The sequence below is a fragment of the Astatotilapia calliptera genome, chromosome 23 (assembly GCF_964374335.1).
Source record: "Astatotilapia calliptera chromosome 23, fAstCal68.1, whole genome shotgun sequence".
In the NCBI taxonomy this organism is placed as follows: Eukaryota; Metazoa; Chordata; class Actinopteri; order Cichliformes; family Cichlidae; genus Astatotilapia; species Astatotilapia calliptera.
Window position 1 is genome coordinate 16,258,363 of NC_137443.1, and position 144,179 is coordinate 16,402,541.

Here is a 144,179-nt window from a genome sequence, read left to right on the forward strand (position 1 = left end):
CCCATCGAAATTAAATGAAAGCGAAGCGGTGAAATGCTCACAAGCCTGTACTATGAAGCTAGACCCTGGCTTTTCACTGCCACTGTCTTACCAGGACACATCTGCATATTAACTTGTGCTGCAGGCTTACCCTGCTCCGCGGCAGGTAAGATATCAACATGCACAAAATCACCGTCTACTGACCAATCGGTTCTCAGGAAAACAGCATCATCATTCCTGAAGATTCCTCAGAAACTCGCTGTTCCAGTTTTGTGAGGTTTCAGAGATAGGTTTGTCTTTCTCTGATGAGCATCGGTTAGAAATAGACTCAAAAGCAACTTTTTTTCTTTGCTCGCTGTTAACTAAAAGCGTAGGTTGAAGCTGAAAGAGTAGCTAAACCTTTCTTACATCAGACAACAGCCTGTTAATTTAAATAGCTGTAATGATGGGGTAGGAGAACTCAGAAATCAACAAGACGTGGATGTGCTGGACTTTGTAGGTTTACAGGTCCCAGGTAAACACGTCAAGCAACACAAAGCAAGTTCAACCTACCCCAGATATATCTTTTCCTTATGTAACAAGGATGGGAGTCATCCCAGAGTTTGGCATCATGTGACCAGACAAGTCAGCAGAGGCATTGATTGTAAAAATTAAATAATAAACTTGATTATTAGAGAAATTAAACAAGATTAAACTCACACTGTGGCCTAAACACAGCAGCTGCGTGGTAGGATAAGCCCCACATGAAAGTGTGTGGGCTTTCAAAGCTTTGCGTGGTCAGTAAAACCGGAAAAGTTGGCAAAAAACAGCAGCTCATGCCAGTAAGGAGGCTGACTTACAAATTTTATACAAGGTCAACAAGTAAAAGGCTTAAGTGCCCTGTCTGAGGATTATATCAGTATTTTAAGGCTTATGGAAAAATAGAGTGGCTTAAAAGTTGTTTGCAACCAGCACTTAAAAAAGCAGGTCAGGAGGTTGCTTCTAATACTCTCTATTTCTTATTGATGGTGTCACAGAGAGAAAGACTTCACATAGTCTCTTAAAACTAAAGATACAGTTATTTTGTGCCTACTGAGGTCTGAGGGATCTTCTGGGGGTGGTGATGGTAGGTGGTGATTTTTTTGCACTGCATGAGTTGATTTCTTATCTCCAACTTAACCTGCTGTGGCCTTAAACATCAGGCTAATCCTGAATCCCCAAATGCTTTATAGTACATGCCCTAGACATGAGTAATCAGTCAACTGGTTATAATAAAATACACATTTTTGTCAGGTTTAGCTTGTGTATTGGGAGGCTAAATGGAGCTCATGCCTGAACCAAAAGTTCTTGCATTTGTGAACATGCAAAGAGACCACTGGGAGCCTCTCTAGTCTAACTTTTCATTGTGCGTACTAATGCTGTGTGGAGTGCAGTGACACGCTGCCTTTAAGTCCTCTGTGTGTGTGTGTGTGTGTGCCTGTACTAGTTTACATATCTTTGTGGAGACCAAAAATTGGAAGTTTACTATACATGTGAGGACCAACAGCCCTTATGGGAACAAAATCCACGTTCCCACGAGTTTGAAGGTATTTTTGTGATTCAAAATGTGGTTTTTAGTTTCAGGGTTACAGAAAGCATTATATCAATTAGTTGTCCCCACATTGATATGAAAACATGATTGTGTGTGCGTGTGCCTGTGTGTGCACTGCAATATTATTAGTATGAAAATAATGTAGACTGCAGCAAAGGCTGAAAAACCCTGAAGAAGAGATCTGCCTATGTCGTAACTATATAACTTACTCGACTATTATACATTACTGTTTAAATAAATGCCATTTTTATACTCTGCATAAGGCGTTAAGGAGTAAATCTATAACAAAGTAATAAATAGTACTGTGCAGAAGTTTCTGATGTTTAGTCCCATTTATCAGACAGCATATACAGCAAAGCAGCCCAGATTCATCATACAGCATGAAGATGTCTCGCAACAGCCAGTCATGAAAAACTAACTTCAGCCACAACAAGAACAAGAAGTCCTGTAACAGATGGTGTAACACCCACAGAACTCTGATCTCTACATCATGGAGTGAGTCTGGGATTACATGAAGAGACAGAAGACACAGGCAGAGGAAATCCACATGAGAACTGTTGGGATTCCTGGAACAACCTGCCTTCCAAATGACTTAAAAGAACTTTGTGCAAGTGTACCGACATGAACTGGTGCTGATTTAAAAGGCAAAGCACTGATTTGATTTAGGTTTCGCCCTACTTCACAATCTGTAAAACGTTAACAGCTGATAACTGCAAACTATCCTCACTTTACTTGCTTGAAACGTTTGCACAGCACTAAGAATTTCAAAGTGTATTTACTGTCAGACTGGATGCAAAAAACTAAGCACGCTGAAATGTTTCATCTCAGTAGGATTTAATCTGTCTCTCGCTTTTTGAACATTAATCTGATTTCCAATCTAAATATTACCCAGTTAGTCTGTGCTCTACCCATCACACAGACTGGCTGCAGCCTGGTTAAAAGGCTGTATAAAACACTCAAAATGAGAGTTAAGAGAAATCGACTCAATACGAACTAAGCACACCCAGAAAAATGGCACTATTGTACAGTAGAGACCAAAATTAGAGAATAAAGTCAAGGCTGTAACAATTCAAATTTAAAGTTACCCTAACACTAATAAAAATATGTCATTGAGGCATAGTGTCGAATTTGAAAACGCTGAAAATACTGTACAACAAAACTGCAAAAAAAAACTTTCATGAGAATTTCTGAAGGAACCGTGATCAAAACTAGAGAACGCTTTGGGATCTGACAGACCCCCATACAAATAGAGAACAATCATTTTGAAAGATGGGGAGCTGCTGGTTGTTGATGGCTGTGGTTCAAGTGGAGGCTGAATGTATTAGTGCTCTTTGGACAACCGGCTCCTCTGACTGCTAGAATATTCAAACAGTTTACCTCTAAAATGCTGGCCGTCTATACAAGCCGAAGGAGAAGAGGAGAAAAGTCTTAGTACAGATTTGATTCAACACTGATGCCGATTCTCGGCTGAAAAGGTGTAAGGTCCTTTCTCGGTATACAGAAATCAGACTGAAAGCCCGCAGGGACCAAACCAATCATGAAACAGGAGAAATCAAAAGCGTATACTGAAATCTGCAGAGGAACAGATCACGTGGACACAGAGGAACTGGTATAATAATAAGTTCACACAGCAAGCATCATGTTCTGCACTAAAACTGGAAAACAAATGCACCCACACCAGTGTGAAGAAGCCAGTTAAGTTTGGAGGAGGGAGGTTAATGGTTTGGTGGATGTTTTCTGCTGCAAAGTTTGAGCCTCTTACACATCCCCTCAGCAAGGTGAATGCTAATGTCCCGATGAAGCTCCTTCAACACAGATTATTCCCTCCCTGACATCAGCGTCTAATCAGCCAACAATATTTATGCAAGACAATGCTCCGTAATCACTCTGCAGAACCGGGAAAGCACTTCCTTGCAGCTGTTAAGCCTGAAATAATGAAATGGCAAACCCTGAATCCTGAACTAAACCCAATCGAGAATCTCCGGTTGACTGCTGAGGACAATGCTATGGCTAAGAAATCCACTACGGTTAGCAGACTGAGGACGAGATGAAGAAACAGCGGGACGAAATCAAACGGAGCAGTCGTGGAATTGGTAACATCCACGCTGCAGATCTGCCAGCCGCTCCAATTAAGACGGCTTCTGCAGTTCTTGATCATCAGGAATGTAATTTTTAGATGTCTATTATTTTATAGCAACAAAAACTTTTATCTAACTTTGATCACTTTAGTTACACACTGGGTCCACACTTCCTTATTTCCTTCCTAGATGAGTCCTAAATCTACAGCTAATATGCCATGAAGGCCACTGAAAGGAAAAAAAACAGTCTGAAATTTTGATCTCTACTGTGTCGCCAACTTGAGCAAGGACGGCCACCGTGAGATAACAAAAGAGAGCCCTCTTCAGCTGACTGTTAGATTGTTACGTACACGGTTTTTGGGAAAGTGCAGTGCACAAATAAAAACAAACAAACAAAGGTGCGAAGCTTGTCATTTTGGCAATTTTAACTCCTACCAGTTTGTGCCTTAACTAGCTGCTTAGATCAGAGGAGGGTGGAGAGATTGGCTGCTGCTAAACTCCCCGTCAGATTGTAAATGTGTGGCTCCTGATCGTGGTTGTAGAAATGCAGATAATGCGCCAGATCCGCCAGGGTCTGCAGGACGTCGTAGGTTACTGCAAACAGGAAGTAGGTGGGCAGCAGCCAGCTGAGGCTGAACACGCAGTCGCCCAGTGGCAGAGGGATGGCAAGCTGTCTGGAAAGACAAGCAGAGAGAGCGAGGGAGAATTTATTATTCTCATTATCACGGTCGAACCGTTTCAGGAACGAAGAGCTGAAACAAGCTCCAACAGAAAGGGTGGAGCATGTATGCCAGTTAAACTGTGTGCTATGCCGCCAAAAATCCAACTCGAATCTGTTTCTGGAAACAAAATAAAGCCATAAAGTTGTTTTTTAAGTTAATCCAATCCTGAACATCACAGGTACTCACTGGAATCTGTCCTCTCTGCATTCTCTCAGCATGATGAAGACAAACAGTCCCACTTCAGTGTTGAGGGAGAACGACACAACTTTGTCCAACATGACAACAAAACCCTGAAGCAGATGGAAAACACGGATGACTGGCAGAATTCCAGACAGCAGTCATTACTCCGCGTGTGTGTGTGTGTTATTTACCCTGGGATCACACACCGACACAATAAAGATGACAACGAACCCGAGCAGTGACATGAATCCTTTGGCCACGCTGGAAGGAAGAGGAAAAAAAAGGAGAAGCATGAAATTAACTTAATCAGTCGTCGTCTGAAGAGCGTTTCAGATGAATTATACGTCATGTCACAGATCGTCCTCTTCTTCATTTATGTGGAGGGGGAGAGAAAACACGCTGCAGATTAAATTATAAAGGAGAGAGGCAGAGACAGAGAGAACCTGAGTAAACAGCCTGTGAAATCGGTTCGAGTGGCTTTTTGGTGCAAATATGGTGCAAGAGGAGTGAAACTTCGAAGTCTTGTGCCCAAAGTGAATCTCCTCAATAGGCCGATGCAGTTTTTATGTTTGCTTTATACTAAAATCACGACGAGACAAATAAGTAATAACCTGCGGACGCGCCGCATGATTTCTGCAGTGACTCCTGGTAGTTCGAGTACTTTTTAACTGGATGTTTTAGACGTTTGCGAGAGTCTCCCCTGTAAATCCTGCAGTTATTTCAGGCTTTGAAGCTACAGGTCTACCTGCTATTTCTCAGAGAGCAACTCAGTTTAAGGTTTGCTGTTAATTTTGATCTCCAGTGTTTGATGCTGCTATGCTGAATCAAAGGAATCATCATATACATCTTATAAGGATGTTAAACTGATGGCATGATAGGATGTCTGCAAATCTTAGCACCCTAAAGCAGAGATATTAAAGTCATTTTACATCATGGGCCACATACAGTCCAGATGAGAGAAAGTCCTTTCTTTCTCCAGCCTGCTGAATTATCCCCATAAGAGAGAAAACAAGTACTATTTCAAAATCATGTCTCAGTGTCCTTATATAGAAATCTGTCAGCACGACTCTGTAGTAAACTGTAAGTAATAAATGTGTAAAATTACAGAAAAAGTAGCTCATTGCCCAGACTGTCCTCTAACAAAGAAACAAAGCTTTTGCTTCCTTTGTTCCCTTTTTCTTTCTTTTTTTAAGCTGTGTGGACCAACTGTTAAAAAAAACAAATCAATCGAAATTTCGAGTGTAGATAGTGAAAAATCGGAAACTTTTCTGCAGTTATTACTTCTTTGGTGTAGTATGAATGAATATGGTGGATTTCAAGCTTGCTTGCTCTTGAATCTCTTGACAAAGAAGGAGTGAGGGGCCACAAGACAAAAACAACTGAAAGTTAGATTGTCTTCTCTTTGCTCTGGTGTAAAAGAGAGGACACCAGCTGGAAGCCTTGTGGAGAGGAGCAGTGACCTGGGTGCCACTGCTCATCCACCAGCTGGAGAGTGTTGTGGATAAGGATCACACTCACTGCTGCGCTCAGCTTTGCTTCGCAGAGTTTCTAACTGAGTGAAGAGACCCAGAAGCATCTGCCAGACCCAGCTCAATCGTCTAAACGCAAAGAAATTAATTACGTCCTTCAGCGTAGGACCCACTGGACCATCCTTTATAAAAGTACAGAAGTGACACATACAGATGATGTAAATTACTGTCATGTTTCCATCAGATGTAGATACGTTGAGAACCTTCAATAAAAGGGACAAAAATGAATTCTAAGCTAAAATCTCTTTGATACGAAGAGGCCTGGTTTCCCATAATTACTGTTAAACCTGGATTAAAAATGTGCTCCATAATTAACTAGCTTCATTTAAACGATCAAAGAGAATTTGAGCTTTAGCATGCCATCATTTTGAGCGCTGTTGTGTTGTAGCCTTGGAGATTATTAATAACTGTATTTCAGTAACAAATGTTGAAAGCCTTAATGAAGCCAGGAGACACACTGGATCATGGATCATCTGGATCATTCATCACAGTGAATGGACAGGACGAGCAGGTCATCTCAACGTGACGAGCATTTTATTTTATTTAACAGCCTCAAAATTAGTTTTTCTATTACGTTCCAACTGATGATGTGATAATCACCTGGATGTCTGCATGAAAGGTTCTGTGGAGCCCGGTTGTAATATGACATCTCTTTGTGTAATTATTTCTATTAAAGAAAAATATTACATTTATCATATAATTCCAAGAATAAGCCATTTTCAACCGTGCTCTGCAGCCCTGAACTATGAATTCTGTGCACATCACCCAGAGGTCGTCCACATAAAAGCACAAACGTCTGATGTAATCAGCGGCGAATCTTGAACCACCCAGTTCCCAGTAGGCGGTGACTGTGCTGATGTGAGAATTGAGCAGCTTGCACTGCCAGCAAGAGGGAATCACATATTCTGCTTCCTCTGTGGTCTTCCCAGGCAGCACCCTCTCCTTAATCACATGGAGTATTTCCAGTAATATGCAAACCACTTCCTGCAAGGGGGCATGCATTAGAGAGCACAACCGTGGAAAACATCCCCACGTGATTCGCCAGAAAATGTCTAAAGTTTTTGTATGAAAAAGCAACTTCAACCAACTTTAACTTGTTTTTAAAGCAAAACTATAATTATAATTACATAACTGATTAAACTATTAACTTTTACATGTGAACAGCTGATGCTGATGATGCTCTCTGGCACATGAAAACTAAACGCTTTTACTCCCCATCATCACCTTCTTGCTGAGCAGATGTGCTGTTTATTTGGCAACTTTGGCTCCCAGGCTTTAGTCAGCCACTCCAGCTTGCTGCTCCACAGTGAGCTCACCAGACCATCGACTGAAAGAAACAGTCAAAACATAACATTACACAGCGTATTCCTTCAGTATAAATCACGACATAAACAAGAGAAACATCAACAATTGTGGCAGTACCACAGAGATGAACCACTAGTAAATAGCATACCCACAGCTTTCTGTTTTTCTCCTATAATATTAAATACAAAAGCAACAGCAACATCCAGAGCTGAAAGATGACGCTAATATCGAAGTTCCAAAAGATGCAGTTTTCTGAAACTGAAACCAACTTTCTTAAACCAATAGTGATGTCACAGGGTCTACCTTCGTCTTTCATGAGCAGTTTATGGGAATTAGTCAACTTACTGGTGTGCTTCATAGCAGATCCCATAACCAGGAAGGACACAGTGACGCTGATGGCTATAAACACCTGGATCAGCTCAGCCACCCATGAATAAGCCCTGTAACGTTCATTAATGATCTACAGGGAATGTCATGGGGGGTGATGGATGGCGGTGGGTGTGGAAAATGAGGACACAAGAAGAAGCTTAATACACCAAGCTGACCTAAGGTGACACCTACATGACGGTTAATTTCTTACGTTTATTGCCGGTGTTATTGCAACGTTTATAGGATTATGAATTTCACCTGAATAAAGTTCAGAACTTTTATGCAATCGCTGCATTTACAAGAATGTTTTAACGTTTTTTGTTGTTGTTTTTTTTAAAAAGAAAGAAAGAAATTAATTTCCTGTTGCAGATACAGGTGATCAAACATAATGCAAAAGGCTAAATGAGAACGGCATCCCTCTGTAACATGTTGTATACTGAGCTCTGGTTCAGTAGCGCTGCGTCTGCTCGCCTTTATCGGCCCATCACAGCAAATGCAGCCAACAAACCAGAGGCCTCGCAATTCTTCAGAGATGGCCTGCACATCAAAGCTTTCTAGCAGGATGTCGCAGATAGCATCCCCACTACGTGGCTGAAATTAAAGTCGAAACAAGCTGGAGAGCTCACGTTCAGAGGGAATGTTGATGCTGGAGATCATGTTTTTGACCGCAGTAATGTTTCAGGGATTTTTAGGATGTTTTGTGAGGGCCTTGCAAAATATGAGGACCTGCTCCTCTGAGACCTTTTCACGTTTCTTTCATTTATAAAGGTATAGGTCTTCACATTGGAAAAGCTTATTGGTGCTTGTTTGTACACTGAAAAGCCGTGCATGCATAAAGGTAGACTTGGACCAGAATCATCTCCACTCACACTTTGTTGTGTCTATTGTCACGAGCTGTGACAGTATAAGTCTATCTGTGATGTTATTGTTGGTTGCACTATAGACCACCATAAGTTGCAGTGCCAAAATGACACGATGACACAGGTGGATGCAGAACTGAATTTAGCAGATATCCTTGTTTGGTGAAACAATATCCTGCAGACTTTTGAACGTCTGTTTGTATAAAGTTTAATTTCAGTCAGGAAGCTTCATTTTTGCATTAGGTTGATAACGTGTGGATTTCTACATTACATTTTGCCTGGTGCAGCTTTATTCTCCTGAGTTATTTTCTCTCTAAAGAGATCAGGTCAGGATGGCTCCAAAGCGCGATCTGACTGCTAATTAGTTTTTGAGCTAGGCCAAGCCAAGCACTATAGCTAATTGCTGCATGTTTCCATTAGCTCCACAGGAAGCTGTTAGCAGGGTAAAATCACTGTTTCTTGTATTGTACTGAATACAAACACACTGTGATCACATCTTCCTGCAGTTGATCGCAACACAAACTATTATCTGGCCCAGCATGTGCTTCGAAGATGGGAATCTGCTACAACTCGCTGTCGTTTGCTGTCTTCAAAGAGATGCTGTTTTTTTTCAAGGTGTTGATAAAATGGTAAAGACAGGGAGTCGGTCTGCTGTAGGTGTGCTACCCAGCAACCTACGGTAAATGGCCTGTATTTGTATAGCGCTTTTACTCGTCCCTAAGGACCCCAAAGCGCTTTACACATCCAGTCATTCACCCGTTCACGCACAAATTGATGGCAAGCTACATTGTAGCCACAGCCACGCTGGGGCGCACTGACAGAGGCGAGGCTGCCGGACACTGGCGCCACCGGGCCCTCTGACCCTTGAGTAGGTAACGGGTAAAGTGTCTTGCCCAAGGACACAACAACCGAGACTGTCTAAGCCGGGGCTCGAACCAGCAACCTTCTGATTATAAGGCGAACTCCCAACTGTTGAGCCACAATCGCCCGGTGACTGAAGGGGTCACCGGGCACAAACAAGATCGCATGCAATCTTGTTTGTGATAACAGTGGATTACTGTGATGAGCAGGTGAAAATTGCATCTGCAGACACAAATGGCAACGTTGTTGCTGCAGGACAGCAATTTAACTACAAAAACAAAAACAAAAAAAGTCACTTGACAACCAGCTGAGTCAGATCCCCTATTGCAAAAGACAGATTGCAGACAAGTTGTGGTGATCAGTGCAGAGTTATTCTGAGTGATTGCAACATGTTAGCAATCTATGTTCTGAGAGTAACTGCAGTCACTTCAAGTCAAACTGAGTTTGTTTAGAGACAGGTTGACGCTCCCCAGGGAATTTGTGCAGTTGCCTTGGTATTAAAAATGGTTGACCTGAGGTTGAGGGTGCTGCACGCTCCACCTCTGGTGAATCAGTTGGTTGTTGCAGCTACCTGTAATCTGTTTCAGACAGCAGAAAAATTCAATGGAACCAATGTGCAACCCTCGATTGTAGCCAGGAGGTTGCTGTTATTTATATCTAGCCTGCATGAGCCAAAGCACTTTATCAAATGAGATATGGGGTGTGTGATCTTTCTTTCAAATAGCTTCCTACAGGTAACAATTTACGCTTATTATTATTATTTAATCCACGATATCTGTAATATTTAAAAAAATATCTAAATTTTCCAGTTGACCAATACAAACACACAAAAAAGGGTTGGATAGTCATACCTTAGTCAGTGGAATAGTGGCAATCTCTCCTGCTTTTTCTGACCTGAGGGGAGCAGACAAACAAATACATGGAAATAAAAAACAGAAAATAAGTTTATCTCAGTGTTACAGATCTGTGAGGAGGTGAGTTGACTGCTGTTAACCGGTCTCTCAGCCACAGCTGTAAATGTGCCACCGAGCAACAAAAATCTTTATCTAATGTTTAACGCCAGCAGTGACACTTTATCAGCATTTCTTAGAAATCTTGTGAAATAACAAATAAACTACTTTTTAAGAGAAAAACCTTTAGCACACAATTCATCAGATTCCCCACAAAGAAGTAATAAAATGATTCAGTCTCAGTCAATTTCCTCTGATATATTTCATCTATGTAAACCTCACTGAACAGAGAAATTGAATCAGTGAGTAAGTCAGAAAGGGATTTGAATGTTATTAAGGGAGGATTTTCTCCCTGTTAACCCATACATACATATATATAGTCCGTGTGTCCTTTAAAGGTGAAGAAGTTTCTCTTCAAGGTTAGAGTGGCGTAAAACAAACCATAATATAATGCTAAATTAGGTTCACATCAATTGAAGCTTTTCATAACCACACCATAAATTCTAGCAGCACAGTTGCAATCCATTTCATTGTTCACTCAGAAACATTGTTGTCAACAAGCCGACCTCCACTTGCATTTCCAGAACCTTATTTTGTATGATGAGCAGGATTATCTACAGAGGAAGCGAAAGATAGAATGCACAATTCAGTTTAATTCACACATAGGACACAAAAAACTCTGATCTGCACTTCTTTTGCACATAAAAACCATGGATATGACCTGTGGCAGTGCATTAGCTTAACAGACACTGGCCACACCCCAGTATCATAGATAAACCAAGTAAAGGCTTACGTCTGAAAAATGTGTCTTGTGCACTGTTCATTTGACTGTTTTGAGTACAGACTGTATATAAAAGATGGAGGCACGTACCATCTGATAAAATCAGATGTCACAGAGGCGAGTTGGGGAGTTTTAACAGCCCCGCCCTTAACTGTACACTGCTCGTTTTACTTTAAATGCAACCATAATGATCAAATGTTGTATTCAGTAACACTTGTATGTATCTGTATATATGATAAGTTGCATGTCTTCATTTGACCGATTTCCTTTGATGTTTGACTTTTGGGGAAACAACATTTAACACACTTGAAGCAGAGCATATGGTTTTGTACTGACATACCTGCGCTGTCTTATGCTACATTAATCTTTCTGACCCTTTACGTTTTTAATAGTAATTATCATTTATAAATGGCTCCCCTCTACATTAATTAATCTTCATTAGGAGTCAGTGAAATAGAGCCTGGCTCTCTCAGGTTTGCTGGGAGCTGGCCAACTCCCGGCCGGCAGAGGGATCTCCTGGGGAGAAACAAGAATACTACAGCAGGGGGAAAATATTGTCCTAAATATTAAATTAGCCACAAATGGTAGTAAAGCATATGGCAGGTCAGGGCTAAACCTATGAATCAGTGTTTCCATTTTAAACTCTAATTTCAGCCATTTGTCTGCTGCTGCTGTAATGTGCTGTAGGTTTCATTAGTTACTCTGTTGTTTTTCTTTGCAGCCAAACTAACAGAACTAAATGTTGTGCTGTGAAAAGAGGTTAGAGAAAGTTAAAGACTCGAGAATATGACAACAACAGTCGGTGTGCACACGTGAAAACTTGGAGTTGCATCATAATTGCATAACAGTGAAATATAACATACCACCATAATGAAGAGAACAACCTTCAACTCAACTGAAACAAAACTAGGGAGCTGAATGAAACAATGAGACAAAGGTACGCCACATTGTTTACGTCACTGAAGCTGACGTACAGCAGCGTCTCCACCCTTAGAAGCAAATGCTTATCAATGAGACTGAAGAACTCAAAAAGTCTTATTAATCACTAAAGAGAAGAAATAGAAAGTTTTCTAACTGGAAGCTTCACACGATATGGGATGTGCACAGCCCAATATCAGAAAGCCCTGCTGTCGGGGGGATTGGAACCATCAGGGTTCCTGCCACATTTGTAAATTCAATCAATGACTCTAAAGACCTTTTAAAAACCTCAGTCTATTAAAAGAAACCTAGAACCAAATAAGACTGAAATCACAAGTTGGGATTTTAGGAAGAAAACACATAAACCTACATAAACTTCTGTTTTTTGTGGCAGACATGACAGTAAAGTCTTTGGATTTTGGACTGCTATGTAAAACAAGGAATCTTGGAGATAAAGTTAGGGAGGGCAGTCTGAGATGGCTGTAAGGAACGATAGTGGATATACTGAACAAAGAATGTTGAATATGGAGCTGCCATGTAGCGGAGGTTCAAGGATGTAGTGAAGGAGGACATGCTCACAGTTGCTGTGATAGAGGAGGATGCTAGGGATAAGGAGACACAGAGGCAGATGATCCACAGCATGGCAGTGCTTAAGGATGCGGCTGAAAAAAAACTTGACGAAACAGTCACTGTTGTATGAGAAAGCTTAACCATGATTTGATGTTCTCTGGTTGATTGGGCCAAAACATCTTTCACTTCATGCTGAAAATAAACTTCCAGTTGTGTCTCTCTCATTCATATTTTTCCTTTGATGCAGGCAAACATCAGCAGCTGAATGCTGGAGTACTGAATGTTTCGGCGATGTTAAATGTTGAGGTTCTCCAGCCCTAAAAATCTTAGAACCATAGTGTCTAACCAGATTATTACTGTGTTACTGGCTTCCAGAAACATTGTGACATCCTATCTCAGAATGATGCTGATGGAACTAGTTCAACTAGTTCAAGCATTTACTACTTCCAGGCTGGACTATTGTTATTCATTATTATCAGGTTGTTTTAAAAACATAAAAAGCCTTCAGTTGATCCAATATGCTGCAGTGAGACTGACAGGGACCAAAATAAGAGCATATTTGTCACTATATTGGCTCCCAAATAAATCCACAATTGAATATAAAATCCTTTTCCTCACAGACGAAGTCTTGAATAATTAGAACCTTAGCTTAAAGACCATATACTACCATATCACTCAAACAGTGCACTCTTTTCTCTGACTGCAGGCTTACTTGTTGTTCCTAGGATATTTAAAGAGTAGAATGGGAGGCAGAGTCTTCAGTTGTCATGCGCCTCTCCTGTGGAACCAGCTCCCAGTACGGATTTGCAAGACAAACTATTTATCTTTAAGACTGGGCTTAAAACTTTCCTCTTTGATAAAGAATATAGTTAGTCCTGGATTGGGTGACCCTGAATCGCTGCAATAGGCTTAGACTGCTGGGGCCTTCCGATGATGCACCGAGTGTCGTCTTAAATCACCTCTTTTACATTTTCACATGTGTTTAAACAGCACTGTGCATTTAATCATTGATTTCTGGGTGTCTTCCACAGTGTGTCTTATGTCTTGTCTCTCTCCCCTTACCCCCAACCAGTCGCAGATGGCGGCCCCGTCATGAGTCTGGTTCCACTGGAGGTTTCTTCCTGTTAAAAGGGAGTTTTTCCTTCCGACTGTCACCATGTGCTTGCTCATAGCAGGTCATGTCATAGTTGGAATGTTCTATATTTGTTCTGTATGATTGTTTTTTTCAACATTAAGTGCCTTGAGATGACTGTTGTGATTTGGTTCTATATAAATAAAATTGAAGTGAATTTATCACTTCTGTCGTGTCCTGTTGCTTAGGTAGAATTCTCACTTAAAGCATTTTTTAAAAATGGAAAGAAGTGATTCAGCAGTGTCACTAAAGGAGGCGGCTTTGTGGCCACTTAACAAGTACAGTGTGAATGATCAGGCAACACTGGGGACTGACTGCTGCTCAAGTGTAGCATACACAGAGACAGAGCTTCTTAACAGCTACGGGAAGCTGCTGCTAGAGTGTCCTTTTCTTTACTGAAAACACAGGAGTTTTGGAGCTTTGACAGTCACTAGAAACACATTTATGGCCCTTTGGCAGATTTCCAGTGTGTGTTACTGTGCTGTAGTGAAGCCGGCTGCTTTATTACAAGAGGCTCTCTCACTGTGCGTCTGTGGAGGATTGTCAGTACAAGCTGGTTAATGTGGGATGCTTCCCCCCCTCTTAATTATCCGGAGAAGAAACACTACTTAAACATGTTAAAAATAAATTATGATTAATCGCACTGTGCACCCAGTGGCCAGTTCATTATTTTATTGCAGATTGTTTTTAAACTATGATTTATCTTTGTGTTCATCAGTTTACCTCCTATGTGAGGGGCAGAGGGCAGCAGTGTGTGTGTGTGTGTGTAGGTCTTTAAGCTTTGGTAAGCAGGTGACCCGTGGCTGCTCTATAATTGGTTGCTTCAGATTTCCCACAGCAGCTCTCTGTGCCCCAGACGCTCCCGTCTTTATTGGTAGTGCATTGGTATGTTTGCTGTTTTTTGACCTCGTGGGATTGAACTGCTGCCCCTCTTCCAAACATACAATTAACAGCGAACTGACCGGTACTGCTGCAGACTGACAGTTCAGGGATACCCTCACTTTTCAGAACAGGAGCCCGAGTATCTGTTTCACAACTCTCCCTGTTTGCTGTACTGTGATGTGTGTGACAATTGAGGCCGGGTTGCAAGACTTAAAAGAAAAAGAAAATGGCTACAGCCATCTAGAAAAACTGCTATGAGGCTAAATAACTATCTGAAGGCTAAAAAGCAATGAAGAGGTAAAAAAGCAAAAAACAAATCCCAAACCTCCAAAAACAAAATATATACATTTTGTTCAGAAAAACTTTAAAATATGGCTTTGCAAGAGAATTTTTCCCGTATATTGAAAGTCAACAGTGACACCACCGCTTACAGGAACTCTGAAAACTAAGCAGAATTAGTTCCTTGACTGTATGTTCTGAGAAAACAAAAAGGATCTACAAGGATATTTTTTTAAATTAATGCAGGCAGATGAAATGATCATACTGCCAAAACAGAGCCGAGCATCACCCATGACAAAAATAGTGTGCTGGGATGATTATCAGTTTGCACCAGTCTGCTGCAACCAGTCCCTGTCATATAAATGAAAAGGAACCATGAGGAGAGAGTCGCATGCAAAGGAAACAAAAAAAAAGACAAACAGTTGATGTGTCAGAAAGGCAGTTCACATTAGTTATTTTGAGAATCCTCACGTCACACTTGCAGAATGTTTTGAATTCAGCACAGTCTTATTTCCACTGAGAACATTATGACACTGGCCTTGGATGTAACAGGTGACGTAGGAGTGCTAATCAGAAGCCACCTTCAACAACCTCTGCTTTCCTGATGACATCAACTTACTGGTAGGGTCATCAGCTGCACTGCAGCATCTGCTAAACTCAGTGAATACCAGGCAAAGCATGGAGCGACTCAAAAACACGTGCACATGCACCAGCAAAGAGCACGAGCTTTTAAATATCAAGGTCAACGAAAGCAGCGATAATAATATTTTCAGCCTGTCTGAGCGTCATTATCAACCCCGCATGTGTTCTCTTAACACAATAAATCTTGACAGCGAGTCAGAGTTTCATGTTTTTGTTTGATTGTGGTGTCGCAAAATTATTTTGCAAAGATGTATTTCTTTTAAGCAAATTAAAATAAATGATTTTCATTTGTATCAAAGTCTTCATGAAAGTCAAATTTTACCTAACAGCAGTTTTTAATTTAAAAACAGGCAAATATAACTAGAGACGTGTCTCTTATGCATAAAGCCTGATGGATTTTCATCGGTGATTGACAACACTGATCTGCACCTCGCTGCATCCTTTTATACCAATGAGGGTGATAAAAATATTACAAATTTAACACTGTCCAGAGAAAAAAAACAACACCAGAAATCTGCTGCATAGCTTCATAGCTTTCATGCAGATTATAATTTATTAGACATTAGTTTTGGCTTTTTATACCCAACCAACTAACGCCTGGGCATCTAGGACAAAGCCAAATAAGCTTTCTATTATGATGTGAACAGGTTATCCCAAAAATAGATTTGTCATTGTGTGATCTCAGGAATTTGAATGCACGAACTTGAGAGAAAAGATCAAATACACACTGCTCCCATGCAGAATGTAAAAAACAAATATTCAATAAAGGTTGATCAAAGAAGAAGAACCTACTTTGACTGTTGCAATACCACAAGGGGTCACCACCGCAGCTAGCTCTGCATGTTTGATGTGGCAGACTTTTATACTGGATGCCTTTCTGATGCCGGAACGAAACTTAAAAATGTTTGAGCGCTAAAGTAAACACCATTATATGTTCATTTAGCTGGGCTTCACATAATTTTAAAAATGCTTTGGAATCAGGTTAATCTAAAGCAAAATGATCCAGAAAACTCAGTTTACTGGTGAAACTTTACATAGTCATGTGATATTTGATGAACACAGATTATTCTTGCCTTTTCTTAAAGTATAACTTAACGTATCGCCAGACGGGCCTTAAATTAGCAACATCCTGGCTTTACAGCACAATAACTCACATCTGCCTTACTTTCTAATTCCTTTCACTTTTTTCCTCTGTCTTACTGCAGTGGCTGCGCAGCCAGTTTTGAAACTCTTGGTTGTGACATACTGAGTCACAGCGGGGGGATAAGGGAGACAAAGCTAATTAGAAGGACAAGCAACAGCAAAGACGACGCACCGTGCATCATTTGTGGTGTTTCAAATCGCCAAAACTAATAAGCCTTAGACAGTCGGGGAACAGCTTTTGTTTCTCACTTTGAGCAAATTCTGTGAAAGGAAACAAGCTTCAGGACTGATGACAAATGTTCCACTTTTCAGATACACAGAGTCGCAGCACACACAACCAAATGGGGGACAATTTCTAAATAAACTGTGACATCAACACATGCACAGTCTGTGATCCAAGTCAAGGATGAGGACAGTTTTGAAACAGGGTGAGGGCCGCAGCTTTCTGCAGCCTTTGTTTCTCCAGTGGACAATTTGTCTGTGTTTCATGTAGTTGCAGAGCAGCCAAGTTGGCATTTTCACCACCCATCTTTTTCTGGCGCCACAGTATAAATCATAGACGGTATAAAAGATTGTCGTAGCCCTCTGATTTCACCCACTGAAGTATCAAGATTAGAATTTCAACTTCGTCATCTTGACTGTTGAAGCCAGATGTGACGAGCAAAGGCTGAACGTGTCCTTTGGCCAATTTATAACCAGCTGTGTGAAATTTCTGGTTGATTGGATTGGTGATTGATTGGACTCCTTTGTTAGCCCAACCAATCACCAATCAGATATCAATTCAGATAGATAGTTATTAAGATAGGTAGATTTATTATTTTGTTTTTAGTTCATTTAGCAATTTCAAACATGTTAAAATTTAGATGAGATGTATTAGTTTGCCTCAACCCGAACAAGAATGTAAAACAATACAATTAAACTTCCTGCAGCCTCAGTGAGGTACGGGTAGTCCAGGTCTCAAATTAGGAGTCAACTTTCTAATTAACCTGGAGCATTAATTCCAGCTTTATATAGAAATATGCATGGAAATGGGTGCAGACGACCATGACCTCTTGCTGTACTTTGATGGCAGGTGGTTGAGGAAAGGTGCTGACCTGCTTGTTTTACCTTTTTCTGCACAAAGTGCCAAGCTGGCTTAACTGACGCTTGAACTCATCTGAATGAAAGCATGCAAGACTCAGGCACATCCATCCCAATGAACAGGGATCCATTTACAGCACTCACAGGCGCGTGGGGCTTGTTTTCATGTTCTGACCTTGTAAAGTATGAAAGATGCAGTGTGTACTATGCTGCCAAAGGCAACTGTCACAACCATTTTAAACTCTGATTTGAAATTTTTTTCTGACCAACTATTTTTTCCCCCACAGATTCATAGATGGGGTACATATTTTTACTTATTTCACCATTTGCAACTGAGTGAGTCTAAATACAGCCTGCTCTAAAGCCTCCCTCTACCCAACCCTGACATCCTGTTCAAGAAACCCACGGCTGAAGGCTCGGACTGCAGGTTCCACTGCTGTGAGAAATCCCACATACAGCCCAACACAAGACATGCTCTAAAGCATGAATGGAAATGAATATATTAATGCAATGAATATGGCCCAAAGCGACTAACAACAGTGGTTCCAACTTTGTGGCATCACAATGCTACCAGTTTTTTAGCATTGGCACCAAACTTTCTGAGTGGAAATACATGAAACTGATGTCAGGCTAGGCCTTGGCACTACTTTGGGTGAAAAAGAAGCAATCATCAGGTTGTCGTCCTGACAGAGACAAACCAACAAATGATGTTTAAAACAGACTTTTACCAAACTGAAAGTAAATCACCACTATGAACAGATGAGCAGATGTGTTTTCATTCATAACACAGAGTAAACATTTCTTTAAGCAAGAAATCGCCTTTTATCTTATTTCTACTATTAGATCAAGACCAATATCCATTTGCAGTTTGCATACATAACAAACAGCCACATTTAAGCTTCTTTCTTTTTGCTGATCATTCTTAACCCAGGTATGTTTTTCTTAAATGTGCAACAGTTAAAAAGCTATTTCAGAACAATTAGGAATTACATTGAAGTGGTTATTCACACAAAGGTATGGATTTTATAGCTTATAATGCCGTTTTTATTTGTTAATTTAGGGGCAAGTCAGTTGTGAAAGCTCTTTTTAACTTCATAGTGGCAACAAATCTAAACTGAGGAGTCAGTTGTCAACAAATTTCAAGAAAGCCCACGATTATCAAGGTGAAACTTCCTCAACAGCAAGGCCATTGGAACATTCAAAGGGATGTATCGACAGCATAAGTCACTGAAGGTGCCGTTTTCATATACATAAATATATATAAAGCACAAAGCACAACTAAAGGTGAAGGATGCATGGAAACTTTCTGTGTTTGCATGGACACTTCCAGCATGCACATCCTTTGATGAGCGAGCCAAGGACTTGATAAAGGCAGACTTATCAACAGCCCAGCACCTCAGGTGAGCCTTCCAACATTTTCCAGATGGACAAATGCTCTCCAATCACCTTTACTTTGACTTTCCAAGACTCCCAAATTGTCTTTTGTCTAATTGCAACAGTCTAAAAGCAAACAGTTGTTTCTGATCCCAGTGACACATGAGACTAGCGACAAGGCTGCAAAAATCCTCTGTCCTTACTTTTATCGTTTATATTCCATCCTTCATTCCACCATGGCTTTAAAAGCACAAAGCTGCTCTGAACGACTCAACAGATGAGGGGAACAAGGTTAGAGGACTGGGATTTGGAACAGTATAAACAACCATGTGATCTTAATAGATGATTTATAAAAAGCCACCAGGGGGCACTGTTGTCATAGAAAAGCTCTGCAAAGGCAGAAGTGCAGGTACCTGTCACTGAGGTTGTCTCAACCATGTGGGTCACAGGAGCTCTGTTTTTTTCCTTTCCTTTTTTTTTTTTTTTTAAAGAGATGAACAATGAGCAGTGATGGGTAAGGGGGAAAGAATAACACAGAAATAAAAATTCATGCCAAGCAATCAGAATGAAAAATGGTTGTTCTGCAAATCAGTGTAATGAAAGAGGATTTAATGGAAAGGGAAAGCCTGAGCCAGGGAGCGATTACAATTCAAAGATGCTTTGAAATAATTACATATTCAGTACAAGAGCTGCTAATTGCACATATTCACACAATTCTCTGCTGATGTATCATCACTGTCAAACTTGGCCATCAACGAAATGGCATACTGTACAATGCTGATGACAAAAAGCCAACTTAGTATCAGAAATGGAAATCTGGTGCCATTTTTTGATGATCTCAGAATGGGTTTGGATAATGTAATAGCATAAAAAGAGCTTTATACCTGCCAAATTATTTAAAGGCTGACCTGAAATGACTGCTATTTGACACTGTTATTCTACTACAGATAACCCAGGACATTTAATCTGGAATATCTGCTATCCTCTGGTTCTCTCCTTTCAAGGTGTGGCATTTATGCCCTTCAATATCCAGATTTACATACTGTCCACTGAGTCTGTCTCTCAGTGCTTCATATGCTGGGATTAGAGTGGGATTTGGGAGGTGGGGACCAGAACTTCCAAGTAGCAATGCCTCAAGGTTAACTGACTCGAATAATCATTATTGTGAGCTCCGGTACATTTGCTCTCTTTATGTGAAGGCTATGACCACCTGACCGGTGCTGGTTTTGAGGTTTGCTTTAGCCACCAACATTCTACAATATACAGGCAGATGTTCCGTGAGCCTTTGTAGCTGCGTTCCAAATCATATTTTTAAAAGCGTCTTTCCTTCAAAGTTATACTTCGCCTTCATCTTTGCTGGTGAAAAACACTGTGGTCACAAAGGGATGGACATGATAAGCAACAATAATCTGACTGTTGTGTTTACACGATGCTCGGTTAGTATTAGCATTGCATAGAAAATATCCTCCTCCACCACCAGCCCGAACTGTCGATACAAAGCAGGATGGATCCATGCTTTCATGTTGTTTACACCAAATTCTGACCCCTCTATCTGAATGCTGACGCAAAATCAAGACTAATCAGACCAGACACCATTTTTCCAACCTTCTGTTGTCCAATTATGGTGAGCCTATGTGAACTGCAAGCTCAGTTTGCCGTTGTCAGCTGATAGAGTGCCACCAAGTGTGGTCTTCTGCTGGTATTCTAAACACATTAGGTTTCTGCCATGTTATTAGCTCATTAACAAGCATTTGAACTGTGGCTGGAGTGCAGTTCATCACTATGAGCTGTACCACAGTACTGCAAACTGCCCAGTTAAGCCTGCATCTGCTGTCAGTATAACCTTCATAATCACTTCCAAGTTTGAATTAACTTCAGCAACACCTGTCCAGATCCACACTCTGAATGAAAAAATCCAACATAAATCAGGACGTTACATAGGTAAGCTTTAAATTACCAGCTGATCGGATGCCACTTGCTACCTTTGAACGTGATCTCTTATCTTCTTCTCTTAAATCGTTTGTGATTTCTGACAGCACAGTTATCACACATTGTTATAATTGCTTATTAAGTGAAGGTGAGAACAAAACCATCCCATGGCCCACTTTAACCCCTGTTCATATCTATTTCTAACTACTCTTAACTCTTTCTCAGCTATTGTTTCTCAAGGTCTATGAATCAACCATCAATATTCAAGCCAACATGAGTGGGAAATCTGAGCGTTCCTTGCATCCTGATGAGAGCCCTTTTTCTAAGCTAATATTAGCAAGATGGAAATCAAAGATGCACTGAGGCAAGGCACAAGCATGGACATCACTTCCTTTGGATTTTTATAGAAAATTTGTGTCTTTGTTTCATTCCAGTATCCAACACACAAAAAAGAGATTTTATGACAGCGAGAACGACACCCGCTGAAGAAACAACACTCGCACAAACTGAACCTCGACTGAGTGTCCAACACCTGCTGTTTCTAAAGTAAATACTAAACGATTGGCCTGTATTTGAAACAAGTGATCTAGTGGTTCTGCAGTGAGCAGACGAATTTTGCAAAACCCGAGCAATAGGTTTACACATGAACATGCAGATAACAGTGAGCAAAGAGCTTTTTCTTGATAAAGAAACTTCCAAACAGCTGTTTAGGACAGATTTGAAACCCTGCTTTACATATTAGCACATATTTATTCAAAGGATACAACCATAAGTGTCAGGCTTGTGGCTAAAGATGGAAAGACAGAACAGGAGAGGTAAGCACTTTAAGTACAGACTCACTCTTCTAGCGAGATGTTAGAGTATTTCTGTGAGGAGACTGAGGATGGAGGACCAGAGGGGCTGCTGTAGTCAGGCCTGGTTGTTGTTGTTTCCGGTGTCATCCTCCTCTCTGGGAATGATGTCTGCGGGACAATTTCCAGCACTGCCCAGCACCTAACACACACAACAAAACCCTGTCATATTAATAAAGGGTATGTAATTTAGTGCTTGATGGTCTGTGACTTCTTTAACTTTGAATTAAATATTACAATTACACACAAAACCTAAAAGCATATATATGAAAAAACTCAGTGGTTTGTTAGCCGAGTAGTATTTCTATTACTCTGCAAGAAGCAAATGTATGCAAACCTTAAAAATGTAGGAAAACTGTTGAACAGTCCTACACACCAGCTTGGAGGACTTGTACACTTGAATTATCAGAACACATTCAGCTCTGGGATGTTTGTTAGTTTCATCACATGAATTGCTTGTTTCAGGCTGCTGGAAGAAGGTCAGGACTTTGACTCGGGCTTTCCAAAACATCATCTTGCTTCTTTGATCATTTTTTGGTAAAACAACTTGTATGCTGATGCTTTTTTTTTTTTTAACCCACTTTCTCTTAATGTTCAATTCATGAACAGATGTTGCTTCATTCTTTATAAATTTGCAGTAATATTCTATCGATGATGACCCGCCCTGGTGCAGATTAATTATAACTGTCTCAAACAGTCATAATGCGGCCACCACGTTTTACAGATGGGATAAGCTCCCGGTTCAAACAGCCTTCTGATTCATCCTTTAGTGTTAGTAAACTTCTCATTCATGAACATGTACACAATGTGAGAAGCTGCTTAGATGTTATCCTGGGCTCCCATGTGACCTTTCACACTATTAGACACCGTGCTCTGTGAGGGAACACTGGACACTCCAGTCGGGTGAAGCAATGTTCTTCATTTCCTTCATTTGTAGCCTGTCTGTTTGACTGCTGCTGAACATCAATAAGCCTTTTTTGAGGTCCATGGAGATCTTCTTTGTTCATGATTCACTTCCTAAAACAATGTTGTGAAGCTCAGACACTGGGCTGATCCCTGATCTTTACATAAACCAGGGCACACACTCACACCTGACTGTCATCCTGCTACCTGAAAACAATAGAATAATGTAAATAATAATAATAATAAGAAAGGTCAAAAACTTGAGAATTTTTTTCTACTAGGCTAATTATTGGAAGCATAAAATTGCTATATTATAATATTTAACACTTCAGAAAACTCTCTTTTGATAACTGATATATTAATAGACATGTACACAAGGCATATTGTGACTGGCAGTTGCATTAGTAGAGAACAGCAGCCTTGGATCTTGGAAATCTCCTAACTAACTGCGCGAGCGTCCAAAAGTCTGCATTCCCTGACAACGATAGCAGTCGTACTTCTAACCGTAGCTTAATTTCTATCCTTTGGAAAATGAAACCAACCCCGAGTCTGAGTTGGAAACAGAGACTTTGTATCCTCTGTAGGCTTTAAAAGTAGTAGACAGCATGAATGAATGAATTAATTACAAATTTATCACAAAGACTGATATCATTTTAATTATTGATACATATTAAGCAGTGGCGAAGCCTCATTTTAGTTGGCAGAGCAATACATCAAGAAAATGAGGTGATCTTTAAAACCTGACAAAGCCTCTCATGATATTATTCTACACACATAACAGCTAGTTATACTATTTTCATCCAACTGCTAGACAACACCGTTACTGGGTGTGTTGATAATTTACTCTCTCCAACACCACAGGCTGCTGTTGTGCTAGTTTCCCATTGCTATACTTGACAAGGGCATCTATTTCCTTGTGCATTATGTGTATAGGATCTCTCTGTGCAGCTTGTCTGCTGGGTTCTGTACTGCACAGCCTTGGAGCCGTGCCCCCTGCTGAAACTCCTGCTGCTCGATAGGTTGGGACAGAGTTTCAAAAGCATAGCTTATTCTGAAAAGAAACACAAGTTCTCGTGTGTAAATTTAGCAGTTTGTTTTATTTTAACTGGCTTCTTCCCCCCAAAGTAAATTTTTTTTAGTTATTATAAATATTAATGAAGCCATTTATTTGACAACAATGTGCCGAGATTAATTCTTTAATTGTTATAATTATAAATAATTCTTCTTTTGCTCATGTTTTAAACAAGATGACAACAAACAAACTAAAGAAACGTCTGAAAAACTGAAATTGCCAATTTATGCTTACTCCAAAAGCAAGTCAGTCACCAGGAACTCCCATGTTAAATTTTCCAGTATGCTTATAGCCCGCTGCAAAACGTTTGGTCTCTATAGCCAATTTCCCTGCTTGATGACAATTGGATAAGGGAGGAGTTGTATTATAACTCTCTTATGTTGTATTAAGGCTTGATCTGCCCAACCTGGTTGTTAAAGTATTAAACATATAGAAATCCCTTGTTAATTTCTGATTGAAATAACTACGATTTACCAAAATTTTCGAAACACTTAGTTCAATTTCATTAGACAGATCCGGAGTGAGAACCATCAAACCTGTAGAATCAACAAATCACTTAAACAAAATCTGTCAGATAAACTAAAGTTTGCTAAAAGATCTAAACAAGCATCATATTAAAGCCACTGACATCTATCAGTGTGGAAAAGCCAAATCTAAGGCTTTGTGACTCCATCAAACCACAGGGAGAGTCATTATCCACAAATAGAGAAACTTGGAACAGTGGTGAACCATCCCAGGAGAGGCCAGCTCTAAGAGCACACCAATGACTCATCCAGGAGGTCACAAAAGAACATCGCTGAAAGAAGTGAAGGCCTCACTTGCCTTTGTTAAGAACAGAGTTCATAATTCAACAATCAGAAAAAGTCCAGGCAAAAATGCCACCCATGGGAGATTTCCAAGGTGAAAACCACCACCGGCCAAAAAGAACAAAGGCTCGTTTCACATTTGAGCCTTTGTGTATGCAGTTTGAATCCTGCTACATCTGGCGTAAAACTAAAACTGCATTGTCTGATGTGTGCAGAATTATATAATGTTTTTTGCAGCTACCGTGTGCCACTGCATACGATTTAATCAATGTAAGCACGGTGGATTGCTGTGCAAAATAGCACTACCCTCTGGCGTGGCAATGCTGCAGATTTATGGACGTGAGTCACGCTGCCTTCAAAATGCTGCGGGGACCAAGTAAGAGAAACTTTTTATGCAGTATAAAGCTGCTGTGGACAACAGTAACAATCACTCAAATTAATATATGGATCAATATACTGGCATTCCTGATTTAACCACATTAAACATTAATATTTGATCCCTTTAAAGAAATCTACTGGTTCAGTAATGCTTAATTAAAATAGTTTATATCGGAGTCTCTACATAAAAATGGATTTCACATCACCAGCTTCTCTCAGTGCACAGAAATAAAGCTATAATATCTGCAGAAATGGGGACTGTCATCATGTGTTGGGGACTGCGTGTCACTTAAAAAAAAAATCCAAGATCAATTGTGTGACCCAAGATGAGCTAGTTACGCTAATCTGCACGGTTCAGTTCTTCGAAGCCACAAGAGAATTAGATTAGCCAAGCTGGATTCAATCATCCAAGATGACTCAGCACTCTTGTGGTCACTGCCTGAGGGAAATATATCAATACTGGAAACCATCATCAGCAACACTGTGATTGGAGGAAGAATGAACGGTAAGGTTAAAAGTTAGAAGAGCTTCTAGGGGGGTTAAAGAGAGATAACAGATGTTTTACACACGAGTAGAAATCAAAAAAAGCAACAAAAATAAAAACATGTATGAGAAGCAAAAAGGCATCAAGTTTAATGCATTAGTAATCAATACTCCTGAAATTTTCAATGTACTTTTCTACTGCAGCAGAGGAGTCATCAGAAAAGAAAACTACATTACACTTCTCAGCTTCCATGCTCTAAAAGGGCATTAAAGTCATTCGTAAAAATCAACCTTAAGAGAATAAGACTCAGAGAAACTGAATAGCATGAAATTCCAAAAGCACACAGCAATGAGACGTATTTGTGTGCAATAAAGATCTTATTTCTTAATATTCAGAACAAGTAGCGGCACACTGAGGAGCTGGGAATTCACAAAATATTTAAACAGGTGTGTTGGATTTTTCAGCAGAACTTAATGGGCCGCAGAGCGATTAATGTTCTCTGTCCTTTTAAAGCAAAAGTGAAGAGGGAAAACGAGCTTAGTGTACACACTGATAATATTAATCTCTTCCTCTGAGGACTCCAAGGATAGAGCAGAGTCGACTTCTGAGGTAAAATAAGCTCACTGGACGCTTCTGCTGTTTGTGTATCACTCATCTCATAGCGTTACGTTATTTTGTGGGTAATTGGCAGAAAATACCACACTTTCCTCCTAATATGAAAGGTAATACATTACATGTGAATGTAGTCCCTTTCAGCTGAAGCAGGACTTCTCTAAAGGACAAGGTGGAGGATCACGATGCACACTGTTTGTCCCCTTGAAATATTCCTTCCGATGCACCAGTCGCGGCTCGGTGATGCCTGTGAAGTCCTTCGCTTAATCTTGCTCTCAGGAAATTCTGACCTGATGCTGGTGTGACAACCAATCATCAAATGATTCAAAGAGCCTCTGACATAATTTGCAAGCAAATTTTGCGCAGTAGTGACGGGAGAAGGGAGATGAGATAACGCGATCCTGCTGTCGGCCAAAAATGCAAAAATGTAAGCACATTAAATTTCATTACATCAAACCAACAATGCAAAACTGTATGTCTGTTTTTTTTTTTTAGATTTATCATGAATTATATAAGTGCTATTTCATCACGGCTATACATATTCTCAACGTATTTGATTATCCTTGTTGACAAAAATCTGAATTTTAAACCAAGTTACCAACAGTTGTTTTTGCACAGGAAGAAAAATGTAAACATGAGGATTCTATTGCAATTCATCAAATCACCTTTTAAACTTTTACAGTTAAATGCACACAGCATTTCCCTTTGTTCTAATTAGGATATGTGATTTTACAGAAACTAAATAGAATTGCCTACATAAATTATTATTTCATTTGAATTATCAAATATATGATTGCTGTACCAACCTTTTGAATCTGTAAAGTTTGCAAATTACGTACTGCAAATTAGGGCGTAAGATGTTACATCTGTGCTAACAAGTCACTGTGTGACTGTGCCACACATGACAACGTTTATACTGTCATGTTACTCTAATTTCAACCACAGCCCAAGGCAACCGTCTCAGCTAGGAACCTTTTAATGAGCTGTCAGTCTGAAAATGCAGCCGTTTCACAAAGAATGAGTCGATCCAAAAGCTTTGTGAATAAAAGGGACCACAAGTTATTTGCTCATTTATAGCTCCATATTTTCGTTAATCTTTGTCTACTAGAGTAGCTTAATATGATTTACAGTTCAAAGTAATCTTTAAAAAAAAAAAAAAAAAAATCTCATACAAGGCAACCCCTCAGTCTATCCACTGTTTGAAACAAGCTGTTCTAGCATCTCTGCTTTTAAACCTGGAACTGAGTGCATGAAAACCTGATCCATAAAACACCATACAGTTCTGAGAGTATTAATCTGTGTCCACACTGGAAGCGATCAATGGCAGCACATAGAAAGTCATTCAGAGTCACGTGGGTCCAAGAAGTGACCCTAAGGTGAGCGATTGATAAGACTAGCATTGAAAGGGCAGTATATCAGTGATCGGCATATGATGGACCCCCAGTAAATACATTAGATGGTTACCCTGGCAACCAGAGCCTGGTAGCTAGCAACCAAACATCAGCTTCAAAGTGATATCTGGTGGGGACAGCTGTAGTATGATCGAGTAACAGTTGAATTTTGGGTTTCCCATTGTCAGCACATGCGCCACAAGTCTGAAAAATATTATCCGACTCTGCACTGACCCACTGCAAAGACTTGTGCATCAGCTCTAGACATAAATCACAAGATCTAATAAGGAAGAATTGTTAATATTATAATATGTCAATATGCTATAGCACTGGTTATTAAACTTTGGTGCCCAAGTCCTATTTGTATTCATTATAGCCAAAAATAGCCTCTATGCCATCTGGCATGCTATCATTCTTTGGATTTAATTGTTAGATGACGGCACATTTAAAAGCCCATTTGCAACATCTGGACCTAGCATGACACTTTTTGCACGAGTGACATCATGGGATGAGGCTCTAGATGACCTCCATCAGCTGGTCAGGTATTTTCACACTGCCTAAACAGAAATACTGTCTGTCTGTTCAGATGCAGCACTCTTCTGAAGTAGTTTGTCTCAGAGGGAATATTCGATTACCAAGAATCTCTTTAACTCTCTTGGTATAATGTTAGCATTAGCCAAGGACTCCCCAAAGATGACACACTCAGGTTAAGAGAACTGATGCAGTTAGTAAATAAATGAGTTTTTGTGCAGTCATGTATTGTGATAATAACATATGGTTGTCAGAAAATGTCACAGCACACCTGAAAATGCCTCAGTGCACTTTAGTCATGACTCAGCATATTATTTGGAACCATATGTTCTTTAACATATATTTGAGAACTGGTGAAATTTCTCTGAAATAATCATTATATTTCTGCAATAATTCAAACTACACTAATATCTCAATTATGATATAAACAAACTGATACACTTCATTAATCTTGGTATCATGCTGAATAAAATAAAGCTATTTCCAGTCATAAAAACTACACAAATGGTGATGCCAGACACATTAAGACTCTTAATCTCACAAGGCATTGGTGTGCCCACTAAATGTGCTATTATTAGTGATAAACATGGCCGGCCAAAAGGCCGAATCAAGCCTCTGATGTGGATTTCCACTTGGATTGTCAAGGTTTTTAAAGTTTGGTGGAAATGAGCCTGATAATCCTTCAGGATATGAGTGGTCTTTGAAGATTTTTAAAACCAAACGGCAGGCTGTGAAACAGAAGACAAATCACAAGTTCTTTGTTTGAAACCAAAGGCCGTAAAGTTCAGCTGCAGAGAGAGAGAGAAAGCCAGTCACGAACAAGCAAGTTTTCTCCTCTCTCTGCGGCACTGACTGTTGGTCTCTTTGAATCGGCAGTGCCGAGTGCAGCTCTGAGAGATTTATCCATTCATTTGTTGTGGCTACGCTCGAATGCACCCAACAACACACCATTTCTATTTTATTCTACTAGTCTTTCACTCTGCAGGGTGGCTCAACAGAATTATGTCCCCAACGATAATTATCAATCAAAATTATGGTCTGAAAAATGGAGGCAGAGGAAATTGCTTACCAGGACGTCAAGCAGGAACAGGACCCCCAAAAGAAGTAGTGTGATAAGTGAGAGTGGTGAAAGAGAGCAAAGGGGAGAGAGCAGATTTGCATTCGTGCAGTAAAAGAGCGTTTTACCACCACACAACTTATAGTAACCAAGAGAAGTAGACTTTAAGCTTTTAAGAAACAAATAAGGTCAATTCATGGGCATTACATTAACTTTTGAGTTCAGCTCCAGCTGAGCTTTCAAATACTGGGAAATGTTTAAACCTTCAGCAGCATAGTGACATATGGGATTTAAAGAAAGCAATAACTCTTTTTAAAGGACGCGTTCAGTTAATTTGTTTTTCTAAGTCCCACATCAGTTTGAGGCAATGATTTATCCAGATCTCATTTCAGTGTGGGAGAAACTGCAAAAAAGAGTTAGCTACACACCTGAAAGGAGACAAATCATTTAAACTGAAAAACGCTATCTTTGCTGTAGCATTTCATCTGTTTCAAAGTAAAATGACTGCAGTTTGTTCCATTGTCTCTAAATGGAAACTGTTCATTTGTCCAATACGTTTTCTAAAACTAAAGGGCAAATGGACTGATTCTTATATAGTGGTTTTTTACTCCCCTGGAGCATTCAAAGCAGTTTATATGGCTTGTTCATACATATTTTTGTGCTTAACATTCACACTTTCATGGATGCATCCGGAGAGCAAGTTGGGTTTAGTATCTTATCCATGGACATTTAGTATGCAGATTGGAGCATCCAGGGACTGAACCACCAACGTTACGATTAGCAGATGACCTGCCCTACCTCCTGACTACAGCCACCCCGTGGCACCATAAGCAAGGACACAAATTACTGCATTCACTTAAATGAGAATTCTCTCCAAGTTCCAGTCATCCTGGAACCTCGAGAGCTTTTGCATCTTTTTACCTTCCTCTTAACTTTCCATTAATGCACCTCGACGCAGCGCTTTGCAAACAGTCAGGCTTTTCAGCAATGACCCTCCGCTGCTTACCCTTCTCACGGAGGGTGTCGATGCTCATTATCTGAATAACTATGCCTGCAGTCTTTCCCATGAGTGTAGTTGCATGTACAAAACTAGACAGATACATAGTACCTATACTGTAAATAGCAACCTAACTTAACTGATTGGGACCTGATGAATGTAAAAACAAAGACTTACCAGATTTTCATTTTTGACCTGATTTTTGTTTTTGAGAAAAATGACATATGAGGACATTTCTTTTAATTTCATTAGAACAGTGGCAGTATAACATCCTTGTAAGTGCATATCAGGCCCTTGTAGAGCTAAATTTAGTATTTTGGTCTAGACCAGCGGTCCCCAACCCCTGGGCCTCGGACCGGTATACCGGTCCATGAGTCGTTTGGTACCGGGCCGCGAGAGTTGAGGCTCAGGTGTGAAATGTTTGGTTTTCAGCGTTATTTTGTTATCGTTTTTATCGTTAACTCTGTTTTCCTGGGCCTTTTCACGTGTGTTATGAATAAATCTTATTTTTTTCGGTACCGGTACTAGTTTTATTTTGTTGTATTTATCCGTGACACATTAAAGGCCGGTCCATGAAAAATATTGTCGGGCATAAACCGGTCCGTGGCGCAAAACAGGTTGGAGACCGCTGGTCTAGACAACCCAAACTGTGATGTCAGGTCCTAGGAAGTTACAACTAAAATGGCTCGTATGTGTTAGTTTTTGTGTAAAAAATATATTAAATAAAATGCAAAAAAACCCCTCCTTTCACAATATTCCTAATGTTTGAGATGCAATATATATATGTGTGTGTTGATTAATGTCACTGATACAGTAAGATACCAAGTGTCATCCCTCGGCAAAGGCACAGTCGGACTGCAGTGGCATCTTTTGGCAGGACAACGCACCCAGTTACACTACAAAAATGTCTCAGGATTACAGCTCGATCAGACCGAGCCCCAAATTTGGCCTCGCCTCCGCATTGCCCGGATCGGATTGAGCATACGTGGGCTGACCAGAGCAATCCTGATACCACAGCCTGATGGACACACTGCAAATGTCCCCATGCCTGATAACACCGTGCACTGTATCGCTGTGTCGATGCCCTGATGTGTCAGAGCTGTTTTATAGTACTGCTCGAGAACACAATTTTCTATGACAAACTGAAGCTGAACTCTCGCAAAAGGACCAAATAAATTTACTTTACCTCTGTGAGAAAGGCCCTCAGACTGCATAAAGTAATCTCAGTGTGACTTATTTCCCATCAGTAAGAGGACTGTAGGCAAAAGAAACATTGTTGGGTGGTGACCTCCAGTAATGGCTGCACTAAACTGGGATCACACGCTTAAAACATAGCCTCTTGGCATGAAGATTTGCAGTGCTGCAAACAATCAGCATTAGCAAACTCTCTTACCGTGCATTTCCTCTCACTCGGGTCTACTGCGAGTCATACTAAGTCAACACGGTGGAGGAAATAACCTCAGTGCTGCATGAAAATGCTTGTTTGTCTGTTCAACAATGCGTTCTGTAACCTGCAGCGACCGGAAAATAATGTAAAAGCCTGTTGTACCCATGTGAAGTATAACACTTAGCTGAGGTGCTATAGGTCTGTAAAAGTGCATTTATAAAACTAAAGGTATAAGCTGAGTTTAGGTTTTTTGCAGCGCACGTGTGTTGACCAAAGGGATCTATATATGTGGAAGGAAAAGCAAACCTGTTTGAAATAACTCTGAAATGTTATCATGATTCAATAAATGGAGCCCCTCTGTGAAAAACCTGTTATTATGGAGCATTATTTTGCCACGCAACACTGCTTTCAGATTCTGGTGTATAGCTTGAACACAAAACAACAAGAATAAAAAAAAAAGAAAAGAAAAAAAATTCTGCCTGAAGCTCATAAATCTTAGAGAAGCATCCCAGAGGAGAGAGACTTATTGTGTGGAGCTGCTGCAAGTTGTTTTGCCAGAAGCCGATCAGTAAAGTACACCAAAGGTCAGATACAACCAATTGTGGGTTGTAGCTCAGTGAAATTTGTCATGGGTGTGCAGAGAGCATCTCATACAGCAGTGATACATTGTATTTGCTTAAGTTTCACATGTGTTCGCCTTGCCAAACCCAATTATTTCCAGATCGGAATTTCCAGATTTGATTGATTTTGCGCCGTGCATACCCGCCTCACTTTGTTTTAAGCTGTAGTGCCAGCACACATGAAAATGTGCCGTTAAAGGAGATACGATCAAGCACTGAAACATAGAAGAAAAGAAGACAGAAATGAGCCTGAGAGGCAGATTTAAAAAAACAATAGGGAGAGATGGAGTATCCTGACCTTTACAGCAGTGCTTAGTTATATCCTAGACTGCCCATAAGGCAAGCAGATAAAATGAAATTGGCAGAGTGCTCCTTTAAATTTCTCCATTTTTTCCCCTTAATAAAAAGTTGACTTTTTTCACAAATGGACGGGATGACACACACTGTGAGATACGACCAGATTTCCTCAGGTAATACTCTGGGAGAATATATTTCTGTTGTGCTGGGTGAAGAACAAAATTAACCACGCAGTGGCTGCCTACATTACTCACTATGTTTACAGACTTATTTACTGAGTAGAGGGAAGTTAAATACCAGTTTAAATATACACCAGGTGCAGTGTGACTCCAAACTCCATCCTGTTGAGGCTTGTTTCTCTGTCGCGAGAAGGAAAGGGCACACTAAACATTCTTCCTAAATGCAACTGACTCTTCAGCTGCAAAGTGGGGGTTCAATAGACAGTGAAGGGTCTGTGCTCTCTGGTGCATTTCGAGTCCTTTGTGGATGGTTATTTTGCCAGATGGCCTTCTTAAACTCTGGGCCACCGTCCTTGCTGCTGCTGCTTTTACTCTTTGCTCTCTTCAAACGTCTGCTGAAGGTCTCAGAGGATCCCACCTTCAGAGCCAGCGTATGTGACCCTGAAGTGGTCATATGTGACCATCTGGCCATAATACCCTATGTCAATCATACTGGATCGTATACAGCTTTAACAGTTGACATTTGACATATGGCTTAAATCATTCTTTCTGAACTATTTCATTCTTTCTTAGGAAGACAGCCTTGCAGCCACTTATTCCTTACCTATGCGGAATTACCCAGTAAAAGCTTATTTGCTATAACTACTAGCAAAATTATAATAAACGACAAAGACTTTAAGCTTAATGATGATTGTGCCTAAAAGATCCTGCACAGTTTCCTTCCTCAATAGTACCTGACCCTCAACCAGGTTGAGAGTAGGTTGTGGGCAGGTTGTGGTCATTGTTCACAGAAATAGTCCAGCACCCTGTTGTGCTCTCTGGGTGATAATACACCAGATGGTCTTCTGGGGGAAGATAATTTCTATAGTTAATGGTTAAGAAGCAGCAAAAGTGCCAATTGCTTGCCTTACATTTTAGTAAGTACTGAAAAAGCAATTTATTTCCACATAGACTGCAAAAGAAAGGGAAGGAGCTAAAGGATAATTAAATATAAATAGAGCTATAGCTTATAACTCTTAACAGACTGGAAAGTCTATCCATGCTTCTTTGTTAATCTCTTATTCTTCCAAGGTTGCAGTATGGCTGGACCATATCCCAACTGACATTGTGCTCAAGTCAAGGAACCCTGGAGCCTGGACTGGATGCCAGTCCATCACAGAGCTAAGAGAGAGGCCTACATACAGTCAACTTAGAATCCTCAATTAACCTGGCATACATGTCAGAATTGAAACCACAGCACCTGAAAAACTTCCTTTTTCAGACCACAGTTCTAACCATGATATGACTGTGCCAACCAATATCTGGAAAGGAATAAAGAATCAAAGATCAAATAACGAGTAAAGTGCTCACCAGAGGATGTTGAGCACAGTGCAGGTTGTCAGACCTCCAATCACTGCTCTCCGAAACCACAGGATCTAAAGATGAAGACAAGAGAACACGATAACCAACATCCGGCTCAAGCAGCGTAACAGGAGAACATTGTGGAACAATTGCACTACGTAATCACATAACTGCACAGGTGATAATACAGAGTTCCTCAAAAGCAAACTTAGTTGCTACTATTCCAGTCGTGCACTTCATCTAAATGATGCTTAGGCAAACTGATCAGTGGCAGAGAGAGAGCATCTTTGTGGGTCTGACTCTTTGTATATGGGCCGTGGATGTGACATGGCAGTTTTACTGTATCACAAGAAATAAAAATTTAATTACCTAGTACTGTCCTCATGGTTAAGAACTTCTCGTTTGGATTTAAATTGACCTATTGTTATAAAACCTCACTTCAGTTTTCATTTTTAAAACCTTTTTTTGGCCTGATTTAAAAGGTATTTAACTGTAACTGTAAATATCATGTAATAACAACTGCATGTAACCATGTAATTGCCACCCATGAATTAAGAAGGGGCAGCTTTTATAAATAACATGCTTAAAAAAGCTGATACACACCTCTGGCATAACTGTAACTATTTTAGTAAATGACATTTTTTTTTTCCATACATGCATTTCTAAAAATGTAGTTATTTTAGGTTGAAACACAATATAAATGCTTCAAAATTTTTTATATACCTTTATATTTTTTAATTTTCTCTTTCAATATGATCTTTTATAAAACAAAAATATTGTTAGTTATATATTTGTATATATATTTTTATATGACTCCAACTTAGATGCTAGCCTCTGTAGTCATGCAGGTGCTTGTTTATATGAACGATTCCATGTTATTCTGACAATGGCTTTGAAACATTACGGCAGCAAAATGCAGGCCTGTAGTCAGGAACCCTGTGATATGAAGATATTTACATCAGGATACTTTTTTCATTTCAGAGTAGCAAGTGTGTTTCTATTCTGTCTTTATGTATATTTTCAATTGGAGGATTTTGGAATGGCAACAAAGTTATATGGCATATCTCCACTTATGAAGAATGGAAAAAGCAATCAATCTGCATCTTCTGTACCTGGTTTTCTAGACGTGTAGTAAATGAATAGAATTTCTCATGTTATTTTTTGTTAATCACTAAGCCCTTTTACTCTTATTTATTTATATTAATAAATGCTTTTGCATGTGTCCAGATGATAGTCTGAGACAGGAGCTTGGTCAATAAAAGACTAGACTGTGTGGCTGGGAAAGAGCCATGACCTAACAGCATTACTTCTGACCTGACCAATAAAGACTGACCCATCCTGCAGGTAGGGTTAGTGGCCTATCAGAAATGGTGAGATACAGAAAAAGAAACCTGAATTTTTCCTTCCACAAACAATACCTATCAAGAATTCTTTATTTTGAGACCTGGGGTCTAGTTTCCCGTCATTCTGTATGGAAGTGGGCAAAACTCTCAGCCGACTGTTATTCTGCATACACCACAATCTGCAGTGCATGCCTTTTAAACAGCAGAGAGACCGGCTGGAGGCAGTTTTCCTTCCTCTCGTAACACTCAATAGGAGATACTGGAAATACGACATTTGATTTAAGCGATTGAGTTTAACTGTTTTTTTCTTATATGCCATTTGGCACATGACCCTTGTAGTAGGAAGCCCGGCAAAGCTGTTTAATGTCCAACCTGAGCGTGCCAGACACCTGCATTTCCAAATGCACCATCATAAAGGTAACATCTCAAAATTTCAGGGCTGCAAAGCATATGTCTGGACCGTACTGGGGCCAGCTTACTGTGCATCCAATATCTAGATGCATGCAAAGTCATATATTAACATAAAATCAGAGTAAAACAGCTTAGTGTTGTGAAATGATTTTAAAAGGAATAAAATAATGGAGCAATTTTTGTCCCGATTATGACAGTGGGTCGACTCCAAACACTTCTATCTGAGGCAAAATAGGCTTGATGAGTAAGGTCTCACAATAACTTAATATTTCTACATGAACTGTTTGCATCAGCGTTAATTAAGGAGTTGAGATGTTCCAATTATCTAGTTAATCTAAGGAACACTTTGTTGTCAAACCTTTCTGCTTCAGTGCTGGAGCTTAATACCAGGAGCCATCAGTAGAATAATAATATGGTTGACCACCTGTGTAAGAGCCTTTCAGTCCTAATTCTTCTCCGAAATTCTAGTTTATTTCTCACAGTGATGCCCGTCTCTCGCTCTCTCTTTCTACGACCAACTCATGTTGAAGAATACGAACACAGTGCTTCCCAAGCCATTTCTGAATTCAGTACACTGAGTCCACAGATCAGCGGGTAGTGCCAGGTGCAGTCCTAAGATTAGATTTACCTGTGTTCTGTTGTGTGAGATCTGTGAGAAAAGCAGAGGCATCACGTTTACAATCCCACCTGTCAAGACCAAAAACAGAGCAGCGCGTCATTCATATGATACCTCCGTCTGTAATCTGTGGGCTTTTTTACTGTTCCTCAGCACAAAAATGTTGATATTCAATATGAGAAGGGAGGCACAGAAAATACCCAAATAGGTTTCCAGCTATCACTGCTTGAAATAAAAACATCCCAACAGTATTAACTTAGTAAGGAAGCAAAACTAAATTATGGAAATACTGGTATCATGAATCCCACCTTCTTTTATTAGCATTTTAAACATTTTTTTGTCAGAAACTTTAGTTTAAATTCAAGCAACTCAAAAATTAAGCAGAAAATATAAAGCTGAAAGTGTCAAAAGCTGTAGTTCATTGAGAGGCCTCTGGTTCCAAAAGTGAGTCCGGTCCTCTAGATTCCCATTTTAAAATGCACCTTTTACAGTAAAAGAAACTATGTTCTATATTTGGTTCAACTTCACATTTAACGACAGCTGTACAGCATTTATTAAGGCTTAGTTTGCATTATAAGGGGCGTGGCCATGTCAGATAGCTAGAGCAGCTCCCAAAGCTACCATGTGATTGGCTTATGCTCACTAAATATTTCATCATGAGAAGCAGCAGATATGTTGGGTCCATTTTTTGGAAAACTTAATTTCTGAAGATCTGAAGATTTGTCTTTGCAATTATGGTATTTTGTTTCTATATTAGCCAAATCAAGCGCTGTCACCAAGCTGCAAAAGTTTCCTTGCTTGTTTGCAGTTCAGTTCCTCAATATCATGGCACTTTCTCCCTTTAAAATTCCATTTAGAGAAATCAGTCTCCAAAGGTAGCAGAGAAATAGGTCCCACCCTGCTGAGCTGCACCGCATTAGTCTTGGTTTTGGGGGAGTAGTTTTAGAGTTTCAGCATAGTCTGAATGTTGTTTGAGAAGCTTTTAAAATCCTGACCGGATTTCAGAAGAAAAAGTAATCCATTTTTAATCTTGGGAAAATGATTTAAAGTTGTTCTGTATACTGTTCCACACAACTAGCAGTGACAAACTGCAAAGCAGCTGTCATAGCTGGCAGTTTGCATGTTCAAATGGCTCTCTGAAGTAATGGAAGCGGGTAGGAAGTACAGTCAGAGCTGTCACAGAGATGCTAATGAAACAGAGCAATCACCCCTTAGCCTGCCACAGCTGATGTGTTGCAGTTACTTCAGGAAGTCAGAGTACTCGCTGGTACCCAAACGCACACACTCACTGACACACACACACACACACACACACGACTCTCCATCCAGCTACCTCCATCTGTTAAGTGAGTCTTAACAGTTGTTCTGACTGAGCTTGCTCTAACTTTTGTTAGAATGCATTTTGGGATATTCCACCTTCTGTTTACTTTAGTCTGATATTTAAGGCTGTGCAGCGAAACCGAAGACACTGACTCATCCTCTGAAAATGTGTTTTTGTGAAAGGAGAAGCTTAACATAAAATGTAGTGTAAATGTAAATTGCTGAAGTACTTCAAAGTTTGTCATTGCTTTGTGAATATTTAACACTGTATATAAAGATGGATGAAATTACGCCTTCCCAGAAGTGTTGCCAATATGCGCCCTAAATGGGCACAGGCTTCCTCTTCTAACAACAAGCTGGGATGTGGAGAAGTGGCAAAAATCTGTCTATGCAGACATATCGTTGGGTGGCTGGACAACTAGTAGGTAGTAGTAGTCCAGAATTTGATGGATGCACTACACAAAGTTCAACACACATCTGTGCCGGGCAGCAGGCAGGACTTTGATGTCTGGGCTCCATCTCCCAGTAATTCCTTAACAGACTTTGGTTTCAAATGACAGCCAATATTGCAGTGTTCATTTCTATTTCTTCCTCACTTCGAACAGTAGGAGAAGATGGCGATGGATCATCCATCTGTACAGTCTGTGGTTTAATGTTACAAAGTGAAGACAGACGGATGAAAAGAAAAAGTTGAAAAGAGTGAAAAAGAGCAGACTGGACATATGGAGGTCACAAAGAGCAAAAATCAGCACAGACTACCATGACGTCACAGATCCATTACTAGCTGGTGCACTAGATTTTTAAAGAAGATTTATAAACAGTTTAATAGATTTGTATTCTAAAGGGAATTAAAGATATTCTCTGTCGACGCTAGATGTTTGTTCCCAAGTTTAAACAACGAACAATCAGAGGGCTGGACTTCAGAAGCAGTGCTTCTTATGTTCTTAATCGCATGTTTAAAAAGAAAATCTTTGATGTAAAGATGAAAGTTTGACTTTTCCAGCACTTTTATTGTTTGTATCATTTGACTGTAGAAAAGAGAGATTACAAAAAATGAAAAAAAAAACAAAACAAAAACAAGAACAAGTGATAGAGAAACAGTTTTTGTTTTGGTTGTGTCTATTCTGAATATTTCCCTTCTGTTCGGATGTGCAGGATATGCGAGTATGCCTGCGTGCGTCTCCTCCAGCGTGTTAAATTGGCGATCCTCCAGCTAAATTTTCACTTGGGACAAAGTCACAGCGAGGCAAATCTGGTGAATACGGCAGCTGACAAGCAGACTGTGTTGGTGTGGGTTAAAAAAAACAAAACTAAAAGCACTCTGAGTCAGCACATGATGGCACTCTGCACACACCACAGTTCCCGTTGATTCTTCTGAATGTTCTGCAAATCACTCAAGACGCTACAGTAAATGCCCGTCAGTCCGACTCCGGGGAACAAAGATCAGGGTGAACAACTCGAAAAATGTTCCTGGTTTTGTCCCTTATTTGATGAGCTGCTTTCGTGCTTTAAAACTGGACTTTTCCACTGAAACTATTGAAAACTGCTCATCCTGGCCCACCTCATAGTTTTCTAGTATTATAACAATCCTAGTTTGTAAGATGACCTTGAACAATAAATTGACCAAATAGATAAGGTTCGTGATTTTTATGGTTCTGTTCCCAAATTCTGGGAATAACATTGAGCTGACAAGATCTACTTGGTGCAACTGTAGATTTGGCGTCCCTGCCAACTGTTATATCTGAAAAGACCAGAGGCTTTTCTTTTGTATTTCCTCTATTGAAAGAGATATTTGCACTTTCACAATTTTCTGGAAAACTGAATCAAGTAAGGTCTTCCCAGCTATACTGAAATGAGCAATTCCCTGTTGCACATATGACTTGGCTCACTATTATTTATGTTGCTATGTCTGTAAAGTCTCATTCTTCAGTGTATCTTTGCAGTAAAGAGAGACAAGAGTAAGTGGTGAAACAGCAGTGAAGTCAAATGATCAGTCAGAATTCAAATAGTCAGCCTGTGCAAACAGTAGCTTTGCACACATCAGGTGCAGTACTGGGCAAAAGTTTCGAGCTGGCTCTGATTTCTTTATATTTTCCTTGGAAATAGCATTAGAGGAACAAGTCTTAAAGATACATCTACTCCAAGTATTCATAATACAGTCTGAGGATCATGCAAACTGTGGGAGAAACCACAAGATGGGGTTCTGCCAGGAGTTCAAAGGTATGCTTTGGTTACACTTGAAGCCCATTTAAATAACTTGTTTTCTCATTTCTTAGGAGATCTGTTCATGTAATGAAATTCCAATTTTGGTAGCAGCTGGAATGGAAAGTCAGACCGTCATTAGCTTCAACATCCTTTGCAGTACAACAGACTGGAAAAGGGCCACAAAGACACAATGATAAAAAGAAGAAGACAAAAAAAAGGAAGACTGTGAGCTTTATTGCACAAAGCTGAAGCTTACCCAGAGCCACTGTGCCCATTAGGAAAGGTTTTCCCATCTGACTGAAGTCACTGCTGCTCTGAAGGCCGACCTCTGACCCCACTGCAAATGTCACAGCCACCTGAGAGACACACAGACGAGTTCACACACACAGGCCTTCTGTTACATCTCAGGCAGTATATTTTTCCCTAGTTCTAAATAAAAGAAGAGAAACATCAAGTTTTTCTTTGTGCAGGAAGATAATTAATTCTTCCACCGTAACACAACCGAGACAGGACAGTTACATAAAAAAAAACAACAACATTCATTTCTTACTTCTAAAACAAGTTATGTATAAGCACTTTGGGTGACTTGTTATGGTGCACCTGCCCCGCTGTAGGTACCAAAGCACTTTTTAATCTCTTAAACTTGCGAACCCTGGAGAGATAGCAGGTTGGAAGTTTATATTGACATCGAGTGAAACAACTCTGCTATCTAACAAACTTTCAGCATTGCTGTTAGTTTCTCATGCTGACACCACAACATGTGCAAAGGGAAAAAAAACACAAACATATGAAGAGCACCAACATTTCATCAGCAATCAGACAAGCAAAGCTGTGCAAATTATGACATTTTTTTGTGTGTGTTAGTCATACTTCCCATCTAATATTTCAGATGCTATCAACTGTTTCTAAATTGCAAAAATACTTTAGGGCAAATTTACCACACAGCCCAAATTAGTAGGTTGGAAACATCTGGGGTTGATCTACTAGTAATATGCCAAATTATGAACTGAGGTGTACCAGTAATGACCAAGGCACTTTAAGAAGACCACAAAAATTGCATGGAGCCACGAACAAGAAGAACTGTGTCAGGAACCGAGACTGTGCTGGCAACACATATTCAGCTTGTAACTCGCCATCCAACAAAATACTCCAAGCGTACGTTTCCTGAATGAGTTTTTCTTGGAAAACAGCAGAGCAGCACAGACTGAGAGAGACAGGAAAAGAAAAAAAAATCTGCAGTATAATTGGAGGTCTTAGTGGACAAATTGAACAATTTTAGTAACATCAAAATTGCAATGTCCAGCCTGGCCACAAAAGGGACGCATGAAACACGACTGAGGGCAGTGTGACTGCAGCAGAAGGAAATTTCTAAAAGGATATCACAAAATTACAACAGCAATGGATGACTTGAAGTGACACAAGTAGTAAATAGTCATTTTTCTACTTTCACACAGCCCGTGTAGACTAATGTCTTTTTTCCAAACCAAGTTTAGCAAGCTGGAGGTCTGTGGTTCTGATGAAGTCATTTTCTGGCCTGAACAATAAGCCTCTTGCTAGTTTTCTTGCAGTTATGGGACAGCATTTGAAATAGTTATAATCGCGACAGATCACCACTACATTATCAGTAGTGTTAAAGCACTGGAACTTGTTTTTTCAAAATATCCAGACTATACCTGTAAGCATCTCAGAATAGTTTAGACAGGGGTGTCCAACTCCAGGCCTTGAGGGCCGGTGTCCTGCAGGTTTTAGATATCACCCTGGGCCAGCACACCAGAATCAAATGATTAGTTCAATACCAGGCCTCAGGCCACTTCAAGATATGTTGAGGAGGTAATTTAGCCATTTAAATCAACTGTGTTGGATCAAGGACACATCTAAAACCTGCAGGACACCAGCCTTGAGGCCTGGAGTTGGACACCCCTGGTTTAGAGCATTTGCACAGCCTTCCTCATAGTCATCCCAACTCATCAGAAGTCAGTCACCTCTTCCTTTGCTGGTTTTGAACAGTTTTATTCTTCTTAATAATGGCCTATTAAATGTAGACCAAGTGTAAAATGTAAAAAGTGTATAGATAAGAAAATATGAAAAGCATTGATATTTCAAGTTGGACAACAGACAGAGATTTCTTTTATTATATTAAGATTTTAGAATTATGCTACATGATAAAAAAGCATAACTTATCATGTTTATAATCACACCACAGACATGTCGTATGAGCCATGTAATACATACAGTGAATGCATATGTTTTATACATTTCTTCCCCCACATGTGGCCTGAGGGACACAGGATAAAGACTAAAACACAAATCTCAGCAGATTCTTTTGCGTTTATATTGTTCTATGTTTTGAAGTAGTGTGTAATGAATGCTCAGTATCGGTGCTGTGATTACAGGCTGTGAATTCTGAAAATGTGTGATTCTGACCACAGATGAAGCTGTTTTGTTGTGCTGGTTTGATTGTTTGGGAACACTTTGAGTTTTGTGAATGTAGTTTGAAAATTGAACTTGATGTTTACAGTTTAGAGAAGAGGGTGGAAGGTTTCAAGAAATGAGTCTTTGCAATCGTGAAAAAACTGTAACCCAGAAATAAAGAGTTGAATTGAGAACTGTCCACATTTGAAAGAAATGAGCTGGTTCAGTTTTTCCAGCGCTGACCGTAACCGCCAACATAACAGAGTGCTCATAAAGAAAGTGTACAGAGCACACTTTGTGCTGAATCAAGCTGGAGGGTAGGCTTTGACTTGATCTTTCATCCCTCCTCAAAGATGTTGTGCCAACATGACTCACTTGTTGACTTTGATTTTTAGGTTACATTGTGCTGTGTGATGCTTTCAGCAACACTCCAGTTTTGGCCTTTGGCTTTTTGAAGTACACAATATTTGCAGTATGCAAATATCGACTCCACAGAGAACAGCTGTAGTTACTGTACGCAGTATCTAAATTCTCTTACTGACCTTTGGTTATTTTTTCAAGAATGCAAAATACATTAACTTTATCATCAAACCATAAACTTTTACAGTCGCCTCATGCCCTGAAATTCTTTTTCTATATTATGATGTACCATATGCTCAGTGAGGTTTTTATTTGGCCTGAGCCACTTGGTTTTTAAACACAGATGAAATTGCTTTGAGGATATCGTTTGATTATTTTCCCGGAAAAGTCAATCATTCCATGAATGTCGTTTGAAAAATGGGTTTCTTGTTTACCGTTTGGAGTAAAAGATGGAAGGTTTCAATGAAAGAAATTCAAGAACTGAAAAACTTTCTGCAATTTCATGTCAGGCGAGTATTTGTGATGTCTAATTTTCATTTCTGCAGCATCAAACAGGATTTGACAACATTTGTTGACATTTTCCATCTCAGGCTGAGAAACAGGAGACAAAACCCACGCTGGAAGCTCACCTGACGTGAACAACAATAGTCATATCAGAAATCAGCTTAACATTTCGTAAGATGAGTAAGTGTGATCTGTATGTTGCCAAAACATGAGTGCAAGAGCAACTGGTGTTTTAGTGCACAAAAACACTATGCACTTTTTTTCAAAAGAACAAGGAAGAGGAAATTGGGGTGAAGGAGACCGGTAGTGTTAAAAACAAATGAAAAAAAAAATAATAATAGCAGCAAGTTAATTAGAGGTGAGGAAAAAAAAGGGATGGGCTGAAAAGCAAAATGTGGAGAAAGACTAGAAAAAAATGGGAAAGAGAGAGGAGGACACAGAACTGGTTTTAATGACTTCAAAGTCCTAGACACATATTTCAGCTGATGCTTTTAGGTTATTTCGTAGTTGTTTGATCTAATGTTAGTCCTAAGAATTAAAAAATTAAAAAAATCTCCCCCTCCTTAGTGACATGGCACCTGACTGTGTCCATGAAAGTAGCATAAGATTATGAAAAATAAATGCGGTTCAAATAAACCTGACCATAAGTTCCATTCAACCTGAGCCTGAGGTTGGGAAGAGTCCCACAGCTCTGGAAAACCTCCTGTGTTGTACCAGTGCCAAAGACTTCACGCCCCAAGGACCTCAACAGCTACAGGCCGGTGGCTCTGACATCCCACCTGATGAAGACCCTGGAGCGGTTGGTCCTGGCTCAGCTTCGGCGCCTAATAAGCTCATCACTGGACCCACTTCAGTTTGCCTACCAGCCTGGCATTGGAGCGGATGATGCCGTCATTCACCTCCTACATCGTTCCCTCGCTCACCTGGAGACCGCTGGAAGCACTGTGAGAATCATGTTCTTTGATTTCTCCAGTGCCTTCAACACCATTCTTCCCTCGGTTCTAAAGGACAAGCTGGTGAACTCTGGAGTGGACCATCACCTCACTACCTGGATCCTGGACTACCTCACCGACCGACCACAGTATGTGAGGACTCAGGGCTGTGTGTCGGACAGGGTCGTCTGCAGTACGGGGGCCCCACAGGGAACGGTTCTGGCTCCGTTCCTCTTCACCATCTACACTGCAGACTTCTCCCACAATTCCACCCAGTGCTTCCTGCAGAAGTTCTCTGATGACTCTGCAATAGTCGGCCTCATCACTGATGGGGACGACAAGGAGTACAGAGGACTGACTCAAGACTTTGTGGACTGGTGCTAGCTGAACTACCTCCAGATCAACGCCAGTAAAACCAAGGAACTGGTGGTAGACTTCCGCAGGCACAAGCATTCTCCACTGCAACCACTGAACATCCAAGGTATGGACATTGAGGCTGTGGACAGCTACAGGTACCTTGGTGTTCATCTGAACAATAGACTGGACTGGACTCATAACTCAGACGCCCTCTACAGGAAAGGGCAGAGCAGGCTGTACCTGCTGCGGATACTCGGGTCGTTTGGAGTGGAGGGCCCACTCCTGAAGAAATTCTATGACTCTGTTGTGGCTTCTGCTATCTTTTATGGTGTGGTCTGCTGGGGTGGCAGCATCTCTGCTGGGGACAGGAAGAGACTGAACAGGGTGATCCGAAGGGCCAGCTCTGTTCTAGGATGTCCTCTGGACCCAGTGGAGGTGGTGAGTGACAGGAGAACGGCGGCTAAGCTGTCATCCCTGATGGACAACATCTCCCACCCCATGCAGCAGACTGTGACAGCACTGAGCAGCTCCTTCAGTGGGAGACTGCGGCACCCACGGTGTGGGACGGAGAGATTTCGCAGGTCTTTCCTCCCCACTGCTGTCAGACTCCATAATAAAGACTTTAACTGATCAAGCACACACATCCATACATATGCAATAATACTAAGTGCAATAATCCTTTCTGTCATCGTTGTATTTTTACTCAGTTGTATATAGTATTTGTATTCTATTTTTATCTTATTGTATATTTATTTTATTTTATTCTACTGTATATAGTATTTTATTTTATTCTATTCTGTACAGTTGTGTACTGTATTTATTCTTATTATATTCTAATTTTTGCCTCATAACTTTTGCACTGTCCACTCCTGCTGTGACAAAACAAATTTCCCACGTGTGGGACTAATAAAGGTTATCTTATCTTATCTTATCTTAAATTCTGCCTCCTCTCACCCTATCCCTAACATCCTCCTCTGTCACACCAATCCTCTTTTCCTCCTGTCTAGCAGCTCCATCTTCAACATCTTTTGTCCGATACATCAACAAACCCCTTTGTACATGTCCAAAGCATCTGGGCCCTGCCTTTCAAACTAACTTTGTCTCTGAACGACTCAACCATGTACTCATTTTTAATCCCGTCCCTCCTGGTCAATCCCACTGAAAATCTTTAGCTTCTTCAACTCCACCACCTCCTGTCTTTCTGTCAGTACAATAGTCTCCAAACCATACATCACAGCAGGTCTCACTACTTTCTTGTAAAGGCAAAATAATAGTCTGATCCAAAATTTTCCCCAATTTCTAGTCACGCACATGAAATGAAACAAAACTCCAGCTTTCTCAGCAATCCACAAATGCACAGCTTTAAAACAAGGAAGGATTTCCAAGTTCTGTTTTGTTCACCTCAACCAAGGAAAAATAAAAATTTGGAAAAAAAAGTAATGAAAGAAAAGAAAGCTAAACATTTTTAGGTGCAGGATATCTAAGACTTTGAAGCAGCGGTCAAGTCACTGGAGAGCTCCCATCGAGGAGATGATCACCCAGGTTACGCAAACCATCGTGAGGTTTGTGTAAGAACAAAATAATTGGTAATATTTCGAGAAATTTCCTCATTGTTCCACAGGTGGAGCACGTTACATTAGAGAGAATGGGTGAGTCTGTGGGGTGACTGCTTAAGTAAAATATGGTCCACCCTAACACAAATGCACCACAGGCCTAACTACATTGTCCTCTTCCAAGTGATTTGACCCCCTTGCACCAGGCTGCAATATTCCCTTGCTGTCATGGGAGCGAGTAGCATTAAAGGTTCAATGACAACTTTATTAGAGGTGAGGGTCTGGAATCTTAACCAATTATAAAGCCTGAATAAATGTCACGCTAATTATTTCCAGAAAACCGTGAAATTGTAGTCGATTCTCCGTGAATAATCTACCTTCAAACATAATTCCACAGCTCAGTGCATGAGATTCATTTAAAAGTGTGTGTGTGTGTGTGTGTGTGTGTGTGTGTGTGTGTGTGTGTGTGTGTGTGTGTGTGTGTGTGTGTGTGTGTGTGTGTGTGTGTGTGTGTGTGTGTGTGTAGCATTGCTATGTCTAGCTGATGTAATGGCTAAAGCTACATTCAAGCCTATTTCACAATGACTTAATAGAGCTCTTATCAAGGTGTATAAACTTCATTTAGGCTGCCCTGTTATTTTATTTAGCTGCAGGTTTTTGTGTGGAGCAATCAGTCAGACGTCAGGCCTGAAGGAGCTGCTGGAGCAGCACATCGATTCGGATGAAATTACATAAAGGAGGGAAGAGAGAAGGAATGAAAAAGAAAGGAGAAGAGGAGTGGAGAGGAGGAACAAAGAGGAGAGAATGTGTTTTCATTACAAAGTGAGAGATCCCATGTGAGTGAAGCAAGTGTGACTTTACACACTGTATGTGTAGTTTTTGCGTTTCCTGGCAACTGAGAGGGACATGCTATGATATGAATGGGAGATAAAAGTTGAATAATATGTCCAAAAGTACGCAACCAGGAAAGGGGTCAAAACAGTTTTCATATGTTGTGGGGAATCAGATTGAGATGAGCAACATGGCTTAACCGGAGTTGCATGCTAGCATCTGCTATCTATAGTAGCACTAAGAGGCAAGCTCTGGGAATACCAAAAACTGCAATTCTTAGAATGTCAATGAGGGTGGCACCAATCTAAGCCAAATTAAAGACCCCTAAGTTGAAATGCTCCACTTCAGCATGAAAACATATGTTTCCAGCTTTGTAGAAAACTAATTTAAGCCTTTAATACTAATCTTGCCCTTCATGACTTTTGAACTAGAGTAAATTTAAGTGCAATAAAGCTTAAGGCTACGCCCTTTGAAGGGTGAATGACAAGTAGGTGCCATTTCAGTATTTAATTAGACTAAGAGTTAGAGGCTCTCTTTCACCAGACAAAATTGGCATCATTTTATAGCACAGTGACATTGATACAACCTGTCAGCCAAGCTAGCTAGCAGCACAACAATTCGTTTGTACCCTCCTATCATACTCTGGTCAAGCTTGGTTTCAAAATAAGCAGGATGGTGAGGGCGTCCTGCCTACAGTATGTGCATCTTCCAGACTGTTTAGCAGAAGGTGGCAGCAATGTTACCGTTTATGTACCTGATCATAAACTATTGGGCAAATAAAAGTGTTTGATGATTTCATTTCCTGGGAGTCAGGATTGTTGTAACAATAAATTTCAGTTCATCTAACAGACAACTGGCCAAACAAATCTTTGACCACTGCTGCTAGCATGCAAGGAATACAGCGAGCTAAACATTCACTATTAATGCCTCCATCAGGTTACTTAAATAGACCTTTGTCTCACCAGAATCAATCCAAATCAACATGCCTTAAGGGCTTACTTACATACTCCCCACTCTGCCTCTCAACAGACCCCAAAACAAACAGTTATTTAAAGCCTCCTCAAAACATCACTCAACTTCATAAGTTGTTTACTGCCAAGGTTTCACATTGACTTTTCATGAATTTGACTTAAAAAAGCCCAGATGCAAAGTGAAAGTGGTTTTGCAGTGGAAAAACATCTCCCTGCGGCCACCATTTCTAATGTGGAATAAATTATGGATGGCTTTATTTAGGATTATGCTCCTGCAAAGGGAAGCAATCAAAGAGACTGCAGCGCTGATTTTGTTCTGAGAATGTCTGGAAATCCTGGTAAACGCTGCAAAAGACTTCTATAAACTGACTGTAAATGTGGAAAATACACAGATTTGAGGTCTGTTAGAGTTTAACCACAAACCATAAATGGACGAGTCCCATCAGCCACTGAAATATACATATACATCCATAGAGTGATTTTATTGTACACATGCAACACTTAAAAGTATTCATGCACCAATGACAGATTGAGTGCAGTTTTGGTATTTTAACAACTTCGTTTTAAAAACAATCGTGAAAGGACCTCACCGATAGCCTGATGAAGTAATCGCCGAGTTGTGGCAGCAGTTTGTTGCATTAAGTATTAATTCAGTCAGTTTACCCTTTTGGTTTCGCCCACTTACCAAATAATGCCAATTGTAAGCATCTAATGCTCTGTATGCTTTTTTAATAAACACGGCAAAGAATTGAATAAAAAAAATGTTTGAAAAACATTTTGTTTATGTCTGTTACATTGGCTTTGATGTTTTACAGTGGTCACTGAGTGAAGGTCATACTTTATCCACCCTTTTATTTGCCAATGCATTACTTGTTAAATTCTCCATTCTACCTCTTTTCATGCCCTTCTATCCTGGCAGCTCAGGGCCTGGAAACTGCTGTTTTCTTTCTAAGTATACCAAGATAGAAACATTAATATTTCAGCTATAAAGAGAAAAATCACATTTGGTGGGCCATAAATGGACGGTGCTTGACGACAGTGTTTTATTCTGGTGCAGTCGGCCTTGCCCGCCCAGCTCTCTCTCATATTGATGCAGAGTAGAGGGAATGGCTCTCAGTGCCCTGCTCCAGAACTGAGCCTCTAAATCTTAACGCCTCCCCCTGTTTGGGATTTGGCTTTAGGTCACATTTCTTTCATACTGTGTGTGTGTGTGTGTGTGTGTGTGTGTGTGTGTGTGTGTGTGTGTGTGTGTGTGTGTGTGTGTGTCCAAAGGAGTCTCTGTGTGTACATCTCCATCTACAGGACGTGCAGGAAAAGGCGGCTTTCCAAAACAGCATCACAGAGGAAGCATCACCTCACAGAGGTGTCAGGATGATTTTATCTATTTCCTTTTAAAATTCGGCCTCAGTAACGACGGCAAAATTGAACCACAACTTCTGTGACGCACGCTCAGTTGACATTAGTGTGGGTTTGTGCATGAAAGCGCTTATGGACTTGTGTGCTATCAATGCAATCTAAAATCAATCTGCGCAGTTTCTCCATTGTTCTTCAAGGACAGAAGATCCTTTGGGGAGACATAAAGGTTCCACTGAACGCCTTCTGCTCTGGAGGGACGTCATTGATCTGATTCCGGTGTCTGGATAGCTGCTCACCAACAACCCTGACATTTATTCTTATATTCCCATAGTTTTAAAACATATCTTAATACTTAGGCTAGGGGATGTCAGATATTTTTGTCATATTTTTTACTGTAAAATATGCAAAGGGAAAAATATTTACATGTCCTACTAATGGCTAATAAGAAGTAACTCTATAAAAACAAATAGCTATCAATTTGCTACTGCTGAACTGTACTCCTACTATATTGTACACATTTTGCATGTGAATTAGCTTATTCATTTCAACATTTTCCCCTTGTTTTTCAATTTTTCCATGGCATATTGAAATTAGTATGACTCCAGCATTTCAGTTATACTCAAGGGTTCACGCCCTGTGAGATTCATTCAGACAGAAATAAAGATAAGGCGGAAGTAAACAAGCAAATAGCTGAGAGTGAGTTTGAACTCAAACCTTTTGTTTGGGAAAGAGCTGTTCAAACAGCATCAAGCTTAGAAACTCAAACCAGCACCTCCCCATGGAGAGGTTTCAATTGTAAAATACTACCGAAGTCAAATACATCGCTTTTTTGGACGAGGACTTGAAGGAACAATGCGAGTTTCCACTAGTGTGATGTATATTTCTTCATCAGAGAGTGCAGCAAAAGTAATAAAGACATACCAAAAGTAGTAAAATTAACAAACTATCATTGTATGGCACCATCCTACAAACTGAGTGTGCTTGAATCCTGGGCTGTACAGCAAAGTTGCATCTTTAGAAAACTAAAAAAATAAATAAGCAAAGTTGTCTCACAGCTTCCTTTTGTTTAAAAAAACATCCTGGTCTATCTAAAGACGTATAAAAGTGTCTTGTAAATTTGAACTGTGTATATTTTTCATTTAAAAAAAAAAAAGGTTTAAGCTACAAGACAACAAGTCCTTTCAGAACATGTGGATCAGCGTTTGTTAAAACTAGTCTCAAATTCATCCGGTAATTCTATACACTTATGGTCAAACACCCCAATTCAACACATTTATGAGTACAATGCCGACATTATTTTTATTTATATTTATATAGCCACCTGTGACGGGTACCTCTCAAAAGACCGTGAGCTGCTGTAGCACAAAACCCACACCTCACTCTCTTGCTGCCAGCAAGATAAGACTGAATAACACTGGCATCGATCGCCGCTGTTACTAATCCTCGCAGCATTAGTTCATCTGCCAATACGTCAATAATTGAGCTGAACTAATGTAGAATATAAACACATTTACAGGGTACACAAAAAAGACATTTCTGTCCTTGGGAAGAACGAATATCATGGAAAAAAAAAAAAGTCTTCAGCAACAATAGTGGAGAGAAGTGAAACCTTTAGAAAGATGGTGAAAAGCTGTCGAAGTATTTCTTCCAGAGACATTTCTTTTGCCAATTAGGCAGTGATTTTTAAGAAGATGGGGGAGAGAAAAGTGTCAAAAAGGACACATTTAATATTTTCTATCACTGATTGGCTGCAATTTTGAAAAATCTGCATCCATTTGATTTTAAAGAGACACTGGGGATTTTCCTGTGCCACGCTAGGAAAGAGCTGAAGGGAAAGGTACACTAAATACAGAAATTTTTATCCATTAACTAGCATGAATATCCCTGAAATTGTTTAAATGCAAATTTTCCGACATAATTGCTCACATTGCATAATCACAGAAAGTCGTTCCCTGGTCCTAAGCATAGGCTCCAGTTACATGGACATTCAAATATAGCGATTTGGTTACTCACAGAGAATTGTGAGGCACTGCGATGATACTTTTATCGACTATACACGAAGAACTGTATATTGTCCCATAAGAAAAGCTTTAATTTACATATAAAATGAGCTTGCTAGGATTACGCTAATGTAGGCGTTCAAAGTATTATTATTAATCATTTGTGTCGCAAAGGGTTGTGTCCATCAAAAGCTTGGCTAACACTGAATATAATACATTTCCCTGCAGCAGATGTACAATTCACTGAGGCAGTGTAATCTTGTGGGATGTGATGGTGGTGTTAAATGGACTCTGAGCCAAGCCTAAAAATGTCTTTAAAGAGCACCTACTGAGATGCTGACATGCCAAGATGTTGGCAGGAACTGACCTGGAAAGGCCCAAAACCGCCACAGACACACTGGGAGCTCCTTAAGTACAAAGCTTCTGCATAGAGTAGAAGTGTAGAGTGCCACCTCCATCCATTTTACCAGCATGACCTTTCATTTGCTGCAGAAACCAGCATTTCTTATGTCACTGCAGTCATCAAAAAATATACAAAGCATATTTTTAGGCGGCGAATAAGCACAAAGTGCAAAGTATGTCACGTAAAGGTGATAAACTCCTGAAACTTTTTTTTGTTAATATAATTAATCTCAAATCTTTTTACCTTTAAATATCCTCTCTCAGTTGATACTGAATATACTGTAATTTCTCCCTTTAAAATTCTTACCAGGATCTACGATTAAAAAAACCAAATGAATAAATATGATATTTACTTTTCTTTTATTTGTCACACAAAAATATATTAATTTGATATTAAGTGTGAATTTACAACTCCAAACTGAATTGTGTGTGCTAAGTAGAACGTTTGTATGCTTTTGAGAAACATCCAAGCATAACTTCAGGAAAATGAACCAAGTTAGATGCAGAATCTCAAGCTCAAAGAAAAGCAAACTTCTAATTCTGTTTCAAACTTAAGAAATTTGACTTTGAAATACTTACAAAGATTCAAGTCAGTGAAGTAATGAGCTTGACAAGATGTTCTGAGTGGCATTCTTGTAGTAAAAAGGGCAGAACATCACGGGAATGTGGCACACAGTCAGGCAACCTTCCACAGTAACAACTGCTAAAATTGTTAGATATCGAGCAGACTGTGCGTCAGGATTGTTGCACAACAATCAGAGAAACTGTTGACATTCTTTACTTTTCATTAAGAGCAGTTCTCACAATAAATTTGAAAGTCACCACATTGTTGCCAAGTGTGTGTCACAATTGAAAAGGCACTACATCCAAGACAACCTTCACTGGTGATGAGAGGTGGAGGTAGAGCTACGTGCCAAAACCAAACAAAGGCAAAGTTGAAGGGTCTGTAACTTGAGACTAAAGAAAGCACATCAGCTAGAAATGCAAACAAGCCTCGTTATGCGATGAATGAATATCCAGGTGGATCTCCCATCAAAGGGTGTTAAAAACGCTTACTGCAGTGGGGACAAAATCTTCCAGTGTAGTCAGCCTGTGGTTAGGGACCAGTCCAGCTTGTCATCCAGTAGGACCTCCAGATATTTATGAGTTCACCACCTCAGTGTCCTGGCTATATACGGAGACTGGCAGATAGTCAGAAGATCTAGGCTATCCTATCTTCTTGGTTTTTGCAGTACTGAGATGGAGACAACTCCTACTGCACCAATTCTGAATGCCTCAACAAGAACACCTTTGCTCTTGTTGCTCGTCTTCTGATCACATAATAGTGAAGCTCAATAAGTCTACACAGGAGTCAGGTATTTTTCCACAAAGCACAGCAGACAACATTCCCGGTAGCATCTCAATATTTCTCAACAGTGCCACCAAATCATCAAGGTTGTCTACTAGTGAGTTGACATTTCCCCATCAGAAGCGACAGCAGAAACAGCTTACACTTCCACCTGCTAGCCTTTAGTTTAGCTTAGCTCCTGCTCTGTAACCTTGGGAGGGCTTCCTGAACTCCGGTGGCATCTGGTATCTGACTCCAGTTTGCAAAGCCACAAGACTGTCCTTTGTGTGCAGTACTGGGATTTGCCCCCACTTGGTACACTGCATGATCTAATCTTTATATTATTGCCTATCAGTGGCAACCATAGCTTAGACCAGTGTTTCCCAACCTTTTGGAGCCATGCCACATATTTCACATTAGAAAAATCACACGGCATACCACCAGACAAAAATGTCACAAAAAGCATATTGATAATTTTTTTGCTTTCTTCTGACCACTATTCATGCTAGAGCCTTAATCTGAGTCAGATTAAGGCTCTAGCAGATCTGGGTCAATGTGAGACCCATGTCACATTGACTACTTTTTCTTTTCAAATATTTATCTATTCCTATTACGCACTGCATCGCCTCACAGTATGACTATTATGTAATTTCTTCTTCGTCTTCTTCTGTTTTACTGGAAGTTGGCAACCCATTTAATTAGAGCAGGTAGTTGTACTGCCCTCTACTGGAAATAGAATGTAATTGTTCTGCCCATTACTCACGCCGGGAACCAGATAATCTTCCCCGGCACACCTATGTGCTGCAGCACAGTGGGTGGGAAACACTGGCTTAGGCAGGCGGAGAGAAATTTCACTATTTAACAGACGGCTTTCCATTTAAATCACAAATTATACTTCATATAAGAAATGTATAAACCCTTACTGAAGAGTTGTAATGGCAGTCATTACTACACCCTTCAACACTTTGCGTGTACAGAGTGATACTTGCATCAAATTATATTTCATATAAGAATGTAAAACAAACAAACTTACGGAGCAGTTGTCATGACAATTAGTATGGCTACATCACTCAGAAGTTTGTATGCAGAGAGTGTACAGTTCATCCCACTTTAAAACTGACAAAGTAATTGAAAAAAGTGATAAAAGCAAGGTACACAAGCAAAGAGTTTGTGCAAGTCAGAAATGAGTTTCTTTCTTCTTTTTTTCAAACTGAGATGAGATTACGAACATAAAAGAATAAACTGATTTTGAGAGTTTTATTTTCTCAGAAGTTTGGAAGCTGCAATACATGTTTGATCTCTCCTTTATCTGTCTTGATCTTCTCTTCTTTGTCTTGTTTTTGTCTCCTTTAGTGCCGGTACAAAGTATAGCTGTACAGTATAAATCTTTTCATTGCTTTCCTAGTTTTTCTAGAATAACACTTTAGATATGAATTATCTTTTGAATCCCCTTTGACATGTGTTGTAGAAAGTCTTCATTATTATGCCAGCGGACTTTATAAATTCAAAGTATTCATTTTCTGATACAAGTAGAGTTGTCTTGATATATTGTAATTCATCTCTTGCCTTTCCTACGTGCTATTTCATGTAATAGCAAATAAGCTTAAAGTACTGTGATTAATTCCTTTTCTACCCAATATTTAAATCATCTTCGGTGACTCTTTCTGCTTTTCAAAAACTGTAAGCTACATGGTGTAATATAAGACTCATTTGTGAAGAAATGTTTTTTCTGTAATTTCCCTTGAGGATCATGTTGCATAATGTATACTGCAGGCTGGATAAAAAAGTCTGAAAACCTGTTGTTTATCCAAGGTAATTTCTGTATGAATTTTGCCTGGTGAAGTTCTTATTCACAAAGTTGTGCACAAATGAAGTAAGCTCAAGTGATGGACAGTGTGTGGGATTTTCAGCTATCAAAAGTCAACCACAATAAATCAAAATGTTTTTTCCCTTCGCTAATGAACACAGAAAAATCCACGGGAGGAATTGTATTTAACAACTGGAAGGATTGTAGTGGTCAGAAGTTTACATAAACCCATCATGGCCATGAGTGTAACAGTGATTTGAAGCTTTTAATGACTTCCTTGAACTGTTCTTTTTCCCAGCTGCAGAGTGATTGTACACTTTAATGACTTTAAAAACAAAAATTTGATATTGAAGTTATAATTTATTATCTATTTCCTCTAATCTGGATTACTTCTGGGTTGTACTGATACATAAGGTATCTTTTTTCCTTTATCAGCCAGTATATCCGTGATGTACTGATCAGCCATATCACTCACTGTATTTCTATGGCTGCCCCTCCTTGACCTTCATAATGCCTGCGCTCTTTTCCTGTTAAATGGCTGTTCTTGGTTCCCACCACACCCAAGGGCTTGCATATATTACAGTGTCTTTACATTACAATATAAAGCAAACGAGCTAAACTGGTGCTAGAAAAATTAAACTGAAATGATTAATATCCAACATCTCACATTTATTTTTACACAAATCTTTACACAACAAAGGCACAGAAACATGTACATCATCTATGCTTTCAGTGTTTGCCGCAGTGGTGTGGTAATGAAGGAGTAGTACAGAGAAGTAGTAGAACAAGATAACAGGACTCATAACTACTCTTTTAAAACTCCACCATTGTGCAGGCACAAAAACCCTGAAACAGCTTTCCCATGTAAATTTTTATTTAACCCAAATTAGAGTTCAACGATTTTTCCATTGTGTGGTCATGCTGTCTTCCATGTTATCAGAGCCACTACTGTTGGTAAGATAGAGAGCGAGACACACTTGGGGACTTCTTCCCCACTTCCCCAAGAGGAGAACCTCATTCAGACTTACGTCCTATGAATTACTGACTTGCAGTTCTGCTAATTTCATTCAGCCCATTTAATTTTTTCCCAGGCACATCGTCTTCCTCACACTGACTGGCAAAACAAAAAGGTGGGAGATGTAGCAGCAACTCTGAAAACGTACATTTCCATCGAGCTTTAAAGTCCAAGCAACAAGCAAAAAAACCCCTAATTTAGTTTTTTTTTTCCTTTTGACAATTTCTTTCACTTATCAAATTCCAGACTAACGGGAAGGCTGAAGCCTATCCAAGCTGTCACAGGGCAAGAGGTGGGGTACATGCTGGACAGGTCACCAGTCTGTCTCAGGCAGAACACAGAGAGAACAATAATTTACACTCATGTTCAAAGACTAGAGAGCTGCAAGCAACAACTTAAAGTCCTGAGTTGAAATTCTCAGCTGTATGCGGAGAGGCTATGATGAAACTATCATGAGACAGATAAAATTTTATATGAATAACCAATATGAATCTAGTAATACTTTTAACACCGATTATAAACATTTATAGGATAATAAGCTGAATATCAGTTCTTGGAAAGTCATGGAAAATCACTGGTGAGGGAAAGCATACCTGTACAAAAAGTATGACCCATAATAACACATTATGGAAACAGGTGAACTTTATGCAGAGTCTGAGATGAGTGTGTCATTTCACCTCATCAAAATTCCAACAAGCTGCAGTATTTACACTAACAAACCAGAACTACTTCACAGGCATCATTCAACTAGAAAACACATCAAACAACTCCAACCTCACATCAAATTCTGTTTGATATTTCATGTCTCACATTTATCATTTATGTTTCCTTTATTTTGTCCATCCCATTCAAATCAATAAAAGCAGGCTGTATAACAGAAACACCTCCCTGCATAATGCAATACAACAGCACAAGCTGCAGCTGCCAAAATGATCTTACTGTTGAAACAACACCTTCTACATCAAATCAGCGCTTTCATGAAGAGAGAATCCATTTTAGATAAGTGAACACCGTCACATAAATATCGAACAGATGGATACTCGGGACATGACACAGCCATCAGATGCCTTTATCATTAGCGACATTCCCAAATATGTTTTTTCCTTTACATGAATTCTCCTTTTTCTAATGATAAAAAGCTATTCCCAGTAAAGCCCTGTGTTATTATTGCAAATGCTTGAAAATTATGCCAAAATGTATCAAAATGAAGAGAATCACTGTTACCGTGACAATGAGGAGGATTCCTTTCAGGAGGGTGAGCACTGAAGTGATTGGCTGAATAACTGTGTGGGCCAGTAAAATAGCAAGAGTCAGGGTCCAGGTGAAGACTGGGATCACATAGATGTGGCTGTGGAGAGAAAAAAAAACCATAACACACATAATTAAACTCTATGCTATAAAAATCTGCACAATTTGACTGTTGACTAAACACAAGCGCTCTGCATTGATAGATAATCAAGATGCAAGTCTAGTACTTCATAAGCTTGTGGTTCAATTAACAGTCATCCTCCAAAACAAACACCTGTTTGCTGCTTATTAACAATGAAAACATCTGGAGTTTTAGCAACTACTGTTGACTGAGGGAAAACACCTCCTGGATATTCACTGTCACAGCCAAAGTAACCAAACATACAGTAAGTCAACAATTTTGTAAAACGTCCAAACAAATAATTGAAGTTCATGCATTATTATACTTAAAACTGCTCTTAGCTACTTCACTGAAACAGACATTTTTTCCAGTAGATGCAACTTAATACTACTATTAATCCACCACTGCATACACAGAGCACAAAATACATTTTATAGTAAACTTTATGCAGTGCTTAAAGTTACTACTTAAGCTCTAGATTAAATATTCAATACAAACGCATCATATTTATAATATAAAATAATTATACGCAAAATGACCATATAATGATTGTTTTTTTAAAATATTATTTAAAAAATGTGTTGCAGCACATAAAGCTGCTATAAAGGACAAAGACTTATGCAACAGTGCAAGAATACAACAATAAACCTCTTTCGTTCTCAAAACAGAATATCAAATACTGCTGTCAGAAGCTGGTTGCCTTTTAGACAAGGACCTTCAGCCTACCTACTATCTATGTAGAGGACAGTACCTTAAGATAAGGTACTAAAGTACCTTCATGAATTTGACCTGATGTAAAGATGACTAGTAATACAATTAATGAGAGCAAATGGTTTAAAAGTGGGGATCTTCCAGGCAACTAGATAGCTAACAAGTATAAAAGTACTCAGAAAACAGCAAAAACTGCTCTGCATACAACTTAAAGTCCTGCAGTTTGTTTTTCTTTGTTTTCAGTGAATACATTTTACTAAATGTTGGATTAGTTTTATGCAACAAACTTACTTTGCTAGGCTTTAATCAGCCCCTTCACAACAACAACAACCATGTACACCGAAAAGAAACAGCAGTTAACTGTACAATACAGCATTATATTTAAAACTGTATCCTGTACTGTAGACTTAGGTCTGTTTGCATGTTGTGCAGTCACAGTTTTCATTTCAATTCAATTCAGTTTTATTTACCAAGTGCCAAATCTCAACAACAGTGACCCCAAGGAGCTTTACGCTGTAAGGTAAAGACCCTACAATAATGGAGAGAAAACCCCAGATATCAGGCACGCCTCGTTGGACAAAAGACACACTGTGGAAGAGAGCCAAAGAATAACAACTAAGGTTTAAATGCAAAGTAGCGTTAAAGAGTGAAAAAAAGGTGAGAGAAGAAACGCTCAGTGCATCATGGGAAGCCCCCAGCAGCCTAAGCCTATTGCAGCATAACTAAGCAACGGTTCAGGGTCACCTGATCAAGCTCTAAATATATGCTTTGTCAAAAAGCAACGTTTTAAGCCAGTGGAAGAAAGGGCAGCAGTGCTTGCCTTATCAAATCTAAGAATAAGCATAAATTAAAACATACCAATGTAAGGCAATCTTTTTCCGACAGAGCTGTCATAAAGCTCAGCCACTCAGACGCCAGCAGCTCAGTTACGACCTGCCCTCCCTATGAAAACACAGCTGGCATTAGCAAGTAAATAACCCTCAGTGATTTAACCTCGCAACAGAAGAGTTTGGTCTTGCTAAGCATGACTAACATGTGTGATGTAGATAAGATGGAGTTTGAAAAAGCTGTTAATAACTCCCTTAAGGCATTAACAAGGAATGCTGTGACGATGATGGAGATGAAGGCAGCTCTGACCATGTCCATAAAAATGGTAAGTGGAGCAGGTGCAGGCTCAGCAGTACTTTCAGACTAACATCTATGAGAATGACTGAATGTCATAAGCTTAACTACCTGTTTTGCCAACAGCCCACCTTCATTTTTCATTCATATTTTAATCCCCTCGGTGGATATTGACAGTTAACCATGTCACACTCTGCACAAGCCTCTTAATTCAGCTGATTTTTTTCTAAATGAATATTTAATATACCAAGACGTATGCCTGTATTTCTAAGCTCATGAACAGTTTTTTCTTCATAGATATGTGGTTCTCACAGGACAGCCAATACAAACGAGTGATCTCTAGAATACGACACTGAACATTAAACAGTATTTAAAATGAGCTCAACCTTAAACATATGCAGTAGTAATATACATCCGTTTAGCAGTGCTAGAGAACATTTTTCTGCAGAACAATTATTTTTACTTTCAATATTTTAAGCACAATTTCTTAATAATACAGTTTATGTGTAGTGAGGTGTTTTCAGAGTCTTATTGCACAGAGGGGTAATGCCTCCATGAAGCAAAATGAAATAGCCTATCAGGTTTGGTCAGTATGCTTATTGTAAAAGTAACTGTTGCTACAGAATTTTCAGCTTCAAGTGCAACATGATCAGTTCAGCCTCATTTGTGACAGCAGAGCAACGCAGAGAGGCCTGTGCTACGAAGCAGGATTTTGGCTCATCCAGGTAACTTTAAGGTTAACCCTGGGTTTTCTGTACTACAAAGGTAGTTCACGACTTATCAGGGTAAATCGCCATGGCACATGCTGTAGCCCTAACCTGCTCCTGAGTAGGTTAAGTTCAAGATTACAGATCAGCACGTGTGAACCCCCCCCCTCCCACTCAGCAATCAATTCTCCAGAAAATAGCATCAACATTCCTGGAGGATCCCTCGGAGGATTAGGGAGAGTAGGAGGATGTAAAGTTTTTCAGTTGTGTCTGAAACCTTTGTGCTTCCCTGATGAGCGTCATTAATACATATAGATTCTTAGACACAACTTTATTATTTGATTTTTTTTTTTCCAGTTGTGGCTTAAGCTGATTGGATAAATGATGTATGTGGAGGTTTCATGAGTCGCACAGATGACATAGTAAGAGAAAAGTTTTGGGGGGGATTGTTTTTTGTTCTTTTTCTTTGTTTCTTAAATTCCCACTTAAGTGTTTGTCCAATCAGTCAATCGGAATACTGTAGCTGTAATCTGACTATGACGTTCTGCAGCATTTTTATTTTTGGAATATAAAATAAAAAAATGATATACGTTTTTGTATGACTAGGGGAAAAAATGTAGAAACCTAAAATGACTTAACACTCTTTATTACAATCTTCTATATAATAAAGATATATGCAGTAAAAAGGTTGTTGTATTTGTCCATCAGTTTCCACAGAGGCTTCCCTAATGTGGTTTTAAAGTATCAACTGGAGCAAATGGATATTTTAAATAAAATATTAACAGTAAGATAAAAAATATATTTAAAATTAGTTCATTTTGCCAACTGTATGAATTATGAGGAACAAGACTATTAAGATTTAAGTTCAACAGACATAAGGATGAGCTTTTGCTCCTCTTAATTAAACGCTTGCAATTTAAACTGTATTTATTGGTTAAACATAGCTCAAAGCCTGTAATGATTCCAACTAGATAGAAAATTAATATTTTCTTTATCTAAAGTGCTAAAATATAATCTGGCCATTGGTTTGAGAGTGAGGTGCTGATGCGCAATTCCTGTAGAGCTCAGTGAGATTCACTCTCTGGGATTCGTGTCCGCTATCCTACAGCAGTATTGACGAGAGTTTTTACACAGAGATCTGCAGTAACCTATTGAATGGGGAGAGGGAATATGGTAGTTTATCCAAAGGAGGTCTCCTAAGGTGTTTTCACTCCAGTAACCCTGTCTCCCCACAACACATCGCAGAATCCCCCCCGGCACCGAGCGGCCCGATAATGAAGCCCCCAGGTGTGCCGACGAAGCAGTCCAACCATCCTGTAGAGTGTGAATAATATTATTTGGGTTAAGTATTTACTGGGGCATGACAAAATAAATTAGCTCCGTTAACTGATAAGGGTAATTATAGGCTTGGGAAAGGAAAGGAGAGGGAGGCGCGAGGTCGAGACAACGATTACTTGAAGAGCTGGTTGGAGTTGCTGCAACGATTTTTGCTGCTTCAAGTTTAGTTTAAACAAAGTTGCTTTATTTAATACTTCACATTATCTGACAGTTCTAACAAGTAGTACACTAAGTTGAATTACTAACAATCATTTTTTTAATAAGGCTAACCTCTGACGCGGCCAAAGTGGATTTTAAACTCCTCCAGCGCTTCCCCACCTAATGGCACATCTTACCGTGTGTTTGGGGGGGGATTGTAAACAGTTTAAAAAGCTGTTTACAGTCTGCTTTACTCCAGTGACCGTGAGGACTTCACTGAAGTGGCATGTGCAGTGAGCCTCTAACTCAGACTAAAATGTCTGTAGACTGCAGCAAGGCAGCAAAGAATACAGGGTATGTAAACACAACTCTGGGGTTATGGTGTTGCATTCCTGTTTGTTTCAGCAGGTCCACTGAAAACAAAGACTTAAGAAAATATGGTCTAAAGCAATCTTAATAACATTACAATAATTTACAATGTGTTTCCTAAGTGGGTGTGGTTGAAAGCTTTATGGACACTGTTCACCTGGCTGACCATGTTGTACTTGTTTGGTTATGGATGGATATGAGGACTTACAAGTAGGAATTACTATTAGACTGCTACATTATTACAGATATTTCATCTCCATATAGGTAAAGCTTTGAAACCAGGATGCAACATCTGAGATTTTGCTGATAAAACAGAATGCTGCTCTGCAGCCCCAAATTAAGAAGTCTCAAGCTGCGTACATACTGAAGGAGATTTGCTCCAATGTGACAACCACAGATCATAAAAAGTGAATGATATGTGGTGCCTTTAAGTGACTTTGGGCGAAATAACTGCTGGCAAAGTGGGCAGGACCCGCAATCAACTTTCACGTGACAGTTAGAGTGAAGAATAGATCGTGATTTCAAAAGAAAGCTGCAGGAAGAAAAATCTATGTGTATCAGAAAGATGCATTTTTCCAGCATTTATCATGCTACTGCAGCATGAAAGCGGCACCTAAATATGCATAAATTTCAAACTTGGCAAGACAAGTCCAGAATAGCTCGTAATGATCTAGGTGAGATTATGTCAACTTCAAGAGAGACACCTAAACCTGACATATTTAGAAATACTGAAACATGTTATCCATTTAGCTTTCACTAGCATAAATTACTTTGAGACTATACTGAATAATCTACAACAGAAAATAAATCCTTAATGCCTGATAATGGGATGTTTTCCCTCTCATCTCTGCAGTGTGTGCAGCCTGTACGTGTTTGTTTGCTTTGATTAAAAGCAATGCTGTAACTTCATGCAATCCTTTCAGGGCCTCCCTCTCCTGTGGTCAGCTCTCGCGGTTGCATCAGTGTTTCTTTCCCCTTTTAAATCAATATCAAATAAAAATATTTTTGTGTGAACTCATGTCACCCTAACAACACAACCCTGAAGTGACAATTCGCTTTCAATTTTGTGCTAACTGAGAAGGGGGAACGGGGAGCCAGACTGATGTGCAAAATTTCTGGCAGCCCTGCATGACGTTTGGCTTTCTTTGCACATTATTTATTTTTTCAGTGACATTTTTCCCTGCTGTTAATTGTGTTTGAATGGCACTCTCTCTGAGCTGGAACCCCTTAAAGAATTTAAGTAATTTATATGTAGAAGGAACCCAAGCTTAGAATTAAAGCAACTCATATGTCAGGCTAAGCCATCTTGATCCCCTCACCATACTGCATGTAAACTATGTAGAGGATAGCATACATAAGGCCCATTAGGCTAAATCGGAAAGCCTAGCACCCCAGATAATGCAAGCAAAAACTGACAGAGGCAGCCACATAAAAGCTAATTAACAGATGTTGAAAGCAGAGCCTAAAAAGATATGATGAAAGGATTCCCATCCCTTGTGCATGGTTTGAAACTGGATTTAGGTTTGATTAAAGAGAAGTGTAACGTGAAATTAATCAGAATAACCTAAAAAGCTACAGTTTAACCAAGTAGCATGATCGTAAGACTTACCTGACATTAAGAAGTGCAGCGTAGGCCTCACTGCCAGCTAAGACATAACTAATTCCAATTGAAATGCTGGAGAAAGACAGTAATAGAAAAAGACAGAAAAGGGGAAAAACAGAGATACAGGCAGAGGAAAGCAGGGAAGGAAAAGGAGAGAAAGAGAGGCGCTTAGGTATTAAGTAGTGATCAGTCATCCTCTACAGTCTTAGTGACAAGCACTCCTCCGTTGTATTAAACATTAGGTTGTTACTGCATCATAGCGCCCGAGGCAATGAAGAGATTTAATTTTATAATAGTTTCTTGTTTACCATGCAGTGCCTTGATCCTCCACAACTTTTCGATTTTATATTTTCTCCAAACAAAAAAAGGTGCCTTCGGGGGCTACTTAAAGCAAATGTTTTGGTTGTATATTTTACATGTACTTTGAACATCACACACCCACATCAAGCCAGAAATCTGCTTGCAAAATGCTGTACCATCACGAAGAAGCCGGATGTTGCTAAACATTAGAAGTGAGTGTCTTTACAGTACGTTTCAATCCCACGTGAATGACAAGACAGGTTTTTGGAGCTCAACATCTGTTCCATTCCTTATAAGTCTAAGCTCCTGTAATCTCTCAACAGTTGGTTGTTGAGACTGCAAATCTATTAGTGGTTTCTCCAGACAGCTAAATGTTATTTTGGAGCGCGGCGTTACGCCCACTCTTTCATATCTCCCCGCTTTCAAATCTTGAAAGGAAATGCCAACAAATTTAGGAAGTTTTATGCAGCCTAGTCCTCTCATCTACAGCAGTTTAAACCATATTTTTGAACATAAGAAAAAAAAAACCCAACTTGCCAGAGTTGAAAAGCAAAGAACAGAGAAGCAGTGATGTCAACGTTGCAGCGAGAGATTTCAAAGTCAAGATATAACATGTGGACTTAAAAAGGCAAAATACAAAGAAAAACAACGTTTACTTCTATCATTCTGAATACGTGAACATTTCTGCTAACCTGTGGTGCCACAGAAATACAGTTGTATACACATGAAAACACAACATCCACACAACATAAGTCAAAAACATATGAAATCACACAACTTGCGCAGCACAAATGTCCTCATCAACCTCTGGTATGAGGTTAGACCAAAAAGTTTCCCCCTTAAAACGAAAAATGTTTGCTCAATATAAATTTGGCCAACTTCTCCCCTTCAAACCCTCTGATCCTCTACCTCTGGACAACATCCAGCCTTATAAAAGACTCTGGGATAAAGTTGGGATTCCTCAGATCCAATCACTTGCAAATGCACATGTGAAATACAGACTAGATCTTCTAAACTGTGTCCAAAACGGGGGGCCTTCATTTGGGGTAGATGGTAACATTTGTGCTCGTTTACTGGGAGAACACTGGTTTCTAAACTCATGTCCACACAAACTCTTACACAAGCTATGAACAGTCATGGAAATTATGATGCAACCAGGTCTGAACTCGTACAGGAACAATTGTTCAGGAGATGCACACGAATGGTATGAAATATATTTCTCTAATATCTTTCTCATTTGCACATTCCTGTTACCAGTCATATCTTTTATCACATCCAAAACACAATGATCTGATTAAGGCCTGGTGCCTGAGCAGGAGGGTAAAGGATTTCTGAGACACCATCACTAGCCTGGGTTGTTAACATGCGGCAGGGTGAGTCCATGGAGTCATACTGTTGATGCCAAATATAGAGGCTAGCATATGAATATGTCAACCCAATTTTGATGTGAGCAGTGTAGCCTCATATTAGGCCTACAAAACATATTTGTGAGAAACATTTTTTCTTAAAAAAAAAATAAAAAAAAATACAATATTTCCTTATTCATTTACATCAGTATTTTTAAGCTTTCTTTAGGTTAAAAGACATGATAATATAATGTTAAAAATCTGACATATGGCTACAATGAATAAAGGTTATTACTGTGTTAACTTTTTCAAAGCTTCCAGACAAAATCAGATATCTACTAAACTGAAAATGTTGGTCGCTCCTCCTTTTATGATGTTAGTTTGCAAAATAAACAATGAAAATGCTAAAGATCCACAAAAAGCACCCAACCAATCTGATATTTTCACAAGTAAAAGTCCTGTTTCTGTAAATAGAGTCTGGTGGAGTGTAATCATTTCACTTTCTTGATGGAAAGCGCAGTCCAACAGCAGATAATGAGATGAAAATGTTTTAAGCATAGTATATACTCAAACTGATACGGATTTCTTTAGGTTGCCAATATCTATTCGGCTGTGACAGCGTTCACAGCAGTACATGTGTTTAGTTTCTATGCTAGTCGTGCACTTGTCTGCTTGGGGATGTTGCTTAGTTCTGTCTACTGCAAGTAAAACACAGACTGTGGACAGTAACATTGCAACCCACTTAAAATGAAATATACCCAGCTACAGTATGTGAGCATTCAAAAAAAGGTTAGAAGAAATATGTGGTTCCTGAAAAACTCCAGAGGCATTATCTTAGTTCTCTAGTTATTTAGTAATTTTTGACATCTCATGTGTTGTTTTCATTGAAGAAAAAAAATGGATGTCTGTATTTGTCTATCACCTTCCACTACCTCAAATTCCTTTTTTTGTTTTGATTGACAGGGGTCTATCTGCTTCAGTGTGCTGTGCAGTGTGAGATGCTTACACTTGGTTGTAAGGTGTGCTTATCTGAGTGACCCTTCTGTCAGAGCCAACCGACCTGGCTGTTCTCCTCTACCAATACAGTGATTCTCTCCACAGAACATCAGCGAGATCACCGTTTTCCTCCAGTGTTTGCCATGTACGGTAACTCCAGCTCCTGACCTGTATCTGGATGATTTTATGTACGTCGGCCACACGATTGGCTGTTTGTATAGTGTTTCTAATAATATTTTAATAAAACGTCTGGCCTTTGGTAAAGCATTTTAAAATGACAAAGATTCTGCAGACTGTGTACTTCCCCTTAAACTCACAAAAATGTAAAGGAGATTTGGTAGAGGTTCAGTAAGGCAGATATTTCACACATTTTATCTTTACGACTTGGCTATATAATCCACTCATTAGTCTGCATGTGTGGGTGTGTACGGATCTCTGGGGGAGACAAGAGAGAAGTTTGAGAGTTTCATCCTTAAATTCCAGTTTTATAAAGTCAAAAAAAGTACATGGGTACATGAAATTAATAAAGCGCAAACACATTTCATCAAGCAATTTGTGTTAGATTACTTATATGTACTCATACATTCTGTGTGCATAAGGTGCCCTGCATGGCTGTGCCAAAATGCACATTTTACAGCAGCTCTACCGTGTAGGGCAGTACATAAAGAGCGAGGGGCGCCAAGGGTAAAAGATGCAGGTCGTGTGTTGTGTGTGCGTTAGCGGGGCTGAGCCTCTGCATTGATCGACCACTAAGCCTCCTTGAACACAATGAGGGAACTATCGATTGTCCAGGTGTTTCAGAGCTGTTCACACACTGATAACAAGACCTTCCACCGACGATGTTAAATGCCCTGTGCCCCTCCTCTGTGCCCATAAGGACACACACATGGACACACAAATCTGTCAATGGTGCAAACAAATAATTCAAACCTAAACTGATTAACAGCACACTGGTGTATTTCTGTTAAGAATAAAAAAAAGAAAAACAATGCAGGATACAACAGGATGGACAAGTCAAAGTACTTACACTGGCAACATTTGGTCATTACTTTAATTGAAGACACTTATTTGGAGGGTGATGCATCAGTGTTTTTCCTCAAATTAAAAATAAATAAATATTAGCAAAAAGAATGACTTTTCTAGACCATTACTTCCACAGACTGACCCAGACAGATCATTAGTTTTGAGCCAGAGGAGAAATTGATAAGGAACAGAAATTTCCATTAGGGAAATCAAACATTACATTCCCATTATTTTTGCAGGAAATATACTGTGTGTTTTTCTACAATATGCATATAATTAAAATTAATGGTCAGTATTTTTGCGTCAGCTGTGATTGTGCTTTGCTTTCATGCATAATCAGGAGATTTCGACCTCAGCCAGCCACAGCAGCTTCCATGTTTAAGCATTTCAATGCAAAGTTTCATTTACCAGCTGTCACATTTAAATTAAGGACAGACAACTGAAAACAGGTTACTTAAAAAAGTTGGTGGACTGCAGATGGTGCAGCAGTGATCATATTTTATCACTATTTGGCTCAGGCTTGTAACTCAATATTTCAAGACTGTGCAGCAGAAGCCAGTGATATAAAGTCTGAACCTCAAGGACAGTTTTTACACAAGTCTGCTGTGCTCGCTCAGTTAAGAGTAGTTGTGCTGGTGCAGGACACTGAAATGAAATTACTCGACAATATCACTGTGTAACAACGCCCGAAGGGGGAAAACCAAAAAACAATGGCCAAATATGATATTAGGATTTATTCTAATGTGACTTTTAAAGGGACGGGTGTGAAAAACAAGTTATGAAGCCTGTTCTAGGAAAACTCAGCGTTGTGTCACTAATCTGAAAGAGTAACTATAAAAAAACAAAACAAAACCTTGAAAACATTCATGAACCTAGCAACTATGAGACTACAAAAAAAATAATAAAATAAAAATCCATAATGCACCTTTACAGAACAGTCTTACTAGACTTGGAAAGTAACCTACTGCATGTGTGGGGCTGTGATAATGTTTATAATTCACAGGAAAAACAATTGTGTAGTTTCTCCTTCTTTGGACCCATCACAACACAACACTTTGGGTTTTTCCATTGAGTTGGATCTTAAATGAATGTCTACAAACTACAGCAGACTGTGGAATGCTACTCCACCACCCCAACCGCTTCATTTCTTATGTCATTTCCTACAAATGGGTAGTTCAGAGATAAGTGCACACACCTCGAGTAAAAAACAAAACAAAACAAAACAAACAAAAAAACAGACGATGGAAGGCTTCCTTACATTTGTAGAAAAATGCCCCTCTTATACCTTGCACTTTGTGCAGCATCTTTCACTCATTACAGTAAGAGTGTGTGAGTCAACAATATAAGGATCTGGTGATATTCCCAATTCTTATAGAAGTATTATATAATACTTTTGCCATTTCCAGGATTTTTTTAGAAATGAGTTACATTTTTAGAAAGAACTTACTTTCATAATTGTGACATGTACACATTAGGGGGCCGTAATGACTGGGTGGTTTTTACCCGAGGAAAGCATATTTGGTTATTTTCAAGTTTTTATTAATCTAATAAATAACTTATTTACAAAATAAGTTATTTCAGAAGCTTGCTTGGCAGCATTAAGTTTTCATGGGAAACTCTGAACAAGCTATGCACTCTTGGTATGTGTAGTTTATCCCAGATGCTGACAGGCACTCTAAGCACTGTCATACTCCATGGTCAGTTTCTCAGTGAATGAGAAGAATCCGAACTACTAGTAACTTTAGCCTCCTCCACAGATTCAAACCAACTTGAATAAAAGTTCCCATGGCTTCAGACTTCTGCCATTCCACATGTACTGAGGTCCTTATCTCCCAAGGGACATTGAGTGCTTTGGAAGTGGGTTTATACCCTCACCCTGACCTGTGCTATCTCAAGAGAGTTCCAAGCCACGGCTTGAGGTAGGCTTGGGGTAGGCATGGCGGACCTAGCCTGGTGACCCTTACTGAATACATGCCCTGGCTGGAATCCCTTACCAATTGTTCCAGAGGTTGTAATGGTGCCACTATACTATTCAGCTTCTTAAAATCAGAAGGAGCATAAGAAAACAAACACCACAGGCTGAAGAAACAGCTGGAGCAGTCTAAGAGTGATCAGCCCTTCAAAAAGGAAAGAAAAGGAAACTAAACTAAAACAAAAAATGCTTACAGCTCATTAACAAAGGTTGAACTTATTCTCCATCACATGTAGAGCGAAGTGCTGCAAAACACTGAATTCAACCACATTCCGCCCACACTCAGTGGTACTTAATGTGTGACTGGTAAATGATGCAACTTTAAGAACCTGCAAAGATCATTGCCATGGTAACTTACAATTGGAAGAGGAGAATGCAGTTAAAAGCATGGCTCATGGGGCGGGAGAGGAAGATTCGCCCAAGCAGATGAAGGTTCGGCTGCAGACTGCCGGCTTGGTCATGCAGAGCTGCTCCATCCGGCTGTAGTAAACCTGTATCTAAAAGACACAGACAAATGCAGGAGGCAATCAATTCACCGAACCTCAAACTGCTACAGTAAAAAAAAAAAAAAAAAGCTGCCAAATGTTCAGCTTAGCACATCATTTCCAAAGAAAGTAGACTCGTGGCCCTTTTATCACAGGTTATAGCCTCAATGTAGACATGAATGATAGTTTCCCCTCTCAGATTTTCATTTTTCATGTTATTTGCACTTTTTCAAGCCTCCTGAAGGTGAATAGCACTAAAGAACATATCCAGGAATTTTAAACATAAAAATAATCCATCCATCCATCAGTTTTCTTATCCAATTCAGTCACAACTAAGCTAGAGCCTATTCTAGCTTTCATAGGGCAGACAGGAGAACACACCCTATATAGGTTACCAATGTATCAGAGGGTTAACACAGGGACAGACAACCATTCACACTCACATTCACACCTACAATCACCAATTAATCTAACAAGCGTGTCTTTGGCCTCTGAGACGAAGCAGGAGTACCCAGACAAAACCCACACACAACACAACAAGAGAGTTTAAGGTCACGAACCCCCACAGAATCTTTTCATTGTTTTCATGATAACCCCCAAGAGACAAAAAATGAGTGAAGACAACATATCAAAAGAAGGGTGTTTAAAAAGTTCTTTGGAGGCTTGACGGTCCTTACTACAGCCCATCACTTTTTTAATATTCTGTTTCAACTACCGATTATGCTATGCATTGTTCTTTTGAAGCTTATTTCAGCTTCCTTAAAGTGCTGACTTGAACACTGAGCTTGAAGAATGCTGCAGCTATTGCCATAGATTCTGCTCTTCAAGTAACCCACAGTCTTTGTTGCTGCTGTTCTGGGTTTGAACTCACATGCATGTTGCAAGGACAGATGATAATAACTTTGATGAAAGTGGACCTGGCAGAGTGTACATTATTAAATGTGACAGTTAAAACCAGCATGTTAAATTAATGGCAAACATGCCTGTTAAATGAATAGCAATGCAGAAGTCCATTAAGTAAGAGTAGGGCACTGAAACACAAACACAACAGCATCACTATACAAAAAAAAAAAAAAAAAAAAAAATTCCAAACCAGAACCAAGCAACTGCATAGCATTAACATGCAGCTTTCATGGTGAAGAGGAATTTTTGTCTGATTTGATAATGACGGCTGGTTTATACTGGGACACATCAAATTTTAAAAACAAATCTCCTTTGACTGTTTTTTTTAAGCTTGTTAACCGTTTTACTGATGCATAAATGTATAAGGTGCATTTCAATGCTGTAGCTGGCCAAGACAAGGCTAACATCCATTTGCAGGTTAACAACGATCTATATACATATACAGAATACATTATGTAAATATGTCCAACACGCCACTTTTCTGTTTTTTATTTGCAAATAGGGCTGCCACGATTAGTCGACCAGTCTCGATTACGTCGATTATCAAAATCGTTGACGAGTAATTTAATAGTCGATGCGTTGTTTGAAGCTTTGCAAGATCACAAAAGACGCAGGAATAAGTAGTAGGATTTTAAGAGTGTAATAACAGACTGAAACAGAAGATGGCAGCACTGCATATACAAGGATGCCAGCTGCCGTTAAACCCCGAAGAAGAAGAAGAAGCTGGGTCCAGTGTTGCCAACTTAGCGACTTTGTCGCTATATTTAGCGAGTTTTCAGACGTGAAAAAGACGTGAAAGCGTGTATCGCTTTTACTCTCAACAAGCAGCGGCTGCTGTAACGCAGTCAGTTCTTTTACTCTTTTACTCTTATGCTGTTTTGTGGATCACAAGGTTTAAAACTACTTATAAACTGTTAAATTATAATATTATTTTATGCCATGTTATACCCCTAATTAAAGATTGTGAATTATTATGTAGTTTTAGTTTGCAGTATTCTCCTGAATTAGAAGAAGCTGATAACTATTGCATTAGTTAAACTGATTTGCATTACATTAGACTGCTGATTTATTGTGGATGAATGATATTGTTTTATGATGTTATAAGAAACACTGTTTGCAGAAAGTCATCGCCTTATTTGTCTGATTAGAAGAGAACAGAGCATGCTGGAGTTTTCTGCCCCATCTCAGCAGGAGCAGATAAACGGGGAGCCAAGGTCGTAGCTTAGGCGCCGTGTGAGAGAAAAGCATGTGAATGTTTAGGCTTTTATGATAAGGTGGGGGCACCAGAGGCTATAAGAGTTTGATTAATGCTCCACCATTTTGAGATCTGAGGCTGTCTGCATACAGTGTCCATCTCCCACGCGTGTGACTATTAAAATCATCGTTTGACTTAACCCGGCCGGACCAGTGTTGTTATTGTGGTTTTTTTCTCTTGTCTCCATCCCCAATATTTGAACTCGTAACAGCTTGGGTTACGGTGGAGTTACACACAAAGTAAAGGAGCAGGGTTGGAATTGTGACATTAAAATAAAACAATAATTGCTAAAAGAAATTTAATTTGTAGTTCTAAATAAACTCTAAATGCATTTAGGATGTTTTTTACTCACTTTATGTCTCTTCCACGATGTTATTTCTCTCTCCAACAACATAGGTTACAATTAGATTAGCATGACCAATTATGCAAATTAGGCGATGACGTCATTTAGCGACTTCAAGGACAACCAATAGCGATTTTCCTTACTGAAGAGTTGGCAACACTGGCTGGGTCCCAGAATTCATAGCGCAGCCCAGCTCAGTTTCCAACAAAGGTGGCAGCTAGTTAGTTTTAATATTACTCTTATTATTCTTTCCGGGTCACAAAATAAACGTTTAACATATTTTCAGGCGAGAATGTAGCTGTGTAAACCTCAAATACCTGCTCAGTTTATCAAGACACCACATATTTTCAAAAGCGCTCCGACGTTTTCGGGGACGTCTGTTACACACCAGCTCGATAGCTAGCCGGGGGCAAGGCTCACTAGAGCCTGTGAGAACGCTGGACTCCCGGCAAATCGTTTTCAAACCCACCGCCGTCTTTCGCTGCTCAGGTTAAACACATATAAGTCACTTAGATAACTTAAAAATGTTATTGTTTGGCTTTTTTCAGTATTTTATTTGTTCCTGAGTAAATCAGTTCGGTGAGATTAAAGTTATAGTTTTCACACAGCTGAATAAACGTCCAGCAGACAACTGACTATCAGAAGTGTGAGATGCTCGAGAGTATATACTCCGGTGTCCCGTTATATTTTAGATAGCAAGGAGTTTATTAAACTTCACCAAAATAATCTGCAAATTTCATTAAAATTTAATAAACTATCATCTTGTCTTTATTTTTAGTTAGCACAGACCTTAAACACTTAAAGCTGTAAGCTAATGATAGTTATATAAGAGCAGATGCATGCTGGTGCAATAAGCTGTACGTTTTACATCCAATGGATGCATGATCTGATCGGTCGACTAATCGCAAAAATAATCTGTGACTAGTCATCTATCAAAATAATCGTTTGTGGCAGCCCTATTTGCAAATAATCCATAAACTGCAGAAGGCATAATTCAGAGACCCAATAGATCTTTCAATTACTGAGAGCCACATCCTGAGTATGTACTTGAACTTTTTCTAAATCATGGTTTACAGTGGGGCAAAAAAGTATTTAGTCAGCCACCGATTGTGCAAGTTCCCCCACCTAAAATGATGACAGAGGTCAGTAATTTGCACCAGAGGTACACTTCAACTGTGAGAGACAGAATGTGAAAAAAAAAATCCATGAATCCACATGGTAGGATTTGTAAAGAATTTATTTGTAAATCAGGGTGGAAAATAAGTATTTGGTCAATAACAAAAATACAACTCAATACTTTGTAACATAACCTTTGTTGGCAATAACAGAGGTCAAACGTTTACTATAGGTCTTTACCAGGTTTGCACACACAGTAGCTGGTATTTTGGCCCATTCCTCCATGCAGATCTTCTCGAGAGCAGTGATGTTTTGGGGCTGTCGCCGAGCAACACGGACTTTCAACTCCCGCCACAGATTTTCTATGGGGTTGAGGTCTGGAGACTGGCTAGGCCACTCCAGGACTTTCAAATGCTTCTTACGGAGCCACTCCTTTGTTGCCCGGGTGGTGTGTTTTGGATCATTGTCATGTTGGAAGACCCAGCCTCGTTTCATCTTCAAAGTTCTCACTGATGGAAGGAGGCTTTGGCTCAAAATCTCACGATACATGGCCCCATTCATTCTGTCCTTAACACGGATCAGTCGTCCTGTCCCCTTGGCAGAAAAACAGCCCCATAGCATGATGTTTCCACCCCCATGCTTCACAGTAGGTATGGTGTTCTTGGGATGCAACTCACTATTCTTCTTCCTCCAAACACGACGAGTTGAGTTTATACCAAAAAGTTCTACTTTGGTTTCATCTGACCACATGACATTCTCCCAATCCTCTGCTGTATCATCCATGTGCTCTCTGGCAAACTTCAGACGGGCCTGGACATGCACTGGCTTCAGCAGCGGAACACGTCTGGCACTGCGGGATTTGATTCCCTGCCGTTGTAGTGTGTTACTGATGGTGACCTTTGTTACTTTGGTCCCAGCTCTCTGCAGTTCATTCACCAGGTCCCCCCGTGTGGTTCTGGGATCTTTGCTCACCATTCTCATGATCATTTTGACCCCACGGGATGAGATCTTGCGTGGAGCCCCAGATCGAGGGAGATTATCAGTGGTCTTGTATGTCTTCCATTTTCTGATGATTGCTCCCACAGTTGATTTTTTTCACACCAAGCTGCTTGCCTATTGTAGATTCACTCTTCCCAGTCTGGTGCAGGTCTACAATACTTTTCCTGGTGTCCTTCGAAAGCTCTTTGGTCTTGGCCATGGCGGAGTTTGGAGTCTGACTGTTTGAGGCTGTGGACAGGTGTCTTTTATACAGATGATGAGTTCACACAGGTGCCATTCATACAGGTAACGAGTGGGGGACAGAAAAGCTTCTTACAGAAGACGTTACAGGTCTGTGAGAGCCAGAGATTCTCCTTGTTTGAGGTGACCAAATACTTATTTTCCACCCTGATTTACGAATAAATTCTTTACAAATCCTACCATGTGAATTCATGGAATTTTATTTCACATTCTGTCTCTCACAGTTGAAGTGTACCTCTGGTGCAAATTACTGACCTCTGTCATCATTTTAAGTGGGGGAACTTGCACAATCGGTGGCTGACTAAATACTTTTTTGCCCCACTGTATGTATTGACGTTTCCTTTTTATCTCCACAATTTAGGTATACTGACGAGTTTATCTATGACTCTACTCACGCAGTACTTAGAGAGGTCAGTCATACATTTAAGTCAAGGTAAAGCTAGATACTAAAGATATTATACAGATGATATATGTAAATGTAGTAATGCTTGTGATATCTACAGCTCCTCTCAGAGTATTCCAAGCAGCACTGGAGAGGAATGTGATTAATTGCAAGAGATCTTTAGTAAACAAACCCAAGCAATGAATGCAGAGAATTTATGAGAAATGTGTTTATTTCTATACATGTATGTGTAAACATGCAGCACAAGCATCAATTTAGAAATGCAAAAAGAAAGCTTTGAAAAGCAACCTTGAATATGCCTTATCAATAATCAAAAAATAATTATAGTTCAAAGAATTAAGCAGCAGGTTCTCACTAATGCATAGTGACACCAAGCATCATTTTATGATGCGCAGGGTAGTATGTTACTGAATTTGGCAGTATAAAACCAAAGTAAGTCAGAATTTGGGGGTAGACAGAGCAGGGAGTGGTATTTTGAAAAACATCACAATTTAGGTTAAAATACACCTTTCACATGTAAAAAGGCAAATTTCTCCCATCTCTAGCAAGTGCTTCCTTATTTTCCATTACCACAGCCTCACAAAGCCAAGATCAAGGCTTTAACTTGTTTTTAGAAATTTTTTAAAGAGTAGACATTAAGCAATATTTCTGTGCACAATATCACACAAATACCACAAATAATGTATTTGTGTGATGGTTTAAAACCATCACACAAATACATTGTTGAACCATTTGCAAATTAGTACATTTGCAGTGGTCTTGAATTAACAGGCAAGCATTTAGCAGAAGTTTTACTATCAAACAACTACAGTGCAGATCAGAAAACACAGAATTCTTAGTAAATTATGATTATATTCCTGAAAAACTGGCTAGCAAATTAGTGTTAGTGTCATCGCTAATATTTAAAAATGATTCCTCTACTTTAGGTTATAACAAATTAGGCTTCATAAATTAGCACACATGCATATCTCCTGTTTAACAGTTAACAGTATTCCTGAATGTAATTAGTGATCTGAAAAATTTAGTCAACAGAATAATATAATTCAAATCTGTCCTGCCCCAATGTATTAGTTTAAGTCCATTTAAAACACTGGGAAAAATTCCTATGGAAAAAATCAGTAACTGCCTCCCACATGAGCCGCTCAGAAACAGAATGTTTTTTTTCTTTTTGTACAACAACTTGAGCACAGCTATTAAAGCCTGCAAAATGTGACCTTCATATTATAAGAAATGTTCTAGTTACAGGCCCTCAAAGTACATAGCAGTGGGTTGAAATTTGGCACTTTTTAAGTAGACTTCTTTTTTCTTTTTTTATAACTGGTAACATCTTGAGTACAAAAGATACACGTGAAATTTTCAAAGTTGAAAAACACATTTAGAGTCTAAACTCTGCAGAAAAATCTATTTTACACCCACTCCAAATGTTACAATCTAAAGCTAAAAGCTCTCTTTTCCCCCCAGAACATCTTTTTCTATAACTAAGTTTGAGCATAAATGTCATGGGGCATTTCAAAGTTTTAATAGCAAAATATATTTAAAAAATATACACAAAAATATATACACACACGCAAACACGCACTTTGTTATAGTATACGAAATGTCTCATTTTTAGCTACATTTTGATGGAAGAATCGTGTTCCAGGTTTGGTTCCTTTAGCAACAAAATTACTTCTAAAGAATTTAAGTTTGTATAACGGGCTTCTCACCTGCTTCTGCATTTTCACTGTCATCATCTTCTTCCTCAGTATGAACTGGATCCTCCACACCCACCTGATCCATGACTATACACTCTGCAACACCTGTCTATGATTACCACAGAAAGTAGAGTCATTTAGCTTTCCACTTGACCAAAACGAAACCAGAAAATGATGAATAAGTAAGGTAAGCTTTAATACACTTCTTCGTTTGACATGCAGGGAAAGTATCAGGGTAAAGATTTGTGTTTAAAAAAAAGTTCTAAATCCATGCTCTGTATCATGTTTCTGTATCAAGTTTTCATTCCCTTAATCCCTAATCCTTCCTAAAGGCTCCAGCTATATTCCGTGTCTTTGATTATTATTAGTGCAGAATGAAGCTTCTAGCTTCTTGCCAGTTAAGTACTTTTGGACAGCAAAACATAAAATGTAGGCACTACACAGGTTTAATTCAGTTACTGACCTTTAAGGATTCCAGCTGCATCACCTGACATTTCTGAAGAAGCTCCACAAACAGGTAGATCAGCAAGGCCTGCATGGGAAAGAATACGGAAAATACATGTAGGTTTTGTGGTTGAAATGGTTGTGGTCGTTTCATGAACTATAAAACAATAAAATCAGAGGTTGTGTATTACTTACCTGGACAAAGAAGCCAACAATAAAGGAGAACAGGAAAGGCACCAGTCCAGCATGGGCTATCGTTACTGGAAGACCTGCAAATTAAAACGAGGTGAAACTATTTCTGAATTTCATTCCCATCTAAGCTTACCAGAAGATATGTGCTAGACAATGTCTGACTCTTTGTCAGCATATCCACCTGCCTGTCTATCACCATCTCGGCTCGTTTTTCGCTCTCTCAGACACTCCTTTGTACTCTGGCTCAAACTTCCCATAAAATTTAATGGATGGTGCTGATTTCAATATGAGATTTAAGTGACTGAACAAGTATTAACTTGGAAGGGCTCCACCTTTGTGGAACTACATGAAGACCCTGCTGAAAACAAAGTACTTAAATGTAATGTTCCATGTAATTTCCACCTCTACAAAAATCTCTCTGGTGTTAACTACACTTCATAAACCACACTTAAATTTGCACTGCCAATGACAGCCAGGAGATGGACAGCGCTTTAATTATGCTTCAAGTTATATTAGAAAAGTCCATCCAGTAGAAAGAAAAAATACAGCTCTCTAAAGTTTCGACCACTGTGTTAGCCAAGTCACAATACTCCAGTGCAGTAAACTTTTAATAAATCCTTCTGTGAAGAGTCGGGTTTATTTTGAGACTGTGTGTGAAGGATCTTGTTTCTACTATTCAGTAAATTCTCAGAGCAGTTTGTAGTGTTGTTCATCTCATACTGAAATGTACGATATTCCTTCTTTTGTCTCATCCAGAACTCTGGTTGTTTTAAACGCTGCCTCTGAATTTGTCTTGTTTTTCCAATAGTTTTTTTTGCTTGCCACCAAATTACCTTCAGTCTCAACATTAAGTATTAAGTCACTTGACTTACTGTTCTGACTCATCATCCAATTCCAAGTGTCCTCAAGAAATGTGTATTCTGAATCCCTGCAGATTTTTTTTTGCACAAGGATTCAGCATATGTCAAACAGGAGCAGCAGGGAAGGATAACATGGAAACAACTATGTACGTAAAAGTATGTAAAATTTTGCTTTTGAGGTGTTCATCTGCCCTGATAAGAGTTCACTTGAACATTTACTTTGTCATTCAGAGCGTTATTCTCACTCCGAATAGTGATTTAAGTTTCAGCGTTTTGTTTCATAAAAACCTCCCGCTGAGATTGGCTCTACATGTGTTCCATAAGCAGAAATGAGTGCATCTCACAAAGAGCTTACTGAAGATGTCAACTCATTAACCTACTCTATGTGCATCAAAGCAAGTGTTAACTCATCTAAAAACAAATATGGTCAAGTGCTGAGCCAACATAATAAACCCAAGGCTGATGACTCAGAAAAACCAGCAAACAAACAGAGAAGAACAGGCTTTAACCTTAATTTCCGAACTAGACCTTTCAGAAGAGGAAGAACAACTACTCACTGTCCAACCATTTTTAGTACAGAAACAAACAAGCGCACACACAGAAAAAACAAAACCATAATAGCTAAAGTGCTATTGTTGCTGCGGACTATACACCCTAGCCCAAGATGTTAACCTCCAGGACAGACTGACGTGTGTTTGCTTATCAGACGTTTTACTTGATGTTGTAAAAACTGTAATTCATGCACCTCAAGAAAAAAAAAGCTGTGAATATGTGAATACTCACCTAAGATTCCAGTTCCCAGTATTGTTGCAATGGTCAAAAAGTCTGGGAAGACAGAAAGTGATTATTTGAGTGATTATTATTATGATTATTTCTTGTTCTACTTGTAGGAACAAAATGTTTGACTTGAACATACAAAATAACACCGAGGTTCACAGAAAGACAAAATTAAATATATTGCAAATACCAACTGAGTTGGGTGAAACAAATCAGGAGGAATGTCTGCAACAGCCTTAAGCTGAGAACGCATGGTCAAAGGTGGCATCTTCCTGCCCAGGCCACACCCTCCAGGGTAGCATTACTTGCTGCAGCTTCGGTTCATAAACAGCTTTTGCCCTGTTTGGTGGATGTCTTCGAAGTGCAACCCAAACAACACACATTTGGTACAGAAACTATGCCATCTTACAAAAAGTAGTGCATGCAAGGATCAGCTGCTATAGGGCCAAAACTTACTAAATATAACAGTGTTCAACACACACCATGAAACTGAACACAGCCAGGACCTTCTTTACTTTCATTCATTAGATTGGGGGTGGGGGAACTCCAGGCCTCAAGGGCCGGTGTCCTGCAGGTTTTAGACGTGTTCTTGATCCAACATAGCTGATTTAAATGGCTTCAAGTTCTCCAGAGGCCTGTTAATGAACCAATCATTTGATTCAGGTGTGTTGATGCAGGATGATACCTAAAACCTGCAGGACACCGGCCCTTGAGGCCTGGAGTTCCCCACCCTTGGATTAGATGGAGCTGACTCAACACTAAAGGTTATATAAGAGACAGCAAAACCATACGATATTTTTTAGATTTGACATGACAACTCCAGACCAAAGAAGTAGGGGTTCTACTTATATATCCCCAAAACTTACATTACAGAGTCTTCAATATTTGTCGAGCACCTCTCAATTAACAGTTTCAATGTATATATATATATATATATATATATATATATATATATATATATATATATATATATATATATATATATATATATAGTGCCTTTCCACTCTACAGCTATTTTTAAGGCTAAATTAAATTGACAAATCACACTGACTCACATTATCATTTCCTAAGCATACGGATACTGAATAGAAAAGCAGATGAACACATTGAGTGTATGGTCTAGCATAAAAGACAAAGAAATAAACCAGGCAGCACAAATTCAAATAACTGAAGCACCCTTCCTGATATCTCAGCAGAGCTTTCACTGTAACTCCACTGTGCAATCGGCCTTTTCAGTGTAATCACAGCTGTGGAAGGAACTACATTTTTCAGAGCTGCACACATCATCTCCGAGCTCACTCGGGCTCACATAAACAACTCGTTCTATGTAACTGCTATCACTCTGAGATTTAAATTCAGGATTACAGTGAATAACCCCAAACGATCCTTCACACTGTCTCCATCAAGCAGCAGATATCACAGATATCAACGTACACTAAAATGTTAAACAGCAAAATGAAGCTGTTAGCATCTTCCATAATTATAATGTACCACTAACTCAAATGAATGGTCCTGGTCAGTGTTATGGAGTTTGCAATCTTTATGTTTGGGAAGCGCAGTTTTTGCTTATTGGGAATAATATTAGTATCAATTGGTATTAATTAGCAATTAATACTGCTGCACTTTCATGTTGGTATCTCTGCACAATCTGCAACATGGATAAGGACATTTTTAGGTGAGGACAACTTTGCACTGTTTGAAATTAATGTGCACACAAGAAGCCGCAACATCACATGAGAAGAGAGAACAGAAAGAGGGTAACTCTGCTGGCCAAATAAGGAGGGAGGACCAGGGAAAATAACAGTAAAGGACCATGAAATGTTATGCCTTTATGCAGTGCAAGCTCCATCTGATCCACTTTTAGTCACTACTCACTGTAGTCAACCAAGCTCTCCTGCGGGTATAGTCTACATTTTGTCTCATCATGCTTAAAGTGTGTGTGTGTGTTGGGGGGGGGGAACTCCTAGGTACTTCTTTTTCACTAGTCACAAAAATAGTTTTGTTTTGGGACCACATAGTATGTATTTTGGTGGGTGGGTAATTCTACGTTTACTAGAGCAGGGGGGTGTTCAAACCTGGCTACAGAGAAAATCACTCAGCCATACGATTTGTCACACATCACCACCATGAGGGAATGAGACTGTCTCAGATTCATTCTTCACTGCATAACGGTTAGTCCAAACTAAGGTCTGACCAATACTGGGACTGTGGAAAGAACTCAAACAGTGGAACAGTGTCAGTAGAACCAGTGCACTCCATACACCACACAGTAGCAGGATTTATTTAGCATATGGCCACACCCACCTTATATAAAACTGTATATATATATCAAACACTGTATTTAAAAGAGAGAGAAAAAAGCTACAGGCCACTATGTCGACATCTGAATTTTTATAATTATGTGAACTACTTTTAGTATTTGAATTACTTTTTTTTGACTCTGTACACAACCAGTTGATTTTAAATCAAACAATAAACATGTGATTGAAATGCACCATCTCAGCTTTAACTCACAGGGTTTAACAAAAGTGTTGCATTCACTTTTTCTAAATCACAGCCATTTGTATACATAATTCTCCGTTTTCAAAGACTCAAAAGCAACTGGACAATTGACTCAGGTGAGGCCTTCACCTCTGGAATACATTGAGCACATAAAAGATCTGGATTTGATTACTTGTTGCCACATCAACAATACAGACACTCTTAAAAAAAGAAATCCAATGGCCAACTTAGCAACACCAAAAGGCCTGAAAGACCAAGGAAGAAAATTGAAGTTGATGATGGCATATTTTATTCTTTGGTTAAAAAAATAACAAACAAATAAATAAACCTTCACAGCATCTAGCAAAGTCAAGAGCACTCTCAAGGAGGTAAACGTGTCAATGCCAAAGTCTACAATCAAGACGTGTTCTCATGAATATAACCACAGAGGTTTTACAGCACTGTGATTACACTCAAGAACCGAACGGTCATCTAAAGAAATTCTTTGAATAGCTGCAACCAAAGTTAAGAGTGATGGGAGGAGAAACGCATTGAGAAGGGGAAGAACAGCTCTTGATCAAAAACACACCACATTATCTGAAGGTGGAGATGGACATGGCTATGCATGGCTGCCAGTGGATCCAGTGGAACAAGATCACTAGTGTTTATTGATAATGTGACTGCTGATATAGAAAGTAAGACTAATTGTGATGTGAACAAGGCCATACTCTCTGCTCAGATTCAGCCAAATGCAGAACTCATCAGACAGTTTCACATACAAGGTATATGAAGGCATAATTTAAAAAACTGTGCCGCTGTCCAAATATTTATGGACCCAACAGTAACCCTAACCCAGTTTAGTTTTAGTAGCTCAAACTATACTTCGAAAACAACACCTGAAGCCTTACCATCACATAAAAGCTTTTACATTTGTGCTACATATTACCAGAGAGTAGTCAGAAAGCTATGAAACCTTTTTGGGTAATTACAATAAACACCATCAACCAGCCTCGCCAACCACAAGCTGATGGTTGTATTGACGAGGCAGGTCATTTTTCTGTCGAATTCAGATCCATCACTTGGACTCTAAGGACCTCCCATCATCACTAGAAATAGGCTGTCATTTTCAATCAGCCTGGTCGTTTTTTACGATTCTCTTATCAGTCCTCTTCTGTACTCTTTCAATGCCGTCCAAAGATGAGTGAGGCACATATGGTGACGGTAATCAGACATGTCATGAAAATCTTTCATATTGTCTGCGTTCTCACAGCTGGGCAGGCATGTAATATAACAACTCAATAACTCATTTTAGACAGATATAGACTGTAACCGCAGGAAAGGAACATGGAACTTGGACAAAGTGACCCTAATATTCATAAATAGCACTTTGATTTGGATGCTTCATTTTTGATTGACCCCTGTCTTTATTCATGCAAACAGTTTGACACTTCTTACTCACAAAATACAAACAAACAACTTTCTTTATATAGAAAGTGCATGGAAAAAACTTTGCCACAGTGACACTGGCAAAAAGAGAAAGCTTAGAGAAAAGTACAGCGGTGGGAGGCTTTAATAAGCTATAATACGTGACATGTCTCGCGATGTGGACATGAACCTAACCTCTGAACGTTGATGACTTAGGACTTAACCTAACCTTAAAGATTCCCTCAAGACAATATTTGAAGATATATGAAAGACCTGCTTCGAATGATAATTTGTGTGTGATGAGGTTTTCAATGCAATTTAATAATAACATAATAAGAAATTCAAAAATGACATTTACACCTTGTTTTAAAAAAAAAACAAAAAAAACAGAATGTATGAATATGTTCAAAAATATCATTGCAGATGTTTAGGGTGTCGACAAGCTGTCTCATACATCACATAAAGTCAATTTTTGATATTTTTTGCAAAGGAGCCATTATGGAAAAGATATATATAAATCTTATAAAGTTTGTATCTGTCTTGTGTGAAACTTGTATGAAAAGCATACAAGAGTGAAAACAGATATAAGATCCCTTGAAAAATTATATAATGAAACTTGTATGTTTTGGATACTTACTAAAACAATATATGAAAGTAATGAGAAAGTGGCCACTTTCATGAGTAAATCATATAAGTTTTTACTATTTCTTTTCCATATGGGAGGCATCGGGTTCCCAAAGCTCCCTGGTCTATGATGCTTGCTGGACTCAAACTGGCTTCCAGTCATGATGTCAGAAAATCTAATTTTGATTTTAGGAGAAACTTTCCACTTTCAGTAGAAGAATTTTAAAACAGCATCAATTATTTGTACGGGTAAGATCAAATATCAACAGGGCTACCAGCTCTCAGACTTTTGGTGTGAGTCTCTGTCAAATAAAAGAGAAAAATCTTGCCCAATATAGGATAGGAAGAAAAAAAAACACATACAGAGTGGAAATGATGGAGTTTGTGTAGCCTGACAAAGGCAAAGGAACCCTCACTAACATCACACAATACCCTATATTGAGTTTTGATTCAGTCAATTTGAAATGGTCACATAAATGCAAAATTTGCTCAAAACATTATCCATTTGTGTTTAAATTTGTGAATTTCATAAACACAGTTTTGCCTTCAAATGTAATCCCTGTTTTGCCAAAATGATAATACCTGCCATAGTATCAATAGGATTTATATAAGCATATAAGTACACCACCAGCAACTTAATTGTCAAACATAACTGAAATTCAAATGTAACCACTAAATCTGAGATGTCTGCCTCTGTCATCTTAATTCAGGAAGAAGTAGGCAATTTTACCCTGGATACACAAAAATATGTATTTTTCCCCTGTAATGTTTATTACATATATTTTTGTTGTTTCAATTCAATGCAGTTAGATCTATCTATCTATCTATCTATCTATCTATCTATCTATCTATCTATCTATCTATCTATCTATCTATCTATCTATCTATCTATCTATCTATCTATCTTCACATCATCTAGTAGAGATGGGGTGAAAGGGGGATTTTAAAATTCCCCACTTGCCCTGCGGGTGGTCTTTATCCTCCCCCAGAGTGCTGGGAGCTTGAGGGTTCTACACAGTATCTTTGCTGTTCCTAGACCTGTGCTCTACATTTCTGGCGCTTCTTATGTTCCTTCTTCCCAATGTTGCTACAACTCAGTAAATCTATCAGTATGGCTGTCTTCCTCTGCTTGTCCACTACTATGTTCGGTTGGTTTACCATCCCTAGTTTGTCCAGCCGTCCCACACGATCTTAGTTTGGTCATTCGCAACCACCCTAGGGGGCAAATCCCATTTTGACCTCGGGACCTCCATGCCATACTCGCACAGATGTTCCTGTAGACCAGGGGTCCCCAATCCCAGTCCACGAGGGCCGGTGTCCCTGCAGGTTTTAGATCTCACCCTGGGTCAACACACCTGAATCACATGATTAGTTCATTACCAGGCCTCTGGAGAACTTCAAGACATGTTGAGACGGTAATTTATCCATTTAAATCAGCTGTGATGGATCAAGGACACATCTAAAACGTGCAGGGACACCGGCCCTAGTGGACTGGGATTGGGGACCCGTGCTGTAGACTATGCCAGCTACTTTGTTATGGTGTTCCATATATGCCCTGCCTGCTAGCATCTTGTTCCTGATGAAGGCTCTTAGGGTCCTGTTAATCTTGTATAATTCTAGGCCTTCATGTGTGAGACACTGAGTCATAGCTTTCTTTTGCTCAATCCAGGGAGCGCACAGGTTGGTCAGTCTCCTCTTAAAGTCTTGACACGAGCGTTCTATCTACCAGGAGCTGGTGTTTCTGCCAATTCCTTTCTGTGCCCTGCTCATGTTATGAGCCATGTGCCTGTTAATCTTAGCTCCTATGATATCTGACAGGTGTGGTGCTGAAGCGGGTTATTGACCACGAGGTGGATGCAACTAATCCATTCTAGGGATCCTTGGGGATCAGGACTGTCTGGCATTTGGTTAACCATTCTGGTTGCATCTCATCCATTAGCAGCTGGTTTATATGTGCTGCCAGACACGTATGCCTTCTTGTTGTACTAGCCCACTTCTCAGCACTGTGTCCTGATTCCTTCCTGAAGTGGACCTTGTTAATCTGGGCAACACTGACTGCTGAATTTACAGGGTAATAGCTTTGGTGGTTACAGTCTGATGGTCACTGGAAAAACAAGCTTGTCAACATTGGAGGCCATCTCAATGCAGAGAAATATTGAGATAATATTCTCCAACCAGTGGCAATCCCATATGTCCACAGTCTAGGCGTGCTGTTCATGCCAGGGTGACCAAATCAACCACATTGGCTGACTTGAGACAAATGCTGGGTGACTAATGAGACGCCATCCCACAGCAGTGTGGGCCCAAGCAGGTGGCCACCACAAGGAGGAGGTGGCAAGCTGCTATGGCTGTATATGGTTCTTCCACATACTACTGAGGCCCCTGTTTGTTTAATGAATGATGGGTTAAATTGTCAGTATATGTTGTTTCTGGAGACTTTCATCATCTAATTGAATAAAGGACACCAAACACGCGTCCACAGCAGAATAAAGTGCTTGGAATTGGCAGAGAAGATTTGGCCAATTTGTAATGGTCACAACCCACATACTCAACACTGCTGCTTCACTGATAGGAAGTGGTGACAGCCTGTAGACCAACACTAAACTTTCACTGCAGTGCAAAATTTTACTGGTTGGGAATATTAAATATCCTGTCAGACACTGTAGTGTGGAGTGTGGCTTCATTTTTCTTGCGTAGAAATATGACTCTATAGCATATATTTCCATGAAACTTCTCTCACATAACTTGCTACTTAGTACTTCAAATTTAATTTGAAGTAGTAAGTAAATATATATATAAACATATATTTCCTTTGTTAAATGCATGCCGAAGTGAAATGTAAAGCGTTGTAAAACACAAGGTTTTGCAAAGCTAGGTATGTATGTTTACTGCCTTATGAACAGGAATTATTTTTTAATTTTTCTAGTGGAAACAGCGTCCTCCCCGTGCCTGTCCTTCGGGGCGTTTATCCGCCTCCTCCACCCCCTCTGTAACATGAATGGAGGCTCGGCTCTTCAAATGTGTTTATATGATAAATTTATTCGGCTGCGACAAACCAAACGTCGCCTAAAACAGGGATGCGGCACATTTTCCATGATTTTCTGAGCGGACTTGTGTAGCCTGTGTTCGGTGTTTGACTCTAAACGTCGTGGTGTGTGTCGGTACTCACAGCACTGCAGATAAATAAACCGCAACTTCCAGTGTCTGTCCTGGTTTTTCCGCGTTATTTTGATGGACAGAGTGCTGAGACTGTTGTCAGGGATGGGACAGGGGCTCGTTTGGTTTCTTATCTCCACTGAATCGGTCGCCATCATTTTTACTACCCTATCTCTGTCCCCCCCAATCTCCTCTCTCACTCTTTCTCCTCCTCTCCCTCCCTTCTCTCGCAGCGCGCGAACACGCGTTGTCGTCGGGATGCTGCGCGCGCTCGATGGTCTTTCTTTCTGTTTGGAGCATGATCCACCCAAAGGACGTTTGAGTCAAAGCTAGCTCAAAACAGGTATGGTGAATAATATAATGAGCATTTAAAGAGGAAGCAGCCTGCAAAAGACAGATTTAATGTGATAAAAGAGGAGATGGGAGCAAACAGACAGAAGCAGCGCTTTTATACAATATTTTATACAATATTTCAGAAAATACTGCTGAGGCATGATGTGGGATGATTCAGTAGATGTGACAAAATTACTTGAAAGAGTGCTGGCATTTAACATGATATTGATAAAGACAAATTGGTAATAAATATTGTGTATGTACAATGGCTAAAAAAGCATTGATGTCCATGTACTGATTTCTATTTGAAGCAGAGATTTATGGGAAACAAAAGGGTAGTTTGTGCATTTAGATAGGATGAGGAGCTCGATAATTTTGTTCATTCAGTAATGCGGCTCCTCCACATCAAAAGGAACCAGATGAGATCGTTTGGGCATCTGGCTTAGGTTACGTCCACACTTACATGTGTATCTTGGGACATAACGTAGCTTTTTCTATGCATTTTGGCCTTTTGTCTTTAAGGAGATGGACAAACTGAGCCTTCAGAAAAGCCCTGTTAGGGTGAAGATTTGCAGAAAAGGAAAACAGAGGTTTTGTCTTGTAAGGTGGGCATCTTTATCAAATTTTTTGACATCAGAATGTGCTGTGTGTTATTGTTTGTGAGCTTTTGATTGGCCAGCATTTCTTCCTGGTGTTGTAACAACTCCTGTTGCTTTAGCATGCTCTTGACAGGAACACGCTACACCTTTTCATCTTTGTGTTGAAAGATCTGCACTGCAGCATGATAATCAGCCAAGTACACATTAGAGCTCTCTCTTACACGAAGCAGAAGAACTGCTGACTGTCATGGACGTTCACCCAAAAGTTGTCTGACCTCAACCACACCCAACATTTGTGGCTGCTTGAAGACTAAAAACTCCCTTACAGCACAAGCTGTTTACAGCATTGGAGCATCATGCTGAAATAAATGAGCTGTAGGTCAACTCCATATAGCTCAACATGGAGTAAAGCTAAGGATGGAAAGCATGTCTGTGTAGGTGCTGTCATCCAGATTCCGTTGCCTTAATAGCTTGAACAAAGAAAGTACATGGACTTATTTAAGTTTGTAAACAAGTTTCATCTCTCAGGCTTCTGAGTTCTGAGAGCTCTGACAGTGGAAAGCCAAATACCAATATAACAATAAAAGCTTAAGAAATCCATGCATATTAATAATAATAACAACACCCATAACCCAGCTTCTCCTAACCTGAACCTATCAGAAGCAAGGGGAACCTTGAAAGCAAGTGTTGTGTTGGTAAAGTTGGGAATTCATATCAGTGTACCCTATGCACATAAAAAAGTTAAAACTCTGTTTCACAGGTGACACTGAGCTGGGTGGATGTGAGCAGGCACCCGAAATGTTAAAATCTGTTTTTGCCCACTCTCCAGTAATACCTCCACCCTCCAGCTCTTCAGAGAGTATACCAAAGCATTGCTGAGAGACATAATCTCTCTTTAACATATCCTGTGTTTGCCCCAGGGCCTGCTGCCAGTTGGACATGCCCCAAACACACATATTAGGTGTCAAGGAGGCATAATGACCAACTCAACTGACTTCTTGCAATGCGGAGGAATAGCAACTCTACTCTGAACCCTTTCTGAATGATTAAACTCCTCACTATGTCTTGGAGCTCCTCTCAGGAAGCTCATTTCTCCTCTTCACTACCTATAGCTTGTGGCCATAGGTCAGGCTAGGAATACAGATTGATTGTTGAACTGACAGCTTTATTGTCACACTCATTTTGCAGGCAAATAATAGTTGACAAAAAAGTGTATTGACCTTCAAGTGTTTCTTTTCATTTATTCAGTTTATTCCTTATCCAACCATATTACTTTCCCTAATTTAGTTTGCTTTCATCTTAATAATCACTCTTAATAATAGAGCTACATTTTTGGTTGTGTTTTAACCATTTAGCCATATTCTAAACAAGCACATATTCCTACATGTATTTCAGAATTGCAGTTCTACTTTCATAAGTTTTCCGGTGTGAGTATTTTTTATAGGTGACAATTTCATGAACAGAGATAACCTAACCTTAATCCCTATTGTCACCCTAATTTGGAATTAAAGTGACTAACTTAGCTACTACTCTAACATTATTCCAGATGTTGAAAACATAATGGCACATGTAAGTTTACAGTTGCAGAAATGAAGGCAGAAGTTTAAAACTGTTTTTATTGCATTGAAAATTCAACAAGACTTTACATAGTGAAGAGGACAAAAAATTCATGCCAACAACCTGCATAAGCGGGTTAGTGTTAATATGTCATGCATAAGAAACCAGGTCATTCTAAATATACAATTAAGAAAAACAATAACAACACAGTGTGATTAATAATTGCAGAATGCAAATGTTGAGAATTAGAAAACAGAACATTCAGATTTTGTGCAAATTCCACAATACAGCAGTTTCCAGTATTGTCTAATTTTATTAAAAATATATATTTCACATTGCATATCAGTTTAGCCTAACTGTCCAAAATTTCAAATAAATACTGTACACAGTAGACAGCTCACAGTTCAGCCAGGTCAAGTATTTTTAAACCTGTGGGTTGAGACCTCTTAAGAGGTAGGGTGAATCTGTGTTTGTGCAATTATGCAATTTGTACTGCAATAATCATGTTTACGTGATATTTTATCCTCGTACCCTTATTATCTTGTCATGCCTGTAACCTTTTCATTTAAAAAAAAGTTGGTGAACCTCTGGTTGTTTATGTACAATGTATTAACAGACAATAGCAACTGCCAAAAACAATAATCCATGTACAAAATTGTGAAGTAATGATGACACTCTGCATGGCTCATGCAATTACTGTATAAACCAAAACTAAAAAAGATGAAAACATATGCTGTGAAGCAGACTGACCATACTGTAACCCATCAGACCAAATGGAATCAAACTGACCTTTTAGTTTGTCAAAATTGGATTAACTGTATGTGGTAGATAATTAGGTAATTTACAGTGTAATTAAATAATGTGTAGGATCACTCAATAATATTTGTGTCGGTCATGCATAGAGCTCAGTGACAATGTTTGAATAGCTTTTAAGGTGAGACCTACTTTCTGTCCATCTAGGACGGTAGTCTGCTTACTGTATGTTAAGTCTGTGACACAGTGACAGGATCAGTATGTCTCACGCATGGACAATACACAACACACAATACATTTACTTTACAAAGTGTACAAAGACTAATCAAACAACAACGAAACTCTTTAAAAAAAAAGGGAAGATACGTCTTTTAAATATTCAAAATAAAGACCTGAACCGGAGCAGGCATAACATGCTTATTGTATTGGTAGTCCACTGATGTGCCTGGTTTGTATGTAATGCACAGCATGCATGATAGTTTAAAACCTTTAGCCATTTGTAATGACTGAATTTTCGATTAATTACATGACATATGTATTATCATATCTGTTAACTAGCTAAAACAGCAAGCTAGTTAAAAAATAAAAATCTTAGTAACAACAATCAGTTTTCAAAAGTTGGATTTAACAAAATTCAACAGATGTTACAGTTACAGCTGTTGGTCCAGTCTGTTTACCACAAGCAGCCAGTCCATAATCTATAGCTAAGCTAGCTACAGGCAGAATGGGTTTTCTGTGTTTACTCTTAAACAATTACATCACCACTAAAACTTGTTTTGCATATAGTCAAAATGCAGTGTAATGCTACTCCAATAAACGATCGTGATAATCAGATATATTAATGCCACATCAGTAACTTATTGATGAGATTCCACGGTCAGTCAATTAAAGTTTTTGGTATGCCATTTAAATAAATTAAAGCATTTTCTCCTCTGATAAAAGGCACGTTATTTAAAGCATTCGACATTTACATTTTTTGATCCCTGAAGAGTTTTTTTTTCTTATCAAATCAGTATTGCATTTCTGCTTATTTACAAATTGGATAGTAACATGTGTAGAAATGATCAGTTTAGCTTACAAAAATTTTGCGTATCAAATATTTTCTAGAAATTGAGAGGAAATAATAAAAAAAAAAAGCACGAGATTTGAAAGGTTGAAATTCAACTATTTGAGTGCATCGCAATTAATGCAAAAACACTAAAACACATGAGAGAGCAGACAGATTATCTGGGGAAGAAAAACAATTGTAGTCAACACTGTTGGTATCTCTCCAGATGCTTAATTATTTCTCAGAACATTTTATAAGTGTGTAATCTGTACAAATCTCCAGTTTAATAAGAAATTACAAGATGTAAACTCTAAGCCCATCCATTACCCTCCCACCCCTTAATTATGCTACAAAAGTCTATCACATTCAAACTAATTTAAATAAGTCAAGATAAGAAATATTACGTATAAAATTGTTATCTTTTCCCCATTGCTATAATCACAGACACCACTATTACAAACATCATGCCTAACTACAAAAAACCTGAAACCAGTTATTTTTCTATTATTTATAGCTCATGATTCTTGTTATTTCAAGGATTATTGAGCTGTTGATCTGTCATTCACAGCTTTAGATTGGTTCCAGCTTAAAAACCACAAACCAGGATATACTATTGCTCTTGCTCACAACAATCCTCTACTTGTTTCCCAAACAATTTCACGATATTAATTAAAAACGCTAATGAAAAAAGAGATTTATTGCTCAGCTCTCCATCCATGCATGTGCAGGCTGTTAAAAAGAGCACATCAGCCTTAGACTCAGAAGTGTCTTGTCGTGTGAGCAAACTGATGCAGAATGAGAGAGATTGCTTGACTGTGATAATAATTAGTGAGAGAATGTGTGAAGAATAAAGAGACAGAGGACTGTTGTCACTTAGAACACTAGGAGTTTGCAGTATGTTGTGCACACACTGAGAAAATGGGATAAATGACAAATGGAGATAGAAAGCAACTGTCAAACAGGGCATAATGGTTGTAAACATTCATCCAGCTGCCATTACAGTGTGTGCTGCTGCTCATTCTGCTTTAAACTAAATGAATGTATGCTAAAATATTTCACTTATTTTCCAATATATTTACCTGATGTAGACACTGAGATTGTCAGCAATACTACACTGGACTGGTTTTCTGAGTAGTCAAACAGGATATCTGGTTCAGCTGATTAAAAATGCCTTTTACACTAACGTTGACTGTGTTAGTCTATTGATTGCCCCTCTTCTAATCTTGCATTTCTCTTACTTGTCTTTCTCATATGGCGTTTGCATGACACAGCCAGTCCCAGCTTTAAGCCACCATTCATACTTCAAAATAAGGATTACACAACCGCTTCTTTTCACCTGACACTGAGGAGCTATATTGGTTTTATCAGCAGGAGAAATTAATGGCATTGCACATAGTCATCTATGAAGACATATTTAAAACAGCTACCTTTAAGATCCTTTTTGTTGACTATGCTACAACATGGAAATTGTAGAAGAGCTGATTTTATTTGTGTTATTGTGTCAAGTTGAGTTGTGTTGATGCGCTTCATCAAATGCAGCAGACACTGCTTACAGTGTCAGCAAAAGGGTGATTGTTGGGTAGGCTGATACTAGAATGGCTTTTTGCTACACGAAGCCACACGGAGAGCTGAGTTTTAAGAATATTTCAATTTGCATCTAACTTTGCTAATGCTAACGTTGCATTCCCCTGCCCCAAAGCAAAAACTTTATTTATAAACTGTTTGCATCCTGAGGCAAAATCTATATTACATTCAATTAATTATTATTAATTCTTATAATATTTTTTAATAAAACAGAAAAAGGCCTCTGGATTAGCTAAAAAATATTGGCTGCTTTTTAATTAACCAATCAAACTAGCCATTTGGTTGGGCAGCTAGTATTTGGTTTGACGCCAAATGAAAAATCGGATTTGGAACATTTTAGGGAGCAGCTTTCCCAAATTTTGTTGTCCCAGCAATTGTGCTCGCAGTGAGTGCAAAGTTAACTGTTTTCTAGTATAAACAAGATTTCAAGGTTGTCAAAGTTACCCTGACCCAAACCATTTTTGCCCACTGGCTTTACAACAGCTTTTAGTAATGTGTCTACAGCTCGTAATCTTGTGCAGGGATTTGCTCCTGATGAAAACTTTTCAGGCACAAATTACATACCTGGTGTAAACTACTAAGAAAGTACTAATGCTGTTTATTACGTTCACTGGAAGAGAATTTATTGCAATTTAAAGAACCTCACTGTCTAAGCATCATATGCATGTATAAGCCCTAGTGTGTGTTAAATTTGTTTCAATACATTCATCAGTCAAGTCTCTGAAATGTCTCTCTACAATATGAACTGCATATCGCTGTCATTCGTTTGACACTAATTACTGGAGAGGTGTGGAAGTGAACACCTTTATACTTTACACATTGTAGACTGGTGATACTATGGAATGGCAGCTCCAATGTCTTTGAGCATTGTTTTTTCAATAGATGGATTTCCTATGACCTTAAACCTTTTTCAGGACTATAGTATGATGGGTAAGATTGGTTAGAAGATCAGCTGTCTTCTGCTATTTGCATTGAATTAAACGTAATTAATTTAATATGTGCCAGTTACGTCCGTTTCAGCAAAAATCCTCATTCACTTGAATAATTCTCAAACAAGTCCAAACCAAAGCACACAAGCCTCTCAGCTGACTGGATGGCCCTGAGGATGAGAGACAGAGACTGGTTTGTGGCGCTATGGAAAAGTACTTCTTTGTTTGCGGAGTTGTGTTTGATTGTTTTGCTGGGGATGTTGCAAGGCAGGACAGCTTCCCGAGGGAACTTCAAGATGGAAAACTGAGGAGTCTTTCCTGGAAGGCTGTATAACAGATTCCTGTTGAAGGACATAAAGACAAGAGAGTGTCACTAAATACCTCAGGCATGTTTTAAAATGTATATATCTAACATCCATACTAATCCGTTTTAGGACCCCCAGGCCTACCCAGTCTAAAGCTCAGTGGTAGGCAATAACTTTGGGAACTTTGGTGCAGACAACCATATTCACTGAGTAAAATCAGTCACTTCTTTTTCACCGATTCAGGAAGACAACAGAAACATCAGCATTCACCATCAGTGGTTAATTAAACATAAAAAGTTACAGGGGTTGCTGAGCTCATTCTCTATAGAGGAGCAGCTGCTGTGCATTTATGCATTTAACATGAAAACGTGTGCATGAATAGTCATGTGATATCTTCAGGTGTTTCGTGGAGAATACGTCTGAAATGCTGCTATGTGCACCTTTAGTTTATCTGAAGTTACATCTAAGTTCATAATAGCAGAATGTAGCACGACAATTAAATTAAATTAATGATTACATTTATCCAGTATGGCAGTTTTATTTGTGAAGCACATTTCATATTTGTATTTTTCAAAATGCAAAAAGAAATAATAATAATAATAAAAGCAACAGCCATCAAAACAATAACCTTTTTACAACAAATTAAAAACTGAAAAAGACAGGCAGTAAAGAGGCGTTCTGTGAGTTAGTCTTTCAAGTAATTCCGGTTTAGTTAAAGGCATAAAATCTTTTTAACATGGATATAAATTTGGTAAAAGCGGGAGCAAGCCCATTAAAACTCCAAATGCTAGTTACATACATAATGTAATGTTCTATTAATTCTAGATGACTGCCAGATGTACTGGATTTTTAACATCTGTGTTGAACAGTAACAATGAAATGGAGCACTCATTGTGCTGACAGCTCATATTTTTTTCATATATTTTCATAAGTCTTTATAGGGACACACAGAGTAAGCATAACAACATAATGCTGTTTTATACTTGGCACAGGGTTTTTGTTTGATTTGTTGGGAAAGATGAAAGAGATTCCCTGGGAACAGAAAAGCTCATTGCCATCAACACCACAGAGCTCTACCTCATGTGATATCGTGGATCTGTGTATAACAAGATGGCACTTTAGGCCGGCCCATTTTGCATGTCATGTTTTTGCATTTTTGCGAGAAGTCACGACAATAACAGAATTATCAAATGTTTTGTCACATGAAATTCATTAGCGTACTATAAAACACAAACTACTGTCCTTAAACAATTGCATTCTGTTTCTCTTTGTGGTTTTGTCACATTTGCTACTCGCTGCCACACACCTAAAGCAAAGCATGTATATAAATAGAGATGAGCCTTTGAGGGTAGCAGAATACTCATTTGTAGGTCAGAAAGGCAGTGACTGCGGAGTGTTGCGCTCCTCGGGGCTCAAGTACATTGATTTCTCTTAAAGTGGCTGAACTGCCAGTCTCAAAAAGTAAATGGAGTGATTCTTCATGTGTTAAGACACAGGTCGTGGGCTGCAGGGTGTGAAGGAGCATTGACCTTCAGTACACAATTTAGACTCAAAGTCAGAGTGCTATGAAGATTCTGTATCTGCTCTACAACATAAAACCAGTATATGACACCAGTGACGCTTCTCCTCCAAGTTAAGGATGGTTAGGTGCAATATTTACAAAGGTACAATAGGGTCATAGAATATATGATACATGGAATATCAAAATGTAAAATTTGGCTCCTGCATGTGAGACACTTTGATATATTCCAAAGATCATTGGAATAGGTGTCAAAATATTTGGCAGTGACTTAGTATGAAAATCTGGCCAGCAATAACTACTCTACTACTAAACGAAACTTTCCTTTCAAGTCAATTACAACCTCCCTACTTTTAAGATTAGAAATAAAACGATTCCTTTGTGAGTTTAGTTAGGGCTGGATCAGATTACCCTGAGCCACCCGTGATCATGCTGCTATAGGCTCCGGCTGCTGGAGGCCCTCCAATGATATATTTTGTCTCTCCTCTCTTTTGCACTTTACATACTTATATTCCACTAGTGCATATTATATTAACTTTGTGTTATTATCTCTCATAGTTTGTTTTTTTCCCCCCTCTTTTTTGTATGTCAGTTCTTTGTGTTTTCCTCTTTTCCCTTACCCCTACGGATTCAGGCAGATGGTCACCCTCAAGAGACTAAAGGTCTTTTTTCTAATTCTTTGTCTCCAAACGCTTGCTCATAGAGGTCTTTGAGCTTTTATCTTTAATGTTGAGGGATTACTTTAAAATATAAAGCACAGTGAAATTACTTTTGTTGTGATAAACTGAGGGGATTTTGCATTGCCAAAAAAAAGTGCAAATATGTAGATGGCAATGATAGTTCATGTGCTACTCAGTCTGTGGGGTAGTATACTGCATTATCCAGAAAGCCAAAATCAGGAAGTTCTACATGCTGCAAAAATTGCACATTTGTTGAAATTGAAAAGTAAAAAAATAAAACAAACAAACAAAAAAAACCAAAACCCCAACAATATAAAATGTAGTAATAAAAAACTATGATATTAAAAATGTATTTATGCATAAGATGTGTTATTTAATTTTTAGTTATCATACTTTTTTGTTTTGTCTTGTTATTTGGAAGCATTCTCTAATGCAGTGATAGAAGTTAAATTGGCAGAGAAGTTAAAATAATTGTGCATATGATGTGTGGAGATTGCCCTGCACTAACTTTAGATTTGTGTCCTGAGTTTGATGTTTTAATATCAACATTGCAGCTTTATGTCTATATGAGCTGCAGGCCTTTTCTTTTCAATGTACTGTACCCCATGAGTGGCTGTGGAAGGGAGGGAGTGTAAAAGTCTTTCCTCCTCTGGAGGAATTCGAGATCTGAGTGATTCATATAATCCTTAATCACAGTTAGTACCGCCACCTCCTTTCGTGTCCCAGTGATATTACAGTCAAAATAAACTTGAAAGCCAACATCAATCAGTTACAGTTCCACCCAAGTCTGATGCTTTGCAGTTGGTTTAATCGGCCAGTCAGTGGGGGTTACTGCATGTAGTGCCTCAGATAAATTCTACTTAAATCAACACCTGGGGTATAAATGTAACATGAGTGAATGGAAAGAGGAAGTTTGACTGGACTCGACTGATGTTTCACTCTTACCATTGCCGATGCCGTTAGAAGGAGTCAAAGTTGTCCTACGCATAACTCAACACGTTTTCCCAAAGTTAAAAGATCATGTAAGGGTTTTACCTGGAATGTACTTTTTGGCTTAAACATTGAAAGCATCTTAAGTCTGCTCACAGCATTAAAAGGATATTCCAAGTGTTGACTCGTTCATCATGTTCATTAGTAAAGATAAATACTCTCCCAAAAGCTCTTAACGTTCAATTTCACCAGCATAGCAAATGTATATCTGACAAACATTTTTCCGCCCAGTTTTTAGTTCACATCACACTTATGTTATGTTCTATGTTGTTATTTTAATGAGACCTTTCCAGTTGTTTTGCCTCCGAGTTCCTCCACATTGGTATTATGATTAGTTTTATTTCAATTAATGTATGATATTGTAAGCACAGCACATTGCCACAGGTGTATAAAATCAAGCACCTACAGTAGCCATACAGTTTTACTTACAAACATTTGAGAAACTGTGAGCTGTTCTAAAAAGCTCATTACCCTCTTAGATAGTCTTTGATCAACTGTAAGTGATGACACATCCAAGGAGGCAGAAGTGTTTGACAGAGTGGGCTTGCCCAGTTCTGAGGGACATTGGCATAAAATTTGCCACCACTCTACTGAATCAGAGTTCCAAACCACAGCACAAAGGCCGTAAACTGGGAGCTTTATGGCATGGACTATCATGGCTGAGCTACTGGATTTTCGTACTTCTGAAAGCCCTGAAAAAAAGAATTGGTTTTAGAAACTATCAGCTGATGGATTCCCAGAACTATATACGTAAAGACAGAAACTGGGAAAGATGAAGTGTCCTATCTGTCAAGTATCTCCAAAAACTGTTTCTGGATGTATCTACAGAACTGGGTTTGGTTTAGTGGTCACCAGATATTGATTACAATTAGATTTTTTTTCTATTGTCTGTAGTATTTTATATTGTAACTATATAACACTCACAGACAGTATAAAAGATGCATGTAGCTATGTGACATCATCCACTATAGTCCTGTCTTAAGGCCTTGAGTTTAGGACTGTCTTTACAAAAAATGGATGTAATGAAGAACGGTGGGTCTGACTGTAAATTTATTGGCTATTCAGAATCAGAATCAGAATACTTTATTAATCCCGAAGGAAATTAGGACTTTTGATCAACAATAAATTAGCCAGATAACTTCCATTAGTGAAAATGGTAAATGGCCTGTATTTGTATAGCGCTTTACTCGTCCCTAAGGACCCCAAAGCGCTTTGCACATCCAGTCATCCACCCATTCACACACTGGTGATGGCAAGCTACATTGTAGCCACAGCCACCCTGGGGCGCACTGACAGAGGCGAGGCTGCCGGACACTGGCGCCACCGGGCCCTCTGACCACCACCAGTAAGCAACGGGTGAAGTGTCTTGCCCAAGGACACAATGACCGAGACTGTTGGAGCCGGGGCTCGAACCAGCAACCTTCCGATTACAAGACGAACTGCCAACTCTTGAGCCACAATCGAAAAATAGCATAACAAAACAGACTTAATTATTTATTTAGGATAACCAAAATAGGTGACTGAGCCCATAAACTGAGCAGGAAAGTGTTCACAGAGGAGACGTCAGAAAGCTGTGTTTCTCTAGACTTGGGACTGAAAGTCTTTTTGCAGCATCTTGCGGCCTTCATATGGAATACACGTTTTTAGGCTCCTATGTACTGGTTTAATTTTTCAGATCCAGAAGCTACGTCCATGTGTCCATGATCACAATCTGCCCTCAGGCTGTGTTGCAATAATAATACAGCAAAACCAGGAAATTCCAAAAGGCTCAATCCCAAATTTCTTTAATTCAGATTTTTTTTTTAATTTCTTCAAAAAAAGACATTTTCTCCTTTTAATTTTGAGACTATCAGCTGTACTGTACATGTTGGTTTTCCTCACGTTACGCTTTTTTATATTGATTAAACCTTGTGTTACTGGAACAGATTTTCCTCTTTGGTATTACATGCCTTTCACTGTCGCTGGTGATCCTTGTAGTAATTTAATCAGAAGAGGTGGAATCCTTTTCTCTACAACCCAAGCAAAAAAACATCACACCAAATATAAAGTTCAGAATTTTTGCATGTGCGGTTGCAAGAGACAAACACACACTTTGAGTTTAAGGCTGCAGGACTTCACAGGCCTCCCAGTGATAGTGTGCGCACATTTGTGGTTATTATCACTTCTGTTAACAAGGAGCCGGGTGTCATTATCCTGCATGTTAATGGAAAAGACATTACAAGTGCTTTAAGAATAAACAGCAAAGTGAACAGAATGAACAGAGTTAACCTGTGCATCAATTCTCCAGCACTTTAGTACGTAAGTATTTTCATAATGCAGCTATTGTAGACGTTATTGACTTAAGGTTCATGGTTTAAGATTGTCCTCATTTTATGATTATAGGAGACGTTTTTTCTTACACAGGAGTTTGTGTAAAACACACACACACACACACACACACACACACACACACACACACACACACACACACACACACACACACACACACAAATTGCAATACAGATTAGAGAGAAAAGAGTATCACAAGAAGCACAGTTAAAGTGTTATCCAAAGTGCTTTTCCGTGAGCATAGTAAAAGCAATAGAGTGAATGACAGATGGACTCCATTAGTTTATCCATGTAAGTCTCTCAAAAGCCAAATCTAAAGTCACTATTGCAAATTATCTACAGGCTAGATGGTTCAGATTATCTGCTATCGCATTAAATTCAGAAGGACCTGCTTTTTTTTTAAAATGTCCACACAATTTGTCTCCTTTTGAGTATATTTTAAGATACTAGTATCTTTTAAGAACACTTACGGGCCAGTTGTTAAATTTCCAAACAATGCAACGTTATTGGCTATTTGTACAGCAGCAACCTACACAACCAAAAAAAAAAAAAAAAAAAAGAGTCTCAAATTCAAGGACAGTTCTGTAAAATAATTACCTCATCTCAGAATAATGAAAAAGGTATTTGTCTTTGGACTGTTTAGCTCAAGCATCAACATGTAATTCACACTGAAGTTTGTTATCGAGGGTAATATCTAAATAATTGTACCTCTGCAACCGCTGAGTGTGAGCTCCAGTCATCATGTTGGACACATTTAGGTGGAGCAAAGAATTATTACAGTGAGTCATCAAGTCTAGACCATCATGATACACTTCCTTCCCTTAGAAATATAGTCAAAGAACAGAAATATTAAGCAAATGTTAAGGTGTGTGTTGTGTTATTGTGGTAGAGCTGTGTTTGGGGATTTTTTTGTGATGCATACACAGCAGCATTCTGCTACAAAGTAGCGGTTGCAGTTGCAAATTAGTTGGATTATCAATTGGATTAAAAATTATGCCTAGAGTTGAACATAAGCCCACCCTCTTTGCCAGGGCTAATCATTATCCTGGATTTCTTTCCTGTTTCAAGACCAAGTTCATTTTTGAACTGAGACGACATAAGGCTGCACTAACTTCCCAAATTCTCAAATGATATTTTATAGCAGAAACACAGTGTATGGAATTCAATGGCAATTTAATGCTTATTCCATCTTTCTATGTGAAAGCAACACTCTCATACAAACAAATCACAGACATTTTTAAGACTTAGTTAGCATTACTGCCTCACTGAGCAGACAAAATGTCCTAATTATGTGTTTCGGTTGCATATAATGCACCTCATGTTGTCAAAGTAAACATTTTAAAGACTGTTTAGCACTCTTAGACTAATAGTCTTAGTCCTGTGAGTGAATGGTAACTTCCTTTATAAATGAGTGCTATTAAGCCTTAATGCTTTCCAGGCATGATGGAGCAGCTAATTTTAGCTTGGATGCTAATGGCAGTCTAGAACAATTAACATGTCTATTACTGCCATAAACTGTGAATAACACTGAACAGCAGAAGCCATTTATTCTGTTGGAATCTAGTGGAAAAGTAGACAGCTAAAGAGGTGTCGGGGGGAGACAGTGTACACCCCAGACACTGTGTGGATGCTAAAATCAAACATCACTGAGGTGTTACTGTTACGAGACAGAAATATAGTTGGCGAGAAAAGTCCTCACTATCAGTCAAGGTCAGCTGTCTCCAAGTAAATGTAATTTGATATGATTCATTGTGTTTATTCTTAAGCTGGACAGTTTGACTAAAATAAATTCATCAATTAATCTAGGAGCGCTCACTTTCTTGCACATGCACTGAGCAGAGCCAATGAATTACTGCTGCTCTGCCCTGAAAAGCTGCCGCCTGGGAAAAAAAGGGGGTGAAAAAGGAAAATCAAACACTGTGGATTGTAAATTATTCCCCTTTTCACTTTTTTTGTCAGAAGGAATAAATATGTGTGAAATACTGTGAAGCAAGTTTTATGTTGCATTATTGCTGTTCTGCTCCATATGTATAAGAACTTGAAAAAGAAGTGGATCCACTCAATCCAAGATACATGGCTAATGGGGATTTAAATCATGCCTGCCCAAATGAGGAACTGCATGTGATTTAGAGACTGTGTAAAATTATTAGTGTGAGGGTTACTTGTATGTATATTCTTCTTGGATGGTCTTCTAAATTTGTAGCTTTTTGTTGTCCTGCTTTACAATGTGATCACTAGTCAAAGGTCCAAAGTGGGGGTGTAATCAAAAGCTTTCTGTATATTCTCCCCCTGAAGGGAGGAATATGAAATCGGTTCCTTTTCTTTGTCTGTCTGTCTGTTGGGAGTCTAGGATCCACAGTTTTCAAGATATCATGTTCAAATGTTCTCTGAAGGAAGATACCAATAAAAGCTCGGGCTGATTTAATTTAGGTGAAAACTAGGTCAAGGTCACGTCCTTATCGCGCTTGTTTGATTTGTATCTGTAGTCAGATCTGGTTACTTACAACCACAACTATGATGGAAGGCCACAGTGACAGTGTCGACTGCTGTCTGGTTGGTTAGTTATATTGACCTTGTCAGAACAGCTGATTTTATATTTCACAAAAGGCTAAAATATTTAATCAGTGTGACCATTGCAGTCCCTTGATAGCTTCTTAACCGGTGCTTGAGCTAGCGACCCAGAATTGCGCTCCGGCACCTGCAATTAAAAAGTAATTAAATCTAATACATAATAAATACAAAGTAAGTTCATTTTTCATGTGCTGCAGCCTTTTGTTCCTTCCAGTTGATGGCATGGCACTCAATAACTAAAAGAGTAATGTCATTCCACAGCCTCCCCGGTGCACACTGCAGACATCCCTTTTTCCTTCTCAGTAGATGTCAGTCGGAGTAGTTGTGAAAAAGAAAGTTTTCACAGGACTGTGTGCCATCCATGGAAGTAGACCCCATTATCCAAACATCTGTAGGTCCATGTCTGTTATCAGTCTCTCTCACATGGTTGAAGATGAATTTTGATCTCCTTTGCTCTACAATGTTACTTCAAGTTCATTCAGGTTTGTTTGGATTCATTTATGCACAGCTCTGTCATGTAAGTTCCTGCCACAGCATTTTGGGTTTAAGGTCTGGACTTATCTAATCTGTCCCATTGCTACACTTTGATTCTTTTCTTTTTAAACATAGTGCTGGTGCGCTTGACTTCTTTGTTCTTTTGTGTCACTCATTTTCAGCTAAGCTTTAGTTGTTGAACAGATACTTTGGTTTACAGAGGAGTTCATGGTGCACACAGTGACTGCAAGATGCCTGTGGCCACAAAACAAGCCCACATCATCGCCTCCTGACAGTTGAGCTGAGTAGTATTTGAGATTTAGCTTGTTGGTTTGTGCAATTTCTCAGAGCACGGTCTGACCTTGGGGTGAATTTTCTGGGAGGTCCACTCATGGGAGGTTTGTGGCATTGTGCTAATACCTGAGCAGGCTAGACCAACAAACTGTCAAAACTTCTACTTTTATAGAGGTGGTCACATTTGCTGATGCATTTGATCAGAAGCACATAGCTGGTACTTACCTTCTTAAATCCTAAGGCAGCAGTACGGGTGTACTAGTGGACTGCATAGACCCGTGAAAAGTTTCTTTTTCATTTAACTGCATAACAGAGAACTGAGTTGCTTTTTATTTTTTTGAGAAGTGTAGATTAATTTAAAATTTCGAATGTGCAAATTTCAACACTTCAAACAGATCAAGAAATATTAGAAACATAAGCTGATTATTTGCCAAATTGCACACAAACAAACTCTGGAACTGTTTTTTTTCCTCAAGAAAGTTGAAGAAAACAGATTCTTTTTAAAGGTAAGGCCTGCTTAGCAAGTGAAATTTGATCAAGTTCAAATGTAAGACATAGATGTAATATTACAAATGCAATGTTCTGGGGTTTTGTTTTTTTTTAAATAATTTCGATTTGCTCTGTACATGATATGTTAATTATTTTTTGATATTTTGAAATATTTTTGAAAACAGATTAAATGACATTGATTTTATGTCACTCGTGAAGGTTATATATTAGTGAACTCAGCTGGTTTAATCTAGAAAGAGCAGCACAGGATAGCTCCAGTGCAGAACATACTACAAGTCACAAATGAATTTGTTCATGAATCAGTTTAAACCGCCATACAGGATCCTAGTTTGCCAACACACCAAACCTGCCTCACTAACTTCTCTTCTTGACTAACATTAGTCTAATCACTATTAAATGAAGCTTAGCCTAATTTCAATAAGGAACATCTGTAATCACTGGTCTTCCTGCTTTCTTGGTTGTTATGCTGCTTTTCTGTTCTTTACATGACTACTGGTTTCCCACACTGTCAATTGCAATACTGACATCGTTACCCTAGTCCAATGATCTTCTCGTCTACCTGTGAGCCAATCAGCCTCCACTTCACATGGTTTAAATCTATGCTCTCCATCACTCTCCCTTTCGGACTCTTTCGTGCAAACCACCTTCTCCTCATCTCCAGTGAGAGGTGTAAGGGGCCCATCCGGGACTCCTAGTATTACTTGAATATATTTGGATGTAGTATTGTAGGGTCAACCTTACAATATAAAGTGGCTGTTGTTGTGATTTGTTGCTGTATAAATAACATTGAATTGAATTGAACTTGAAGTGGAGAGTAGTGGACCCAAATCCAGACAAACGAAACGTGGACAAAACAGGAATCTTAACGAGATTAAGGGCGAGACGTTTATTGTGGCTGATAAAGACTACAAAACAAAGGGTGAGGCAAAACAATTCGACACTAAACTAAACCCAAACTGGGAAAACTAGAAAATATATGTGACAACTTTAAACATGAAAACCTGGGGTGGATATGAGGAAACCTGGAGACATCGCGTGACAACGAATAACAGAAAACTGACACGCTAAATACACAGAGAGGAGACGAGGGGAGTGGAAAGACATGGGGAACATAGCTGATACGAATGAAGATGACGCCAGAGGGGAAGCAAAATTAAACACATTGAACATGGAACACGAGACTGTCACAATAAAACAGGAAACATAAAGATGCAGACCTAAGACACACAGAGGGGAGGTGAACTTAACACTGAAGACATGACAGACTCACATGGGTGACACGGGAGTGAGACAAACACACAACCTCAGGGAATAAATCATAATGAAGGCAAACCACAAAACTCAAATATATCAGAATATAATACATGACTAAACTGTGTTTAAACAGGATCTAAATCATCATGATACCAAGATAATACACAATTAGCTCAGGATGCTGAGTGAAAAGACCCAGCACCCTGATGGAACCAAAACACCCTACTCCCAAGCTTTCAAATAAATCGAACAAAGAAACAAGCCAACGAAAGTCAACTTCTCCATGGTTTAACATGTATGATTTGATACTAAGATCACTAAAGGAGACAAGTCTAATTTATTTTATCTGGGGAAAAATGATTTTCTTGTTTTTTTTTTACATAAATCATGGAAAGGATAATCATTTTGATTTTCAATTTTATATAAAGTGTATATACCAAGTTAGGTACTTGTATCCATCTGTGAATGATTTATCCGTAACGTTATCTTGTGCATGAAGAGGCTTGTGCAGTTCAAATTCAGGTTTGTGCCAACACTACTGGCGAAGTTATAAGAACTTGTTGACTTCACATACTTTTCCGATTTATTATATTCAAACTTTTCCAGGAGAAGGTATGTGCCTTATTAAGAAGTTGTTTAAATGTGTGGTCCAGTTTATATGATGCATTTGTGTGTTTCTAATACAACATTGTAGTTTCCTTTCATATTATCAGAGGAGGTCTAAATGAAAATGAGCTTCGTTTGAAGTTAAAAGAGGTCTCTTGGCCATTTGAATGGACTTTTGAATCCGTAGCTAGCTTCAGCTCCTCAGCTTCTATCGACTGCAGTATTGAATCATGATGAATAAATAAACAAATAGCATAGGGTACATGAGTAAATTTTTATCCTGCACTGCACAACCAATCTTGTGAGGATTGACGAAAAGCTAGTGAGGATAAACTTTTCTGAATGTTAGAATTATTATACCTAAAACTGCAAAATAAAACCTACAACTCATACAGAAGCTGCTTGTGAAGCCGATGTAAAAAGAGACACTTAAAGCGCTAAAAACAAACCACAAAAACCCCTCGGTTTACGGAGTAGTTATCCTTGATGAGCATTGGAAATCCCACCACCAGTAGAAGGGTGTTAACGAGTGTACCTGCACCTATGTGCTCCTTGTGTCATCTAATTTTGGACTGAGTTACAACTTCAAGAGGACAAAAGTTTGAGTTCAGCCAACTGGTTGGAATGAGAGGGGTGGAAAAAAAATACATCATTACAGTTTTCTATAGTTTAGAAGAAAAAGGAATCCAAACAGTGAAGTAACACATATGGGATAGTAAGTAAAGTTTTCACACAAAAACAGCACCTTAAATGGCTCCCAGGAGTCACAGGGAATCGTTTTTAGTTAAAACGTGAGAGTAGTTAAACGTTAATTCATTGAATTTCTTGCCTAGTAAAAATGTTTAAGACTACTTTTGCTTTGCAGAGGTGGTGCTGTTATCCAGCAAACTGGCATCCTCTTCTTTACTTTATATTTATATTTTGTATGTGACTATCAGTGAGAACTTGTTTTCTCTCCACTAGACTGTACTTGTTCTACTTTGCCCTCGCCCTGCACATTTCTGCATGCACCTTTGGCTCTGTGGGCTGACGTTTTCTGACCTGTAGTTACTGACCCCACCAACCTGCTCACTTTTTATTGTCTGTTGTCTCCTGGCTCCTCTCTCACCCTAAGATTCCAAGTACATGGCCTCACTTCATTTCTTTTTCTTTTCTTTTACTTTTTTTTCCCGTCCTGTTGAAATTCTTCCCCCACTTTTGCAAAGTTCTTCCTCAAAGGTGTTTGTTGGGTTGCCTCTGTAATATTGAGAAACTCTGCTGAGACTACTTATGTTAGGATTTGTTAGTATATAAAGTTCTTTAATGTAATAACATTTTTTCTGCTATTTAAAAAACAAAACACAAAAAACAAAAGAATAATGCACGTTAAGACGGAAACGACATTAAGGTTAGCCAATCCAAAAGTAATTTGGTGGTTTGTATAACTGCACCAGCTCCTATAAGAGGTTTTCTGCTGCAGAGGACAAGTTAGTCTTACCAGCTTCAGAACAAGAACCACATTTAATGCTTACCAGAGTTAAAGAAGCAGCAACAATAACATCAAATGTTGGGAGAGACAGAAATCAGAACTTTATGACCAAAATGCTGAAAAACAATCCAATACTGAAAATCTGTCAATAAGTAGTTAATACAAGATTATGTAAAAAGCTTCAGGAGCTGAAACATGAAGCTGTTCAGAGAATAAACATAGTGCACAGCTGACTTACCCACTTACAAAGGTATCGAAGCAAAAGGATGCTAATTTGAAGAACCTGTGTGTGTTACAGTATTACAAATGCTGACAGGGTCTCTCTTATCCAAAATGAAATGAGATTAGACTATCCGTGATAAAGTATATTTCCTGTAATCCCTTACTGTCACTGCTCTATTCATCAGCAAATTTGAATTCCTGGATTTGGCCTCCGGAGTTGCCACGTGTTCCAAATGTTTCCCAGGCATAGTGGGAACTGTTTAGATGAGTCATTGCTATGCAGGCTACAGGCCATTGTGTTCAAACAGGTGTAACCTACAAGCTTGTTCTTTGCCTGCCAGGATTTTCTGAATAAGCTAGTGATTGAACCACTTTCATTCAGCTGCACTGGGCCACCACTACAATCAATGTGTACAGTTTTGGGATATTTCTCATGATCACACGCACAATGAAGAGTTCTGCACGCTAAACAGGTGACATTTAATAAAGGCCTCTCTAATTATCTGTTTAATGACAGCTCACCAGAAGACCTTTTCAAATGAAGTCATGAATTTAAATAACTCCAGGGTATATATACCAAGCAATGTGACTGCCTCATTGCTAGCTAGTGGTTGAGGAAAAAAACTTTTAAACAAATAAACTAATGGAGTGACAAAACTTAAAAGTCCAGACAGAAAAAAGAGACACAATGAGAGGAGTCAAAATGGCAGGAATTTAATTAGACATCCTTGGTTGGATGTACCAAAGTGATGTCAATACAATATTTGTACACTGTATTTTTTTTGTTCTGCGTGTGAATTTTATGCACTCTGTCATATGGACTTTATGGTTTTAATGACCACTTATGTTGAGTTGAGTTCACAATTTGGCTGCACCTACCAGTGATGGAGGGCAGAGCATTTGATTGTTCACTTCATCATCTTTAATAAAAAAGTTAACTTGTTAATACAGAATCAACATTTCTGCTCATGCCATAAAGTTTTCACAAAAAACAAAGGAAAAATCAAAAATGCAGAAACCCAACTTCCAACAACTAAAAGAGGGCGACAGAAGGCACATGCAGACAAACAGGGAGGCACATTTTGGAAAAGGATGTGTAAAAGAAACACACTTTCATTTCAGGATAGAACACAATAAACTTGTTTCGAGTATTGCTCACATGAGCTTTGCTCAAGTAGTTTTTCATCCCTGTGGAATTTTTGACCACTAATAATGCCTTACAGCAGTGTTTAACCAGTTTTTTTTAAATCATCTTGTAAACCAACAAATGTGCAAACCACATATTCCTACTAGTGGAGTCGACTGATAACAGCTGGCAAAAATGCTACGCAAAGACCTCAACGGCATTTTTTGTGAACAAAGGCAGGAAAGAACACTGCCGGTCAACAAATACGCATATTTCTAACTATTCAAAAATTCCAGTTTGCAAAGACTTCATCAATAGGGAAACTTTATCACACACAACTTTCTTTTTTAATGAGAAAATGCCATCTAGTATCATTGATAAGTGGTATGTGATGCTGGAGCGCACAGCAAATGCAATGGCTTGGCTGGGGAGCTGAGTAGGTATGTGAGAACATGCAAACTAAACCACGCTAACAAGGAGGTAGGAGGACCAACTGTGCCATCGGTGATGTGGAGGAGGCAACTGTGAGTGAGCCAAAGGTGGAAAAGGTTTCTGAGAAGAATGTTGTTCCAGTCATCTCCAAGTTTGCTTAGCTTAGATTTAAGACCTTTTAATGCCATGTGGAATAAATAATAAACTTTAACAATGTAAAAAGGCAAAGAAATGAACTGGTGACCCATAAAAACACAGAGAAAACAGCCACATTGATATAGGATGAAACTTCTAATGTCAAACAATTAATTAAAATATATTCAAGATTGTGGAGATTTAATTATGTAACATAATCTTGCAGGTCTTGAAACTGAAAGCATCGGTATCCTGGGGGTGCATTGGCTAACGGTAAATGGAATGCTTATACCTCCTTACACCAATGTTGCAACTCTGAAGCAATAACTCTTCTCCTACCTGTACACTCCAGGCGGTGTCTGTGGGATGATGAAGCTCTTCTCCAGGTCACGGAGTACATCATTCAGCATCCGCACGTGGGAGGGGTCACGCTCTTTTGGGTCATTTGCCGGCCGCATAGTTTCTGACTGGAAGAAAGCTGCATGGTCTCTGAGAGCGGAGGCTGAGGAAAGCAAGGGCAGCGATAGTGCACTCTTGTCTAGACGGATATGTACAAAAAGAAAGAAAGAAAAACAACAGGAACAATGGATGAAAAAGAATATCGCGTTTAAGCTATGCCCACAAAAAAATATTAGCCTAAAAAGAGAGACGATATGGAGTCACTAGGTTGTGGTTTGAAAGTTTGAGAACCAAAATCTCGGAGTAAATGTCTCAACAAGACCTGTGAAATGAACAATTTACACCTTAAGGGCTGTTTCAGGACTGGACTGCCTGTAACAAGGACCAAATCACTATCTTATAAGCCACATCACATTTGAAGGTGATCTTATGTATAAAATACAGACAAAATTAATGCATGGCAACACAAGTTTACATCACATGTCAAAGCATAAACCCCATGGGTCAGCTGTCAGGATCGACACGGTATCAAATATAACACAATAAAACACTGCGGTGCATTGTCTGGAGTCTCGTGCATGTCAGATGCCCTTGCTGGGAACAGCAGCCTTTGCAGTATTAGCTGGAGCAAAATAAGTGGTGCAATCATAGATTTTCATAAAACTGCACGTGTGAGTGGTCAGAACAGGGCTTCCATGGAGCAATCTAAAAATAACAGCAGCACTGGAAATCAGAAATTCACAAAGACCTTGAAAGTCAAAATAAGGCAAGGTTTTTGATTTTAATGAGCAGAGTCAGAGGTTTGTCTGATTGCACCTTATAGCCAGAATCAGATGGGAAATTGCCCTGTTATAACCTGTGCCTTCTTCAGCATATACCACAATAATAGAAGTCATTTAGGGATAAACTTAAACCACATATTAAACTGATACAGCTCATGGACGGATGAAAGAAGAGTCATGAAATACTTCTCTAAATAGTTAAAGCTGCTAGCCTTTGCATGCTGTTTTCACAAGTTTAAAGATCAGGAATGAGCTGCGTCACATGCTCAGATGCTGCTGGTCACGTCTATGCATTGCGGATATCAGCTGCGGGTATTAGAAAAATCAGAAATCAGTTATTTTCTTATTTTATCTAATCAATAGAAAATTATTACTACTTCTTCTCATAGCATAGCAAAAAGTTTAGACCATACATCTGTTCCCTATCTGGCTTCAAAATTAGTTTGTGACCTGAGCAGTCTCTCTTTTAAACCTTCCACCAACTGGGCACTAAACACACTAAATTAAACAGATCCCCCCTATCGAGCTAACGCGCATACATATCCAGTAACGATGCAATGTTGTCCTCATTAGGCTGTCAACACAAAGCAGGCTTGTTTTACAGTACATTTGGCACCGCAAATCAATTACCTTTCATTTACAGTTAATTGCCTTGTATTCTTGGCTCTATTAAATGATATCTGGCTGGATTCAATGGGCCTGTTTTGGAAAGGCTGAAATCTGCCATGCAACTGTTTGCATGAGGACAAAGGTTCTTGTTCAGGTGTTCAGCTCTTAATGGTCAACTGTCAGTTAGCAATAAGCAGTACACAGCAGTAAGCACAGCAGTAACACTGTTGCCAAATAGCGACTGAGGAAAATACAGAGGTCATTTTTAATTTGTTCTATTATACGAGCTGATTATGTCCTTTATGCTTTCCATGTTTGCATATGTAGAAAAACAATGATGACCCATGCATTCCAGAGGAAACACAAAACTTCATTGTTAACATTTCCATTAAAGAATAACAATAAAATAAACCACTGCAAGATTTGCTATTTTTGATACTTATACATAAGTATTCTCATATGGTTACTATTACTATTGGTATTATGCTGTTTTGCTCCAGACCTGTTATGACAGACATCTAAAAAAGAAAAACGAAAAAAGAAAACAACTGGGCAGGGGTGAGCTTAAGCTAGAATTACCCTAATTTACCATTAATCTAAAGGGGATCTATCTGGCGATTGCGGACTTCACTGAACCCATAAAAGGAGATGAAAGATACAGACATCGTGCAAGGTTCAGCTGTATGAAAGTTGTTCCTGGATTCAGAGAATGTGAAGAGCTGACTGCCTGGGATGACAGAAGAGAGAAGGGCAGACTTCTTGAGGATTATGTGTTATTATTCTAAAGAACAGCATAAACTAATGCCTTCCAAGATATTAATCGACAGACCTTCCCGCGTGTTTGTGCTCCTTCAGATAAGAGTGTGTCACAGTAGGTTTGAGAACAGAGCGTGACTCATTGCAGAGGAGAGTGGAAGACAGAGGGGACAAAAATAGACAACGAGCGCAGTTCTCTCCTACAAATTTAAATGGCTCTGGCTTCTCGCAGCCAGCTGGGACTCATGAAATATTGTTTGATTGTTGTAATCCATCACATCTTTTGACACACAGGGACGTGTGTGAGTGTGTTTGTGTTTGGGTATACAGTTGGGACATGGCCTCATGCGATGACAGAGGCAGAGAGAAGAAGTAAAGGAAAGAGCTTTAAAGTGATGTTTTTTTTCAACATTCATTTATATCAGAATCTACAAATATTCAGGGAAATTATTCTCATTTTCACGTATTCTTCAAGAATTATGGCTTTCTGATTTTGCATTTGTCTTTATTTAGTTTTTAATTAAAGTGTTTTATGTCTGTTGCTGTTTTTTGAAATTACACTTGCATTAGGACCAAGTAGGTAATATAACTAAACCTACATTACCTTCCTGTGTTCTGTCAAAGATACCAAGTATCAAACTGTATCAGTATCAAGCTTTGTTACTAAAACTCTGTATACATAATAACTAAAATGTAAATTTTCTTTCTGTCAGGTTTGTAAACCAGTGGATATTCTTTAGTGCTTCCTTATAAGTAGTAATTATTGAGCTCACATGAAGAAAGATAATATCTGCTCCCAGTCGGAGGTTGAAGTGGACACTCTCTTAACTAGCTGCATGTTTTTTTTTTAATCTCAGAAGAGGTAGTGTAATGTACCTTTCAGCGCTGTAAAGATTTTCAGTTGTACCAGAGCTGTCATTTTATTTATAGCTCTTATAGCGTCAATAAAATATTCATCATAGGGTGTATCTGTAAGGGATTACTGGTGTCTTATCTCAGTCATCGTCACCAAATGTCACCAATAGACTGAAACCTCTGAAAGGAAACAGTAAAGGAGCACATGTAATGACACGTGGAAATGATGACAAAGAGAAACTACACAAAAAATAAAATAAATGACAGCTACAAGGTCATTTTTAAACCCCTTAAGCCCACCAAGGTTTATGCCATATTTCACAATCTTACAGCAAGTCATCCAAATCTGCACCAAGATGCTCCACCTTATGTTCATGAAATCCACAAATACATACACAAAACAACACTAATAACACTGTGCTGTGTATATATAAAGACATTACTTATATACTGTATATTGTGGAACCTTTTATAATATAATTTTCCATATCAATCTCTTTGCATTTAATTTATTTTTTGTGTGTGTGGAAAAAAAACACCACTTTGTTCATTGGAAGGGTGAAAAAAAAGTGTAAAGCACACAGCAACTCAAATAAATACATTGTAAATAAAAAACATTCAGCTGCGCACACAGTCTTGTTGCTGTGGCATTTGTGTCTTCCAATAGTTCACACAATTTGGAAAGAAAGGCTGTGTGGTTTCAAATAATGATTTAGAATATATATCTACCATGTCATGTCATGTCAATTCAGTTCGGCTCTGGTATATTGAGAACATGAACTGCAATTAATCCACAAGCAGTTCCCTTTTTACAGATAAATTACATGTTAAATCTCAAACATTTTCAAGCTCTTCTTTTCAAACTTTCACTCATTATTCAATTAATAACTAACTACTGAGCACACAAAGATAGCTCATCGTCGTATTCACAAAGCCTCAGAGCACATAGGTGATGTTCATGTCACATGACTGTGGAGGACTACAGGACGCCTAAAACTCAGAGGGTCGTGTCAGGTTGCAACAGATTTGACGTCTGTTTCACTTTTCCAGAAAATAAAACTAAAAGAAATCTGATTTGTTTTCAATATAAGCATGATAAGTCATAAAATAACTATCAGATTGCATCAAATGTTGCAATCAAATTCTGCACAGAATTGAAGAATCATTTCTTCCTTTTAACTAAATCCCCCAACTCTTTGAGTACTTCATCTCAATCTTTTAAAATTTCTTTTCTTTTTTCCATTCAAAATCATGTGGCTATGACTGTGTTGCCAGTGCCACCAGGCACACAAACGGAGACACCACCAACACATTCGCTACCTTCTCCAACTCACCCTACGCCTCTCTACCACCTGCACTTAACACCGACTGTGACAATGAGAAAATGTGCTTCTTTTGGTTATTATTAGAATTTAGATACTGAATATATGATTTTATTAGCTCTGTATGTGTCTAAATAACATGCTGTGCAGATGAAAGTGGTTAGTGTCCACCTGATTTCACCAGAGGACATTATGATAGCATCCAGCAAAGCATACCTCATGCCTGCTATTTTCTGCATGAACAACACATACTCCTAATCCGGTCGTTAAGTGATGACGTGACGAATCCTACTTCCGGGCCTAAAGTAGTCTGCGTTTAATATGGCTTTTGTGTTGTTAACATGTTTAATGTTATGTATTTTCTTCTATTTAATCTCAAAAAGCTCCTAAAACAGTCAGTGATCACTGTTGACCTCCCTTGGCTTTTATTACCACTAATCATTTATTTAAGCTCAGTTTTTAAAACCTTAGGATGTAACTACAGCCCAGCCCATGCAGCAGTATATGAATGACTAACCTCGTTATCTCAGTTGTTCTCCTGGCTGAAGTTTGGTCCTTTTACAGCATCCTGCCATGCGATTACATTTGTTCCTGACCACCGAGAACACTCACGTTAACTTTTATTGAGTGGAAAAAAAGTTAGCTTGTTTATATTATGCTAACATAGCTGTGTCACTAGCGGTCACGTAGCACATCATTATATACCAGCTAGCCAAACTTCAGTAACCCTTTTTTTTTTTTTTTTTTTTTTTTTGTAAAAAAAAACCCTACAAACGTCACTGCTGTTTAGTTTTCTGTCTTCATTTATGTTGGAAGTGATAACAGAGCTGTACGTTTTAATTTGTTTCCAAAACCCCGCAGTCAGGACATGCTATATTGTATTTAGATAGAAGCTAGCGAGCTAACTTCCTGCTAACTTCTAACTCCGTTAAATGTCATAAATTCCATTTTCATGGATGCCTGGATGTTAAACTCAATTGTTACACCTGGTACAGCAGAACGCTGATCATTTTATTAAAGATGAAAGACTTTAGACAGTTTTTCAACTCTCAGTAATGCCATAGTGATCGTTTGATATATGGACCTGCAGCGGAGTTTAGGCCCAGACACGGCTAGTGACGTTAGACTTAACAACATAGTGGTTAATGATGAGGTGAAATGAGGTTAAAAAATTGAAGACTTGAGGCATCAACATAGTTTTATAAACCATTTTTGTCTTTGCAGAAAAATGTTGGCCGAATTCATTTATGCAAGGCTGAACAGACATTATTCTTCTCAAGGCCTTCTGACTGTGAAGCCATCCTGATAAAGTGGAGAATAAGAGTGTCCTTATGGTGACGGGCAAGTGCGTGGAACTGAAAGCACACAGAGCAGTAAATATGTTCTGTAACTGGCTTGAGAATAGAAATTTTTTTAGTGAAAGAAAACTTTGATGTTTTGTTAATATTAGTGGCTGTGGTGTCCTTGGTGATCACTGATTGGACAGTCAGAATGTAACTCTCTGTCCATTTAACGTTCTTTCACTGATTACAAGCAGAGCCCTGAGTGTTTCACAGCTAAATGTTCATTAAAGTACTTTTTTAGAATGTGTTCAAATTGAATGTCCATTAAAGCCAAGGTCAGTCCACGACAAATTCTGAAAGAAACTTTCCTCCTCTCTGTTAATCATATAGTGGATCAACCTCTTGTGCAAGTGCAACAAAGAATCCATTACAAGTGGATTTTTAATTTTTGGCTACGAATCGGAATTAATTAGCAGCTCAAACCTTGTACAATCAAAGCTGCAAGACAAAGTGTTTAGCAATGTCATTTGGAGTTTGTGTTTTTGCTCTAAAGCAGAGGAATCTGGGAAATGATAACTAAATTTCCATAACTGAGCAAAGTCAAAGACATACATGAAGAAATATACATGCCTTTGGAACAGGAGTCACAAGTTCCATTCCCACCTGGGATGTCTGTATGCAGTAAGGGTGCTCGGGCGTTGCCCGCATTGACAAGGTCCACGTCAGGTATTGAGGAACCAGGGCACCCTGATGAGAAGAGGGCATCGGTGGGCAAGAGACGAAAATAGGGGGCTGTTGGAATGCTACTAAGCAAGTAACCCCAGCAGAAGGGGGTACAAGAATAGGAGCATTAGGTGCAGTTACTCCAGCAGATCCCAGGAACAACATCTGAGATCTCTGACCAGAAGAGCGCAGTCCTATGAACAGCTAAGATACTGCACAGGACCCTCAAGGACCCCATCATCATGGTTTGATATGCCATGATGATTGTTGACAGCGCAGATGAAGAATGATTTTTATTATTATTATTTTTCTGGAGTTTGGACTGGATACATGAATATTGGTTACATGGCTTTGGTTACATATTTGATTAGAAATATGACACATTTGCAACGTTTGCACTGAGCCTCATGTCCCCCTACTGATGATAAAATGTGATATTGCTTAGACCTGAGCAAAGTCCTTGGGCACTTGCAGATGTGGAAGTCTACCATGGTAACTAACTCAGTGTGTGCTAAGCAAGTAGCCCCCCACTTATTTAGACCACCATTGGCTTGAACTGAACTACAGACTGTCATATCCCCAAAACATTAAAAATCTTCTGTATAGTTAAGGTTTTACTTCGTAGTTGAAATGTTGGAAGTTTCAGAGTGGAGAAACGCAGCAGAATAAAGCCTCATTTACGTAATTCTTCACATACTTAATTTCACAGTTTTAAGCCCTAAATTCATATATGATTGCACTGTCATCAAGAATGTGGGGATATTGTTATCTTGCCAGAGAGACTAGATGGTTAGCACTGTGTAGACTGATGAGATGATAGATAGGAATATACTCACCAGTGGGATTTTCAAGGATAGAAGGGAGCCATCATAAAGAGTATAAAAATGTGAAAAGTGTACCATACAGAATATCCATCGACAGTCTCCTTGTGTGAACAAAGGCCACTTATACATCTGAAAAGTCTGTCTATAGAGACATCTTTTCACAACATAAGTAAGATGCCCATGTTGGTCTTGTTTGAAATCTGAGAGCAGAGAGCACACAAGGTCACCATCTTCTACGCTTTTTGTGGAAAAAAAAGGTTACATGGACACGTGCCATTATATATACTGAAGTCAGAGCTTCATAATAGTGGTTACCTTCTCTCTTTACTCTATCTCCAGACTTAAATGTAATTATAGAGTGAAAGGAAGCTATTTGGCTTTGCCACTGATATGCCTAATTAATCCTGAAAATGTACAATGGATTTTAAGTGTCAGTCAGGTATAAGGTGTAATTCCTTCATAGACACACACATTTAGTTTGATTTCCTCAGTGTATACTAGTAATTCTCAGTGCTGAAATTAGAAATGATCTACCTATCTTTGAGCACTGCTGTTGAGGACCAAAGGAAGCCTTGATACTGGGCGCTATCTGAACAGTAAATTAATGGAGATTTATGTCAGATCAGACTAGACCAAAGGCAGTTTTGTATAAAGGGAGAAAAAAGGAGCATAGTGATTAAAAAAAAGTTGAACAAAAGGTGTTGGGTGGGGGGTTCAATTAGCTCTGGTTGTTTGATCTGAGTACCCTCCATAACTGCCAGTCATGAATACTGCTGTGCTCCATGCTGGCTGTGAAGAATCCATTAAATATCACTGGTCCTTTGCTGCAGGGGGCTGCTAAAACACCCAGAAACTCACTCACACAGCCGTTTCACATCCCCTAAATGTGCTCACAGTGAGCATTTAGAAAACTCAAAAAAACCCAAACAAAAACAACCAACAGCACGAGTTACCAACCATTTAGCCTATACATAAAGAAAGACACAACAAATGTCCTGATAGCACACTCGAAATAATAATCACTAACAGTACTCTCTCGCACAAGTGTAAAAAAACCCTTTTCATATACAAAAGCTTTCAGCAACTGCACTTTTTTCTGTCACCCCCATTTCCAGTGAATGTGAAATTCAGAACAGCACTTTATTGTGGCTCCTGCTCTCTTAGTCTTGTTAATAGCCTGTTTACTTCTACTTTGCTTCGCTTCTGTCAGTCAATGGCTACAACCAGGGAAAACCTACAAAACCACGAAGCAGCAACAAAAAAGCAGAACCAAGTAACATGACTTCAGTCTGCTTGTCTATCAGTCTCCTCTTCTTTATTTCAGTAACACGTACACACACGCTGACTTAGCTGTTTATTGAGCTAACATTTTAGTGTTTTCTGTTTGGCCTTTTTCCTCATCTAACTGTACATTTGTTGTTTAAAATATAACCAGTTTTCAAATGTTGAAACAAGTTTAGCAACAGCGGTGGCAGCAAAGAATCATCATAGTTTGTTGTTAGGAAACCATCACACATGCTCATGTGAATTTTTAGAACTCAAAACACTTTTATTGACATGTGAAAGGCTCTCCTGGATCATGTTTCATGTCAGTTCTTCTCAATTCCTTGAAATTTCCTTTGCTGCCAGCAAATTAACATGAGCAGTAAACCTCCTCTATAAAACGCTGCTTTGCAGTAGATTGATACGTTGGCCATATGGTAACAAATGAGCCATCTTTGGAAAGGCGTCGAATTTGACAAACCAAAACAAACCAAAACAGCAGAACGACTTTGGAGCGGAACTTCGCAGCTGGGTTATGATTATGTGTTTCTATTCGATTATACGTTTCTGACTATGAGAATCAATATGAGCACAACCTAACATACAAGATATTAATTCAAATTCACTTCAAAAAACAATTTATTTATCCCCAAGGGGGTGATTAAAAAAGAACAGAGAGCATCATATGAGACATAGAACATCAAACAAATATAAAAATAAATACAAAAAGTCAATATAAGAAAAAGTCAAAATAAATGCGATCTCGGGAGGAGGGGGGGGGGGGGGGGTTTAAATGGAGTTTAAACTAACTTTAAAATGGTTATTTTTATGAGCTACTATCAGAATCAGGGGCTCAAGTGAATTGTTCCTAATCCTCTTATTTTTTTTATCTTGGTTAAAATTATAAGGTGTTCAAATTATACTATTTACGTGCCAGCTTTATCTACAACCACTGCCATTAACCAACCCACACACAACAGCAGCCCCGCACCAGGAATTATTTATCATCATTCACTATCTGTTAACACACGCACACATCAAAAAGTATTTATTTCACTGTCCTATTCCTCCTCCTCTTCTTTCTCTCCATCTGGTGCTTCTCTGTATTTTTAAACAGCAGAGATAAGAGCCCTCTCCCACCTGTTTTCTGACTAAGCAGGAGAGGCTTGTAAAAAAAAAAAAAAAGCATTGAGAAAATCAGCACGTTCACCAAAGTCAAATTTATAACTTTAGGACATTTATAATGCCACCTGGAATTAAATTTAATATCAATTTAATAACCACAATAAAAAGCCCCAAATCTGTCACAGCCAGTCTCTTTCTGATTAGACACAGCTGATGAGAATAGTAAAATTACATGTAGGCATAAGGAAAGATGACACTGGATGACAGTCTAAGAACAGGGTGTCCAATTGTGTATTAAAAAAAGAGATAAAAAATAAAATAAAGCTTGTTCCAAAAATGAGTAGCAGCACCACTCTGTTTCCATTCATCCTTAGCACCGTACACAATTCAGTTGATTTATTTAATCTTTTTAAATAATCTTTAATTTATTTAATTTACCTCTTTCTCACTCATAGCATCCAAGCAAAAATAACATATAACACATAACATAAAACATAATAAATAGAAAAAAGTGTAAATAACTGCATTTAATACAAAATGTTTAAAATTAAGATATTTAATATAAATATATAGATTGTTTTTGTTTATGTTCTTGTTTTTTTGGTAGTCTAGCACAGTGGTTCCCAACCCCCGGGCCTCGGACCGGTACCGGTCCGTGAGTTGTTTGGTACCGGGCCGCTAGAGTTGAGGCTCAGGAGTGAAATGTATGGTTTTCAGGGTTTTTATTGGTTTTCAGCGTTATTTTGTTATCGTTTTTATCGTTAAATCGGTTTTCCTGGGTCTTGTCACGTGTGTTATGAATAAATCAAATTTATTTCTGTACCGGTACTAGTTTTATTTTGTTGTATTTATCCACGACACCTTAAAGTCCGGTCCGTGAAAATTATGTCGGGCATAAACCGGCCCGTGGCGCAAAAAAGGTTGGGGACCGCTGGTCTAGCAGACAGCTCCTTAACCGCCACTGACAGCAGCCTCATAGCAATCAAAGGCCACGTCCCTAATATCATATTTCAAATGTTAACCTTTGAACAAAATAGGATTATTATAATCATTATGATTAATCAGTTCACTGTAATGGGACCTCAGGCCACTAAAAATATAACAAGTGAACTTTTTGAAAAATTAGCCCCAATGCTCATAAACTTAACAAACATGTTAACATACACAGTGAATTATTCGGGTAAAGTTTTTTACTTGTATATGACTGATTTTATACAAACTTATTTGGATAATACACGCTCTATTACTTAAGTTTCTTAAGCATTTAAATAATGATGCAACTTCAGACTAACAGTGTCTTAGTGAACAGATTTGTGTTTTTGCTCTTTTTCTAATTTAACACATGATCTAATGGTCAGAGGCAGCATTCAGAATATAGCTAGCTAAACCCACAGCAGAAAATAAAAACTCCTAAATCTACCTTTAGTAACCATAGTAACGGTTGCTCCATCTTTCCAACAACACATATAATTAACGAAATATTAGACTGATGACTGAAGAGCAAATAAATAAATAAATAAGAAACATGATCTACTTATCCAAACAGGTTGTTCTAATGATGGAAAAATGCCAAAGATTTGTGGTTTTTTTAGAATATGGACAGAACTTAGACTGTTATAAAGTCCTACAGTAGGTTTAGAAGGATGGCTGCAGTGGGTGATATTACCTTTTTTGACAAAAAAAGATTAAGTAGGAATTGAGTAGCGAGAGTAGCCGAATTAAATATCGGAAGCTTCACGTATGAATTATATAAAACTCAACAGTCTGGACCAGCGAAACCACAGCACATTTCTTTCAACTTTTCTTGTTCTGTGCTACTAATTGATGGTGTAATTTCCTGCTGCTGTTTGTTTCTTTGTTGGATGGTTCACCTTTTAGCTACAAAGAAATGACACTCATTTGTAGTACGGTTCTTCAGCACACCACTTATGTGCAAAGTTGCCAAGACGGTGTAGCTTTCATGCTTATAAAGTGCTTTTGAATTGAAATGACAGAGAAGAGAATCAGTGGAACAGACATATGGGTGATGAAGAAATAGACATAGGGGCTACAGGCAGGTATAATAATCAGTCATCTCTCTCTCTCAGGTTATAATCTGTCCATTAGTCTCAGATGAGGAAGCATAACCACTCAATCTAGGCATTAATGGGACAATGCTTACATACTTAGACAGAGCCACTGAACCCGAGCCACTGAGTGATTGCCTTAGTGGTACAATGAATGAGACTTGAAGTTAGAGCTACAGTACGTGTCATGAAGAGCATCTCTCCATCTCCATCTCTTTCAATCTCTGATCATAGTGTGTGAATGATTGATACACCTTGGCTTATAGATTTATTTTATCACGAGTCTGAAGAATCAGCTCGGTACAGTGTGCACCAATCAAAATGTATTCATAGAACTCACTCGGTTCGACAGCGTGCTTGTTTTCCTCATGCATAACAAAACTAACATTGCATTATTTTTTTATTTTTGACTTTGAGGCTGTGTGAAGGCCGCGTGCAGGGTAAATGTATTAAAGCCTTTGTTGTCCATCCTCTTTGAATAGTCATCTTAATATTCAAGGACAGTCTTTGCATGTTTGGAGACTGTGACTGAATAAGCTGATTTTGGCTCAGAAGGCCGGAGCTGTGCAGCATGCTAACCGCTGAGTATTTGACAATGTACATTTTCATGGGTTTCAATTCATCCCTTGACAAAACTGCTATGTTTTCTAGCTAACGGCACACATTTTTTAGGTTTTATAAATGCAAGTGTGTTTATGCAAGTCATACAACAGGGCCATTTAATTTAGTCAATTAATTTAGCTTCGAATTGATAGATTATTAACTTGACCTACAGTACAAGATACCTGCTCGCTCTAGCCAGATTCCACACAACATTTATTCAGTATAATCCAAAATATCCATTCCTAATGTTAATTATATCTTATAATTAGATTGCTTAGTGAATGAAATTGATTTTTTGGAATAACAGAGGATCGGCTGCATGCACAGAACAGATATTAACCTGACGATCCACAGGAAATGAAGTTTAATAAATTAAAGTAAAAAATGACCAGAGATTTCAAGGAAAAAAAAAACCTGCTTTACTGCAAATGATCTCTCAAAGTGAACGTGGAATCTGTATGAAACACCTCAGTGGTTTACTACAGTCCATTAGCCAAGGCATTACAGCCATACTGGACTGTTATGAATCTGGTGTTTACATCCATTACAGATTTCTAATTTCTTTTCAGTTTCTACACACACACACACACACACACACACACACACACACACACACACACACACACACACACACACACACACTGATACAGATTCAAGACCACCTTTTCGATACAAGGATATATACTGTGCTGAAAGAGGAGAACCAAGAACAGTAAGAGCAGAAGAATGAGAGGGTGCAGAAAAAGCTATGGGAGTTACAACAAAAGGACAACTCAAGAAGACTTAGTTTTCTCAGGGCTGATGTAAAAGTCTGAGAGGGATTACATTTGACACTTTACTGGATTTACAAATTAAAATAATCAAAGTCAGTATGTTGTGTAATCATGAGAGAAAGACTTTGGTTTAATCAGCTGAAACAGTTCTTCATTATTCTGCATGTCCATGTGTATGTGCCTGCATGGAGAAACATTCTGCAACTCTTTTGTTGCATGTTGAAATTGTTGTGCATCCTTATGATATCCTTTTTTCCAAATGGGGTTTAAGTTAACTTTGTAGATTGTTTTTCCTTTTAAAAAATATGAAAATCTTTTTGAGAGTCACAGTAATTAAGTAATTGGTCACTGAAATATATTAACACATATGTTCTCTGGCAGCCACATCACTGTTAATATCTTCTTCAATGGTTGCAATATGGGACCAAATTTGTATTATGTATTTAAAAAGCTATAGAAAGGTGTGGACAGAGTTTTTGTATCCTTATTGTGTCTTTCTAGGAGTTTCCCTTTGATAGCTCAAAACTTTTGGGAAGAGCATATTTAAATGAAACCTACAAATCTGATTTACTAAGGTGTGCTGCAGGCAATTTGTTGCAAATTGCATTGAAGTCAGTGCAGTAAAAAGCATGTCTTTTTTTGCGCCTGAAGTGACTGTGATAGTTGCTGCTAGGACTGTGGATTTATTTGAAATGCCAGGGGAGGATGTTGTCAGGAAAAGCATGTAACTGGTGTGGGTGGATGGCTCGGTGCTCTGAGAGCGTTGCCAAAGCTTTGGATCTGTCATGTAACTCTTTACTGAGTCCAATGTTTTAAATGCACATGCAGCTTTTTTTAAACCTTGGATATATATAACACTGAAATGTCTGTCAACTTGCAGAAATTCATGATGTGTTAAATCGATATATAATATCGACTTTCATAAATACATGCTGCCTCATAGAGGAAAACAAAAGCAATGCATGGATTTACATCCACGGCAGAGTAAGGGTAACTCATTCTAAATAATGTTTCAAGTTTGTCTGCACATCATGCAGCTCAAATTTTACACACTTATTTCAGGTTTATCACATTTATCCAGAGAAACCTATAATGCCTACCTATAAAGTCCCCTGCAAATTTTACCCTTATACCAAAAACACATGGACTCTCCTCAGCGGAGAAACACTAAAACCTGTGCTTACGCGGTATTATTTTGGTAGGTACATTATTCGCTCATTCTTTGAGTCTGATAGCGAATTTTTGCTACTCTTTACTGGCTGGCTGTGTTAGAATTTAATGCATTGTTAGTAGATCACCCACAGAACTGTCCACTCTCATCAGTGCATTTTTGAGATTGTGGTCTCAGGTAAGTCTGCCACTTAGTGAATCTGACTCTTAGTCTGTCCTGGTCAAAATTTGGACAAAAGTTACTTAATGCATTATTTCAATGAGCATCCTGACAAAGGGGTTCTGCAGTTTTGCAGTTTGAATGGTGATATTTTAGCCTGCACTGTGTGAAACTACAGAAAGCTCTGCGGTGTGTGTGTGTGTGTGTAGTAGCTGTTGTCATGGACTTCTGTGCAGATGCATAACTCATTTCCACAGACCAGCCACCTTATGCATCATTTCCTAATTTACACTCCCCAACAACCAACATGAACACTCCCACAGATACATAAAACAAAATGCTTTAAGTAGGCTATCTTTTACAGCTGCACCGCTGCAGGCCTGTGGGTCTCAACACATTGTATGAACTGGTCTTTGGCTTGTTAGCTAAACACACAGACAGCAACTGCACAATTTTGACATAAAGAGCTGAAAAGCAGACTACAGAGCCCTTTGCTTAAATATTAGCTACCTTGGATTCAGAACAAAGAAATACAGTTATTGAACTCAGATTCTTATTATTCCTAACTCATTGTTATGTCTGTCTAAAGCGGTAGATACTCAGGCATAACTGCTACTTGTTTTCAATCTGAATGATCATCTTATGCCAAATAATTAGTCTCTTTTTAAAATAAAAACCACAACTAAAAACTTTTTATTGTTATTTTTCCTTTTTCCTTTGCACACTACTATATGTGGATATGAAGAAGCAAATCTTTTTACTCATCCAGCAGACAAATATAAAGTCATATTATGATATTATCTTGCTTATGCCCACTTTTCTTCTTTGACTGTTTTGTTCTCCATAACAACTGAAAGAAATACGAAACTCTTCATCTTCAAAATGCGCCACACTTTTTTGCTACCTTTGTTTGTGTGCTTTTTAGTGGAAGTCAGTCAGTATATAGTACACCTAGCCTCATCATTCTCTCCATGCACATACCACTAGACTGTATTTTATCATCACCGCAGTTGAAAACACATGATCATCAGTGTTACCTTTGAGCTTGTTTTGAACATCCAGGGCGATGTCTAGAGGGTAAAATGGCAGCACGGGATCATTGACCAGTCGGAGAATTGCTTCTGCAGTCATCTGTGGAAACACAGCCAAACAAATGGTTTAGTAAGTTAGCTCCACTTTCTTTTTTCTTGCCATTCCCGCATTCAGACATGACACCAGCATAGGTGGATAATTTTCTCAATTAAAAAAACCCAAAACAAAACAAACAAAAAAACCAAAAAAAGAACTAAAACAGTAGTGGGCCAGTTAGGCTTTCTACTGTGCCAGTCATAAGGCTTACATGTGTGCTACACCTTTTACTAAGTAATTCTTCTGTCAGATTATGATTGCCAGTTGATTGGGTTTTTCTTTACTTTATGTTTTCCTGTCAAAGTTCTCTTGTCAAATGAATTTTAAATGAGAGATTACAGATTTGTAATGGGTGGTTGTTTGGCTGAAGTCCTTGTGACTGTCATCACTTAAAAAAAAAGCTCACTTAATGACTTGTCACTTTGTATCAGTCCCATGCATATTGCTAATAGGAAGCTCCTCTACGTTTGAGCAGCTTCAGGGGCCATTATTATCTACTTATAATCACTGATGAACACAGAGTGGCACAGATAATGTAGCCATCTAATGGTTATGTGAAAACCTATGTGAAAAATTTGGTTTCCAAATGTTATTGTAAGCTAGCAAACTCAGCTAAATAGTATGGAAGCCCATTTCTGCCACTAAAAAAAAAAGTATCCATAACTCGAAATTTCGAGTTCTCTTTCTCGAAATTTCGAGTTAGCTCTGCTAGTCAGTAATCTACGTGAATGATATCATTTTCTTGTTACCCAGAAGGATATGGTGCAGATGAATGTGCATTTAAAACTGGATCACAACAAATTGGCGCTTTCGAGAGTACGTTGGCTGATAGTAATGCCATGTGATTCAGCTAATAACACAAAGATTTCATCATTTGTGAAGCCACGCTGAAAATACTCAGCAATTTGTGCAATTTGTGCATTCATGGCTGTAATACTGGTAGCTTAGCTGTAGCATTTGTAGCTGAGGGCTTCAGCTTCCGGGTAACAAGGAAATGACGTCATTCATGTAGATTACTGATTGGCAGAGCTAACTCGAAATTTTGAGAAAAGTAAGTCAAAATTTCAAGGTACTTTTCTTGAAATTTTGAGTTAATAAGTTCAAATTTCATGTTATGGATACTTTTTTTTTTTTTTTTAGTGGCGGAAACAGCCTTCCATACAATAGAGCCCAAATAATGTATTGCATGTATTGCAAACTTTGAACTGTTACAGTTCAATGTCAACTTCCATTGATCCAGTTGACTATCTCTTCTAACTCTTACTGTCTGCTTCTGTTGGCACTTAAACCTAGAAACACTTTTCAACAGCCACCACTGAATGTGTTCACAGCAACTTAGCAGTAAGTCACCTTCTGGTGGAATGTATGTTACTGATAACATTCAAAAAAGGTAACCTCTTTTCAGGTTGGTTGCTTTCTTCTTCTAGGATTTGGTATACATCATAGTCCTATCCAGCTGGAAAATTGCAACATGTTTTTGCTCTTTCAGTGCCTTTAAGAGTATAATCCACATTCAGCAACAACACAAAATCAAAAACAATGAAGCTTAAATGAAAGAAATGAATCACCTTCACTTTCACGCCAACATTTTAACATCAGATTTTTAACACCTTTCGGTTATGTGTGTAGAATGTAATTGGTGCTGAGGAGGATGTAAAATTTCAATGAGTCAGATCATGTCTTGTCCTTTAAGCTATTGCCAGCCACAGATCTGATTCTGCACCCAATAACCTGGTGGTCCAGATTGTAAATTAAAAATCTGACACTCTATGCAACATTGTGCTTTTCATACTGATTAGATAACAGCTGTCTTGTGAGGGAAAATAAATAATTGGGACACCTCTGGCTGCAATGTGAGCAAGCATTTATGGAGATTCCCGCTTGTTCTGGCACCCCATACTGAGAAGCATCATCCAAATTACAGAGAGTGTCTGTCTGGCTCTGCTCTCACACTGAAGTGTCTGTCATCTTGATGCAAACAGATCACTGCCACTGATTCAGCCACTCTCTTCACAGGTAGAGGACTTGGCATGGCTTCCACTTGTTTTTTATTGGGTGTATAACATCACAGTGAGCTAACCAATTACTTGGTATAACATCACAGCTGTGATTATGGATATATCGACTCTTACTCTCCACCTAGACTATATTCTTCCCACAGAAAGTAAACCCAAGTACATCCTATTTTGTATTTCACAGTGACACGTCGTAACTAGAATCACTTTTATCAGCCAAAGACATCACAAGAAAGATTTAATCTGAGCCATGTTCATTCGCACATTAAGATGCCAGATAGAGAACGCGGTCTGTTCCTCTTTTTTTCACCTTTCTTTTTGGTGGAAAACTAAAAAAGGCACCAACCTTTTTCAAACCTGCTTTAATTTTTCTGTGTTTACTGGAGAGATGTAACAAAAAAACTAAGTGAGTGGACGGCACGGAGTGCTACCGTTCCAGGTGGAATCACATCGTGGATGTTTGATTACCATATTATTAAAGAATTTCAAATTAGCACCAGAATCTTACTGTAGATTATTTTATGTCTCTCAGCCAAAACAGATGAACTCAGTATCATTGATTATCATCTTTTAATGGCACCTTTATAAGGCTCTGTGATCCTTGGAGAAGTGTTGCGTGCATTCATGCAGGTGAAACTTTGACCTGCACCACCTAACTTAGCATTCATTTCAACCACTTCACGGAATAAAGCCTCGTTTAGCAAGTTAATAATGCAACAAGAGCAAAAAAAAGAAAAAGTTCAGAAATGATCAGAAACATGTCAAAGACTTCAAGTGGGTAATCTTGCAAAGCCAGCTGAGCATCTCTAGTACGGGAAAAACTGAAGTGGCAAAAACTCAGTAACCACCTGCACTGCCAATGGAAACTATATTTGCTTTGCAAGTTTAGTTGATGTCATGTAAGAGCAGAAAAATCAAAAGCATTTGTGTGCACAAGACTGCATATGACTAATTCTTGGAGGCATTAAGCACCAGTGAAGATCTAAAAAGTTTTAACAGAAAGAAACTGAAAATGATTCATTTGTTTTTTTTCCCAGTTATTTGTGAGTAAAAGCTGCAAAGTTTTCTTGTTTCCAATTTTTGAGCAGAATACAATGACGGCTCCTTCTGAAATCAACAGATGGCCCAAACTGGTAGCGGCTGGTACTTAGTAATGCCAACAGAACACGAATGTATGCACCCTTTTAGTGTCGGGAGTTTATCAAACCAGTCTAAAAGTATATTTTTGACTAAGAGAGAGCTTATGACCGGAGATGCTTCAGGAGTATGAAGAACTCGCAGCACAAAGGCGGCATGTATGTATACATATATCTGTGTGTGTGTGTGTGATAAATATATATTATTATATATTATTGTCTGAAATGTGCTTTGAAAATAAAGTTGCCGCTTGTAAAATGTAGAAAAAGAATAGATAAGTAAAGGTCAGTATGCAATACGTCTCTCTCTCCCTGTTTGTGTGTGTCTGTGTGTTCCAGTTGACCTGTTTCATTTCTGGCCAGTGAGCCTCAAGTCTGACTCCAGTTGAGCAGACGCTTGGATGATAACCTCACTACCAGGTTCATCCGCTCAGAGGCACACATCACTCATGCAAGTGTGAACACGCCCTCTCCGGGCCCTCACAGGTTGAATGTGTTGGAGGTCAGCTTGGCTAAGACTGGATTGAGGAGGAAGGGCAGACTGCCAGAAACTACAGCTCTCGCATTCACACATCCCTTGTGTAACTTGTTAACATCAGTATTTGACTTTCATCTGAATGTTTGCCATCTTAATGGAATTGTTGGAAAAACCCAAATCATGTAAGGGTGGTAGTGGACCACAAGCTCACATGAGCATCTCTCATGCTTATAATGTAAGCTAATATGTTTTTCACTTTATTTAAAACGGATGATTTCCACTTTACAGTTAAGTCTATTTTTTGAGTCTTCCTGTAAAAAAGAATGGCTGAAAGGTATCACTGTAAAAAATAAAAACCACTGATTTCAATTGAATACAGACACAAGATTACATAGTGGAGGTAAGTCTTTTCTCCTGTAAAGTGAGCAAAAACACAGTTAAATCTTCAGGTTATTCATCAAATCAAATCAAATCAAAATTTATTTATATAGCACATATTAAAAACAACAGTGTTGACCATAGTGCTTCACAGTCAATAAAAACATGAGACAGTTAAAACAAACAATAGAAGAGGACAACAAACAATAGGTAACAACGCAACAAGCTAAAACAGCCAACTAGACAGAATCAAAAGCCAAAGTAAAAAAATAAGTTTTAAGACGTAATTTAAAAGACTGGATAGACTCGGCAGTGCGAATATGAACGGGGAGGTTATTCCAGAGTCTGGGTGCCACGGATGCAAAGGCCCGGTCGCCTCTCGACTTCATTCGAGTCCTAGGTTGTGCTAGGAGCCTATGGTTGGATGATCTAAGTGCCCTGTTGGGATTGTATGAATGGAGTAAATCAGAAAGATAACTGGGCGCTAAATTATTCAAAATATTAAAAGTGAACAAAAGAATTTTAAAATCTATATGATATTTAACAGGGAGCCAATGTAATTTGGCTAAAATTGGAGTTATGTGTTCATGAATTCTCGTACCTGTTAAAAGATGCGCAGCTGCATTTTGAATTAACTGGAGCCGGCAAAGAGAGGAGTGTTGGAGGCCCGAGTAGAGGGAGTTACAGTAGTCCAATCTGGATGTAATAAATGCGTGGATAAGCTTTTCAAGATCTTTTAAAGGAAGGAACGGCTTTGCTTTGGAAATCTGACGCAACTGGTAAAAGCTGTTTTTTACCACAGTGGACACCTGTTTCTCGAGTTTAAAAGAGCCATCCAGGAACACTCCGAGGTTTCTTACAGTGGACGAAAGATGGCTAGCGAGAGGGCCTAGGGCGTCAGCTAACTGGTCTAGCGGAGTGTGACTACCAAAGACTATGATTTCGGTCTTATTCTCGTTCAATGTAAGAAAATTATGTGATAACCAAATTTTTACTTCATGCAAACAGTTGAACAGATCATGATCAATGTATTAAAATAAGTAAATAAATGTTGCAAGTCTTGCTTCTCAGTCTCAGGTCACACAAATATACATTAACTTTCACTTAGTTTTGAGCAACAAAAGTCGACATCACGCTGCTGACGTAATAAGCTTGCAAAGTGTCCTTCACTCAACACTTAGCAGGCAGCTAAAAATGCATAACTTAATATCTTTGTATTTGTTTTTAAACAACTCGGATTTAAACCATTTTAAACTGTGGTTCTGATAAACTAAACTGGAAATACACATACAGAAAATACGACAAATTAAATAAAAACGCCACTAAGTGTCTTGATTAGATGTTGGGCAATTACCAGAAAAGCTTGCCTGACATTGACTCTGTAAGTCTCTGGATCTCCACTGAAGGAAAGGAACAACTCTTCTTAGAGATATTTCCTCTTTTGGAGTCAACTGATTACGCTGCTGAAGTAGTCTGCTGATTTTCCCCACCAGCTTCAAGGACGTGGATTTATTATCCACACATTAACAAACAGTGATTACACAGTTGCCATCACAACAATGAAGGTGGAGAACACAGTCTAAACGCTGGTCCAAAATCTTCCATACATGTTTAGACTAGTTTATATCTAGAAGCCACTGCATTAGCTTTACATAATCTTCAAACAAGTAACGACCCCTCGCTGCCTTATGAATGTGTGTGCCAGGAATGCCATCCTGGAGGTGATCACTATCATAAGGATAAAAATGTTTCATCTTAGGAGAAGGTGGTCACTCAAAATGAATTTCAGTTGTTTTATAGTGATCCCTTCCTCTAAAAAGACAAGTGGACCCAAAGCATGCCAGTAAAAGTAACAGGAACAGAGGCATTCTCATTGTAGTGGTTAAGGGCTTTCCCATTTATTTGTCTCCCTTCTCTACATAATGCATTTTTGCCTATGTGATCTCTGGCATCTAACTCATTTGCTAGTATTTTGAAAATGGCTTACAGTGTACTGCACCTCTCTGCGCTGTTGTCACTGCCACTGAAATCAATCTGGCAGAGGGAAAGATTAGAGCATTGATTTGAAGCTGGTGAGTAATACTACTGCAGAAAGCATACATCAAAAGCCTGTAATGTGGTGGGACAGAAAAGGCCGTTGATTTCTTATTTATGGCCTTATTTCTGGATGGTCTCTTTCTAAGGCTTAGGCGAGAGAGAAAAAGGGAAAGGGGAGAGAAAGATGGCAAGAGATAATGATGGAGGAAGACGGGCAGAAAAGAGGCTGTAACATAACAGAAAGCAAAAGACAAGCTAAAGAAAGCTGACAGCTCGACTGGAGTGGAAGATTGAACAAACTAGTCTGAGCATCTCTTCTCACGTTCCCTTTTTTTCACCTCTTTTTCTATCATCTTCCCTTCATTTCCTTTCCTGACCTGACCTTTGAGATTTTAATGAAATCAACCGCAGCCTCCTAAGTAGCGTTTGGCGGATGAAACACGCCTCGCTTGCCGTCACAATCTCTATTTACCCAAGATAGAAGAAAGAAAAGCTTTTTAACTGACCAAAGCCAGTTCTTCCTGACAGTTAACTGGACACATGACCCAAAGTGACCTTCGAGATCTGAGGGAGCCCTCAAGTAAACCTCAGGTGAAAAAAAAAAAAAAAGTACAACAGCACCAAAAAGTAGCATTAGTAGTACACGTGCAAGACAGAGCATCGTTTCTAAGCAGGTGTAGGCAGGTACTCACTTCTCAGTAATTATCAAATTAATTCAGTGGGTAGAGTGCCTCAGGTAATTATATCCACTCACTCTGTGCAGGAAAAGGACATGTTTGATCATTTATTCCCAATAACTCGCAATAACTGCAATATAGATGTTTGATTAGTAATTTTATGTGATTATTGAATTTAGAAAAGTTTATATAGTCATTTGTTGGAACGTGTTTAACTCAACAGTGGTCATGACAATGCTGAAATATACTTTAACTCGAACCACAGCCATTTCATAAAGTTGTTTTTAAAGCCTAACATCAGCTCTTCTCATGTCCAAAATTGCCTTAGTTGGTGAATAAAAGCACCCACACCAAAGGACAGTGTTTATCACATGTTTGAAGTGTTTATCTCAGTGACGCCTGCAGCTTCTGACAAAATATCAACGTTGATATCCTGAGAGGGGAGAACAAGTTGACTAAGAATACTAATTGGAGTGAGATACATTTTCACAATATCTTCAGATATTATAAAAATGGATTTTTAGTTAAAAGCAAAAAAACAAAAAACTGGGGCCTTTATTAGCTCAGCGGGGCACTAATGGGGTACACACGTTCCACATGTGTCTGGCTATTTTCAATAATGGATGCGTAACTTGAAAAGATTCATTAACAGTGGGGTCTGGTGAAAAATAGGGGAAAAAAAGAAAACATTTGAAACACATTTCCTGCATCTTGCACCACGCATTCGTTTGATTCCAAGGAACAACCACCTACTTGTTTCACCATATCAGCTTTGCTTTCTTGGATAATGTAGCGATAAAACATAAATCCATAAAATACCAGAGATAAATCTGAAATCCTGACCCTTCTATGGATCCGTCCATGTGAGTCAATATGAGCTATACTACACAAACAAACAGATAAACACAGGATACCGATCTGAAATGTCACTTTAACATTTGTTTGGCTGGAACATGTTGTTACATACATTTTTAATATGCTGACATTATGAAAAATATCAGCCACACAATTGACCTTTGCCAAAATGATCTCTGCGTATAAATATATTACATGCCACAAGTGCAACTTCCTGTTCTTTTTAGATAAACTCACAATTACTGTGTTTTTATAATTCTTTCTTCTCAATTCTGCGTGATCTTTTTGTTGAATAAGGACTTCTGTCTTTTCTGTTGTGATCTCATATGAACAGCTACAAAAAAAGAAGAATTCAAGCATGTAGTCTATGTAAGGGATAACAAGGGAGATACTCACTAATTATTACACGTGTACATCAAGCAGCAAAATAACAAATAATTCACAAGCTGTGTAGTGATGCACACAAATCCCATGTTTTTAAATATTAGTGTGTTTGTATTTTTTGGTTAATTGATTTTTCCATTTTAGGATATAGATATTATTTTTTACATTTTTCTATGCATGCTGCCTAGCATTCTCTTCAACCACAGGTATGATCATTGTCTTCATTTTTGCCAAACTGGTGTTTTTTTTGGTGATTTTTTTTCCCATTTTGGATTGACACTAGTGCAGCCCGATGAGCACCAGGTCAGTCCAAGTCTCTGTCTGTGTCTATACTACTTTATTCAGTAGCAACGAGGAGTGGGTATTTGAGCCAGTGAACAAGCTGTTTGCCCACATTTGTGCTTACAGCCAAGCATCTTTCAGCTGCTTATTCTCACCGGGTCGCCACAGTGGATGGATCCACATTTATGATTTGGCACGTGTACAGGTCACCAGTCTACTGCAGAGTCAACACAGAGAGACAGACAATCATCCAAGCTAACATTCACACCTACGGCCAATTTAGAATAACCAGTTCTACAGTGGACATAACCCACGAATGAGGCAAAGCTGAAGCACCTGGAGAGAACCCACACGAGCATGGGAAGAACATGCAAACTCCACACAGAAGGCCACCAGCTGGCACGATTCAAAGCTAGCAACCTCCTTGCTGTGAGGCTACATTGAAAAGCATGATTAACATCATTAGAACATTTCAGAATTCTGCTGTAGATAAAGAGTGCAACATGAAACACTGTCACTTTCACCCTATATTTACAAATGTAACCTTCAGAAAGATCCAGTTAATATAGGTTTTTGAAAATAAGACACAGATTGAAAATTGCAGTGAAAGAGACGTTTATATGCAGATTCTTGTACAGCAAACGTTTGAAACCAGAACAGAGGACGTGATGAGTTGAGGCTGATGCTTCAAACAGCAGAGGGCTCTGCTGTGACATGCTACGTACATTTCTTTCCCCCCCTCTCTCACATATACACAGGAGAAGCTGGTGAATCCTCAATGATGCACAGCCGACACATCCTCTCAGCCAACTCCTGTCCTGTCCAGATTGGTAGCATCATTTGTCGGGCTACATAAATACATGCATGCAGACATCCAGAGTTGCAGCGTTGCCTCTGACGCGGTTATACACGCGCACGTCCCCACAGGCACACATACACAGATGAGGCTGGTGGGAAAATAAAACGATGATGGTCAGATGGGCAGAGGGAAGAGGCAGAGCAGGTGACGAATATCATTTTCTCTTTCTCATTCAGTGAAGTGGTAATTCTGCCCAAGTCTACAATCTTACTCGCCTGCCTGCCTGTTTTCCCCCCGGGGCATGTGGAGAGATGGAGAGATTCTCCTCTGATTCAGGACGCCCAGTTCTCTGGGCTAAAATAGGCCCCATGAATAAACCATAAACTATGTAGTTAAGTTATGTAACAGCAGCACATGATAGATGCAGCATGTTAAAGTACAGTAGAAGGAGTGATGCTCAGTTTCTCTATTCAAACTGTGCTCAAGTGGATAAACAAACATTATTGTATACATGCGTAGCTTCTAAAGTGATAAAGTGCCACTCTAAAATAATTCCACATAGGTAAATGTCTCCTCTCCTGCTGGTACTCACTGAGCTTGCCTGAGGACGCATAATATTCTATTCTCTAGTTAGGAAGACATTTTCTGCCACAAAGAAAAAAATAATCCAGGTTGGGAGAATGTGTTCAGCACATGTAACCACCACAACTCCAAACTGAAAAATCATTATGTCAGCATGTTCTTAGGAACAAGGTTGGACTCAAATTTTAACAAGATCAGTGAGGATAGACTTAAGGGGTGTCCAAACAGGAGGAGACTACCAGTGTGGTATCTGGAGACCACAGGCAAAAATTAGGATAAAATCAACAGGCCTGTGCCTACCTCTTTTATAAAGGCGCCTGTCCCCTCAGTTTGGTTGCCGGGTTACGCCTGCCTGTCTGACCACAACGGACCACCGAATTTCACCGTCTACACCTCCAATTCTCTCCCTCCTCAACCACCGGACGAAGCCCCCAAATGTTAAGGTTACATATTGAGGAAGGAGAGTACAAACAACCATTGGTCCAGAAGATCTTGGTCAAACAATTGATTTTAATGAATACACGTGTGGGAAGACCAGTCTGTACGCAGACAGGGATTGATCTTCAACTTAATCAAAGCATACACAGATTTTTATAGCATCAGGGTTTGAATTAATGATGCCCCTTCATACGTCACAGACAGAATATATACTTACGTCAAATCAAAACCACAATGACTTTTAACACAGTTTAAAAGAACATTGTCTTCTATCTTCATGGCAGGTACATCCTGTCACTGCCGGATGCTCGCTTGTCATCTTGACACCTCAGCAGCAGTTCTGCGACAAACTGCTCTTTTGCAATCCCAAGCAAAACATGATTAAACTTCCACCTATAAATGAGTCTAACTAATGTGTGTGTGTGTGTATGTGTTGACCTTACATGCTCTCTCATCTCACCCGTTGCACTTCTGACCTTTTACCAGACCAGAGGCTCATCCTTATGTGTAATAACCTAACTGAAACTACTGTACTATGTTGAATAAATGTTTTAATCAAGAACCTCTACTAGTATTAGTATTAGTATTTATTTACTAAAAGCTTAATAAAAGAATATAAAAGTATAACAGACAATTTGACTAACCTAATAATTCAAATAGCCTCATCTAACCTGCTCCTCAGAATAACTTTCGGTTTCAGTTCTGCAAAGCCTGCAACTTCCTGTCAACTGCAACTTAGTCTTTCTGAAAGACACACACTGTTTAAACATCTGAATGCAATGTCAATGCTGCAGATTATATTATTAATGCAATAGTAATAATGATGATTATTTACCAATAGCAGTAAAATAATTTCCCTGCTCCACAACACCCATTAGAGATGTGAAGCAGCCTAAGTCAAGCTTTTAAGGCCGATAAAGATGAGAGAAAAGTGTGAAAGAAATGTAACGAGGTGGTAAATACAAACTTTCAGAGGGATTACTATGCCAACAGATCCTTAGCTGTCCACCGGTGACCAACCCTCAGTTACCAATGTGTCATGGGGCTTAATCCTTGATAACATTGGCTGGCTGTGGAACTGGCAGCCGACTTTTATGTGACACTGTACACTGACGTTATGTGTGTTTAACAGTACAAATTGAACATTACTGAAATTACTGGAGAATCAGAACTGTCTCTAACATTGATAGCAAAAGCAGGCCGGGTAAGATGCAGCCTTTTGATCACTACAGTTTGTTACACTGAAGTGATTTCAACAATTCAACAGGGAGCGGAGCATGTAGCGTGATGATGACAACAAGCGTCTTATGGTCAAAACTTGGGGCTTGATGTGGGGCTGCACGGCGTCAATGCATTAGCGCAGTTAGCTTGTTAGTGCGGTTAGCTTGTTAATGCGTTAGTGCAGTAAAGCCCCACGCACGGGGCGAGCCGCGCTAACTTGCTAATGGAGATTTGCCGCGTTAATGCGGTTATGGCATTAACGTCATTTTAACACTGATTTTGTTGGTCATCCAGGTCATAGCTTGGAAAAAAAGCCTAACAGGTTTTCGCAAAACTTAAAGAAGTCCAGTTGCTTTCTTTCTAGGCTCCTTAAATAAATAAATAAATGGGGCGACCATGGCTCAGGGGGTTAGGAAGCATATCTGTAACCGGAAGGTTGCTGGTTCGATTCCCGGCCTCTCTGTCCTGGTCGTTGTGTCCTTGGGCAAGACACTTTACCCTACCGCCTACTGGTGTTGGCCAGAGGGGCCGATGGCGCGATATGGCAGCCTCACTTCTGTCAGTCTGCCCCAGGACAGCTGTGGCTACAACCGTAGCTTGCCTCCACCAGTGTGTGAATGCAAGAGTGAATGAATAGTGGTATTGTAAAGCGCTTTGGGTGCCTTGAAAAGCGCTATATAAATCCAATCCATTATTATTATTAATAAAACTCTGGTGAAAATCTCAATTAGTTACCAAAAACTAGTTTCCATTCACTAGTTGTTAAGATATTTCAGTCTCAACCAAACTGATGGACAGAAGAGCTTTGCTTCATCAGCAAATTCAAGCTGTTTTGCCAGCATGCCGTACATCTGATGAAGTGGCATATGTCAAGCTTTCACAAAGATGACACAGAGGGAGAGATGAGTGCTCGGTGTAATTATAGCGCTGAATCCTTTTAGTTGTCATTCTGCAGGAATTTTCCTCATAATTTCTGACAGAAGCGGGACTGAAATGGGAGACATGATTTATTGTCTTAAAAACAAACATTTATTGGAAAAGAGCAAAGCTAACGTGGAGATTTTTTTTAATGAAGTCTTTTTCAAAGTGCGTAGTATGTAACCTTATGGTTAGCTGCTATGCTTCCAGAAAGCCTCCTTCCATCCTCTGTCAGTAATGCTATCTCTGCTTTTTCTCCCACTCAGAAAAACAAAAAAAGTAAGATATTGTGAAAAAATGTAAGATGGTGATCACAGCCGGGGTGAAGTCAACTCAGGGCAACACAGCATAGGGATTAAAAAACAAACAAGCTGTGGACTCGAGTTGAACTGGGGTTCAGCTGGCAGCTATGCTGCTCTTGTGACAATGAGCTGTCTGCTGCCTCCAGGCCAAGAGGAAATCGCACTTATGTGCCAGAGGAGAGCTTTCATCAACTCTCAGTGTTCAAGGTTCAAGTGTGTTTGTAGAAAAATAACAAAATGAGTAATTAGACTTCCCAGGAAGGGTAGGCAGGGTACAAAAACTCTTGTAACAAGGAAAGAAATAATTCTAGTAGAAGCCCTCAGCTTGAATTACGATGACTTTCTAAAGAACAAGCCTGAAAGAGAAACTTTTTGTCCTTATGGATGCCAGAATAAATGAACTAACTGTACCTTCTGTTGCTCTTTGGTGTATTAACAATAGCTATAATTAAGTATTTCTTTAAACTATCACTATGAGGGAGTTCCATTTTACATTACTTTGATTGTATTTTCAGGCAAAAAGACTCGTGCGTCCTTCTAGCAGACTGGGAAATAGTATGTCAGATACCACGGGTGTGTGTGGTGTCTGCAGCTATCAAAGTCCGCGCCTGCAGTCCTAGTCCAAAGCTGACAGCACGCCACACACAACAGATCTGATTGTGGGCAAGTAAAGGAATGGGTGGGCTGAGTAGCACATAGACTACACCATGGAGTCCCTCTTTTTCCAGAAAGAGTCAACATGGTGGCTTATCATAACTATGAGTAAATATAAGATAGATATATGTTATGTTTGGGGGAGATTTGGTTCTGAAAAGATTAAGTTACAGCTTGAAGATTAAGTACATAGAAAGTAACCCAAGTTGGACCCACCCACTCAGACAGGGTGGGTCCGATTTCTCAGGGGTGGTGCTTTTGCAGATGATTTTTTTTTAAAATTATTCCTGCTCCTTCTTTATAATAAATTTATTTCTTCTTTAAAGTTGTGATGTGTTAATCCTACCCGAGTGTTATGATGATGATGTGCAGAGTGTTAGGATTTGTTCAGTTTACGAAAATAAATCTTTTAACTATATAAATAATAGATGTGAGTTGCCTTCACTTCCTTGACTTACTAATTATCTAAATGAGACCAAACACTTAGGTAATTCTTGCCTTTAGCAAATTTGGAATATTTTTGTGCACAAAAAATTCTTTGCTGCAATTTATGGTGTTCCTAGGCACAGTTGCCAGGTGATTTCTGACATGACTGCTCAGCCTCCACACTCATTAATACAAAAAAGTCACACACAGTGCTGTTCATGCAAGAACTCATACACAGTCAGCACCCATAGCCAGTGCCAGGACTAATATTTACAGACACATAACATGCAGTGAGCTGGTTTCTGGAAGACATCTTTTCCCTGCTTCAACGAGTCTGAGCTTTAATAACAGACGATCCCATCGGCAGTATTTCTTTCTGCACACATTGTGTGTGTGTGCGTGTGCATGTGCATGCCCATATTACTGACACCACACAAAATCAAAGCAAAAAATCTTTCTCCCAAAGACAAGCAATTATGAGCACACATAATTGGCAAAGCTTTATTGGATAAACACAGAGTTAAATCCCCATTACTCACAAGTGACTGCGACATCAGTGAAGGTGAAATACAGATGGATCTGAAAGCATTTAACCTGTCAGAGCTATTAGACGTGATAATCATCATCATCTTTAGATAATGGTGAAAGGAAAACAAACACAAAGCTGTTAGTGCAAGAAACTACAAAAGATGCGGGGCTCTGTTTGCTTTTATCTCCATGTCATTGAATGGAGGAAAAAAAAAAAGAAAAAAGAAAGAAGTCAGAGAAGAAACTCATTTCCTCCACAGCGCCTCCTTTTCGGGCTCCGCTCATGTACTGGAGGACAATTTAAGGATGTGCCAGAGAGTGACTTTGCTCCAGCTTGTGCTTTTTATCTGCTCGAGGCCTTGTTAGATCATAGAGCGTGACATATTGGGGAGAAGTGAATAAGAACCCCAGACATAGTGCTAATTAATTCACACTTTGGCGATCATAAAAGCTCGCCCCCATGCCTCCTGTCTCTGTATGGCGTTGCATGACATATGTAGCCTGGAAGATTGATACTGCAAATGACGGCATTCAGCCATGCTCATTACAGAAGCAGATGGTTGTATCTTTGTGTGCGTGTGTCTGTGTTTGCTCGTGTAGGTGTGTGTGTGTGTTTTTGCTTCATGAGAGGTCAAAACCCAGCGCAGGCAAATATAGACAGGCGGAGACTGACAGATTGCCGTGTAGCATGTGCTTATTACAGAGCACGGGAGCGTGCACTGTGAGTAGGTGTGTTCCTGCAGTTAGTGACAGCTTTTTTCTGAGGGTAAGATTTACTGTTTACATTTGTGTTATTGATCAAACAAGCAGAAACTGCAGTTTTCCAGTCATCTAAAGAGCACTTCATCTGCACGCAGTGAACTGCATATCACCCATTTGTTGATATGGATTTAAAGGGGAATCATGTAAACATCAGAGCAAGCTACATAAGTGTGACTGACAAAGCACCAAGCACTTTACAAGGGTCATTCTAAACTGAAACGCCTTGCCATTCGACAAATATGGCGCGTGGATTAAAGATACTGTTTGCATCTGCCAGCTCTTTCTACGTCGAGTTTGCCGTTGATAACAGACATTAGTATTTGAGTGTTTGATTTAATTTCATTATAAATTCAATTTAGACAGAATAAGGAAAAGAAGCATGTGCAATTTTCACGTCCGTGTCTCATTCATAGACATGAAAATTGCACCACATTGTTACCTCAGCGAACCGTGCCACTCATGTAATCTTGCTGTATTAATGTCAATACAAATATCAAAAGATCTTTTCACCATCTGCTTTTGCAGAAAATGGGACACCTCACACAGGAAATCTAGGGTCCATGTTGGAAGCGATAACCACTGCAACAATGCCTCAGATGCATGAGTAACTATCCTGTTAGCATGGACAGAGCAAGAGGTTCTGTGACTGTCAAATTAGGTAAGCACTGTGACACTTAAAATAGCCAATTAACCTGCAGTACTGCAGTCACCCTTCATTTCTTTATATTTTTGTAAGTCAAGCAATTTACAGTACATAGAGTACATAAGTTAAAATTGAGATTTGTACAATATTATCAAGCCTGACAGTCAATATTTAGTATGACCTCCTTTATTCATCAAACTGTCTTAGGCAAGCCTTTTTTTTAAATCATTTTTTAAAAGTAGTCTTCAGGACATTCAACGCTCTTCTTTGGATTCTGGTTACATTCTCTGTCAAGATGATCCCACATTACCTAAATAATGTTGATGTCCAGGCTCTGTGATATCATTCCATACAAATAGTATTCCACTGTATGTTTTTTTAGAGGGCAGCACGGTGGCACGGTGGTTAGCACTGTTGCCGCACAGCAAGAAGGTCCTGAGTTCAATTCCATCATCAGGCCGGGGTCTTTCTGTGTGGAGTTTGCATGTTCTCCCCGTGTTTGCGTGGGTTCTCTCCGGGTACTCCGGCTTCCTCCCACCGTCCAAAGACATGCAGCTTGTGGGGATAGGTTAATTGATTAATCTAAAGTGTCACTAGGTGTGAATGTGCGAGTGAATGTGAGTGTGAATGGTTATCTGTCCCTATGTGTTAGCCCTGCGACAGACTGGCGACCTGTCCAGGGTGTACCCTGCCTTTCGCCCTATGACAGCTGGGATAGGCTCCAGCGCCCCCCACGACCCTGAAAAGGATAAGTGGAAGCGAATGGATGGATGGATGGATGTTTTTGTATTAATGTAGGCTTTTACAATGGCAATGATTTATAGATGGCTGTAGACACTCACTGTCATAACTTTTCCCCTACAACCTCCGTATATACTGATGATAATTTGAACCAAAACTTTTTGGAATTCATCGATCCATAAGACCTCATACCACAGTCCAGTTATTATGTGGGATACATAGGTCTTTTCTTTCTGTTTCCAAAAAGCAGAAGTCAAAAAAGTCAAAAGAAAAATCTCCAGAAAGATTAGAGAACTATCGTTCAAGTCCACTTTCAAAAATGACAAAAAACATCTGACTCATTGGAAGCAAAATATAAAGAAAAGAGGGGAGACTCAAGACTTTTGCACAGTACTGTATATTAAACCATTTACTGTAATAAGATGGGGAAAAAACAATGTGCATGCCAATAAAGATATGTTTCTGTTTTCTAGCTGCATTCATTTTGTAATTTGAGCAATTTACATATTCACTTAAAGTGCTGGTGTTAAATGTTTTATAGTAATTTCATTAGTGATTGGATAATTAGCTCCTCTCCTGTCTCCGTAGCCCTGGGGGCTCATTCATCAGTGGTGAGAACAACTGCAGTAGATAATTCCTGGATCACCCTCATCTGTCATGGTTTATGCAGGTCAGGTGCAACTGACTCTGGGGCTCAGGCTCAGTAGCAAGTGTTTTAGCATAATTTTACTTCAACTTTGTACAATATCAGTACATTCTTTGTGTATGACTAGTAAGTGCAGCAGTAAAGTACTAGGAAATACTAGGAAAGTTGGAATTTATCTGTCAGCACCACGAGGTCTACTAGATGCTTTAGCATAAGACATAACAAAGACATATTTATTGATTGCTTTTCTTGGTTTTTCCCTAAACTGGATTCATTTTAGGTTCGTTTGGTGTGATTTTTACAGACACTGAGCAAGAAGTAACATAGTCAGATGGGTGCTGAGTTCAGACTGTTCTCTCCTGGAGGCATGGACATTGACTGGCTGGTCATCTCAGATGTTAGTTGATGAGATGAATAGCAAGAACCACCAAAAAACTGTTGCTGTGTTTTTAAATGCACCAGCTAGTTGTGGCGTTTAAATAGTGATGTAAATATCACAACTTAATAAAGCAACATCAAAATAATTAAAAACTTTGAGCTCATCTACACGTGATGTCTGCACAAGAATGTGCAAACAATTCCATACACACAGAGGTTCAGAGGGTGACATTTGCAATGTGCAAATTATATTACACGGCAGTTTTGTGGGTACATGCTCAAACTGGCTGATCTAGTGCCCTTGAGTAAGTTACTCAACCTTGAAGCTCACTGCACAGCTTCCAGGGCAAGTGGTTCCATATTGCTGTGTTTGTATAAAAGCTTGTCTCAGCGGGGCTTTGATGTGAGTGTCAGCAAAACAATAGCAGGTCTTTCAGAATACATCAACCTAGGTAGAATCCTTACACGTCCTCGTGTTATACCGTTCAGACAAGTGCATCTGTTGTCCACACGGCCATCGCACAAACTGACAGGATCAGATGAAAGGTATGCTAATACCTGGGAAATATGAAAATCTATAGAGTATAAAATCCAGACCTCAGAATAATTCTGTGTCCTATATACTGTATCACCTGCAGCTGCAGTGGTAGGAGACTTCCTGTAATCAAGTCAGGAATCATGAGAAACAGAGTTTAGAAGGACAGGGCAGGAATTGATGATGGAAACAGAAATGATACAAGTAGAATGAAGGGTGGAAAGAATGATGAAGTTATGTGAAGATGTGAGGAAAAAAGAGTTGGAGGAAAAGGGAAAGGAACAGAGAAGAGAGTAGATGGGGGCGCCATTAAAAGAATCAAATGCTCTTTGTGCTCTCAGACAACATATGGTGCTCCTGCTAACTCAAAGAGCTGTGCAGAGTCAATTGAAGTGTGCATTGCAAAAGGAAGTGAAGAATGTGGCAGGTTTTTAGGAGACTGTCCCAGATTTGAAGTGATGAGAACACACACAGCAAAAGTCCTCTTTGTGTCCCTGGTGGATCATTTGCTCTACATAATTTGCTCTACATAATTCTTGGAATTAACACTTGTCAGCACTAACACATGACTGCTACCTCAACCATCTTATTGTAGCACGGGTAACTTACAGTTTACGTGGTCTTAATTAAAGTGCGTCCCCCCGCCCCCCAAAAAACTAAGAAATACATTTGCAGGGAAAAGTATGTGATAAATAGACCAGTTCTTATATAACACTTTTCTACTCTATGTCAGCACTCAAAGTGCTTTATACAACTTGCCTCATTCATCTATTTACAACCATTCATGTGACCACCGTAGAATTTTCTGTATAATTCTGTATCACTATGGCCTAAAACGACAAATGATCCAACATTCCCCGTCTGTGAGTATAAGAACCTTTGCATTCAGTATCTGGTGAGATCCATGTGTTTAGCAATAACTGCAACTGTACAGTTATGGTAGCTTGTTAGTAATCCTGTACACCAGTGGTCCCCAACCTTTTTTGCACCACGGACCGGTTTATGTCCGACAATATTTTCACAGACCGGCCTTTAACCCTTTAAGACCTACCATAGAACCAAGTCCGCCAGAGCTTATATTATATTTTTACATGCTGTAGTGCCATTTTTTGGGAGCATTTCAAGTTGCTATACATCAATACAACCATTATAGCCTAAATTTTAATAATATGTATGCATTAAGTGCACAGTAACCACATAAATTGCAAAAAAGTGCAATAAACTACAAAAAAATAGAAAATCGTTTTTGTTTTTTTAACATATATTTCTAGTTAGAGAAATTTAAGAGGCTTATCCCTCAAAACTGTAAATACAAAAAAGTTGCACAAAATAGTTTCCTACCAGGATTCCAGGAAATTTATTTTGAGTGTCTTCATAGTTTTATTTTTGAAATACACCAATTTCTATACACTGCAGGAAAAACAAAAATATTGCAAAAAATTGCAAAAAAACAGCATGTGCATCAAAATAAACTATTTCCAGCAGTGCAATATGAGTCCTAAGCATCCCAGAAACGACACAGAAAGTCATAAAATCAAAGATAACTTTTAAAAACACCAGTATAAGCTCATGAGGCCTTGATGGTAAAAAACTACATTTCTGCAAAAATGACGTCACTTCCGGTTTCGGGCAGGTAATGGCGGACATGCGATAGTTCGCACTGATGGACGTAGGAAGTGTTACGAACAGCTGATCGGATAGACAAAGTGTGTTTCTGGAATATTATGTTTTTGTTGCTGCAAGTGCTTTTTATGCAGTTTTTGCAAAGCTTTATGTGGAAGGAAACTGTGACCGAGGACAAGCTGATGGCATAAGATGTAAGTACAACTCCTCCGGTTTCATATGCAAAAAAAAATATTGCGCTTGCTTACGTGGTTGCAGTGCTACCGGGATTTAAAAATAGTTACGCAAAACGGAGTGTGGCCGCTCTGACCGGTTTTAAAGGGTTAAGGTGTTGCGGATAAATACAACAAAATAAAACCAGTACTGGTACCAAAAAAAAGAAGATTTATTCATAACACATGGGAAAAGACCAAGGGAGACAGAGTTGATGATAAAACGTAAAAAAATAAAATTAAAATAAAAATTTAAAAAAAGATAAAAAATGAGAAAAACCCTGAAAACCATACATTTCACACCCAAGCCTCAACTGTCGTGGCCCGGAACCAAGGCTACGTTCACACTACATGTGAAAGCGCATCAAATCCGACTTTTTTGACCCTATGCAATTCATATTCAATTATGGTATGACAGCGTGAACAGTACAAATCCGATATTTTCAAATCCGACCTGGGTCACTTTCGTATGTGGTACTGAATCCGATACATATCCGATGTTTTAGAAAGCAACTGCTGTTTGAATGGTCACGTCACATTAAAACCGTCTTTTACGTCACTGACTCAAGACAGACGCCAATTATCAGCAGAAGCGCCCAAAAAGACATCGTGAACGCTTCCTGGCCATCCAGTGAAACTGTTGGGAAGACAAAGTTGGAGAAACGCGAACATTTTATTTGTACTGTATAATCTGCAGATTCAGACAGAAATCTGCAACTATCCTTTGAAGCATCGCTCCTCTCTAAAACAGCAATAAGGATAATTATTAGGCCAACGTAAAGTCCGAAACAAGTCTTTATATTAAGGCCATCAGTCAAA

The 144,179-nt window shown here is 39.0% G+C and overlaps 2 protein-coding genes across 3 annotated transcripts in view; both read right to left on the reverse strand.

Annotated features, from left to right (window-relative positions):
• Window positions 1-3,948: 3,948 nt before the first annotated feature.
• On the reverse strand, window positions 3,949-86,364 carry LOC113016298 (uncharacterized). 2 transcript variants are annotated; one of them, XM_026159036.2, is made up of 18 exons: window positions 86,166-86,364; window positions 78,473-78,514; window positions 76,833-76,906; window positions 76,657-76,725; window positions 76,206-76,302; window positions 69,114-69,252; window positions 63,125-63,190; window positions 56,986-57,109; window positions 40,191-40,290; window positions 36,422-36,480; window positions 34,049-34,113; window positions 21,974-22,126; window positions 10,305-10,347; window positions 7,709-7,823; window positions 7,283-7,385; window positions 4,721-4,790; window positions 4,536-4,639; window positions 3,949-4,301 (listed from the first exon to the last, which is right to left on the reverse strand). In XM_026159036.2, exons 1-18 carry the CDS (start codon window positions 86,308-86,310, stop codon window positions 4,091-4,093), a joined length of 1,779 nt encoding a protein of 592 aa, XP_026014821.1. In that variant the 5' UTR covers window positions 86,311-86,364; the 3' UTR covers window positions 3,949-4,090. The 2 variants fall into 2 exon arrangements, with proteins under 2 accessions (XP_026014821.1, XP_026014822.1); XM_026159037.2 differs by lacking the exon at window positions 63,125-63,190.
• Window positions 86,365-88,682: 2,318 nt separating this feature from the next.
• Window positions 88,683-144,179, reverse strand: part of naaladl2 (N-acetylated alpha-linked acidic dipeptidase like 2) — a 480,620-nt gene continuing 425,123 nt past the window's right edge. Inside the window, exons 16-18 of the mRNA XM_080297617.1 lie at window positions 123,620-123,713; window positions 108,209-108,407; window positions 88,683-93,296 (exon numbers count right to left, since the gene is read on the reverse strand). Coding sequence (XP_080153743.1) covers window positions 93,056-93,296; window positions 108,209-108,407; window positions 123,620-123,713 — 534 coding nt within the window. The 3' untranslated portion in view covers window positions 88,683-93,055. The remainder of the gene's footprint in view (window positions 93,297-108,208; window positions 108,408-123,619; window positions 123,714-144,179) is intronic.

Bases quoted from the DNA above. Each gene is read 5' to 3' on its own strand.
- LOC113016298 (XM_026159036.2), bottom strand. From the start codon at position 86,310: ATGATGGCGACCGATTCAGTGGAGATAAGAAACCAAACGAGCCCCTGT. The intron at 7,386-7,708 runs GTAAGTTGACTA...TGTTTCTTTCAG, and splicing joins ATCTGCTATGAAGCACACCA to TCGATGGTCTGGTGAGCTCA. The intron at 4,791-7,282 runs GTGATGATGGGG...TCTTCCTTCCAG, and splicing joins CACATCTGCTCAGCAAGAAG to CGTGGCCAAAGGATTCATGT.